Genomic DNA, 144,179 nt, shown 5'->3' with positions numbered 1-144,179 from the left:
AAGCCTGTGACAGGTCTGTGAGTTTCTTGTAATAAAACAACATCTGCCTGTAGTTTTTTAAGCTGGTTAAATATCTTTAACCTCTTTCCTCTGGAGCCAGCTCCATTTACATTCCATGTGACAAACCTCAGCATTCCCATAATTGTGTGTGTATGTCTAATGAAGTATGCTGGGTGTTTCGTTTAGACAGGTGGAGAGAATGTGGAAACATCCCTTGTTTGTAAATAGAAAGAGAAAAAGAAGTGTGGTGAGAGGCTCCATAAGTCTGACTATGTGTGTGAATATTCACTAATATGAACAAGCGTGGCTTGCTTATGTGTCCTGCAAGTCTGTGCGTGCTGTGAGGCTGTTGTGAATGTGCTGCCGTTGAGCTGATGTGTTTGCGTGATCGTGGTGTGAAAATATGGAGAAATAGAGGGTGTTGTTTGTAGGTGAGTGGGGAAGTAGGTGATCACAGCAGTGAAAGACAAGAGAAAGAAAGAAACCACATGAACTGTGAGCAACAACAACAAAAAAGAAACGAAACGGAAACATTCCAATATTTTTATTTTATTTTATTTGTTCCTGAGTAAATCGGCTGAGTTTATTAAACTCCACCGAAACAATCTGCACATTTAATTAAAATTTAATAAACTACCATCTTGTCTTTATTTTTAGTTAGCACATACCATAACCTCCTAAGACCCAAACTCTTCCACGGCATGCATTTTAAATTCTCTTTGATATTTGGGCATATTGGGACCCGATGAATGTAAAAACAAAGAATTACCAGATTTTTTTGTTTTACCTGATTTTTGTTTCTAAAAAAAATGAGAGCCACATATGAGGATATTCGTTTAAAATTTCGATAGAACAGTAGCAGTATAATGTCCTCGTAAGTGGATATCAAGCCCTTGTAGAGCAAAATTGAGTATTTTGGTCTAAATAACCCAAAATGTGATGTCCACATATGTCAGTGGTTCCCAAACTTTTTTTGCTGGGCCCCCCTTTGTTTTACGAGAAAAATGTTCGCCCCCCCCCTGCGCGTGCACGCGCGCACAAACACATCCTCCAACCACACACACCCATATTTTGCTCCATTGCAGTTTATTTCACACCTCAAACATTTAGTAAACAATTACAGGTAGTAATAAAATAAACTACTAACTCTGTTACGCTACGTCCAAACCTACACGGGTGATTTTGAAAACGCAGCTGTTTCGTCCACACGTAAACGACGTTTCGAATCACCGAAAACTGAAAGTTTTTTTAAAACTCCTTTTTTGCGTTTACGTGTGGACGAGGAATACAGAGTTCGTCACGCAACGTCAAAGGTATGTGCCTTTTTCACGTCACGCCATGCGCCACGTTATTGTTTACATGAGATGAATTGCAGAATGGCAGATAGAGACAAAATACTGTTAATCTGACTATCTGCAGTGTTTACACGCTTACATACACACGCATTTACTAGAGGTGGGAATCACCATACATCCCACGATACGATATTATCACAATACTTAACGCACGATACGCTATTATTGCGATTTTTTAAAATATTTTGCGATATTCAGATTCTGTACATAAAGGTAAACTTTATCAATATTCATTTTATCTAATATCAAAGTCTCACACTCAGTCTTTCTCTCATTTCAGTCAGTTTTATTGTTGACAAACTGAACGGTTTGTATTACAGTCTAGTCCAACTTAACTGAATGCAACCATCTGGTACAATTATAGCTATTCTGAACTATGCAATTTATGAAAACTATGCAGCCCATTCAGCAACTGAAGAATTTGAAAGTAAAATAAAACTAAATATAATTTTACATTAAATAAAAAAGTTTTAAACTTAATTAAAATAAAACATGTCTTAAATTAAAATAAGTAAACTGTCATGTTTATTGCTGCCAAAAAAAAGTTAAACACATTTGGACAGTGAAGGAGTGTCAGGATTCTTGCTCAGAAAAAGGAGCTGATCAACATGCTCTGAAGTCAGAGCACAAAAACTTTTTTTGTAACAAAATATCGATTCCTGCTATCCCTGTATCGATACATTATTAGCAAACAAAATATCACGATACTACACAGTATCGATTTTTCCCCCCACCCCTAGCAGTTACTGTCCCTCCATTACAAAGGCAGAGGCGTCACATGTAATTATTTTACGTGTAGTTGTTTTTTTCATGTGTAATAATATTCAACATTGCTATCAATACATTTTTCAAAAAATGCCTCTCTGTGCAAAATGGGTTTAAAAACATAAACAACTGTGGAACACTGTTTGTCCGGGATTTGAACTGAGGGAACAAATCGTGGCAGGATCAGCCTGATGTTATTTGTATCCCACTGTAACTTTACTGTATAAAGAAGTAACATCTCCAAAATGTCAGGAGCAGTTAGTCATTACAACAAGTGTTTGTGAACTAAAAATCCAGAATGTGGGATACTGTTTGTCCGTGATCTAAACAGCCCAGCGCTGCTCCCGATGCAGGGAAAACCAATTCTGCAGGGGGAGACCTAACTCGGCACTTGTGCAGGTGAAGCCAAAGGGAAGATATGCTTCACCACATTTTCTAGTCTTTGGCTTAGAATGAAGTTGGTTTGGAAACATATTCAGCGATGCTTCATCTCCTGCTTTGCGTTTGTGTGGGCGCCCCGTGCTAGCAGTGTCCAAGCGTTTTGTTTTGTTTCCCCCCCCCTTTCATCCCGCGCCCCCCCCCTGCAATGGCTCTGCGCCGCCTGTAGGGGGCGGGCCCCACTTGGGAAGGTCTGACATATGTGGACGGCAAGTCCTAGGAGGTTAAACACTTCAAGCTGTAAGCTAGTGATAGTTATATAAGAGCAGATGCATGCTGGTGCAATAAGCTGTCCGTTTTACGTACAATGGATGCATGATCTGATTAGTCGACTAATCGCAAAAACTATCAAAATTTTCGTTTGTGGCAGCCCTAGTGGACATGACGTTTCATCTGTCTGCTCTCATACATACTGACTTGTTTCCAGGTGCAGAAAATACATTTTTTTTTCAACTTTTAAAAGAAAAAAAATATGTTAGTAATTAAAAATATGTTGGTGGTTTCGTCTGGCAACAGTAGCCATGTATTTTAAAGGTTTTTTTAGTTCCACAAGCCAACTTTGGGAGCCAGGGACTGGACCAGGGACCTCTACCTGTGACCATTGCTCGACCCATAAAGCACTGAACCCTTATGGCTGTGTTTCCCATCCACTGTGTGCCGTGGAAGATTATCTGGTTTCACCTGATTAGTGCTCTAAGCAATCAGTGTGAGTAACAGGCAGAAAAATTACATTCTCTTCCACTAGAGGGCAGTACAACTACCTGCTCTAATTAAATTGGTTGCCCACTGGCAGTAAAACAGAAGAACATGAAGAAGAAATTAGATAATAGTCTTGCTGTGAGATGCAGTGCAATAGATAAATATCTGAAAAGAAAAAGTAGTCAGTCTGACCTGGTCCTGGAGAAAATTCCGACTCAGATGAAGGTCCTAACATGAGTAGTGGTCAGAAGAAAGCAAAAAAGGAGCCAATTCCACTATCCATGGTGTGCAGGGAAAAATGATCAATATGCTTTTTGTGACATTTTTGTTTGGTGGTGTGCCGTGTGATTTTGCCAATATGAAATATGTGCTGTGGCTCCAAAAGGTTGGGAAACATTGCCTTATGGCCCCTCCTGTGGGTGGAAGGCCCATAGGAGGATTATTTGAACTATTTGAACCTTTGCTAAATTTGTAAGTTTGCCCACTAACAAAGAGATGAGTCTATATTTTTGATGGCAGGTTCATTTGAACAGAGAGAGACAGAACAATAGCCAAAAAATCCAGAGAAATGCATTTTTAAAAAGTTATAAATGAATTTACATTTTCATGGAGGAAATGAGTATTCAATCCCTTTTTTGGCAATCACAGAGGTCAGACTTGTCTTGTAGCTAGCCACAAGTTTTGCACACATCTCTGGGGGGATTTTGTCCCACTCCTATCACACCTATTTTGTGTGGGTTTTGTGTATAGAAAACTTTAAATTGTTCAAAAATGTGTTTCAGACATTTAAAGTACATTGCTTTGATTTTTCTCCCTCAAGAAGTTAAATAAGCTGCAACTAGCTGCATATATGGTCCATGACTGTGCAAATAATTTACAGTAGTTTAACAATGTCACCTCTGGTGTTACACATAAATATATACTAAATATAGTATTTACAACATATGTTAAAAAAAATCTTAAAAAGTCTTAAAATCTACCTTCAGTTAATCTATGAACTCTTTGTGTAGGTTTTATACAAATCAAAAAGATGATTTTTCAACTGCAATTAGCCCTTTTTCATGTCCTGTTTCTAGTTAGAAAGACCAACTGCCCATTTTCAGATCAAAGTGATATTTCTAATTGAAGGGGTAAACTATGTGCTACTACAAAAAGAAGCCAGTGATGGAAGAGGAAACAGTGTTGACATCAAGTATGAATGATGGTGGGTGATGTGTAACAACAAAACAGCAACACTGTTACTAGGGGCGAAGTGCTAATCTTGGGTTGGGGGTGGCGGGGGCTCAAATCTCAGAGGAAATGTAACTAAAAAAAGATTCTTGCTGGTGTGATTCTGCCCTAGTTCTCACCAACACTTTGCTGATAAGTGTAATTGTGTGACGCAGAGTACGTATGTTCATGCACATCCAAGCTTCCAAGTGCTGATGTGCACACACGAACTGCATGTTACCGTAATCCTGCCTGCGTGTGCACGACTGAAAACCCCATGTGTCATTTTTGCACAAAGAGTATGATCAATGCAACATCCTTCTGCAGCCAATGAGGAGCAAGCCCTTGTTACTGGGCAGTTATGTGTTTATTCTCCCTCTCCTGTTCTTTCGTGAGGTCGATGTCACGCGTCAAGCCTCATAGACTCTCAGATCAGCATGAGTCTTTACGACACACCGGGGTCCTGCGGTTGTGATGAACATCAGCACTCTTACTGGTTTTGTAGGTCAACCAGTATTTAGCTACGGGTGCAGCTCAACTTACAGCACATGTGCTTGTGTGCAGCAGGTAGAGCAAAGGTCACACAGGAATTTATATATATGTAGAGAGAAACATAGATAATAGATAGATTAAAAAAAACTAAATGATTGGCTAGAGCTGGATGAGCAAGTGTCATATTCAAATTTTTACAGTTACAAACAGATTTAACTTTCCTATTTTAACTGATGTGATAATATCACGTTTATTAAGCAAAGAAGACATTTTCAGTTGTTTTTTAATTTTTGTGTAATACTCTGATTTAGGAATTTTAATCCTGACTGAATGTTAAAAAAAAATGTAAATATAACTAAAATAACAAGAGACAAGAAAAACTTAAAAACAAGTTTTCATGAATATTTCTATGTCTACACAATGTTTATGCTCAAAAAGCATAGAATGATGTTTGCACTGTAATTTCATTACACAAACCAGTGGTGCAGATTTAAAACATACTACATGAAATATTAGCAAGCAAAAGTGCTGATGTCACTGCTGTGGCTCATCTGGTTTTATATGTTTCTTTGCTAAGTGGTGTCAAAAGCGTTAGCTAACGTAGGTTAGATCAGCGATTATTAGCTTATTTTAGCTTTCGGCGCTCTTAGTCCACTGGCGTGACTGACGTCCTTCATTATTTTAGTTTCTTAAAGTTTCCTATTCTAGTTAGATTTTCAAATTGTACTTGATTGTTTAATAAAAGTGCTTTCATGGACAGTCTGAAAGGGTTAGGGTCTGAAAGAAACGCTGACTTATTGGAAAAGACATTTTTTAGCAAATGTATAGATTTCACATGACTTAGCTATCAATTATATTTGTTATCACATGTGGATTCTCCTCACTTTCAGTGTGTATTCTGAGACACTGCAATCGGCCATCCAAATAAATGGGCTTCTTCTGAAAGAAACGTAATGTGTACCCAACAGAACTGAGGGTGGAGTCATAAAGGGCTTAGACATTTTCTTACAAAAATATCCTGTGGCATGAAACTCATTATACTAAAAAGAAAATTATACACTTCTTGTGTGCAAGGCAATATGTAAAAAACACAGGTTTGATCGTAGCATTGTCCCGCATCTTAGTAGTTATTATGAGTAGTACTAGCAGGTGTAATATTTCCATCTGAAATGTAAAGAAGGTACTCTAGTACTACCTTCCAGAATGCACTGTATAAAAGTATGCACCATTAACAGACCAAACAAACCTAGAGCCTCCATTCTGCAGTAAATTAATCCAAATTCATTTTAAGCTACACGTGAAATTTTTATGAGCATTAAATGCTAAGCTAGCTAAAATGAGGATGTTTTACGCCGTACACTTGTTCTGTTGTGATTCAGTGTTTCTGTTCCATATAAGATAAACAGTGCATTTTAAGAGGCATTCAAAGCTTTGTCCAGTCCTTCAGACCAGGTTAATATTTAACATTAACATTTACATCACTTTTCAACCTCTTATTCAGCATTATTATTATTATTATTATTATTATTATTATTAAAGCACACTTCTTACTTTTGGCTAGCAGTAATTGTATGTTTTTCTAAATCACCAAAACTTTGTGTAAATCATCCAACTTTTTAAAAGGTCTGTTTATCATTAACACACATACAGAGGCAGACAAGCCATCTAATGGCTACATGTTGTATTAGGATAAAATAACCAGAACATGCCTACAGGCTGGTTGAGTTCATCCACAACATCAGCCTTGACCACATGGTGGCATCAGTCCTCACTGACTCACCTCATGAATGCAGCATTACTGATGAGCTGAGTGTTGATAAATCCTCTTTACTGGGAAGGTTCAACTTTAATCTTAACAGTGTTTTTTAACCCTTTCTGTGAAAACCATATGCCAATAACTATAAGCCAGAAACATCTGTCCAAACCTCTCAGATATGTAAACGAGAGGAATAACAAATGGATTTCCTTGTAAGACGGCTAGTTACAGATGAAAAGATCTGCTCGCAGATTAAAAACATGTCTTATTTCCTTAGGATGGAAATGTGGGTGTTGCAGAAAATCTTCTTTTGTGTCTACTGGTGACATTTTCTTATGAAACATTAAGTCTGCCTTCAATTCTATAGATTCCCAGTTGTGGTATCTTTACCGGTGCTGTTTTTGCACAGTTAAACGTTTGTTTCCCCAGTGTTCTTGCTTGGTTGGTGAGTGTATTATTGCTGTTGACTATTTTGTATTTAGGTCAGTGTGGCCCCCTCAGGCTCTGACAAACCACTTTCTCCCCGAGTCCCTATGATTGACACATTTTCTTATGGCAAATGAAATCGTGCTCCTCCAGTTTTAAATTCTTGATGAGTAACATGTTATAAAATACAACACTAAACGCTGCTGTTGGTGGACTCCCATTTAGATATCCCTCAATACCGTTTAGTTATTCCCTGAATACTTCTAATAATACTGTTAATAATGAAGAGTACAAGAATATAATTATTTTGACGTCTGTTTGTTTATTCCTCGGATCTTGTTCCCATCTCTCCATAATACAAAACAAACAGACGTGTGTCCCCTCTGGGTGTGTAAGATCTTGTTTTGCATAGACTGTTGCATCACGTGACCAGGCATCAGAGATGGCTACCTGTTGTCCTCTCTTGCCCCTCATCCTTACCACTTCTAGACAACATGATAATAATCAGCAGCCTGGCAAAAACCTGAATTACCAGGACATCCTCTAAGAACATAATGCCCGTCTTAGACACTGGGCATCTGGTGGCATTTCCTCGCAGTATGTTAGATACAGGAGGGGGTGGGGCGTGGGGGGTGAGGTAAAGGAAAGAGGATGGGAGGGAGGAAGCTTTAAGGCTGGGATTAAGGAGGGTGAAGAGGGGGTGGGGAGATGTTGTGTGTCTGTGTGTGTGGGGTGGGGTGACCTGACCACATGCTCCGTCCGTAAAGCGCTTTTCTTCTGCACTGGCCCGCTGCCCTGGGCAACCGTTCCAGGTCAAACCCAGAGCCCCCACTGAGTGATGCACTGTGCTGCCGTCAACAGCCATTGTGATCTGCATATCTGCTCAGTCAGCCTCTCCTGTGTGATTTTTCATTGTGGGCACAGTTCTTCACTTTGAGAACTACAAGGCAGGAGCTCAAAACAAACAAACAAAAAAAGTAAATATGTGGTAGGATGGATTAGAAGACGTGAACATGATTACTTGGGATATAGAATTCAGTTAAGCTATCTGGTGATTAGACTCCGATGACCCATCATTGCAGAGGGGAATCTCAGCAGAATTAGGAACCTGGAGTCTAGACACTGGTGGTGGTGAAGGTGAAAATGAAGGCTTGGGTGGAGCCTGCATGAATACGGTGAGGCGGAGATTGGGAGGCGGTGCTTTGCATGAATGAGAGCCTGAAAGGCAGAATGACAGATTACTGAGACTTAAAGTAGACTAGAACAGTTGTGTCAGCATTGAGTTTTACGTGGTGGGAAAGTGGACGTGATGTAAAGAATAGGCTAACAGCTGAACACCCAGGAAAGCAAACAGATGAGTAATTGTAGGTGTTCCTCATTCAACTTATGCATAAGCTTTATTTTAAGGAGAGACAATTTGGAAGAACTGAGTATGAGTTACTGAGATTTCAGTTAAGTTGTTCTACTGTTGTGACCCATAATAGTAGAATGTAATCTCAGCAGTGATAGGAATTATGACAGCAACCCTCACCCTGATAAGAGCAATCGTAATGTAGCAGGGAAATTCAGCTCTATAAAAATATAAATGTTAGAAGCAGCATTAACAAAGACACAGAATATATCTATTAAAAATAACGGAAATGAAGAGGTCCAGGGTCCAGGCACCAAAGGGGAAAGAGTGACAAAAGCAATAGAATGAGCCTCTAAGGCTCAGTGGTCTAAAGCAGGGGTCCCCAATCCCAGTCCACGAGGGCCGGTGTCCCTGTAGGTTTTAGATGTGTCCTTGATCCATCACAGCTGATTTAAATGGATAAATGACCTTCTCAACATGTCTTGAAGTTCTCCAGAGGCCTGGTAATGAACTAATCTTGTGATTCAGGTGTGTTGACCCAGGGTGAGATCTAAAACCTGCAGGGACACTGGCCCTCGCGAACTGGGATTGGGGACCCCTGGTCTAAAGTTAAGGCTCACTGGTTGTCTAGCGAGCCTGCAATAAGGCTCAAAGGCTATTGGAGGCCTGGAGAGAGGTGTAGGATAGAGACTGCAATAATGCTGGAAGACCATTGCGGTCGAGAGAGAGCAGAGAGACTACATTAAGGCACGAGAGTTGATAAAGGCCAGGATAAAAAAGATAACCTACAAACGAGATTGGATGCCTTCAGTCTCTCTGACCGATCATAGCCGAATGTAATCTTGGCACTATATTTGTCATATGGTGATGCATGCAGAAACTCTTGTGGTCCACTACCTGCAGAGACTAGGATCAGCTGTTAGATTCTTAGGTGAGTTCTGTGAAGCCTGGGGAACTAGGATGGCCTAGGAAAGAATGAGAGATGTGTACGGGGAGCAAGCTGTTTTTGCTCTCCAGAACTTGTAGGCAAATGGTAAAAGCTTGCAGATGCAAAGAAACTGAAGCAAAGTTGCAATTTGCACAACAATAGAAATGGGTGCTAGATTGAAATAGCTAAAAACAGAAAACTACAGTGAGGAAGAATTACCCTAAAGTAATGCAGTGCAGGATCTGCTTGTCCTATTACTACACAAGAGCTCAACCTACACAGGACAAGAGCATCATTATGGACCCAAAGATGACGTTGCCTGAATCAAAATGATTGAGAAGGCAACTAATGCAGCACTGAAAGACAATCTGAAAGGCAGAATGACAAAAGAGCATTGATATTTAAATTAAGCAGAATGGAGGCTGATTGGCTTAGATAAGGCAAACAGGAAGATTAACAAGGCCTCGAGCAATGACCTCAGCATTGAGTTTGACATGGTGGGAATATGGAAGTCATGTCATCCTGGAAAGCACATTTGTGTCAAAGAAAAGCGTTACCATTCAGTACTTCAGGTCAGAGGAAACAAGATTATTTGAAAATTAGATTTTTACACCTACCTCTGTCCAACAATAGTGATTAATTTGTCAATCATTTCCATAACAGATGGGTTACTTAATTTAGTTGGCATCCTAAAAAATCTACAGATACTATTGATGGAAAGCCAAAACATCAAATACTCATATAAAAGAACCGCAGACTGTATAAATGATGGTTGTAGCTACCAGTCAGTTAACCTTAAACCTGCATTGACGTCAGCCAGCGCATATTGGGAATGTCATAGGCACCGATTGGTTTTCTATCGCCCATTTGATGGGAGTAAGGGCGCCCTTCGTTTGTGAGGTGCGCCTGCTGCTTGCGGAGAGGAGAGGGCGGGGCGGCGGGGGATTCTCTGACCGGCTGGAGCAGCATCTAATAACCAACTCGCAAAATAAAACAAAATAAAAACAAACTAACAAACACAAAAACACCAGACATTATGATACAGACTCATAATTTTCACCGATGTTTTTTCGAAATTCTATACGGGAAAAGTGAGCGCGAGAGCCCTCGGTGCGCCTGCTCGCTGCTGAAGTCAAAGTAAACTTTATTGTCATCTCCGCTACATACAGTCCAGTATATAGAGAGACGAGACGACGAGGCTCCAGTTACAGCAGTGCAAGTAAACAAACAATAAATATAAGAAGAGTAAGAAAATAAATATACACTTTAGGACTCGGCGCAAAGGGATCAATAACAATTTAAAATTTACAGTTTGATGATTTAAAGTCTCACACACAACCCGTCGAAAGACGAAAAACATTTATAATGTTGTAAATCCAAGCCCATTATGTATTCATGATTTTAATCCTGGGTTGTGTGAAATCTCAGAAATAAACCCTAGACAAAGTGAATTTGTGAACTAAGGTGTTGGTCTGTTAGGTTATGTTGTGGTGATCCTCGGGTTGGGGGATGAGTGTTCATACTGGAGTGCAAAATTAAAACCAATGGAAGATGGACAAGAAAAGTTCAAAGCCATCAGGTGCTCAGTTTAGAAAAAAGAGAAAAGAAGAGGAGAAACGAGCAAAAGATACAGGTAAGCAGATGTGTGATTGGATAATGGCAGGTCATCCTGAAACTATCAGAATCAGAATACTTTATTAATCCCTAAGGAAATAATGCGGGTTACAGTTGCTCCAAGAAGAAATGGTAAAAATAGTAACAGTAACAGACTAAACTCCAAACAATACATTATGTTACAGATTTTTAATATTAATTAGACATTGTCGATTGTTGATTTGTCCTGATCTCATTGTTTGACGAATTAGGATGGCTGTTTGGTAGCTGTTTGCATACTATGCATACTCTCTCTCTCTTCATATGTGTGTGTGTACAACAGTTTTATGTTAATGTACAATCCTTAATATGTTTTTTGTGTGTGTGTTGGGGAGGGGGGGGGGGGGGGGGGCAGAGGGAGTGTTCGCCCAGGGCTGCCACTGCCAGGGGGTTATAGCTGCAATTGCAAAAAGACCTTTGGTCTGTGGAAAAATGGCTCTTGGACTTGACTTCAGTAAAACTTTCCTGATGAGTTTATGTGCTCATTCACTCTTTTTGGGTCATATTGAATAAAAGATTGAGCCCATTTGAAAAACTTTGGTCAAATTTTCGGATAGAAGGATTATGCAGTGTATGCTTATTAGGTAAAGACTAGGAATTGACAAGTCATTAGCGTTAATGAGTGTGAAGTTTCACAGTCAGCTCGATCCGTTGGTCATCACATCCAGTTTAAAAATACCAACATAGCAACAGCAAAAACTCTCATCTCAAGGCTTCTAAATGGGACTTCATAAGCCATAAGTCATGTTTTAAGGACCCTGGAATGTACTGCATGCCTTCTTTGCTCACTAGCAACTTCTTGGCTTTAAGTATATTATCTCTTCCTGCTGTTACTGCAAGTTCTGTAGGCGTGTGCATTTCAGTCTTTGGAGAGGCAAGTGGAAACGGTGGACCGGTGTGTTTATTACACGCTTTGCCGGGATCCATGGTAGCTTTTTATATGTCAGTCTAATAAACATAGTTAATCGCTACATCTACAGTGGGGCAAAAAAGTATTTAGTCAGCCACCGATTGTGCAAGTTCCCCCACCTAAAATGATTACAGAGGTCAGTAATTTGCACCAGAGGTACACTTCAACTGTGAGAGACAGAATGTGAAAAAAAAATCCATGAATCCACATGGTAGGATTTGTAAAGAATTGATTCGTAAATCAGGGTGGAAAATAAGTATTTGGTCAATAACAAAAATACAACTCAATACTTTGTAACATAACCTTTGTTGGCAATAACAGAGGTCAAACGTTTACTATAGGTCTTTACCAGGTTTGCACACACAGTAGCTGGTATTTTGGCCCATTCCTCCATGCAGATCTTCTCGAGAGCAGTGATGTTTTGGGGCTGTCGCCGAGCAACACGGACTTTCAACTCCCGCCACAGATTTTCTATGGGGTTGAGGTCTGGAGACTGGCTAGGCCACTCCAGGACTTTCAAATGCTTCTTACGGAGCCACTCCTTTGTTGCCCGGGCGGTGTGTTTTGGATCATTGTCATGTTGGAAGACCCAGCCTCGTTTCATCTTCAAAGTTCGCACTGATGGAAGGAGGTTTTGGCTCAAAATCTCACGATACATGGCCCCATTCATTCTGTCCTTAACACGGATCAGTCGTCCTGTCCCCTTGGCAGAAAAACAGCCCCATAGCATGATGTTTCCACCCCCATGCTTCACAGTAGGTATGGTGTTCTTGGGATGCAACTCAGTATTCTTCTTCCTCCAAACACGACGAGTTGAGTTTATACCAAAAAGTTCTACTTTGGTTTCATCTGACCACATGACATTCTCCCAATCCTCTGCTGTATCATCCATGTGCTCTCTGGCAAACTTCAGACGGGCCTGGACATGCACTGGCTTCAGCAGCGGAACACGTCTGGCACTGCAGGATTTGATTCCCTGCCGTTGTAGTGTGTTACTGATGGTGACCTTTGTTACTTTGGTCCCAGCTCTCTGCAGGTCATTCACCAGGTCCCCCCGTGTGGTTCTGGGATCTTTGCTCACCGTTCTCATGATCATTTTGACCCCACGGGATGAGATCTTGTGTGGAGCCCCAGATCGTGGGAGATTATCAGTGGTCTTGTATGTCTTCCATTTTCTGATGATTGCTCCCACAGTTGATTTTTTCACACCAAGCTGCTTGCCTATTGTAGATTCACTCTTCCCAGTCTGGTGCAGGTCTACAATACTTTTCCTGGTGTCCTTCGAAAGCTCTTTGGTCTTGGCCATGGCGGAGTTTGGAGTCTGACTGTTTGAGGCTGTGGACAGGTGTCTTTTATACAGATGATGAGTTCAAACAGGTGCCATTCATACAGGTAACGAGTGGGGGACAGAAAAGCTTCTTACAGAAGACGTTACAGGTCTGTGAGAGCCAGAGATTTTCCTTGTTTGAGGTGACCAAATACTTATTTTCCACCCTAATTTACGAATCAATTCTTTACAAATCCTACCATGTGGATTCATGGATTTTTTTTTTCACATTCTGTCTCTCACAGTTGAAGTGTACCTCTGGTGCAAATTACTGACCTCTGTCATCATTTTAAGTGGGGGAACTTGCACAATCGGTGGCTGACTAAATACTTTTTTGCCCCACTGTAGTTTTTTGTTTGTTTTTATCAGAAACTACATGAAGATTGTTGTGAAATGGGAAAAACAAAAAGTCATTTATTATCCGTCAGTCATAGAAAATTGTTTCTTTTTGCAGTGCAGCCAGTGAGACCATTTTTCTGGGATGAGCAGGAGTTCATTAGAACTAAAACCTTATTATTCTGGCAATTTGTCAGTTTGTTGATAAAATTAGCTAGAACATATTAACTTGTCAGTTGGAATGTAGAAATATGACTAGTGTATAATTCTAAAGACCATTTTTATTTCAGCAGATTTATCATTTCTGTCAATATACAGCATGAGTGCTCCAGAACTGTTTCTTTTTTCTTTAGTTTTTTGGGGGTGAGGAGGTGGGGGTTGTTTGGTTGGTTTTTTGTTTTGTTTTGTTTGGTTGATGTACATCCAAGTACATTTTTATTAGGACTTTGTGTCTCAGTGAACTTAACTTTTAACAAAAACAGTAAACTCGTTCTCTAGCTATCTGTGGGATTGACTCACACATTTCCTTTCTAGATTGAAGGGAAGAGTGTGTGTTGCTAAGCTGGACAGATAAACCCAGGCCTTTATTTATCAATGAGAAAGTCAGAATACAGATACTGTATCATGCTAATCTTACACGTTAGAAGAATGGACACGGACTGCACCGAGGGGACACTGTACATCAGTTAAGTTTTAGCTACTAAAACTAAACCAAGCTGTCATATCAAAGCATTTGCACAACACATCCTGGAAAGACTTTATTGCAGTAACAGTAATGTAACAAGTTGTTGTTAACTGAGGTGAAGTTATCTTCACTTTGCCTGTCCAGTATGAAGATACTCAGTTGAAATACATGTGATCTTTTGTCTTCCACTTGTCAACTGTCCTGAATTTTTTAAGGACACACTGCACACCACACTGAGATATGCCAAGTTTTCAGCTAATACCTTTTTGGGAATTCACTTCTTGATGCAAAATGCTATTTTATGCTTGTCACACAGTGTTATCATTTTTGTAGCTTCAACGATTTGAAACTGAATTCTTGCTAAGTTGTCTGTGTTGTGTAAGCAACACTAGTTCATGCCTTAAGTTAGATGTCTGGGTTTTTTATGCTTGAATGATTCATAGATTGGTGTTCAGTGGCTTAACAAACAAACTGAAACGAGTGAAAAAGCAAAGAAAAAGTCCTTCAGAAAGCCTGGAGAGCTATTGGCCAAGCTGACTTTAAAAATTACAACAAAGCCTAACCTTTTAGCAGAATTTAACTGATAAGGGATGGTTCAAGACTTCTGCACATTATAGCAACTATCACCCCATGGCTCTTTTAAGTTTTCATCAGAGGCAGTCTTTAATATCAACAGACCTTGCTATCACGCCAAACATTTTCAAGTCTATTACATAGTTCCCCTGTCTTTTCTTTTACTGCCTACTAAAATTAGTACAGACTGCAGCATTTGAAGCCCCTCCTGCACACCAACTCCACTGAAACCTCCCAGAGAGTACAACATTTTACGCAAGGTGACTTCCAACTCCTGACAGTTTTTCTGTCAAGGAAACATTGGAGATGCCCCAGGGCAGATCGCCAGCATCAAGGCCAGATGGGAGCCCCACACTCTACCTGCCACCCCACCACCCCCCGTCCCTTTGCCAGTCCCCTGACACCCCCTCCTGCCATCTGTGCTGACCTGCCCCTAGCTGTCAACAGTTCAAGAGCGGGTTGCATCGTTTCAGTCGACAACACAGCTGTGCAGATGTTGTCAGGGTGAAAAGATGGTGATGGCGCCAACAGCAAGGCTAACATCTGCGGTCCCTGTGGGAACAGCAGAGCAGCACTTTGCAGGAAAGCCAGTCGCTGTGATACCGTGTCAATGAGCTGACAGACGTGGTGCTTAACGTCCTGTGTGGAATCATTAGCATTGCTCCTGTTTCACAAAGGCCTCGGAAAACCTCACACAGCCTTACAGACCACCTCCGCAGCATAATACTTTGTCAGTTCAATAAATATGTTCTAGGGATTAAACCCAGATTAAGACACTGTAAACAAGACAGATTTACATCAACTAAGTAGATCACAGAGATTTGATACTCAAAGCACTCCAAGCATAATCCAAATATCATCACAGTGTGTATGCTTCTTAAATCTGTATGATTTACATGTTGTTCTCACAAGTGGCTTAATAAAAATATATTAGCAGGACTCTTTCCCACACTCGCTCTCCCCCACATATCCCTCCCTCCCTCTCTCCATTCTGCTTTATGTCCTCTGTGGCATGTGTCAGGTATAGCCGTTCATTACCCTAGTGTACTTGTGCTCTTACTCTCTCGTGCTCTCTCCATTCAACAAACAGACAAAGAATACATTTATAAGATAAGATAAGACTTTATTGATCCCACAACGGGGAAATTTTTGTGTCACCTCAGCTCAGGTACAGATATCAGAAGGAAATACAAAAATACAAATAAGTACAATCAATTAAAAAAAGTAAGATAACACACTATATACAATGGTAGCATACACAGTATGTGATTATGGATATGGTTGGAAATATGGAAGACATATTTCTGTTGTGTTCTTCTCCACTGTGTGCGTCTCTGAGAGTGTAAAAGAGAGACAGGGCTCAGCAGAGAAGGGTAAATGAGTAAGGGGACTTCATACATTTTTATGACTGTACCGATAAGGTCAGTCATGTGCTGTGGTTACTAAGCAACGCTGCCACCCCGTGTTGGACAGTTACAAAAAAAAGAGTCAAACTCAGAGATGTTTACTATTACGCTAACTGACAGTCGCCCAGTATCTCTCAGGCGTCTTAGCTCAGCCTCATGGTGCAGTTACTATAACACATCTCACACATCTCAATCTTGCATTGCATCACATTATGGCACATTATGCACATTGGCTCTCTTCCACAGCATGTCTCTTCCTGTTAAAAGGGAGTTTTTCCTTCCCACTGTTGCCAAAGTGCTTGCTCATAGGGGGGTCATGTGATTGTTGGGTTTTTCACTGTATGGATTATTGTAGTATAATCAGTATACTTACAATATAAAGCAATATAAAGTGCCTTGATGTGACTGTTGTTGTGATTTGGCGATGTATAAATAAAATTGAAATTGAATTGAATTATCCCAGAGAAAGACATTTTTTTGTTCATCAAGCTGTAAGGCATAACAATATATTTTTTTAAAATATTGTCTGCCAAATCTGTGGGGAAATAAATAATTTTAATTAAAAACAATGATTATTAGTAGGGCTGCTCGATTATGGCAAAAAATGATAATCACGATTATTTTCACTGAAATTGAGATCTCGATTATTTGACGATATTTATTTAACAATAACAATGTATTGAATAATGACTTTAAAGATTGTCAAAAAATAATATAAAATAGTGTGCAAATACTGATAACAGTGCAAATGTTTGCAATATAAAAAAATTAATGAAAAATGTAAACATCTATGTTTAGTGAACTTTGCAGTGTTGCTCTGTGGTGCAGCTACGACACTGTAGCAAAGTTTACACACTGTGTCTACTTGATCCACGTCTGACTCCGCGAACCCATAATGTTTCCACACCACTGAAGTTTTTTTACCTCTCTTTTCAACCAATGGCAGTCACTCTCCTCTCCAAATAACTTCTGCTTAGCTTTCCGAGCTTCCCTCAGGTCCTCTTAATCAGCGGTCCCCAACCCGGTATCGGTCCATAAGTCGTTTGGTACCGGGCCACGAGAGTTGAGGCTCAGGTGTGAAATGTATAGTTTTCAGGGTTTTTATCGGTTTTCAGCGTTATTTTGTTAGCGTTTTTATCGTTAACTCGGTTTTCCTGGGTCTTTCCACGTGTGCTATGAATAAATTTTCTTTTTTTCAGTACCGGTACTAGTTTTATTTTGTTGTATTTATCCGCGACACCTTAAAGGCCGGTCTGTGAAAATATTGTCGAGCATAAACCGGTCCGTGGCGCAAAAAAGGTTGGAGACCGCTGCTCTTAATTGTTGTGACACGTGTTCGAAATGCAGAGAGGTGCGCTCGATTTGCCACACGGAGCAGCGCGAGAGTAAAGCACGAGGGAGGGGCTAATAATCGGCTCAGTCATTTTTAATGATCGTTGAAAGCCCAGATCGTAATCGAGATTAAAATTCGATTAATTGAGCAGCCCTAATTATTAGTTTATTACGTCAACATTGACTATGATTATATTTAAGGAATTCAAAACAGAAAACCCCTTTTTCTGTTTTGCAGTATTAAATTCATGACTGCGTTTTATGGGCAGAAATCTGTGCCATCAGAAACTGAATTTGAATAAGTTAAATTTGAATTTGAATTGCTCAGATTGAATCTGAATTGTAACTTGAATAAATGCTTTTGAAAACTGAATTTGAATTAGTCTAATTTGAAATTGAATTTATGGTTTGAAAATGATCATCACTAAATTGAAATTGAATTTTATATTTTGAAAATGAATTCATTTGCTTTGAAACTGCATTTTATCCTTTAAAAATTCAGCTCTCGAATACTTTCAGTTTCACTTCTCACCATTCAGTTTCAGTTCTACAATTCAATTTCAGTTCCAAAATTCAGTTTTTTGGAACTTACATCCGGTTCCGGTTCAAGCGCAGATTAATAGAACTACGTTTTACTAGCGGACCGAAAGTGTTACTGACGGGAATCTACAGCGTCTTGAGCTGAATTAAGACTTCAGAAGTCATTCGTCATGTCGAATGACCAGCGGATAAACTCTCAGGTTGGTAATAAATGTATTACATGTATAAGAACAAGCGTCATGTTAACAAATGATAGCCGTACGGTAACTTTTATGCTTATTGTAGCTGCTAGCTAAAAACGCTAATTTAGCGTAGTTTGCCCTGAATTCAGCTTTGACAACAAATATGATCGACTGTTTCTAGTAGAATTCCAAAGTTGTCATCTTGGACCCTCTCAGAGTATCCCTCTGTATGCTTGCAGAGACCCCTACAGTAGGGAAACATGCAAAACGGTGTCCAAACCTTTGTATTTTAGCTTTATTTATGTCTTACACAGCATCCCAACTCTTTAGCTAACTTAATAACTTTAGCTAAAGTGAATAGTTAGTCTAATTCATTAGTGCAGCATTACTGGATCACCTCTGTTTGAAGTGATATAATATGATATACAACTATCACTGTGTTTAACTACCATAATAATTCTACTTAATTAGATTTTTTTTTTTTTTTAAACATGCTGCTCCATTACTATGTTTGACAGGCTGAAGTTGTCGGGTCACCTCCTAAATCGACCATCTTTTACAGGTGTTTTGTGCCAGAAATGGAGTGTCCACTGAAGACTGAAGATACTGAATCTCTACGCCTTGCCATCCATCCCTCTTGTGCCTTCATCTAGACAAGAGACAAACTTAACCACTCTCATATGCTCTGTACCTACATCACCTTCCCTGACAGTCGTAGCTTGGCTCATCTGAGGGTGAAATTATAAGAATGTGTTATTTTGCAAAGTGCTCTCTAGGGTTCCTAAATAAAATATGGCATTGAGGTCATTTCTTTTGAATTAATCCCTTCTTCTGAAATACAAGAACCTCTCCTGGTTTTAATGGCACTTTGGATTTCCTTACTTTCTGTTCCACTCCCAACCCCAAATAGATGCTGACAAGCTGCCACAGTAACATGGAAGAGGGAAAGACGTTGGAAAGGACTACTACAAATAAACCTAATGCCTAACAATGAAAAGTGTAAAATAAGAACAATAATAATAATAATAATAAAGATAAAAGATGAAGTAACAAGTTTTTAGTTTTTAGTTTTTAGTTTATTCCAAATGATCATCCAGATGTCTGTGACATGTGATGACAAACACCATAATGGAAGGCCTTTGTCATCACATGCTTAAACTCATCATATATTTTTGCATATGCTGAACAGGCCAGTCAGACATGCTGTAACTGTGGGGTAGAAAACAGCATGAACACCATACGGCAGGTGTCTCAAACTCCAGTCCTCGAGGGCATGGAGAAGTTGCATGACACTGGCCCTTGAGGACTGGAGTTTGAGACCCCTGTCATATGGAATATGACAGGTGTGGTTGAACTGCATGAAGACTCTGAAGTTTCTCTTCTCTTCTGGCAGGACAGGAATGTGGCCTTGTCCTGTGAGCCACTGTAAGGATGTACTTAGAGTAGAACTGGACTGTCACCGGCCTCAGGCTCTTCACCCTTTTCAAAGACAAAGCAGTCATTTAGATAAAATATTAGATATTGTTTACCTGTAAATGCACAAAGTAAATTTAGAAATGTTATTATTGTCAAGAGTGAACAAGCACTGATAGTGTAATCTACAGCTGTGGCCAAACGTTTAGAGAATGAGAAGTGTTGTTTGCTTATTTACAAAGTTTGCTGTTTCAGTGATAGTTGTATATCACATTATATCATTTCAAACAGAGGTGACCCAGTAATGCTGCACTAATAACTATTCACTTTAGCTAAAGTTATTATGTTAGCTAAAGAGTTGGGATGCTGTGTAAGACATAAATAAAGCTAAAATACAAAGGTTTGGACACCGTTTTGCATGTTTCCCTACTGTAGGGGTCTCTGCAAGCATTCTGAGAGGGTACAAGATTTCTGCCCATAGCGTTTATTCTGACGACGTCCATGTTCCAATAGCAGAAGTGAAGCAGGAAACTGGGGGTGAGTGAAAGAATCTCTTCTGTCAAAGGCTGTTTATGTTTACATTTTAGGAAAATTACGAATATCAAAATGACAAATTACAAATATCTCTTTAACATTTGAAACGTTTAGAAAGGTTTTTTTCTGATCTTATTTGAAAGCACGGTCAGAATTTAAAAATGCAAATTCCCATTACATTCAGTAGTTTGTTGTTATGTGTGTTTGCCGTGAGCGGATGAAAGTAACCTGTCAATGAAATGATCTTTCTATTGTAAAAGTCCAATTTTAAATACCAATGACAGTAAAGATTTGGGAGCCAGAAAATTTCACTATTTCAAAAAGTCACAGAACAGTTTAAACCATCAAAATCTACATTTCTCATGAGTACACATTTAGTATGTCAGAAACCTCACTTCGTTATACACACTGCAACTAAAATTCCAAATGAAACAAAAATGAGATTTCTAGATTGAAATAAAATAAAATCTTGTGAATCAACACCTCACTATATTCATTAACTCTCCTGCTTTAATTTCAAAGACCTAAAACCCTTGAATTACCTCTGGATGACCCTACTGACCACTTATATCTGATCAGAGCATTGAGCTGTGAGATGCAAAGTAGTCAAACAGTTAAATCAATGAATAGATCTGCGATAGTAGGCTGTCAAGGAGGTTTGCTCTGCACAGCCAGTTGCTTACAAAGCAAGATAGTGAAATCAGCCAGGCAAATTCTGTGTTTTTTAACCTTGTTAATCAGGACTTGGCGTTTGTAGTTCCTCATTCTTTTAATTAACCCTCTCCAGGCAGGCGTGGCAGATTTGCAACAGTTAAAATCTAACAACCTGATTACCCCACATACATATTTTATGAGTTTTTTTTACTCAGAAGTACCACTGCAGGACTTGGTTGTGTATTAGCAACAAAAAGTTTAATTTGAGCCTGAGAGGGTTAATGTACGAAGGATATAGGTTGCATTTCAATCCATAGTTAAATAGAGGAGCGTGTTAACTCATTTCTGGTAGATTAGCAGCCCAGTTATCTATGACAGTAAAAAAAATATTATCTGCCATAGATAACTGGGAACCTGAGATCCCGACTTTCACAACTGAATGCAATTAAAATACATTTGAAGCTTTCAGTTGTGAAAGTCTAATACGAATTTAATTACTAGCCAGTATCAATAACATATCAATACCACAACTAATTCTTTTGTTTTTTGTTGGTATGTATTTCCTTTTGAGCCAAGAAAATGAGGAAATCTTCCTTACAAAAACAACTTTTGATGTTTTAAAGTCTTATAGCCCTTCACCATATTGTCTTTGAACGTCTCACTAGTGCAAAATTGATGTAACACATTAAAAAAGTAATAATAAATATCAGCCACTAACATCTGTAACTGTCATCTCATTTTGTAATATGTTGATATAGGTCATTAAGACCAATTTTAACTGATACAGATGTGATGTTCAGGTATCGGAGCATCTGTAATTAAATATATAACATTTTTACATCACTTACTTATTAGTAATTCCTTTTAGTGTTCAAATTTATATTTTTCTTTATATTTATATAAAGATTTATTTATATATTTAGTTATATTTCTTTTCCAGTTTCATATTTTTGAATTAGCAGTATTATTAGAAAAACTTATTTCAGTTACAACAGATTATTTATATAAGCAGTTTACTATATATAAAATAAGGCCTGGATTCGATGTCTGCTGCTTTACCTTTGAGAATATATTTTGTATTGTAAAGCTGTGGTGTGGAAAGTCTGGCATTTAGCTAATTTTCAATCAGAGCGTGAATTGTGACTTTGTCTCTCATTCTTTTCAAAATGTCTGGGCTGAGGCTAGGATTCATAGATTATCTAATGAAATGAGGGTCTCAGGATGTATGCTAGACTACTGCTCCTGTGTTTATGTCTCATAAGGCGGTTTAAATTATTCAGCAGTCTGACCCAAGCAGTGGAGCTCCTTCATTCCATATGAGTTACTTATTCAGATGAAGCTGCCTTGGTCATCTTTAAAACAATATCAGAAATATGTTTAATAGGTTTGTTTAAATGTAGTCAAACATGAGACTATTTTATTAATACAACAATTAATGTTTCCTTTGGGTCTATTTCTAAGTATAATTATCAAATAGATTACATAGCTATTATAGTTAGCCACGCTGGACTTGCTTCTTGTTTAACTCATATACATATATTTTGTAAATAAGGTGCTAAACCTGTTTCATCAAGAAAAAATATGCAATACATTAACAATCAAAGATTTTAGTTTACAGAGGTATCAGAGGTTTGTGAGGGCCATTTGTAAATCTTTTCTTGTGTATTTTTGGAATAATTCTTAGTGGATTTTAAGGGTCGTGAGATGCAACTGTTCACAGTTTCCCTGCAGTGTTTCCTTCTTCTGGTATCCACAGATTTTATTTTTATCAAACGCTTCTTTCATTTCTCTCCAAACATACATTAGATGTACTGTACTAGACAGATGTACTTGGGTACCTGCCTATTATACCTACCAGAGCTGCACAACCATAGAAATCCATGCCATGAAACTCCCAGTGTACAGCCCCAGTGTTGATGACACACCTTGTATCTCAGTTCTTGGATACCTCGCTCTGTAACTTTGTATGGTCTGCCACATTGTAGCTGAGTTGCTGTGGTTCCTAAACGCTTCCACTTTGCAATAACATCACACACACAGCTGATGCTAAAATATCTAGGAAGGAATACCTTTCATGAACTGACTGGTTGGAGCAGTGACATCGTATTACATTACCATGCTTGAATTCAGTGAACTCTTTAGAAAGACCCATTGTTTCACATTTGTTTGTAGAGGCAGACCTCAAGATACTTAAAATCTTCCACTTGGGGCAGTAACTCATCCCTGATGTGGAGTGGGCACTTCACCCTTTTCCGGTTGAGGACCATGGCCTCAGAATTGGAGGTGCTGATTCTCATTCCATAAAAATCTTGTCTATAAAAATCATAAAGAGATTTGGTGAAAAGGGACAAGCCTGACTGCTATTTAGATATAGCTGTTTATAAACTGTCTGTGAGCAGTGTAGGACAGTATTTCTACTATTTTTTTAATAGTACTTAATTTTCAAGAAACATTTGCAACAGAGTTAATTGAGCTAGAAACAGGTAATTTAGCCATTGTTAAGTTGTTAGATGTTTCTTTGTGGATAACAATGGTTGTCATTAACGACTGTCATTCTGCAGTACATGTTTACTTCTTATTCTTATTGCTCTGGCTGCCTCTTTTAGATCTCCTTCTATTTCACCCTATCCTTTTCTGTCACACCAACCCCCTGCATGTCCTCCTTCACTACATCCTCTGATGTCTTCCTCTTTTCCTCCTGCCTGGCACCTTTATTATCACCCTGACACTAATCTCCACCCACTCCACATTGCACGCACTCTCTTCTTTACCTCTCTTGTGCACCATTTGTTGTTTTAGATGGTTGAACCCTGGTATGTAAAAGCATTTGCCCGCACTATCTCAACTCCGCATGTTCATATTTCCAACTGTCTTCCGCTCATTCCCACATACGTACTTTGTCTTGTGTCTATTCATTTTCATTCCCTACTCTCCAGTGAATACCTCCGCCTCGCCATACTCTCCTCCACCCGCTCCCTATTCTCAGTACAGATCACAGTGCTATCTGAAAACACCACAATCCACAGTCTCCCAACTGACCTGATCCGTCAGTTTGTCTCAGAGCAGATCCGTGATATAGTCCCATACCCACCTTGAACCCGTCTGTCACTTCTGCTACACACCTCACCACTGTCTCACTGTCCTCATACAAGTCTTGCGCCAGTTCCTTAACCACTTCTGACTTCATCATGCAGAGCCACAGTTCCTGTCTTGGCATCCTATCATGTGCTTTCTCTAGATTAGAAGGGCACAGTGAAGCTCCTTTTGACCTTCTCTATACTCCATAAACACTCCAACAACCATCGCATCTGTAGTACTCTTTTTCTGCATTAAGTCATATTGCTGCTTGCTGATTGTCACTTTGCTTCTTAACCTAGCTTCAACAACTGCTTCCCATAGCTTCACGGTATGACTCTCCAATGTTATCCCTCTGTAGAACATCCAACCAATCTACAAAATAAATGTGGTCAACAATATACACATGTATATTTCCAGTTGAAGACACATGAATAGCAATCAAACCAGAGTTAACAATTTCCCAACACTTCTAAGAGGTGAAGCTCCTCAACAAAACAAACCAAAAGGAAACTTGATGTCCAAACAATGAATTACACACTTTGGAACAAAGTCTTTGAACCTACTGGGTGGTCTGATTTCTCTATCCTACGTTCTCTTACAGCTGATTGAGCGCCTCCAATACAAGCGCACCCTCATGGATGGGGGCGTCGTGGTGAACCATTAGACAGGCCCGAGTCATAGACAGGGTCTGGAACTCTGCAGTCCCATTAAGAGACAGTGGAACCTCCTGGATGTGTCGCGCAGCTAGAGATTTGTCTAGCTACGTGGAATTTGTGAAGTTTGCCCCAAATCACATTCTGTAGCCATCCTAAATGCATCTAACTTCCCGTCACAGATTGTGACACAATGACATCCTGTACATATGCTTCGACTGCCCCTTCTAATGTCCTTGCGCAAAGGGCAACTGGTTGTTGTTCATCTCCTTGCTTTTACAACAGAGTGGTACCCAATCCATAGCTGCTCGCATCAGTGCTTACTATTGTTGGCTTGCCAGCGTCGTAATATGCTAATGCCGGTGTTGTAGTCAACATGGCTTTCACTTTTGTGAATACTTGTTTCTGCACTTCTCTCCATGTCAACACAGTGTCAGTTTTGAACAAACCGTTGATTGGGTGCGTGATGGTGCCCAGATAGTGTAGGCTGTGAAGTCCTGCATCGGGTCTTAGCTAAATTTTTACATACTCACAGTTCAATAGCCTCATGTCCCCAACTTTCCACTTGCACCCTGCTGACCATCCAGTATGGAAATCTCATTTGTTATGATTTGGATGCTTGATTTGACCACGATTTCATGCCCTTCCAAACACAACCCTCCCCATTCATCTGTGTTTAAGGGTGCTTCAGTAGCTGTTTACACCACATGTAATTTTTCACTAGAGATCATAAGATAAGATGAGATAACTCTTTATTGTCAAAATTGTAAAACTGTTCCATGTCAGCACTAAACACAACAAACACAACAAAACACAACACAGTAAACAGTAAAGTTGATATAATGTGCAAAAAAGTATGACTTAATTAACTAAAGTATGAATGTTTGTTTCACATTACTGTTTGTCCATGACCTAAGCAACCTGAATCTTTTGCCAGACAGCAGGAGTTTACACACACTCGTGTCCTGGGTGTGTGCAATCCTGTAGCATGCTGCGTGCCCTCTTGAGACGGCGAATGCTGTACAGGTCCTTTAGGGAGGAAAGAGGATGTCCCATGATTTTTTGGGGTAATATTAATGACCCCTTAAGTGCCTTTTGTGTGCCGTGGTACTGCTAGAGGACCATACAGAGATGCAGTATGTTAGCATACAGTGGGGCAAAAAAGTATTTAGTCAGCCACCGATTGTGCAAGTTCCCCCACTTAAAATGATGACAGAGGTCAGTAATTTGCACCAGAGGTACACTTCAACTGTGAGAGACAGAATGTGAAAAAAAATCCATGAATTCACATGGTAGGATTTGTAAAGAATTTATTCGTAAATTAGGGTGGAAAATAAGTATTTGGTCACCTCAAACAAGGAAAATCTCTGGCTCTCACAGACCTGTAACGTCTTCTGTAAGAAGCTTTTCTGTCCCCCACTCGTTACCTGTATGAATGGCACCTGTTTGAACTCATCATCTGTATAAAAGACACCTGTCCACAGCCTCAAACAGTCAGACTCCAAACTTCGCCATGGCCAAGACCAAAGAGCTTTCGAAGGACACCAGGAAAAGTATTGTAGACCTGCACCAGACTGGGAAGAGTGAATCTACAATAGGCAAGCAGCTTGGTGTGAAAAAATCAACTGTGGGAGCAATCATCAGAAAATGGAAGACATACAAGACCACTGATAATCTCCCTCGATCTGGGGCTCCACGCAAGATCTCATCCCGTGGGGTCAAAATGATCATGAGAACGGTGAGCAAAGATCCCAGAACCACACGGGGGGACCTGGTGAATGACCTGCAGAGAGCTGGGACCAAAGTAACAAAGGTCACCATCAGTAACACACTACAACGGCAGGGAATCAAATCCCGCAGTGCCAGACGTGTTCCGCTGCTGAAGCCAGTGCATGTCCAGGCCCGTCTGAAGTTTGCCAGAGAGCACATGGATGATACAGCAGAGGATTGGGAGAATGTCATGTGGTCAGATGAAACCAAAGTAGAACTTTTTGGTATAAACTCAACTCGTCGTGTTTGGAGGAAGAAGAATACTGAGTTGCATCCCAAGAACACCATACCTACTGTGAAGCATGGGGGTGGAAACATCATGCTATGGGGCTGTTTTTCTGCCAAGGGGACAGGACGACTGATCCGTGTTAAGGACAGAATGAATGGGGCCATGTATCGTGAGATTTTGAGCCAAAACCTCCTTCCATCAGTGAGAACTTTGAAGATGAAACGAGGCTGGGTCTTCCAACATGACAATGATCCAAAACACACCGCCCGGGCAACAAAGGAGTGGCTCCGTAAGAAGCATTTGAAAGTCCTGGAGTGGCCTAGCCAGTCTCCAGACCTCAACCCCCATAGAAAATCTGTGGCGGGAGTTGAAAGTCCGTGTTGCTCGGCGACAGCCCCAAAACATCACTGCTCTCGAGAAGATCTGCATGGAGGAATGGGCCAAAATACCAGCTACTGTGTGTGCAAACCTGGTAAAGACCTATAGTAAACGTTTGACCTCTGTTATTGCCAACAAAGGTTATGTTACAAAGTATTGAGTTGTATTTTTGTTATTGACCAAATACTTATTTTCCACCCTGATTTACGAATAAATTCTTTACAAATCCTACCATGTGAATTCATGGATTTTTTTTTCACATTCTGTCTCTCACAGTTGAAGTGTACCTCTGGTGCAAATTACTGACCTCTGTCATCATTTTAAGTGGGGGAACTTGCACAATCGGTGGCTGACTAAATACTTTTTTGCCCCACTGTACTTGATAATGACACTTGATATGGCAGACACGTTTCCACAAATATATGTCTATCTGTCTGAACCCATCAGAACCAACACTTTCAACTCCCTATCTATCCTTCCATCCATCCATCCATCCATCCAGCCAGCCAGCCAGCCATTTTCTTCCACTAATTCAGTTCAGTGTTACAGGAGGCATAAGCCTATTCCAGCGGTCACAGGGCGAAAGGCAGGGTAGACCACTGTTGACCCTTACCTTTTATTAGTATTTTTAATTTGGCTAGAAACAGAAACCAGAAGTGAAAAGCTAAAATTAAAATAGTAAAAAAAAACATAAAATAAAAATAAATTAATAAATGGGTGCTGTACGTAAACTGAAATAGTAAACTGACTAATTATCATGGTTCAAGATCATTTTCTTGTGTATATCCAGTCGGCTTCCAACACTGCTACTATTTTTAGAACACTTGATGAACGACCTGCTCTGTCTCCTTGTGCTTTAGCTCTGCAATGCATACAATATTTCTTCTAATGTGTCAAAATGATGATCTTTCATCTTGATTTTAATTTTGGGGGAAAAGATAATGTCACAACGAGCCAAACCTTTCACGTGGCAAAAAAATCCTGTTTTCAGTACAATGCACACATTCACTGTTTCCCCTGACGTATAGCTGCTCTCTCTGTTATTTTTTAAACAAAGTACAGCAGTACAGCATTATATGGCTGTCATTTGTTTACTTTCCCCGTCACTCATTTACTACTTCCACAGAAAGAATGAAAGCGAGAGGGGCACGGCTTACCGTCAGGGCCCAGATAACTTTGAAGCGGTAACGGTAATGCTGCAGTGCGTTAATAAAATAAGAATAAAGCATTTAACTGACTAGTATTTCAAGGGGTCTTGACCAGTTGTTCATATATTACAGGTTTGAAGTAGGATTGTACTGGTATGAATGGTATTAATATTGTTAATTTCAAATCTAATGTCCAAACACTGGGAAAGCAAAACCAGTAGTTGCTTGTCAAATGTTTAGTCATTTTCATTATCTACAGTAGCATCATAACACATCGTGTTGCAGATCATAATGCTTAATAAATGTATTAATTGTTTCCAGTATCTGTTTCCATCACTAAATTCTTAATGTTTTAGACATTAAAAATATTTTAAAATATTTGCATTTGATTAAAGAATCAGTGCAGTTAAATAACAACATGGTTTAAAGAGGATAAAACCTTTGATTTAATCCAAACCTCACAACATATCATGGAGTTAATGCAGGGATTAGAGAAATAAGGATTGAGCTCTGTATGACCATACAGCCAGTGATTTTAATCCAATCTCTGAACCCCGTCCACTGGGATGAACACTGAAGACAATCATTTAACATATGGCTGAATGATTATCCATAACAAGGCATAAAAGGTAATGAATCAACAAAACCAGTGGGGAAATGGGCTGATGCCAAATTAATTGATGCTCTTGAGTTAACATGTTTTCTCAATAACCAACCTATTTATTCCAGTTGTAAACATGTTATTAGCACAATACAACTGTTTGGTGGTTTTGATTTCTTGCTTCTCGGACAGCAGTTATTAAAAATGTCTGTTTGAATTGAATTTGCTTAGAAGTTTGTCATAAGGTGCGATACAGGAAAATTTTAGCAATTCAGCACAATGTAGCTTAGCCATACTAGATACAAACCCCTAAGTCTGCATTTAATAGTTAGTATAGATAGCATAGATACTACAGGTACTGATGTGTGAGCCAGTTTAGCCTCAAATTTGCTAGCAGTCTGAGTAGGTAGCTGCCTGCAACTGGGGCAAGATATATAGAGTCCCCGACTGCAGACCAGTGCTATACAAAGGCAGACAGAAGAAGATGAGACATGCGTATACCAGGGAACAAAATGCCATAACTGAATGATCAACAACCCCCCCTCACTGCTGGGAGTCAAGGAGATTGACAGAGAAGGGGATTAGGCAAAATCCACACATACATACAAACAAAATACTTTGTGCACAGTGTCTGCATGTTTCCTTCCTGCTATCTTATTTTGGGTAGCTTCAGTCAGTGATAATGATCAGTTTTATTTTGGGGATGCCTGGCTGGAAGCGCATGGAGGGGCCAGACGTGCGTTGACAGGTCCTGTATTCCTGGCGCAGCGCATGTTCACATGCAGGTCTGATGTGGATGCTAAGTCCTAAAGACAGATACTGCATCTAGGCTGTGGGCTAAAGCTCGAGTCGCCGTTGAACATAAATTCACTAAATCCAAACAGTCACATGACAGCAGTGTCATAGCTTCCAAAATTATTTCAATACAGCACTGCTGTTTGCTCACTAAAGGTTTAAAAGGAAGCGTCTGAATCTTTGTGTCTCAGGCTGGTATAAAAAAACAAATAAGGTTGTTTTTCAGGTGTGTTCTTCCTTTTTACAACTACACGCTAATTACAAATTATAAAATGTTGAGAGAAATATCAACGCTAATCATTTAAAAAATGTGGCTTTACACTCTCTATATGCTTGTCTTCATCCAGTAGCAGTTTCACAACTTAATTCTCAGTCTCCTCCTCCTCCGCTGTGGTTTGAATGGAGGTGAACTCATGCAGGGGGCTGTGGATGTCTAACATGGCCGCTGTTTGATACCCCCTGGTGCATTAGGGGGGTCGCTACTTATATTTGTCAAGGTCAATTAATGAATGCCGGGGTAAAGCTGGCAGGGTCCCCAAAATGCCCCCGGGGCTCATAAATTACCCAGAAGACACATTAAAGGACACGATTTGATCTCCTCCAATTAAGATAATTTAGATTTTTTCCCCTTAACCAAATGCCTACATAGCACCCAGTCAGGTGTAGCCTACATCACTGTTTCTCCCTGCCTCCCTCCCTCCTTCAGCCTCCATCCTGCAGCCTGCTACACCACAACAGTGGCAACAAACCATAGAAGGATGTCCTGCCTGAGCTAATATTTATTTATTTATATTTTTTTGCTTGCGTTAATGCACAGTTCACCCTGCGTGGCACCTTGATCCGTCATAAAACAAAAGAAAGGGTTTCTTTTTTTTGTATCCCCCCCCCCCCCTTTTTTTTTCTTTCTTTCTGATTTTTCTCTTTTTACGCCAGAGGCTCAGCTGTGCCCCCCACCACCCCCACCCCTGCACCTTTAAGGCAATGGAGAGGGAGGAAAGCGGCTGCGGAGAAGGAAGCGAGGTTTTATTCCACGGTGCTCTGAGGCAGGGCAGGTTATAAGCGCAGGGACCAGTGTGCGCAGTTTGTGTGTGCGGCTGCGGGGGGAAGATGCGTGTGCTTGTTGCTCGCCGGATGGAGAGAGGTGGCGAAGAGAGAATGAGTTTCCAGCGCAGCTAACAGTCAACTCCATGCGCTTTTTAATCCTCGACAGAAATTCCAACTTTTTACGCATTTTTTTCCCCGCACATACCTGAGATGACACGTTTGCCTCTTTTCAGGGCATAGACTTCTAATTCATTCATTCTTTATTGATTCTTTTCATTATTGGAGGCTTTTTTGGTTCTTATTTTTTATGTTTTTAATATATTTTTTCTTTGATGTTTTAATTTTCTATCCGTGGATTTCGGTGTGCGCATAGGCAGTGCGTCCTGTGCTTTTGAGCCTCTGACTCAGCAGCAGCACAGCTCACCTGGTCCGGAGCGCACCGAGCCGAGCTCCCTCATGTTCCACACAGAGCAGCACTCCGGTACGGGGGGACGGCTGCACTGAGGCCCGGCACGGTGCGGTCAGTCCTAAAAAAAAGAAAAAGAAAGGAGGGGTGAGACGCACAGTTGTGGATCATATACCATCTCCCGTTGTACCAGGAGACAATCAGCAGCAGGAAAAAGCTCAAACCTCCTCCTCTTCATCTTCTTCCCAACGTGAAGGATTGAGAGAGAGAGAGGGAGAGAGAGAGCGCCAGAGGGAGAGAGAGATTTACAGGCTCCCTTTTCTTATATTGCAATTGACTTGGGAAAAAATAAAAAAGGGGGGAAATAATAAGAAGAAAGAGTGCGTGGAGAGAAGAAGAAAAAAGCATAAGCTTGGATATTGAACGGAGCGGGGCATGTGGATATTGGCTCTTTTCTTTTTCCAGTGCATCTTGAATGGTAAGTGATGCTTTTGCGCACATCGAACTTAAAGTTTATGCTGATTATCGAACAGAACCAAGCTGCAATTAATATGCGGGGTGGTCATGGAACCATTTCTACTTTGAGGATAATATTTATTTATATTTTGTCCCGGGAAAACGATGGGTAGAACAGGCTGTTGCTATGTCCTGTCACTGACAGTGGGGCTTTTGGTGGGAGGTTGATATTTACTTGCACAGTAACCTTTAATAAAGTGAAAATGTTTTATCCCCTCATACACCTTCGATATTTAACAATAACCTTGTGCAGATAGAGAAGCAGAGAGAGGGGAGAAATGTAGGTTGTGGATAGGTGCAGCCTGTACTGCATGAAGAACGAGGCTCTTTACAGGAATATTTCTATTTTCTTTTTTCTACAATGATTTTTTTTAGTAAAATTTAGGGTCAAAATAATTGGAACAATTATCAGTTTTCATTCTAAATTTGTACAGAAAGGATTATTTATTCCCTCTCTTGAAGCTAAGCTGGGCCTCAGTTTGGCTGCATTTTCATACATCATTTTTAGGTGCCGGATCTGCACTGTTTATAAATCAGATTTCTATTTGTATAAATTATGAAAGTAATATTTTAGTAAATCATTTTGTGGGAACACAGTTGTGTGTTACTTGGTGCAATCAGCCTTTGGTTGTTTTAATCTCTATTCTGCTTTGAGAGGCATTCAAACAAAAACCGTTATTTGCATGAAATAATTTCTTTATTGACATTCACAATGATTTTCTATTCAAAAATCTACTCATGAACCAAGAAATGAGCTGGTGAATATGTCAGATATTTACTTTCATTCTGTAATTTATTTAAAGTAAAAAAAAAAATTAACAAAATGCTTTGCACATGTAACTGCATGTTTGTGTGCTTTCTCTCAGATCTATTAATTGTCTCCTTGAAAAAGAATGAAAAGGTTGGCCAGTTGTTTTGTGTGTGTGTGTTTCTTTTTTTTCCGGCATTGCACCCGCCATATTAGAAGCACAGACATGGAGTCATTTTGAATTGGGGGGAAAAAAAAGAGACAAGCCCTTATCACCCTTGCCCAAATGCACATCTCGCAAAATGCATCCACATCCCGTTTTGTATACAGTGAATTCCTCAAAAGATTGGCTTGATAAGTGGTAGTTGTATCTTTCTTTGGAGTGGGGGTAACTGATTTTTTTTTACAGCGAACACAGGAATTGGAAAAGGGGGGTGGTGAGGGACACGGGGCTGTGGGGTATAGGACGGGATGTGCGCATGTTGGGGGGCAGAAATCGTCTCGAAAGAAAATTGAGCTATTTTGAAGATCTTTTGAAAGATACGTGGAAGCAAAGGGGTTAAAAAAACAAGACTGGACACAATGTGAACTGAGAGTAGACGATGATGCATCAAGCAAAGATGACAGGAAAACCATTTTGTTGCCAATGTGAAGGGTTCTGTGAAGGCAGGGTTTATTTATAGGAGAGAATGGATTCAAAGCAAATTCTCTTTTTGCTGCAGCCGAGACGAGAGAATTTCCAAGAACACGAGAGGACACTGGTGTTCATTTGAAATCTAACTAAACGCTGTACTGAAATCCCCGTTTGCAGAGCGAGATCCATGGCTTAGCTTGCTTGTGAATGGCTTTTTTCAGTCTCTTTGGTCCAGGCAACAGTGTTGCAAAATGGCTGCTACTAGAGACATCTACATGGAAACTTTGAATGGCAGCAACAGCACTTGTAATTGTGATGAATGCTACGTTCGAGGCTGCTGCTGATGCGGTACCATTTGTATCAGCAGACTTGAATCGTCTGACGCTGACCTTTTCTTCTCATTCAGAGATCTGAGCGTCGTTTTTGTGTCGGAAAGTAGAATTGACCAGTGTTCATTATGATGATCCCTGTATTTTTCCTGTGCCATGCTAAAATTGACAGTACACAGAATTAAAAGGCTGTGAGTGGTGATGTTAGATGCTATTGTTTCTGCCGTGCATTTGTTTTCAGTGGACAGACCTGCAAAGACTGCACTTAACGAGCCATTTCCATCCGAATCGTACATTTTTACACCTCTTGTGGATGGAGAGATGAAGCTTTACGAAATAAAGGCTTTTAGAGCTCTGGTCCGGTACAGGCTGCTGAGGTTGTCTCTATGGAGACCTGGGTAATGAGTGTTGCTGCAGTGTGGGCTTTGGGCTTGACAAACACTGCACTCTGTTCAGGTGACCTGATCAGTGCTTCTCGATACACATCACGGCCTTTCATTAATTTTCAAAAACTGATACACGTCTGTGCAGGTGTCGTTTGCATGCACTATATTTGCATTGGCTCTTAATAGAAAATGTATTTAAAGATTGCAGCTCCTGGCTATTTGCACAGCTTTTCAGTGATCATTTATGAATAGTATCTACTGTACAAACTCCATTTTGCTCTGAATTGCTGTTTTCCAATTTGAGGACACATTTGCAAGCTCATCTACAAGAGATATAAACAATTCAGCACTGTAGAGAGTAAAATCTGCTGTAGAGTTCACTCCAGTGGTGCTTGAGCTTTTAAAGTGCTCTTACAAAAGTGTCTATCCTAAATGGAATAGGAAAAACATTCCAGTTATGAAGAGAGAAAATTGGGGAAATGGCATAATGTTGTTTTTGCTTAGCTATGCCAGGGGGGGAAATCTGACACATGCTCAATTGGACACTAATAAGCTGTGTAAATATACAGTGAAGCGCCTCAATTGGCTCTTAGTATCACTCTGTGCATGTTTATTTTTAGCTTTTAGCTTGGGATGGAAAGGGGGATGCTGGAGAAAAGGTCTTTATCGTGTTATCAAACATGATTAATGTCGGAGCAGACTTTAGTTTTCCTCAGCATTTGTTTCTGTTTTACAACATCGTACTGCAAACTTTTCACAATAACCAACAACTGTTTCCAGTTTTAAAAATATAAAACACCAAGACCCAGGAATATTTATTCAGATATGAGCAAATTATGTAATGAAACATCACTAAACTGACATAAATCAGCGATGTGTATCTGTACACAGTGGCTCGGTCATACCTATATATTTTTATATTCATATCATTGTTCTAATCAGTAGAGCGTATAGTTGTAAATTTCTCACACTAAGTAACAACTTTCATTTGCTTTCCACAATATTTCCTGTCACAGAAGAGTGAAAAAGGAACTCGTGTTGGTTGTTCAGGAATTTGATCCATGTTATGTAAAAGATTGTGTTCCTCATCAAATATATAGTTAAAAAAACACTCAAAAAATGATTCATTCGATTCAATTCAGTTCAGATTTTACTTTCATACTTTGGTAGCAGCAGTTGTTTTAAGGTGCTATATACTGTAAGGTAAAGACTCTGTAGGACTGGAGAGAGAACTCCAATGATCACATGATCCCATATGAGAAAATACTTTGCGACACAGGGAAGGAAGAACTCCCTGAAAGCACACAGCAAGACAAAGCTTATTTTGCCAACATCTCATTGAAGTTACAGCATCTTAGTCTTAATTTTTCACAAGTGTACCTCAGCGCAAATCACACATCACTACCTTCAATCGAAAAGAGTTTTCTGAAGATAATCTAGGAGGCGCGCTTCCCTGAAACATTTTACGACCAGACTAAATGTATTGTACACAGCTAAAATGAATTTCCTTATCTGTAATTTACAAGTGGAAAAATGTGTCTTGGGTTTGCTATTTTTAAATTTGGAGACGACTGCACACCAAATTTTCCTCCTATTTTACAGTTTTAGCCAATCGTCACCACACAAAACAGTGTTGCTTAGAGGTCGCATCAGGGCCAGTAGGAAACTAGGTCTGTGCAGACTCTGGTCTTTTGGTATACATCTGTCACTTCACATAGAGACAGAACGGGTTGACGGAGTCACAGCAACACACATCAGCAAACAATAACTGAGCTCAGTTCCTCAGTAGCACGTTAATATCAGCACACCAGTCAATGCAATGTAGGCCACTGGGAACATGAGTTTAAACTCAGCGTGTTTACTCTGTAAGTGCATAGTTGTCATGTCTTGATTTTGTTCAGTTAGGATCGGCACTCATGCTCGAGATAGTCATTTCTGACAGCTGTATTCATACATTCATGTTTACCGTTAGTAGAAACTGTAAAGTCAATATATTCTAAAACCTAAATGCGTTTATTATGAAATAAACAGTGTTTGTGCTCTTATATTAGCTTAGAGTGTCGCAGTAGGATAGATTTCGTTCACATTTGTTGTTTTTCTTCAAGGTGTTATGAAATCTGGTTCATTCGGTAATGTTAGAAGGCATTAGAGACTTAGTGTTTTTGTGGACTCGCTAATCACTCCGGGATTTGTCCGTGCCATCGGATCGAGGTTTTTTTTGTTTGTTTTTGCCACTGCATGCTTACGCCTTAGCTTGGCTGTGAGTAGACTCAAGCATATGTTAATGGATGCACATTGAACTGTTAAAGGTTTCATTTAACCCAGACCAGAATGCTTAAGGAGATGATAGTGTGTAGTGAGGCAGAAAAAGAGGAGGAAGAGAGGGGGGAAGAGGGACGCACACAGTCAGCTTGTGTTATGTGGTATCTAAAACTCAAAGAGTCATATCAAATCGCCCTGCTTTTCCATGCAGAAACAAGATTATTCTCAGCTTTTTTTTTACACTTATGAAGACTGAACTGCCTTTTTTATCCTTTGTCCAGTTAAAGTTCATGGCTGCGAGTGCCACAGCCCAAATTAACTGGTATAAGTGACAGAAATTGCTCGAGCCCTTTGTTCTTGACATTGTAATGATAATTCAGAGCATCCTGCTGCTTTTTTTTCTGGTTCTAGTCCATATTGCAGCTGACAAGTGTGATAGTTCATTAAAGATATATGAAGATAAACTTAATAAGGTTAAAGTACAAAATGCTATGCAATCATTAGATCAGCCAAGCACTACAACATGCATTCAGGCTTATGGGTGTTTCACAGCTAAGTGGTAACTATAAAAGTTGTTGTCGGTGCTTATGGCTATGGTATTCATATACAGCACATCTGCACATCTAGCACTTAACATGGACTCACAGATTAAAGGTAATACTCAAAAGTATTGAATGACATTTTGACAGAATATTGGCTCAGATCAGTTTTGCACAGTTTAACTGATGGATCACTGCAGTTTAGCTTGTTGTCTAACCTGATTACCAGAACATCTTTGACATTTTGCGTGACATATAAGCTGCATTCTTCAGAAATGGCCTTCCGTGAGTGTACAATGAGACAGTGTTACAGAGCAAGTAAAGTGGTTAAAAACAATGGACTAGAGTTTCCGGTACATCTTATCGGGACTAGTGATTTAACAAGATCACAGTTACCTAAGTTATTTGCATATGTAGGCTTTCATTAGAAAATAGGGCAGTAGGTTAATGCTGTGACCAGTCAGGTACAACAACAGGTAACATAAGCTCTCAAAATAAAGACCTTGGCTGTTTGTCCTTGAACTTGGAGGATTTTATTGAAATGGACTTCATTTCTAATATTCCGGATAAAATGTTACATTTTGACTTTTATTATCTAAAGCATGCAGTGTATCACTGTGAAAGTAGTGAGTTTAGCATATGAAATACACTCTTGGACTTTATTTGGTTCATCTGTTAAACTGCCCTTTAACACAAATGTCTAATCGGCCAATCACATTGCAACAATTCACTGCATTTATCCATACGGGCATAATCAAGCTCAAACTGGGCATCAGAATGGTAAAGAAACGTGGCATGGTTATTGGTGTCATACAGGTATGTTAAAAACTGCAGATCTATTGGAGCTGTACCAAACAACCACCTCTGGGGTTTGCAGAGAATTGTACACAAAAGACAAAAATATCAAGTGAGCACTGTTGATGTCAGAGGTCAGAGGAGAATGGCCAGACTACTTTGCACTGATAAAAACCAAATAACCACTGGTTACAACCACGGAGAGCAACATGCTGAATGTTGAAGCAGCAGAAGACCACTATGGGGACTGCTCCTGTCAGCTGTATCCACAGAAGTTTAGAGCTTGGCTGTGGTTATCCATCAGGTATAAAAATAAATAAACACCAGAGCCAAGTTCTAGACACATTATGGAGTGGCCCCTTCTACAAATGGAATCAAAACTCAATCCAAGGGCACCAGTTTAGCTCAGCTGGACTGAGCGGGCAACCATATGCTGCTGAGGGCGGCCGACCTGGGTTCGAGTCTGACCCGCAGCCCTTTGCCGCATGGCTTTACTGTCAGTCTTCACTGTATCTGTCTAGTAAAGCCAGTAAAAAAATATTAACAAATATATTAAAGGGAAAAAATCAATCCAAAAGGGAGAAGAACACTAAACTTGTGCCATGATTCAGTTGCAATGAGCAGATATGAGGTTAAAATTGTTGACAAACACTGTTTCCCATCAACAATATTTGATAATGGAGCATCTACATAATGCACTGAATTTATATATGTTTACACTTACCGTTTTGCCTGATTTGAAATTTTCATATTATTTAAAAAAAAGTATGTAGAACAGACAAAAATGATGCAACTACTGCAAAACAACACAGATCTGTGCACAGATCAGATTGCTGGTTTTACCTCATAGACCACAGAGGGAAGTTCTCATTTGTTATCCCTGAGAAGACGTGAAGGGATGTCAGCAAATTATACTAAACTAACACTGTCTAAACCAAAATGAAACCAAAATGAGACGTTTACAACAGAAGCATCTGAAACACAGTAATATTACAAAGTATTCCTCTTGAGCTTCACTCCATATCGATTTCATGCTGTTTACACATTTTCACGTGAACAAAGTGAACGACTGCGTTGCTTGCGTTGCAATGATTGCTGCCTGGGATGAAACACAGAGGCAAGAGGTTCAAACAGCATCTCATTCATGTCAGTAATATAAAATACCTCAAGCTTGCAGCAGATTAACAAGACCAATGATGGCAGACACAGTGATGGAAGCATTTTTGCATGTTCGTCCAAATTCGCTGTCCTTGCGTTAATTGTAGACTTTAGAATGTGATTTCATAAAAATATTAATTGAGTCTTGCCCTGAACAAGTGGGAGCAATGTTCTGCTAAACTAAATTATACTGCTGGGAAATGATTTTATCAGATTTTATCAGCTGAACTCGAATTCTGTGGTCAGTTTGTGTAGAGGGGGGAAAGCTAAAAATGAACCATTTTAGAATAAACCTTCTTTATGGGGGGAGGTGTTTACAATAAAGATTACCCAATGTTAAACCATAAAAGACAATCACTGACAAAATAGAAAATACTCACTTGTAATTTCTTCCTCTGTGGCTGACATATTCATTAAGCATACCAGACCGTGCTGATTAACATTCACAGTCCAGCTCTTTTCCTGTAGCCCAAAATGTGTAACATTTTCAAACATTCTGGCAAATGTTTCATTAAAGTGTTGCTCGCCCCCAGCTCCATTCCGCTCCAGTCTCAGCTCTATCAGGCCTTCCCCAGAAGTGATTATGCTAATTGCTGTTTGATCAGATGATTAAATTATAATTTGATTAATCCCAGGCACTAAACGCTCTGAATATGTTGATGTGTGTTTTGCTGCCTGGCAGTGTTTGCAGGGCCCCTGTCACCGGTGCTGCCAGTATAATTCACACAGCTCAGGTATAGGACAGGGAGTACGCGAGGCTGCGTCGGAAGGTAGTTACGGACACGAATGAAACAGCGGTGTTGATGTACAGCTGCGCAGTAATCACAGAAAACACGATGGTTAATAAAAGCTCACTCCCATCTGTGTGCTGATTGAGTGCAGCTCTAATGCAGATATCTGCCATTTTCTCAGCCGTCGCCTGTCCCTGTTCCTCTCAATTGACTGTGTATCTGTCAGAGTGATTTATATTAGTGAGGGTGCAGATAGCCTCGTACAGGACTGCATGGTTTTTTGAAGTTCTGTAAAGCTAGCATTGCTAGTGTGACTGTGACTTCTTAAACCTCCTGACTGGATATAAATGAAAAAGCTAAAGTAGAGCTAGACACATGAAAACATCACATATTCTAAACAATCGTTAAGAACCACAAAAATCCACGCTTAACAAATTGGCTCACAATTTTTTTGCATAGAAGCAATAAGGATTGTCTTTTCTAGTGGGGTTACTAAAGACAAAATGCTGTTGCCTCAAAGGGAAATGGTGGGCTGATGAGTGGAGGAGGAGGAGGGGGGGGAGGGATGAGGGAGACAGTGATGGGAGGGGAGCGGTGATATTTTTCTGAGGCAGAAGAGTATGGCCGTGAGCAGAAAGGCAACAATGTCTAGTCATCTGACCCACAATCCCATTTAACCCCAGGACTTTGATTTGCCCTCCACTGTTAACTGCCACATTTCGCCTCCTTCTTTCTCTCCTGCAAATGGCATTCACTGTGCCCCGGGATAATAGGAAAACAACATGGCAATGAAGCAAAATGTCTTCCTGTTATAGCTCTCTACAGAGGCGGAAAATTCTCTAATCTGTTCGTGTGATACACAGTTAAGGAAATTCTGTTGTGTTTATTTTGATACAATAACCAGTGCCTATGAAAGACCATATTTACACAACTGTTTATATGTTCATCTCTATAAGTCCAGTAAATGAGTGAAATAAATACATCTATCCATTTAGGGCTCAGGAAAAATACATCTGCCAGTACTTGTAACACACCAAATACACTGTATGATTTTTACTCGAAGGATTAAGCAGCCAAGCATCTTCTTTTAAAAGTTTCCTTTGTACTGATCGAGCATTTTAATCAGAAGTGGAAATTTACTTTTTCACCAATACAACATCTCACCAGTCAAAGTTCACACATGTTCCACACATTTGCACTCGTGTTTAGCAGACCGAATGAGTGAGCATTGTTGTTTCTTTCCTTTGAAACGATGAACATGATCCCAAGTATTCTGTCGGTTACGAATGGAGCACGTGTCTCATCTAAAAACATGTCAAAGTGATCAAAAGGTGGAAAGTGAAATACACCAGAGCTGTCTGAGCTTCAGTAAACTTCTCACCCAGTGGTGACTAAACATGTTGGCATGAATGACCAAAAGCTGAAATCCAGCATATGTCAGATCAAGTCAAAAGGACAAACAGGTTAGTGGTGAAGTACACTACCGTGCTTTCTCTCACTTTCTTCTCTTTCTTTCTCACAGAGAAACAAAATCCAGCTGTACTGTAATTACTCTGCTCAGATGCATACCAAACGTCTTTTCTTTAGGCTCTAAGCTCCTGTGCTGTGTCACAGTACCAGTACTGTGGATGATCTTCAGGCTGTCAGCCTTCCTCCTCCAGCAAATCTCCTCATTCATCCCTTCCTGCTGGGTTTAATGTCCTCCTCCTCAGCTCACCTGAGATCCTCTTTCTCTCTCTCTCTCTCTCTCTCTCTGTCGGCTCAGTCAGTTGAATGGTACTTGATGGTATAGCGAGCAGAGGTAGGAGGAATTTTACTCAAACAGAAATAATGCCACTCTCCCACCCTCTAACAGCATGCACAGCGTATATTGTGCCTCACTAGATTTTATACAAATTTAAGTCAAGTGCTGTAGCACTGTTCAGAGATACAAGTCAAGAACTCACGAGAGCATCTCTAACTAAAACATCCTCTCTCAAAAAACGTACTCCTATTGCTGAAATAGAAAAAAAAATACCATTTTCAGTGCAAAATACGCAGTCATGTTAACGTTCTTGGGGTGTACTCGGAGTGACTGACAATATTCTCTTTTAATAAGTACATTAGTTCTTGTACAAAGAAAATTAAGTTAAAAAAATACTTCAAGATCTTAGGGAAAATGTATGAATTTGGTTTTTCTAAGCATTATGCTTAAACTAATGCCTCTAAAGCCAAGTAATTATTATGACAAATTGTTTAAGTGAAGGGTAAAGAAAGAATCGCTTTATGGATGTTCTGGGATTTGTGGAGTTCAACTGATTCTTTGAAAGCCTCACAGTGATCTCATAACTGCAGGTTGCATGAAGCTATAAGCTGCAAGCATAACATTTATCTTTCATCCAGAACTGAGATAAAGACATTTAGACATTTAAGTCCAAATTTCAAATTTCCCAGAATGTCAAACTGTGTTTTTAAAAAGCATTATTTGAAATGGTCATTGTCAGTTGATTCTAGTACGGGATATCCCACCCACACGTGTCCTGGCTGTAGAGCAAGAGCATGGCATCTCATGCTACATGTGCTGTACCGTGTTTCTCTCCATCATGGAACAGATGTTATAGACGTCTGTGAAGGTTCAGACCCAGCAACACACTCAGACAAAAACTGGTTCACCCGAAAGACAAAACTCCAAAACACAGACTTAACAATGTGGTGTATGCTGTACAGTGCAGCGAGGAATGCTCAGACCTCTACATTGGAGAGACCAAACAGCCACTTCACAAGCGCATGGCACAACATAGAAGAGCCACCTCCACAGGACAAGACTCAGCAGTCCATCTGCATCTAAAGGTCAAAGGTCACTCTTTCGAGGATGCCAATGTTCACATTTTGGACAGAGAGGACAGATGGTTTGAAAGAGGAGTGAAAGAAGCATCTATGTCCACTGTGAGCGACCATCTTTGAACAGAGGCGGGGTTTACGACACCAACTCTCTGCCATCTATAATCCAGTTTTGAGTTCCCTCCCCAGACGCCTTAACGCCCACTCACATCCTGGGCCATCTGACCTCAGGAAATCGCATGATAAGGTGGGGCCAGGCCCCCCAACCTTTTTAGCGCCACGGACCGGTTTATGCCCGACATTATTTTCACGGACCGGCCTTAAGGTGTCGCGGATAAATACAACAAAATAAAACTAGTACCGGTACCGAAAAAAAAGAAGATTTATTCATGACACACCTGAAAAGACCCAGGAAAACTGAGTTAACGATAAAAACGATAACAAAATAACGCTGAACACCGATAAAATCCCTGAAAACCATACATTTCACACCTGAGCCTCAACTCTCGCGGCCAAACGACTGAAGGACCGGTACAGGTCCGAGGCCCGGGGGTTGGGGACTGCTGAGGTAGAGGACCATCAGGGGGTCCTTTTGTCCCTCTTTGGGGGGAAACTCCCACTGGGGTTAAATCTGGGACTCTCCACCATTTGGCCTTAGAACTGAAGAAGCTTCTCAGATGAGAGGTGAAACGTCTTCAAGTAACTTAAAGAAGTCCAGATGCTTTTCTTTCCAAGCTCCTTAGACTAAGATGTTATAGACATAACATTTTCTTTTTCTCTCAGCCCATGGCTGTTAGTAACTGTCAGTAGGCTGGCCATATCTCAGCTTCTACTTTAGTTTACCTGGTGGTTAACAAAGTAACCCTAAATGTGGATGTAACACAAGGCAATGAAATGAATGAAGCCTGTCTATGAGGTATGTTGACTTATTATTAAAAGGTGCTAGAATGGTGTTGCTAGTTGTTCCTGCTCACCTTGAACCCTGAGTGTACCTCTCCACTGTCACCTCCATCTAACAGAAGACCACCAGTCGTTGATCCTTCCATTACATCTTCTGCTGGCAGACTGATTCAGAGCCAAAAATAAGAGAAAGGCGTGGCACTGAAAGGGAAATCTAAAGGTAGTTCTAGTTATAGGGCTTTGGAGTTGACGTCACGCCGCAATGCATTATGGGAGCGCAGCGCCATTTTCGGGGTCTACGAATCAAACCAAACACACTGTGTTGGAACGACGACTACAAGAAAGATGCTTAAAAGCAGCTCAAAAGAGAATGAACTGTATAGAGACCGATTGCGTCCAGAGGCGAAGCGGCGGTACTTGCAGAAAATAGCGTGCATTGGAAATGTGGACCCGTATGAAATACGGCCGTGGAGTAAAAACCCTGAAGACCAACCGCTACTGACGTAGCCTGACATATGTTCGTACCTTGTCTGTGGAGTCAGCGCGTACAAGTCGTCATTCAAACAAAGGTAAGTCAGCTCGAGTACTGCGAGTGAAATGCGTTTGATTTCCCTGCAAACATTCACATTAGTGCAGCATAAATTCATTCATAAGGGGAAATTACAGTGAGAACATGTGGAGGCTGTTAGGTGGATAACATAATGAGTTCAGTGCATTGATGTGACATTGTCCTGAAGGATTGTTATTCTTTATGATTAAAGAAATTGCACTAATTTATTCATATTTATTATAAATAATCCTAATTATACATCTTGCTTCCATGTTTGTATCCTGTGTCACTAAAAATACATTTTATTTTAGTTTTATACATCGATTAATGACCTGCAGAATCTCCTTATCATATTAAGTGATTCATAATTGTCACTATATGCTTTCTCCATCTCTAAAGTGATGACATCCTTGCATTACATACTTTAGGTTCATTTTCTGCAGGCAGATTTAGAATATAACATGCAGCATTCTATAGATGGACACATAAAGAAATGAAAAATTACATGTATGTGCTAACCTTCTAAACACTTTGTTACATTTATGATAAAGTAGATAAAACACATTTACGTCGGCCTTGGCTCATTAGTTCTTGTCTTTAAATGAACTTTGTCTGTGTGTGTTTCAGGTCCTGCACTCTCAAAGATTGAATGAACCAGCATTGCAGCCATGGGTCACTGTGAGCATCACAGGGAAGGTTGAAACCGCCCACTGCAGCTGTATGGCCGGAGTCGCAGAGACCTGCAGCCATGTCTCTGCTCTTCTGTTTAATGTAGAAGCAACAGTGTGGATCTGTGGCACAAGGACTGTTACAGATGAACCTGCATACTGGGTTTTGCTGGGCAATGTGACCAAGATACCGCCAGAGGTTGGCCATAAGATAGACTTCTCCTCTTCAGCTGCCCAAAAAAAAGGCTCTCAATCAAAACATAAACAGACCATCTGTAGTGACAGGGAAAAGGAGCCGTCCTCAAAACAGAAAAATCCCACCTGCTACTGTGGAGGAGTTGTCACTGCTATTGGATACTTTGCTGGAGCACAGTAAAGCTGTGGGTTGTGGGAATGACCCATAATGTTTTATCTAGGGGTCTAGATTTATGCCTGTAGTGCACTGCCGTGTAAATAATTTGCATTTACTGAATATATACCGACTGAGTCCCACTGTTCAAAAGTTGAATAAAGAAACAAACTAATTTTTGCCTTTTTTTTTTTTATTAAAACCACTTCATAGAACATCACATCAGTTACAATGATGATATCATTTATAGTTTACAAATGACAAAATGTTTACACAAAATCATGAGTGTTTACATGATATCACCCACTACTAACATTACTTTATTTACTGTATCTTTTGAAAAAATAACAGCACAAGACTTAAGAATATTTAACAGGAGCAGGTTTCATTCTTCCCTGGTTTTATTATCACACTGTTCACCAAAACGGCAGCAAACCTTCACCATCTTATCCAGGAGGGTCACCTCTTCACCCTCACATGGAAGAAGTCATCTGATTGGCATGGTGGTATGTTTGCAGCAGGTCCCTTGTGTAGCACTGGAACCCAGTCACGATGTTTCATCCATTTCATTAGCTTGTTTGCTGCAATAATGCCAAATAATTAGCAACTCTATAAATAGAGGGTAGTTCTGCAAAATCACTCAGTAGGATGTTTGTTCTAAATTGCTATGACCTCAGAGCGCATAGAAAATAAAACTAATAGGCTATAAAGACAGATATGAACATATTTAGAACTTACTGGAATGAAAATGTCTGGAGCACCAACAGATATTTGGAGATGGAAGAGAACTGGATATCAGCTCATCTCACAGCTGCTATCCAGGCTGGACGCCTTCGTTTGGTAACATCAATACACGAGCTGCCTCATGTTGCTTCCAGGTTGGGAAAGAATTAAAAGATAAACCCTTTTCAACCTTATTCTCTTGCCGGTCGTGTGATCGAACATTGCAGCCGACCACACAGCAAATACGAACCATGGTTGTTGTGTGTGACTTCGCTCCCTTTTCACTTGCGCTAGACCCCCAAAATCGGGTCAAAATCCTTTCCACGCCCACCCCCCGTGACATCACGCTCCAAAGCCCTATTCGGCCCCTCCAAAGAACCGATCGACAGCTGAACAGGGAAATATGTCATCCATACATGTCCACTGTTAAGGTTTGGAACAATTAAAGCATCGGAGCGGCAGCAATATTATCTGGTTACAATAATAGAGATGTAAGCAAATGTACCCTACTTTGTTGTCTTGGCCCTCTTGAATTCAGTGCTTTGGTGGGATGAGCCAAGGGTATTGATCCTTGTCAGCTCTCTGGAGCCACAGCAAACCTATGATGTCCTAAAAGTTAACACATGCTTGAAAGAATTATATCCTAACAGTAACTGAACATTTGAATTGGTTGTCCCTGGTGCTGTTACCCTCAACAAGGCCGTTGGTTAATGGCAGAGATGCTCCCCACTGCTTCCCTAGCTTGGAAGTTTGCAGCTCTTCATTGTCCCTGTGTGGGGGGGTTAAACCACAGAACTTGAGAAATTTTGAGAGAGAAGAGTTGGAGGAAAGTTTAAAGAATCACCACAGGTTATCCTGAAGTGGAACAAGAACGTGTGACTCAGATCTCATGGCAACCAATCCAGAACTTGATAAAGCGTTCATTAAAGCCAAAAATGTTTTGAGAAAACTGTGTATTACTGAACTCAGTAGGAGTCATCCACTGAATATCATGAATATCTGTGTTTCAGACTAAAGTAACTCAGTCTGGACCAGACTTGTGGCTTGTAGGTAGATAAGAAAGCTAATGTGTCACAGAATAGATATGGATGGCTACTTTTATTGTAGTTAGCTCCGTAACTCATAATGAGAACTGACTTCTGTGGCTCCAGAAGGCTGGGAAATGACTAGAGTCTACATTAAGCTCTGATCCGCGCTTGAATTTCCATATGACCTAATATTAGGTAAATGCAGTCATATCAACATAGCATCACTTGGGAAGCGTAATGGAGCATTATCTGAGATGGTTGTTTCTTTCTCCTGATGTGCTTTTGTATGTTAGTATCAGTGGCAGTTACTAGAACTTTATTTACTCCCTACCTCTCCGTCTCAGTCTATTTGCCGTGTTTGTCCTTTCCCGCCTTAGTGATGTAACTGATTAATGTCTTCAAAGTGCACAGTATGTAGGAACTCCCTCCTCTTATGTTAGCGCTTATGTAAATGAGCATTCATATGCATCAACTAACCCACTCCACAGTGATTCTTTGCTCACCCTCCAGAGAGTTGACATCAGAGAAGGGTATCATTGGTTTTACATAGCGGCTGCGTGGCACTGAGCACATCGCTCAACATTATTCATGAGGGCAAATTGGGCGCCGGTGATTTGGGAGAGTGAGGGGACTCTGTTCTTCGATCAGTGCATCTCAGCTCAGTGCAGCGCTTCTCTTTACCGCTCATTGTGTAAGCCCCTAGGGCAACAGTGGAGAGGGTAGGGGGTGGGGTGGGTGCTTGCTTACTCACTGCCATCATGAGGCCATCCTGTTCTCCACCCTATCTCCACCCCTCCCTATCCAACCCCCATTTTCTACTCCCCCAACCACCACACTCTCCTCCCTAGGCAGCCACTGCAGAGCTTTGCCTTAATTACCTGCATCGCCTGCTATGAGCTGTCAGTGTGGCTCAGTCCTTGTTTGCCCCAGTGGAGATGCCCTAATGTCTTGATGCCCTGGTGCCCGCTGACCTGGTGCAGACCACATAGGCCACATTGTGGTTAATACCCAATCGGGCTCCAGTGTTTAAATACATTAACAGCCTTGGCTGAGCACATGTTTTTGGGCTAATAGCTCATTGAATGTGATAAAATCACAGAAGAAAGGGTGAAAACCACGCTTTTGTTGTGGGAACCAAGCAGTCAACCCGGATAATATGTCATAAATTGTAGATTTTTTTTTCTCTTTTGTTGACATTTCATCGGGAAAAAAAGGAGCCTCCATACTCATTCAGTAAAAGTTGATTAATGATGTTTGGTTGAGGTAAATACAAGCTGCGCAAAAACCCCCTGACACATCAGTGGTCTAATGCACAGGCTAATGCATAGGCCTATTTATGCTGTGTGTTAGTGGGACCTGTATTGATCTCACATTTACTTAAATGAATTGCCTCAGTGAAGCAACCACTGACTGGCATTGGTCTGCAAGCAAATACTGAAGGAAAAATATAAACATTATTTGGTTAATATTTTTGAGATGTTATATAACTGAGAATTTTTTTAACCCCTATCTTGATTTTTAAAAGATAACTACAACTGTTTCCTGTCTGCTATTCTCTGTCATGCTGGAAGGCTAAATCAGCAACATTCCTGCCTGCATTGACTCCCTGCTGGCTCACCAGTGAACCAAGCCCATGTCAGTCTCTATGTTCATGGGCTACCAGACATTAACCCCACCTCCCACACACAGACACACACACAAGCGCACAGATCCATCTGACACGCCTGTGTGCACTCTCCGTGACCGAAGCTTGTCTGTTGCCCTTGAGCTCCGAACATAGTAGCAGAGGCTCTGCAAAGAGAAGATTGCATGAGGAGTCACCTGCAATCCATGATTAGAGTCTTCAGCAGGGCCTGCCACCAATAGGTGCTGACATCTGGGAGCGTGCCAAGCATTATTCCACACAGGAAGAGGCTAACTCAAATGGACCCCCATCCCACCCCCACCGGTTCCTGCCCCTCTTCTGAGAATTGCTAAGGAAGAACACGCGCAAAAAAAGTGAGAGTCCATCTATTATACATGCGTGGGATTCATAATTGAACAATATCACTTTTTCCTCTTTGTGATTTTGGCTCTGGGAAAAGTAATGTCAATTAAGACAACTCTGGCACAAGCTGCCATGTAGAAGCTGTTAGAGAGTATGCCTCTGTGTGTGGGCATGATGGGCGTGGGAGAGGGTTGGTGTTCCTTCAGCATGATAATGTGATGGCATGTGGGTAACGCCAGAGCCATGTTAAGGGAACAGAGAACGGATGCACTGAAGGATTTAAATAGTTTGTATAAACCTAAAAAGTGTTTTCTGACAGTTTCATGGTATAATGATTCGTGTCATTTTCGCAAGAGTGAGCCTTTGTAGATATTTACAGTAGCTTCATTTGGACTTATTCTTTTAGACTTTGTGACACAAATGACTCTGTCACCAGAAAAAGAAAATCCCACCTGGACCCCAGTGGCTGTGTGTGGGTGGAGCTGCCTGAACCACTTCCACAGTGAAATTCCAGCCACAGAATGACCAGAAACAAAACAAAACAAGACTCATTTTTTTAAAACTGAAAAATCTCCCCACAGCAGACACGGCTCCTCTCCCGGTAATGACTTATTTTGATGCATTTCTCCTCTATTTTATTCTTTACCGTCAATCTGTCTTTACAGTACTTAAATAAAGCAGTAGCACCCCTTCCAATTGTGATTTTCTTTTCTTTTTAGCTAGTATTCATTTAGTTAATGTGCAATTATTAGTGCAAATTGTTTATGTGTCAAAATGATCCTGTTCCATGATGTTTGCTGTCTTTCAATTGCTGTTTTATATTAATTTTTAGTAATATTGATAAAAAGCCCATTAATGTGAGAGACCTATGAACAGAAAATCCAACAAGATGTGGACCAAAGTGTTGCAGACTGCAGCCATTATCTGCCAACCAGGCTGACGGCTGACTGAGTATTGATAGGGTCCACATAAATCTTTTATCTCCTGTTTCAACATTCTGCTAGCTCTTGTTTTGATCTTGCTCGTGCGGTCCCAGCGTTATCAACAGATCCTCAAAAATGTGCTTTATCCCGCTGCAAAAACAATGCGTAAGGTATCTCTGAGATGCGCATGTGTATGTGTTACGCCTTTCTATTTTATCACAGCCGTTAATAAGATTATTATTTAACGGTGGTACACACGCTTGATGACAGCCAGCAGCCTCCCACGTGCTGTCTCTTTGCTTGAAAGAAACAATTATGATAAATAGTCTTGGGCTGTTAATTTATAACTGAATATTCAATATTATGTTCCCCAAAATACAAATTGTGTTTATGTGTGGGTTCTTCTTTATTAGATATTACTCAGTGTCAGAGTAAGAGGGAATAGACTGTGAGGAGTGTCTACTTTTAACCAGATTCAGATGCATTGCTGGATGTAGGGCCCAAGTACCTTAATTATTTATAAAGTAGTTGATTTTCTTTTTCAATTTTCATGAACCATGAGCCACAGCACAGCAGAGCATATGTGTTGTTTAATTTTCCAAATTTTTAGCTGCAAGAAAGGTCCAGTGGATAATAGTGGATAATAAATGCAGATCAGGAGGTGGCTTCATGCGTTTTGTTTTTTTTTTTTGCTCTGGTTTGTTGTTTTTGTACCTGTATCCTTGTGTAAAGGTGGAAAAAATCAGAATGTTGAAGGCAGGGTTAAAGTAGTGTGAAGGAGAGATGAAGGTTAGAAGAGAATGCAATCAGACAGCTGGAAAAGAAATAGATACAGAAAAAGAGACTGAAGAGGAATAAAAAAGGTAAAAACGTTCATTTCAAGGAGGTTGTGGATGACGACTAAGCTGAAGCGTGCTTTCGACCTCTGTCAGAGCATCTCTTCCACCCTTTTCTTTGCATTCTCGTCCCATCTCTGTGTACATAGCGGCCTCTGTGTCACTGTCTGAGAGCTTTCCAGCTCTCCCATCTCCCCATCCAACCCCCACCCTGACTATTTTCCTCTAAAACGTAAATGCACTCCCAGTGTATCTATCTGAAACTGTTGGGATATGGTGGGGTTTTATATCCATCAGGCTTTCTCATCTTAAAATAAACATCCAAGCAGTAACGTGTAGAGGTAGTTTGGGGGTCTTAATTTTTTTCACGTGTATGTGAAACAAAAGCAGTTGTGGGGTGAACTCTTTCTCACTCTGTCACTTTTAACAGTTATGGTAAAAGCTGGTTGTTACCACTACACCGGCCAAGGTGAATGAAAACGAATATTATTCTGATATGAAGAGAATTTAGATTCTGTCTGATTTTTTCTTACTGACCTGTCATTATGAGGTGTTTTTCAGAACTTGTGATCTATATTAAAAGTCTGGCACCCAGCTTGACCTGACAGTAGATAAAATCGAAGTACTTTTGTTGCCTGCTTTTGTTGATAGCTTCATATACTGGGCTTCCCCATAATTGTAAATATAGACACTATATTGGAAAGAAAAATCATGCAGTGTGACAGATCTAACTCTTGGATTTCCTCAGCCTTTACATTGTACAGCTTGTTGAAGATCAGGTTCAGACTGAGCTCATACATCTGTTTTGGAAGAAAATGAACTGCACCGCGGTGAAAAAGTCATCCATATAAAAGAGTCTCGCTCCCTGCTATTCATAACAGATGCTGAGATTTTATGACCATCTTGATGGCAGACTTTCCTGCTTGAGAAAACCACTGACAAGCTGTTACTCTGTGTGATTACATGGCTGTAAATTAACCCCTGAGAAGTTGTCTGTGTATCATTATAGTTGGAGAGGGCCATTCTAAATTATTTATTATGCCTCTGTCTAATGATTTTGGCCTGCTTGCAGCTTATGTACTGTGTTTATGACAGCATAGTCGAACTCCGAGAACAACTGTTTTGAGGAAATAAAAATCATAATAATGGTAAAAGGTTTATGCTTCATAAATGAGCCATTTAATTGTTGACTGACAAGTTTAAAGGGTTAATAATATGTCACTCTATGACACTGACAAGGGTAGGGGAAAAAGCAAAGGAGAAAAAACACAAGGGACTAACCTTCAAAATAAAACAGAAATCAAAATGAAGTCAACAAGATAGCACGGCAAACGAAACACTTGAGAGTTGCCCTGGAATATAAGGGCAGTAGTGTTAAGGCAGTTTAAAAAAAAATCAAATGAACACCCTCACAATAATTGTACTGTAGTTAGATTATTTGTATAATTGCTTAGTGAGAGGTTTGAGGAGGCTCTTGTGCTGATATCATGTATTAAAGCTGAATGCTATCTGTCCAAACCTTTGGTATCTGCACAGCAAACATGAGGGGGCACTGTGGACAGACCCACACAGTGGGCAGCCCATTGTGGGCCCCAGGACCAACATGAAAATAAGGGCACATGTGGGCCCCAGATGGGCTTTAGTGGAGTAGCCTATAGAGTGGGCTGCCTACACTAAGTGGAGAGAGGAGCTCATATCTGCCCAATTATACAATACAGCCACCAATTGGTATAAAGTGTGGACCAGAATGTTGCTCAAAATAAATAAACTCCTTATTCAATTCAATTTTATTTATACAGCGCCAAATCACAACAACAGTCCCCTCAAGAGGCTTTATATTGTAATGTAGACCCTACAATAATACATAAAGAGAAAAACCCAACAATCGTATGAACTCCTATGAGCAAGCACTTTGGTGACAGTGGGAAGGAAAAACTCCCTAACAGCAAGAAACCTCCAGCAGAACCAGGATCAGGGAGGGGCGGGGCCATGTGCTGCGATTGGTTGGGGTGAGAGAAGAAAGACAGGATAAAGACATGCTGTGGAAGAGAGACAGAGATTAATAACAAGTATGATACAATGTAGAGAGGTCTGTTAACACATAGTGAGTGAGAAAGGTGTCTGAAGAAGAAATACTCAATGGCTATTCACAAGGAATCACCACATGGTTGATTTGGTCCCACGTGGGGCCACACATGTGGGTAGGTCCATAGTGGGTCTGACCGTATAAAACCCATATCGGGACACCAACATTCAAAACTACTGTAAGCTCTGTGTTCACACGCCCAGTTGGAGCCCACGTGGGATAAGTTTGTGTTTGCTCCACCCACACAGCCCCAAAGTTCACTTATAACTAGTCACTGTGGACCTGCATGGGCATTTTTGCCAGTTAAGGTAGGTAACATTTAAGTCTAAACATAGCCAAGCTGGCAATCAATAAAGTCTCCCACAGCTGAACTGTGTATCATGGTGACTCTACCCTCTCTTGCCACCTCATGGAAAAAGAAACTACAGTCTTGTAGCTGTCGACAACTGCAGCCATTCTCTTTTCGACACCTCCAGGCCCGGCCCTCTGAGTACTGTATGTGTGAAGTGAGTGCAGCTAGAAATGTGCAGAAACATGTGTACGCCACACTGTTTGTTTGTTGTTACAGGTTGAACGACCAGTGGGTGGAAGTAGCCGGTGACTTGAGAACGCTCATTAGGAATTTATGAAGCGCTAAAATGTTTGGTCTCTGGGGAGGGGGGATTGGCAGCCGTCGCACAAGCATGCTGGGGACAGGAGGAGGTAGACCGCATTAGCAGAGAGCAGACATACAGTAGAGATGCAATATTTACAAAGGGTGACTGACAGAGGCTGCTCATGCGACAGCTCTGCAGGACTGCTGATCACTCTCTGTTCACTCGCTCTGTGTGCAGTGAGGAATTATCACTTCCAAGTTTGTATATGTGCAATTTTTTTATTTAGTTTGGAGATGCAGATAGCAGAGCTGATTACAGTAACACATTGTAGGCAATACTCGTTTCTACAGCACAAAGAAGCATGTGGGCAGCATTTCAGCAAGCTTCATCACATCTACAGTCTTTGCCGTTATCATCCTTGTACATTCTGGTAAAAATATGAATTCCATTACATGTAACGGCGCATGCATACAGGAAGTGGCTGCAAGCAGCATAGCAACCAGAGACCACAGAATATCAGTGACCTTCAGTGACGTTGAGTGAAAGAACCACTTACAATATTGCATATTTCAATAAAAGATCCTCAGTCACACTTTTGTGAAAATTAAGGTGAGCTGAACAGTCAGCTTAAAAGCACTGCATGACAACCAGTCATTTTAAATGTGCATGGGCCATGACCCTTATATCATATTAATGAAGAAACTTTTGTCATTAACTTCATAGGTGGTACCCTCCATGGACCCTGGTGACACTGTCACAATAGATCTAGTAGAGTCCTTTTCAATGCATTGCACATTACAGAGGCAGCATCCAATAAATATGTGTTTCAGCTATGTTTAAAAGACATTAAAGACAGCAGTGTTCACGTTTGCTTAAAACTTTCTTTAAGTTTTAGTTGAAAAAGTGAAAGAGTAAATGAGTAAAGTATTATTTTTGAAGCAAACTAAGCCCGGATGTGTCTTCCATCTGAATTTAGACGTAATGTAACATATTTTTAAACCAAGAGCTTTAACCTGAAAAACAGTGTCAATGGACGCTTGGTGCTTGGTGGGATATTCACCTGTCTGATAGACAAACAAGTTTCATGAGCATCTCTAAATTTGAATTGAAACATAAAGCAAACTGATGTTTACCTTTGTGTTTGTGAATGAATGCTGCTAACTCAGCTCAATTAGGACTGATCAAAACCAGTAGAAATAAAACACATATAAAAACAATTATGTGATTATGATGAGCAGCACTCATTTTAATGTCTTTTACCTATGTTTCTAATGGCGATCTATATAATTATGACGCATCTTCTCTTTTGCCTTGGCATCATTTCCTGTAAGACACAACACTGTTGTTGAATCTCATCTATTGGTGATGAATCTCTTAAATAAATATTACCGCTGAAGGTTATGCAATTTCCTCGGGGAGAGAAAATCGTATAAAAGGAACTACAGTAAGTGACAACTGTGATACATATGGAGTGTTTGTAGATTTATAGAAACATGTTACAAACACTCATCATGACTTTATTTTGCACTGGATGTACTAAACGAGTTCTGCTGTCTTACTTGGGTTCCAGCCAATAAACATATCCTGGCTGCATGCCGACAGTGTGGGTTGTCCATTACAGCACAGAGCTGCATTGTCAGTTTTTATCCACAGCGGTAACTTACTGCTGGGGAAGTGCATCACATTACATTGACTTGCTTCATTAGTTAAGATGACTAGAAAACATCTTCTGTTACACACATGACAAATTCACAGCTTACCAGCTGGTCCATGTATTTTGGCAATATCCAAATGGTAGTCACCGAAACGTATTCTCAGTGAGTGCTTGATGCCACAGCAGTAATATGCTATATCGTTGTTGTAATGATGAATAATTTATTTTTAAAATGCAAAATTAAATATTGCTGTAATGGCTTTTAGATCTATTGTAAAATGTAGGCACAAATGTGTTTGTCAAGAGAAAACGTATGGATATTTCCCTATGAGGGTTAAAATACAAGTTCCCATTTAGAGTTTCCAATTAATAATTAGTTAAGCTGAAAGTGCTGAGTTTTTTTATTTAAAAAAATAGCCTGTAATGGCTTTTTAAAAACATACATTCACTGTGATTACAAAGAAACAAATTCGTCAGAGCTCAAAGAAATTCAGTAGCATAGGTCCTTAGCTTGGAGTTTGTTCTCCTCATGTTTCGTGGGTTCTCTCAGGGTACCTCCCCCAGTCCAAAGACATGCAGTTAGTGGGGATAGATTAATTGGAAACTCTAAAACTAAGTGCCCACAGGTGTGAATGTGTCTGTGTGTGGCGACCTGTCCAGGGTGTACCCTGCCTCTTGCCCCAAGACAGCTGGGATAGGTTCCAGCCCCCCCGCGACCCTGAAAAGGATAAGCGGCAGAGGATAGATGGATGCATAGAGGTCCTTCGCTTAATCACCTCACTTTGGTGTGGTATTGCAGACAATGCATAATATCAGAAGGTGTTAAATTGAGCATAGTCATTGTCTTGATGTGTTCCATTTTTGTGACGCCAATCCATCCTGGTGAAAACACGATCAGACCCTTTGGTGAATACGTTGTGGGCCGCAGGCCTTTCTTCTGACCGCACCTTTTAGAAGAATTTTGTTTCTATTTCTCGGTGAGCGATTTAAAAAAAGTATTTTCTTAACAATAATGAAAGTTACTGAACTGACTCTGGTATGGATAGACGCACTTTGTCTGTAGGCAGGTCTGGCTTTCTCTGCAGCTCTGTAGTTTCACATCTACTACTACTCTCTGGGGCCTTGCTGCAGTGTCTCTTCATAGACAACAAGAAACACACTCCTGCCACCTCTTATCACTGCAGCGAGGACAAACACAGCAGCCAGCCTGTGAAAAACACACTTGGCCTAAATTAAAGAAAAAAATCAAATGCAGTAGAGCACTAATATGTAAATATGGTTGTTCTCTCACAGATCTTTGACGGGGTCCTTTCTTGGTAGTTATTAAAGGATTCGCCGTGCCGTGTCTGACGTGGTTTTCTGATCTCATTTCTCTCTGCAGTTTTCGGTGAAGATCTACGTTCCAGCTTATATTTTGTCAATGCATCTGTGCAAGAGGTAGTGTTTGCCAGCACCACAGGGACATCGGTGCCCTGTCCCGCCGCAGGTGTGCCTCCTGTCTCACTGCGCTGGTACCTGGCCACCGGCGAGGAGATCTATGATGTGCCAGGGATCCGTCATGTGCACCCCAATGGCACCCTTCAGATCTTCCAGATCCCCCCTTCCAGCTTCAGCAAACTCATCCATGACAATACCTACTATTGCACAGCGGAGAACCCCTCAGGGAGAATCAGGAGCCAAGATGTTCACATTAAGGCTGGTCAGTTTCTCTGCTCGTCACTCTGTTTTGTTTTCCATTGGGTCGTCACATCGCAAATCAGCAAACTTTTAGAACAATTTATGCTCCGATTTGGATACAGATTGGTCAAAAGTTTAAACATATACAATAAGTGCTGTGACATTTTAAGTTGACATATCAAATACTTTTCAAGATAATTTTTTTTTGAAAAATGGTCTGTCAACCCACTTTCAGGTCATTTTTCATACAATGGAATCTAATATTTAAACATGAGTATATCAAAAACTAATAAAGATAAAAGCCTGAATTTCTATTTTTCTAACTATAATTTGGTGCTTATGTTAACAAAAGTCTAATAACTAGATATTTAAAATATGAAAAACTGTCCATCACTGCTTCATATTCCCATATTTGAGAAATCAAAAAACTTCACATAGTTCAGTTCAGTTCTTTTTTATTTCAAACATATACATTCACCAACGTTTCATAAACATAGAAAAAGACTAGTGACAATGTCTGAATAGTATATAATTATATCTCACAATTATGCAAAAATAAAACAGAATCTTAAAATTCTTAGTCACAAAAAATAAAGAAAATTATATTTTCATTCAACTTTTATATAAAGTAAAATCCCAAAAGAACAAAATTCAGATTCCAGTTTCCAGATGATACTCAGTTATAAGTAGAAATCAATTCTTTTGAATGTTGCGAGGTAGTTTCACTGATCAGGCCATGTGGACGTGCCAATTTGATCTTGCAAGACTACCCATGTGAATGAAAAAAGCATTTTCCTCAGTACTGTGAATAAGAATTTCTTGGTGAAAGGCATTCTACATGCTTTATTTTGCATTATTGTGAAATACAGCTATATAACTTTCAAAAAATTTCCATTTTTTTATTAGTGTGTTTTCAAATATTAGACTTTACAGGATGAAGTATATTTGAGGTTGAAGTATCTGTCACCAAATACAGATCCTGATTCAGTTTAATGGTAAGAAAGACCAGTTAAAATATCAGGATTTTATATTTAATAGCTTTTTGCTCAAACATTGCTTCAGATTTCAATGTGCCATAAAAGGCCTGAAAGCTAGTTGGCTTTTTAAACATCTATATATATATATATATATATATATATATATATATATATATATATATATATATATCTACACACATATATTTGTGTGTATATCAAAAATATTTGATATATGAAGCTAAAATTTTATAGCAATCATTGTAAAAAAAAACTCGAGCAGGAGGCCCGTGTTAATTTGGTCCCATTTTATATTAAAACCTGTCTGTCCTCCCCTCCTAGTCCTACGAGAGCCCTACACTGTCCGGGTGGAGGACCAGAAAGCCATGAGAGGCAATGTGGCGGTCTTCAAGTGTATTATACCTGCCTCAGTGGAGGCCTACATCACTGTTGTGTCCTGGGAGAAAGACACTGTGTCAATCACCCCTGAAGGTAAGTCATGGCATTTTTCTTCACTACAGTGACTCCTGCATCAAAAGTTGGCGGCAGTGTTTGGTGACTGATGTGGACCTTGTTTGCCTTTTTGCTGCATTGTTCTTGTACAGTTGCCTTCTCATCTTGTTTTGAGAAATTAGGAGAGATTTGCATATTAGTAAACTGGAGTGAAAAAGTGGTGTGGTGGCTATTTTTGGTACTGACAGAATGATGTAATATTCTTTCTTGATATACTAGGAAACACACAGTGGTAGAACTCTGTTTAGTTTGCAGAAAATAGATTTTATTTGGGAGCATTTCTACAGGTGCAGGTACATGCAGTGAGATAAAGCTTCACAGTTTCATTGATAATGAATACACTGTAGTAGAAAGGACTATTTGTCCTGGCCAAATGCTGATTACAAGTGTTGTTTGTCAAAAGAAGAAGAGAGGCTTGTGCGCCATCTCAGGCCTAGCTTATCCTAGCTAGCCGGAGTCATTCAGTGTATGTGCACGTCTGTATTTCCACATCTGTCTGACCCAATGACAGTTAGGTCCCGCTCTTCTTCCTCTGCCCGGTCTTCCACAAGAGCGCAGACTGCCAGCCATGTCACTTAGTCTCAGTGTATTGACCCATTTCTCTGGCTGATAGGAAGCACTGCAGTGCCCCGATCATTCAAATCACTTAAATGGAACACTCGCCTCCGTGATTGTTTCCCAGCCCTGGGGGGCAAATTCACTTTATGTGGGGCATTTAGCAAACTCAATAGGCAGGAGCTAATGCTATTTTGCGTTTGGATGCAGGGCAAACGCCGGCTAGTAGCTGCTTTTTTGTTGATGTTTCACATTTGAGGCAAAATCGTTCATGTTGAAATCTATAGCAATCTCTTAATTGTCCATAAATGGATTTGCCGCAGGCATGTTTTTCAGACACAGGCATATATTCCTGTACTGCAGTCTTTGTCATTGAAATGCATCGCATCTGGACCTTTTAAACTTATCGCCACACTGTCGCATTGTGTGAAGGGAACCACGTTTTTTCACACACCCCCGATCCTCGAGGACCTTTTCCACTGGTTATCTTTACAGAGAAAAGTCTTTGCGCTGAAAACACAAAGTGTTTATCTTGAGCCGTAAAAATCGGCCCATCTGTAGCCGTCAGCCATGTAAACGCTGTCAGAAAAAATCATCCAGCCACCAATCCACTGCTCTTCTCGATGCTAAATAATGGATGACGGAAGCCTATGAATCCATGAGCAAATGGTCTTTATTCACATCTCAGTGCACACATCCTACTGACGCACCGTCCATTCCCCTTATCCTCTGCTGCACACATTTTAACTGTGCTTTGTGCGTGTGCGTGCCTAAGTCTATATTCACACTAACTGACAACTCAACTCAAGATGGCTTGACCCCCTACATCCCGATGACCAACCTTCAGTGTTTAAATATTTCATGACTAAAAATAATATTGACACTTGAAACAAAAAACTTTGTGAAATGTAGCTTTTCTGTCTCTGGTATGAATAATTGACTGCGGCTCTCTCAGTGTGGAAGGTGTAGCGTGGTGTGCAGACAGGCCTTCTGCGAGTCTCACTGGACCGAGCCTTGTCGAGTTGTTGCAGTGTACACTAACAAAGCACCACTTTAAAAACCCTGGTGTCCATTAGAAAAGAATGGAAAATTATAATGCATTCAGCCAGGACATCCAGTAAAAGCAACAATGCGCTGTCGTTGTCTGATATAGTGCTTATATAGTGGGCTGCTGCTTCAGAAAACATGCTTTTTATGCTCCAGTATTTTTGGTCTCTTACAGCTTTGTTTTACTGAAAGAACAAAGATAATGCTTTGCAGTGAGGTGGAACAACAGATAGTTAAGAGTTGATTCGTGGCCAAAATTGAAAGGACGAGTGATTACAGCAGGAAAACACAGCTTAGGTGTTCCACACATGTGGATAACATGACCATTGAGCAGCTCAGTTTTGTCTAAAAGAAATCTAAAGAGATTTTACTGATGACTTTAAAGCCCACACTGAGCTTGCACCGTGGTATATCCGCCTGAGGCCCAGCCTATTCATTTTTGTCCTCTGTAATGGACATTTGTTTTGGTCTATATCTTTTGACTTATTTGAGTTACCTTCTAAGTCCTGATGTGCTCAATAGAGGACATGCTGGCCTTTCCAATGATATCCCATGTGTGTGGGTGGCCTATTTCCAGGAAATCACAAGAAAAGTTAAACTGAAAGATGCTTTTTCCTCAGTTCTCAGGGGGATATCTCGGGTCTTCTGACATAGTACATGCCCATTGGTAACCTAGCAGGTCCTCGGCTGAGGTTCTGATCAGAACCCATTCTCTGTAAGGAGACGAGCTCCTCCTTGGCAGGCTCCTTTTTTAAATCTCTCATAAAGACAGAACTTTATAAACAGGCTTTTTCAGTTCTTCCACTTTAAGTTATTTTTATGTTGGCTTTTATAAAGTTTTATCATTTCTTCCTAATGATTATTTTTATTTACTTTAAATTTGTTTGTAATTTACCTGTGTTTAGATTTTCAATTTTGTCTTCCTTGCTAGCGTTGTTTTACCTTTACCTTTTCTTGAATGTTTTATTGCTGCTGGTTTTCCTTCTCATCGTATGAAGCACCTTTTAATTTTATTTTCAAAAGTATCTACGTAAAGATTCTTCTTCTCTGTCTTTTTATTATTATTATTATTATTATTATTACATTGCTGTTGTCGTTTTAAGAGTATTTACTGTTTAAAGAGGAGAGAGGAGGGAGAACTGGTTTTACTGTTTTTCTATTACATGATAGAGTATCGAATATTGAATATTAAGGCTCTTGAAAAACACTGTGTTTGGTCACTAAGTCATAAACCTGCCTAACTGATGGGAAAAAAATCTTCACTTATTTTAACATAGTGTAGATATACCTAGTATGTTTGCTCCCATTGCAACATATTTTGCTTCATGGACATGAAATATCATCACATGTTAACCAGGTGTATCCAACCAAAGCCCATAAAACAAGCGCACATTCAGGTCATCACATTATGTAAACTGCTGCCGACTGCTTGACCAACAGAGCTAATCACTGTCAGGATTCAAACAGTCCTCAAAAGTCACTGCCCAAAGCAGAGGATTTAAAAGGTCCGTTACAAACAGGAAGGAAAAACCGGCTGCTGTAAAATATGTGTTGTGCATATTTTACAGCAGCCTGTAAGCTGAAACAATGATTGAACTAGAGAGATAACCAACTTCATTATTATTAAATGACATATTGTGTTTATTTATATTTCTGGACTTTTTTACATTGTAGTAATAGAGTTTAAGCGCAGACTGATTTCCCGTCACGGTCACCTCCTGTGGCGATGGCAGCAGCTGAATTTCTGCTATGAAGATTATAACTATAAATACTACTACTAGTACTACTACTACCACTAAACTATAAATGGGGGATTGCCAAATCAAACACGTGGCTCAAAAGTGGGGTTTCCATACTGGATCAGTTGAGGTCCTAGTTAACAATGGCCGCCTCCAATGCTACTACCAACAGGGTGCTGGTTGCACTGTGCTACTCTTCGCCAAAGATAAAGGAAGGGGAAGGTGTGCTAGGAGGCAGTGAGAGAGAAGTGGGCAAAAGTGTAGACTAGTAAAGTCACGAGTCCTAGCTGATATGATGCAGAGAAGGAAGGTAGATAAAGTATATTTTGTGTTCAGGAGACGAAACAAGACCAAGGGCATTGGAGGTGAAATTTTCTATTATATTGTAGATAGGAAGTAAAATGAACTAGTGGCAATTTTGAAGAACATTTGAAGAGTGTTGTGGAGGCGAAGAAGGTGACTGGGGCAAACTTCAGTGGGCAGGTAGGTGAAGGGGACACAGGAAGCAAGGAGGTGTTGGCTAGGAAGATGTTAAAGAGAGGAATGTGGACGGCCAGATGGTAGTGGATTTTGCTAAAAGGACAGAAATAGCTGTGGTGTGGACTATGAACTTGTAAGAGATATTAAGAGTGGAAAGGTCCGGATGACATTCCTGTGGAAGTATGGATAATCCTAAGACAGAGAAAGGTAGACTTGTTGACAGGATTGCTTCACACAATCATGGAGAATGAGAGGATGCCTGAGGAATGGAGAAGTGATTCAGTACCAATATTTCAGAACTATGTCCAGATCTGTAGTAACTGCAAAGGGTTAACATTGATGAGTCATACCATGAAGCCATGGGAAAGACTTGTTGAACCTTGGTTAAACAGAGAGGTGATAGTCACTGAGTAGCAGTATGGCTTCATGCCGAGAAAGAGCGCTACAGATGTGATGTTTGCCATGATGGAGAAGTATAGATCAGAAGAGGCTCCTTGTGTCTTTAAGAAATCACATAATAGGAAGGCTAGTGTAGGACATGTATGAGAACATAAGGGAGTGGTGAGTTGTGCAGTAGGAATGAGATATCAGTTCAAGATGGGGGTGGGACTACATCAGGGAGCTCTGACCCCCTTCTTATTTGCAGTGGTGATGGACAGGCTGACAGATGAGGTCAGGCAGGAGTCTCCATGGAGTTATCATGTTTGCGAGTGACAGTAGGGAGCAAGTGGAAGGAAGCCTGGAAAGGTGGAGGTATGAACTGGAGAGAAGAACAATGAAGTAAGTCACTAGAAGTAAGACAGAAGGGACTCAGTTTGAGCAGTTTGGAGACAAAGTCAGAGGAAAGGTTGAGAAGGTTTGAACACGTGTAGAGGAGGGACAGAGGATGTTGAATGTTGGGGCGATCGTGGCTCAAGAGTTGGGCGTTCGTCTTGTAATCGGAAGGTTGCCGGTTCGAGCCCTGGCTCCGACAGTCACAGCCGTTGTGTCCTTGGGCGAGACACTTCACCCGTTGGCTACTGGTGGTGGTCAGAGGGCCCGGTGGCGCCAGTGTCCGGCAGCCTCGCCTCTGTCGCCTCTGGCTGTGGCTACAATGTAGCTGCCATCACCAGTGTGTGAATGTGTGTGTGAATGGGTGGATGATTGTGTATAGTGTAAAGCGCTTTGGGGTCCTAGGACCAAGTAAAGCGCTATACAAATACAGACCATTTGAATATGGAGCTGCCAGGCAGGAGGAAAAGAGGGAGACCTCGGAGGTTTATGGATGTGGGGATGGAGGAGTTACAGAGAGTTGTGTGAGGATGATACAGTGAAATGGAGGCAGATGCTGTGGTGACCTCTACAAGGAGGAGCCAAAAGATTAATAATATATCCACTCATTAAAGTTAAGTGTATCTATCCCAACACGCATAGACACATACGAGCACGTATTTGTACATTTGTACATGTACATTGCATATACTTTATGTATGTTTATACATACATAAAATATATATGCAAGCATTAATGTGAACTGTTGCCAAAAGGTTATGAAAACCTCTAAAAATGTGTTTTCATCAGATGTTTAAAATAATCCAGAGATTCAGCTGTTCTGATGGGAGGTTGTTTCAAAGTTTAGGTACTCAAATGTCAAAAGCATGGCTGCCTGAGGATTTAAAATAAAAGTGTAGAAGAGCTGAAAGGCCCTGATCAGATTATTGCTGAGACCAACTGCTGGAATAACATCTCGGCAGCCTGGCTGCTGCATTCAGGACCAATTGAAGGGAAGCCAGCAAGAACTAAGTAGTGCACGTGAAAAAGTGAGTTGTAGTAATCTAAAGGGCAAAAGATTAGAGTGTGTACTAAAAGTTGTAGTTAAGTGGCAGATGACGGGCTTGATTTATGTGTTTTTTTTAGTTGAAAGTAACAAGACTGGGTGACTGAGAGATTCACGCTGCCTGTGGGAGGTCATTGTAGGAGCTGGCCTCCTTAACGATACACGCAAGGATAAGGGCAGGGTGAAATGGACCCACTGACTATAATTGTATGCTTACATACTGCATACATTCACACACACATATACAAAGAAATAAAAGAAATATATGTTTTTTTTAAAAAATGGATTCCAAAGATATAACAGTCATGGACAAGCTGGCATAACAAAAGCAAGAGCATTCATTCATATATCACCACAGCTGCAAACTTCAGCACAGCTCGGTATATCTGGAAGTTGCGGTTCATACCTGCTATACACAAATGTGCTTCCTGCAGGGTTACTTTAGGGCGTCTGTAGCATTTCTGGCTGCAGCTGTGTTGCTGTGCAGGGCTGTTCCCCAGGTGCAGCTTGTGCTGCAGTCACTGAGGAGGCCTTGTAGTCATTCGCCTTGGCCTGGCGCTGCCTGCTCTGCATTCAGCACCAGTAAGGCTGCGAGGGGGCCGACCCCCCAGCGCTACACTGCAGACACTCACATACACATACAAACACACACGCACTCAAACAGGGGCTTGTTTTCATTCAGTGCACGAGCTAAACACGAGGCCCGTCGGCTTTCACACAGATTCTCTTTGCTCTGCGTAGCCTTTTCTTATTTCTCCTGCAGTTCCTTTTTTTGTTCTCTTGCTCCCTCTTTACACTATTTCTGTCACTTTCTCCTACACATATAGAGGACCTGTACCCTTCACCGTAGTCATTTATTTTACAAATGAACTAATAGTGCTAGATTACACCAGTGATATCTCACACTTTGCAGCGTAGTACTGCTGGTTTTGGTAGCGTGTAGAGACAGTTGTTTTTTTAGGAGATTACAGATTGCTCTAACACATGCATGCAGTCTGTCTATATGCTGAGCCTTCTTGTGCATTTCACAGCTTCTTTCATGTTTGTTGACATTTGGGATGTGTGTTTGAGTTATTTCTGCAGCCAGCCTCGATCCCTGCAGCCATTGCCGGGAGGGAGAGGAGCCAGCCACACTATTTCAGTTTAATTGGCTGTGTATAATGGGCCTTTGAAGTAAATATCAAGAGTTGCAATCAAAAGGCTGCTGGACGTCATCATGCATTGCCACAGTCCCTACTGTTTCCTCTCCACCAGTCCTGCATTTACAAAGCTACAAAGTGAGAAGTTTAGGGTTGCATTGTTGATCTGAGCTGAACTGTGCGTTTCCAAGGTAGTTGTGTAACTAGTGAGACACTGAGTCACCCTGAGATGTCCTTGGAGGCAGATGTGTTGTGCCGCACAGGTTAAAAGCTTAACAGATCATGTAAATGTTTCATTAAAGTGCACATGCATGATAGTTTAATTGAAGGTTATGTTTGAACATATAATATTAAGATAATCCCCCGTTCCTGCTTCACAGCTTCAGTGTAGCCCCAGTGTAAACATTTGTGTAGCGGGTCGGATTGGAGTTAATCCTTCACCATATACTGTGGGTTGTAGCCTGCAGGTAGTGTGCTAACATGAACAGCTTTTCTTTGGAGCTGCCTTGCAGCTTCGCCCTTTTCTCAGGGCATGTAGGAAGTGCAGCCACTGGCAAAGCACAAACCTGAGCTAGGGACCAGGTAGGTCGGGTTATGGTTTCACCAGCCTCTGTGCGGTAAAGATGTAGAGGGAGGGGAGGAGGGAAGGAAGTGAGGATAACACTCTCTCTCTCTCACGCTGTCTCTCCCTTTCCCTGCCTCACTCTGTCGACAGGCAGGGTTGGGAGTCCGACGTGTGACGGGCTGGATGCAGTCTTTTTCCAGCATTCGTCTTTCTGTCTGCCCATGATTGGCTGGAGTATTGTTATTCACACAGAAAAATGGGTCAGGTGGCCTGTGGAAAATGGAGTGTTTGCATGGACGGATGGACAGACAGCACAAATACACACATGCATACCTACGCATGCAACCCACACAGAGCAGGATTATACTCAGCCGTGGCGCAGCGCTGCCAGATAAATAACAGATAAATGAAAATAAATCCAGGTTATGTGGCGAGCGTCTCTCGTGCCGAATTCACTGTGTCCTCTCACACAAGCTGCGAGCTGGTTCTCTCCTCACACCCAGTGGCAGGGGCTTAGCGAGATAAATAAAGGGATGCACCGAAGGAAAAAAAGAAAGCTGGGAAGAAAATCAATACCTGTGTGCATGAATCTGGCTGCAGCTGCCACAAAGCATTATGGGAACATGACGGGTAGATACACTTAGGCTGGGCAGTGTGCAGGCAGCATGATAAGCTTTAAGGGAAAAAAAAGCACGCAAACCTTTTGGGCATCAAAACAAGATGTACATAGATAGCGACAAAGATGGATTGTCTGAAATCCCGTTACGGTATCATGAACGGAAAAATAAATGCAAAGAATAATGATTAGAGTTCATGAATTTGAGTGTGACAGAATGACTGCTCACAGTAAATATGTGGATATGTGGTAGAAAATATTAATATCTATATGAGCTTTGCAAAAAAGGTGCTGCTGGATCAGAATATAAAAAGTAGTCACATTTATTTATTTAGAATTATTATTATGACTTTTTAGGACAACCCTTATACTGTACTGCCTAATAAGGCTTGTTTGGCAGCTGAACTCACAGTTACAATGTAGGTAGGAAACATGAGTGTATCTGCATGCTAACACTCTGTGTGCTTACTCCAAGTCTTTCCGCACACAGCCTGCTGCTCCGGTCTCAGCCTGAGACTGACAGAGATATTAATTAAATTGGCTGATGCCCTTTCTCTCTCTTCGCTGCTCTGGCACCGCAATGATCACACTCCCACCTCCGTACTGTGCTGTTTGCTCACCAATAACCGCAATTTGTTCTTTATTAAACTCTCGGGGCAGGGAACAATTAGGGTGTGAGCTGGAGGTGGTGGCATATCTGTGTGTGTGTGTGTGTGCGTCTGTGCGTGCACGCATGTGTAGATTTGAGCACAGGCTGGCTGGAAGAGGAGGGTCGAGGTACTAAACACTGCTTAATCTTTGATAAACAGTGAGGACTGCTTTGTGCTGCTGCAGTTTGCCACATCTTCTCCAGGCTCCTCAGCGCTGTGCAGGGCTAGCTCAAGGCTGTCGCCTCCACAGCTCCTGGACCTGGATGGGAGCCAGGTCATGCATGGCTCCCTGCCAGGATACAGATTAGCTATAAGTGCAACATGAGCTAATGGTGGAAGGAGTCGCCAATTAATTGGCACTCAGACATTCTTTGGATTGTGTGGACTTGGAGTTGAGTCTTATCAATAGATCATAGAGTTTGGTATGGCAGACTGATAAATTCCCATGTCACATAATGGGGAAAAAAGATATATTATGTGGGTACATAGATGTCAAACTATTTAAATCTCAAGATATACTTAAGGCCCAGACCTGAAATCTTTTGTGTACTTGCCTCCACTCTTCCCGTGATGATGGGAAGAACTAGAATGTGACAGAATGATGCAGATGCAATGGACATCCTCCCCAATTCTGCACAACATAAGATTGTCAGAACCTTACATAGTGCAGAGGTGTTATTTAGGGACAGTAATTGGCGGCCTTTAACAACAGAAAAGATCAGACTGAGGCAATGCACGACAACAAAGCAAACAGCAAGATCCCAGGAACATGTGCTGAGTGCTCTGTCAGTTCGGACAAAAAGAAAGGAAAAAGAAAGGTGATCCCTGCCCCCAGCCTGTGAACCATGTTTAACTCAGCTGTGCTTTTACGTCAGAGAAAATTCAGAGAAAAACAAAAATGATTTTCAGGGAAGACCTTTGACTGGTGACAGAGGCCGCTTCAAACTGCAGCTTCTGTGGAGGAACCTGCAGAGAGGCTGTTTAGTGTGTGTGTGTGTGTGTGTGTGTGAGAGAGAGAGATGGAGAGACAGAGAGAGAGGAAAAAAGTGCATTTGTGTGTGTTTTAGTGTGTAGGAGGAGGAAAAGGGGGAGTTGGCTGTGAATGGATGCTCTTATCGCATGCATACAGCTGCTGCAGTGTCTTTGAGAGACAGAGGGGCTGTCCATGCATGCCACTCACTCTGCCTATTCACAGCCTCCCTCCCTCTCTACATCCCTCTCCTGCTTTCTGTCCCTGTCTGTGATGCATTTTATGGCAAGGAAGTAAACGAAAGAAAGAAGGGAGAAGAAAAAAATCATGACTTGGGCTTTCACGCAGATTCATGATGCGCAGGCCCCCCGTTTCACATCCTCGTGATGATTCTTACACCAAGGGACAGGCAAGAAATTAAATGTCATCGGACATCACCGCATCGCCCCGACTGACGTGTGATGGTGTGCACAAACGCGCAGCAGTCTTCCTTTGTTCACAGACCTGTCTTAAACAGTGCCGTTTGCACTGTTATCATTACTATTCACAGATTTCGTGGAAAGAAGTAAGAAACAAACACGGTACCAGCCGTAGCTGTTAAATAAGCCAATTGGCTAAAATGCCAATGAAGAAACCTGCCTCACAGTGCTAAACAGAGCTATGAATAATGAAGTGAATTAATTTGGTTGAGAATCGGCGCCAATACAAAGGTGACCCGTAGAAAGGTATTTCCACGACGAGCCGCCACGGGATATCACCTTGATAGATGAACATTTCGGACAGCTCGGGAAGAGAGATCCCCAGACAACACAAGTTACAGACTGTATCCTGGGATTTGTAGCTTTCCCTGCACACTCCCCACATCACACCCATGTTTGCTTAAGTGCCCTGTGAGGTGTGGATACCCTGCTGCAGCAGCACTTTTCACAGTTTGAAGCAGAAAACAACCATGTAGGTTATTTGGAAATACATTTTGCAAAGAGAAAATGTGTTCCTTCATTACAGCTTAAATGTATCCTTTACTTTAAAAAACTAACTCAAAGAAAAAAAACGATATATATATATTTCCTATTTTCTGATTTCATTACTACTATGCACCATCACGACAGAAAACTGACAATAAAATATTTTAAATTGTGTCAGTGAAAAAAATACCTTTAAAGCAAAAAAAAAAAAATTCTTCCTTTTTAGTTATTCATTTCCATTTAAATTAAAATATATGTGTGTGTGTAGATAGATAGATAGATAGATAGATAGATAGATAGATAGATAGATAGATAGATAGATAGATAGATAGATAGATAGATAGATAGATAGATAGATAGATAGATAGATAGATAGATAGATAGATATGTATTTTTTTTAAATAATGGCTTTAACAAAATGAGGCCTAAAATAATGTTGAGCCATTTTATTGTGATCTAATTGTAATCACAGCTGACTTTTTCTTTTTCTTTTTTAAAGGAAAATAAAGAAGTAAATTGAAACAATTATCCCATATTTTGTTTCATTTGTATCTATACATTAGAACTTTATGTCTTCAAGAAAATGCCCTGCAGAGAGAGAATTGTCGACCTGCCGTGCCGATGTTTTACATTAGTTTGTCAAAGGTGAAAAAAACGAATTGTTTGGAAACGCTTGCATAATCCTTTAGTTCCACTCTGCTGCTATAGCGAAAGATACAATACCAAGAGGGTCTGCGTTAAACTAATTCAAAGGACAAAGAAATAAAACTGATAAGTTAACGCATGAAGGCTCCTTTGCATAATCTGAGTTAATCCATAATGCAGAATACAGAGTGAGCTGTCTAAAATATCTCTGACTGCCTTCAGAAATGAAGGAAACATTTCAGTTCTGCAGCCACCGATAATAACGTTACAGTTTCAGGTTTGTGGAGGTTTGCATTACCTCACAGGTAACCAGCACAAGTGTGCAGAAAAAGAAGAAAAGCACTAAAATTGACTCTTTTCTTCTTTTCGGGTGTAAGGACTGTAGAATTGAGCGTTTTCTGCTTTGCTGGATGAGCAGGGACGAACCCCAAATAGATTTTTCTCTTGCATACAGTAAATAGTCGTGTTGTTGCTGAGGGCCTGAGTTGACGCTGTGAGCTCAGCCTGATTGGCTGGAGTTTGCTGTGACTCGCCGCGCGCTTAGCCAATGACGGTTGGCTCTGGCCTTTTTTTCCCCACCCTAAATAAATTGCCTGGAGAAATTGAACAAAAAATTAGAGAAAGAGAGAGAGCCTTTCATCTAATTGAGAAGCTCATATTAACTGTGGTGGTAAGATAAGCTCCCCTCTCTGAGCAGCTATTAGGCTTGCTGTAGCAGTTTGCTCTTTTTTCCTGCTTTTTGTTTACTTCCCAGTTCGATTTTTTTAAGCTGTCACCTCAGTGCTCAGGTTTGAATTTACAGGTGCAGTTTGCTGGTATTTATTTGTGTGTGCGCACTGCTCTACCTGCACACATGCACGACTCAACCAAAATGGAAACCACGTCACGTGACCTTGTGCAGCCTCCATTTAGACACACAGAGAAAAACAGGAACACACACAGACTCACACGTCTTTCTTAGCTCCTCAGCTTTGCTGACTCCAACTTGTGAGCAGATATATTCAAGCACAGAGCACCAACATCACATGTGAGCTGAAGTCCTGACACGTCCTACATGATGTGTATAAATGTGCATTTAACTCTGATTCCTATTCTTCTGTGTCGCGCCACATATGCATCCCCAGATTGTGGTCCGATTCTTTGGGTGCAGACATTCTTCCTGATTACACCCCCACCACCACCTCCCACATCCAGGATTACATTTCTACAATCTAATCCTGGTTTGGCTGCCTGGGGTGGAGGACTGCGACCATCTAATGACGCTGATATTGCGGGACTCTTGGAAGCGGAGGACAGCAATCAAGTGGTGTTGCCGTGCTGATTTTTTTTAAACTACTGTCAGTAAAAGTTCGGAAAAATCGTTGATAAAAAGATTTGCTCTGTCTAGGTAGCTGCTGCCGCCGCCGCTGCTGCTGCTGCTCTGTCTTAGTGCCTCTTTCAGTCCAAGGCAGCCATTTTGTGTTAGCAACAAGAAAACGTGCTCAGTTAAAAACAGATGTGTTTAACTTTTAAAGTTTAAGCAGCAGTTCTTTTCTTTTTCATGCTTAACACGAGAGGGTCCATATGAATGTAAATCCTCCCTCCCACTCAAACACACACACCTGTCCTCTCCACCAGAAACAGGTGCACTGCTCATCAGCTACAATCATTCTCCTGGAGCTCAAATAGCATCTTATGTGTGTGTGAAAATAGCAGCGCTGTAGTAGCGATATTGTTTGCTTGTGCGGAGCCTGAGCAAACACACCTATGTGAGTGATCGGTCGACCTATTCAAAGAGGCCCCGTAATGGCCTGCTCCTTCCAGCCTTGTTTGCTCTGCGTTTTGTAGCTTTGGCGTCTGGCAGATGGGCCATCGGGGATTATTCATGCTAACGAAGAGAGGTTGAAGAGGGTGGGGGGCTAGGGATAGGGTAGAGGGTTGTAGGTTATTTATAACAAGCAGATCGCTGACAGGTCTCTCCTTCCAGTAGATATGTTTGCGTGCTGACACTGGGGGCAGTTTATGAAATCTGAAAATCATATGAATTTTTTTGCAATTATTTGTATTTATTTTTCAGACTTTTTCAGTTATTCATTTTCTAGAGATCGTCTTTGGTTAACCTGCTCGTGCTTCGAGCAGCTGGAGTCACAGTCAGTGTGGTTCGATGCCCTTGGGACCGCACACCCTTACTGGACAGAGATATAAAAGGACCCTTCTAGTGTAATTATACAAGGCCTGTGTCGAGACAGGATGGCCTAATCCCTGACCACCCTCCACCGCACCAGTGCTTGTGTACCACACGCACTACCGCTTCCCTCCCCACCACTTAACATATGGAGATGGAAGGAATTAGCGCACTGGAAGAAAATAGACGAGTCAAAGCAGCCATCAGCTTAGATCCCACAGTGCTCTTCCTTGAGTGAGTTTCTGGAGGTTTTCTCTTCGTGTGTATCCTTTCTCTTCGGTGCTGCCGTGGTCATTTTGCATGTGATTAACTCATTCACGTGCACCTGATAGGCATTGCTTTCATTTCTGAGGGTGGGCTTGAGCACATAAAAGGAGCGTGCCTTGTGTAAAAAATGCTCAATGTTTAGGACCACACCTTCCACAAAGCCACACACTGACCCCAACAGGCTACTTCCGTGACACCCCCCCCCCCCCCCCCCCAACATGCCCCACCCCAGGTTCAACTCAGATCTTGTTAAATAGGATTAAGCTGGCTACCTGCCATTCAGCGGCTCGGACAGGACCTCTTATCATCTGTCTTCAGATTGCTGCCAACAACAACATAATGCACAACGACCTACATTAAACAATGCCACATGCAGGTTTTGGACTAGCTCTGGATCTCATGGCCAGCGTAGGTATTGTCTCCCCAATGCTGATTTAGTAGGTTACCAGGCCACTTACCTGCCTAATCAGGACCTGATGACCGGCTTCATCCTGAAAGGCATCGAGGCTCAAGCCAATTAAATATTTTCAAACAGTCTCAGTGCGTGTGTGTACATTGAACTGGCTTTTTTAGGTTCTTGTCTAAAACAAGCACATCATTTCTTTGTAAAGAAAAGACCTGACTCGCCTACACTCCACCCTCATAATTATAGATAAGAACTGATCGTGTTCAGTAGAACAGGACACGGAGATAAACGAGACAGTGCAGTCAAGTCCGAGCCCTCCGAAGCACACATGACATGTCTCGAGCACCCTTCCGTACTCTCCCTCGAAGCAGAGACACCAATTCAGTGGCGTAAGAAGCTTTGCGGCCAAATCCCCAGTTGATCTTCATAAAGTTTGTGTCTTACAATTAAGTACAGATGGTTTGCAGCTGGTTGTAAGGCTAGTAAATAACTCGGGCCTCTATTTTCGCCAGGGATTTGGTAGGGTAATCCCTCTCTCTGACAGTTTACCAGATTCAGATCAGTCTGGGCTTTGCTTTCCTTCCTCCACTTCTTCACTCATTTTTTTCTCTCTCTCCTGTTATTCCCCCTCATTCCATCAAAAGCTCTTTATCCTCATTTGAATATGTTATCATTTAGTGGTAACACACGCATGACATGACTTCCACTGTGTCTAAGAACAGGGATGTGGGTGATGTGAACCCCTTAAAGCCCCTTTTATTCTGGCAAATCCACAGTGTAGGCTTGAAGCAGTGTCTGCGTGAATGTGGACGTGTTGAGACACTGTGGATCCAGGAAGGTTAGCACATGCTAATGGGGATCCAGTAAAGTAAACAAATTCCCAGCTGCCACATTGAATGTTCGTGGAGATACATAAACATTTGAGGCTTGGTAGCCTCATTTCTGCTAGCTGAAAAAGCAAATAATGAAATTCAATCTTTCATTCAGAATTCAGTGAGACTTTTTAAATGTTATATTTAGGTATTAATAAATATAATATGTATCCTATAACATGTCTTTCTCTGGTGTGGCCTCTCTCCTGCAATTTTTTATCAACTATAAACCAAATCATGTTAATTCAACTTAGCTTTATTTAATATTTTCACCTAGTTTGAGAAACAATGCATTAAAAAGCATCATTTATTTATAGAAAAACCGTTCTTCGGTACAGGATTTCCTTCAACTATGGCTACGTTCACACTGCAGGCGAAAGCGCATCAAATCCGATTTTTTTTACCCTTTGCGACCCATCTATCCGATCATGGTGTGACAGTGTGAACGGCACAAATCCGATAGTTTCACATCTGATCTGGGTCACTTTCGTATGTGGTGCTGAATCCGATACATATCCGATGTTTCAGAAAGCGACTGCTGTTTGATGGTCAGGTCGCATTAAATCCGTCTTTTACGTCACCAACACAAGACAGACGCCAATTATCAGAGCCGGAGAAGACATCGCGAACGCTTCCTGGCCATCCAGTGTAGATGTCAGTGAAACTGTTGGGAAGACAACGTTGGAGAATGTGAACATTTTATTTGTACTGTATAACCTGCAGATTCTGGCAGAAATCTGCAGCTATCCTTTGAAGCAGCGCTCCTCTAAAACAGCAATAAGGATCATTATTAGGTTATTTACATTATTATGTAAATAACAAAATAACTTCAAGCAAAAATCGGGAAACGTAAAGTTCGAAGTCTTTATATTAAGGGCCATCGGTCAAACAATACTGTTTGCTCTGGGTCTAAACAGAGCGCGTTGTGTGTGACGTCTTCTTTTGCGCATGCGGCCGCTTTGAGCGTTCACACTAGAGCGCGTTTGCTGTCGCATTTTATTTGTAGTGTGAACGAGCAGACAAAAAAAATCTGATTTGATCAAAAAATCGGAATTGAGCATCAAGACCTGCAGTGTGAACGTAGCCTAAGTGACCCAGATCGGATTTGAAAATATCGGATTTGTGCCGTTCACACTGTCATGCCATGATCGGATATGGGTCGCATAGGGTAAAAAAAAAATCAGATTTGATGCGCTTTCGCCTGCAGTGTGAACGTAGCCTAAGATTTGAGTGAAAACAAATACTGTTATTGACCGAAATTGTTTTCTCATAATCAAACAGCCTTAAACGTAAACGTATGGTGATAGCTTTAACATCAGCTTGAGTATAACTTTGCATTCTATTATATTTTTATTGCTCGTCTAATGTATGCCAGTATGCGTAGAGGACCCTTGTTAAGAGCAGATCTCTCTCCTGGGACTGTGTCAGGGCCCAGAGGAAGTAAAACTCTAATGAGCACGTAGTTACAGCGCTCACACATCCTGGAGGAGCTGTGATCATCGCTTGGTATAAAGAAAATGCTCCCTAGGAAACAGCTTGACCCTGCTGCTCCTTGTTTCCTCATCCTGCCATTCCTATTATTCAAATATATTTATATATTTATATCATTATTTATGTGCTGTAAGTGGAAGGAGCTGACACAGCAACATCTCATCTGGATAAGACAGTAGCTAAATGCCCTAGAAGCGCCTCAGGATACGAACAGATGGGAGTGTTTAGCAGCCTTACCCACCTACTCCTGCAACCCAAAACACACACACACACACACATTAGAATCCACACACGTCCTCCGTGTCTTATGCCCCACCTCTCCTTTTCCCTTTATTCTCCCCCTGCACCCCCACCATGAGTCTGCCCCCACCAAATGTTCAGTTAACCTGTCAGCTCTCTTTGCCCAAAATTCAAGATGCCATATGCCTCACTCTGACTTCTAACCCTCCGCTGCTGCTCTTCCCCGTCTCCTTCATGGTGACATGAAAGTCCCCCTTGAAAATAAGGATGTCTCTCCTCTGCTGTTTGATTCAGAACGGCTGGCTGAGATCACAGCGATTGCAGGCGTAGCTTGTCTTGTATAATAAAAGCAGTCACTTAGCATTACATGACACAGTAGGAGCGCGTTCACCGCGGCTGCATCCATGAGACTTTTGATGGTCTATCTGGGTAAATACAACAAATAACTTGTGACAAAAATAAATGCCGTGCTATGTTGTTTGTAAAATGCTGTGTTGGAAAAAAAGAGATCTGACTCAAGTGTGTAACGTCTAACAGAAACATCGGCTGGCTGCTCAATGAGAGTGAGTGATTGTTAAAACAAACATTTAAAATGAGTCCCGGCAGGCCAAACGCTTGTCCTGCGGTATAACATCACATAACTGTTTCTTCTGCAAGCTTTGGCTGTCCCCTGTCCAGTGAATTCTGGGCCATTTGCCCTTGCATGGAGGGCAGCTCCCAGCAGGCCTGGCCATAGTGACAGTTTGTTGTTGTTTATAAGGTCATCACCACTATAGGGGGCAGCATATTTATTACACTCAGCCCATAGCTCTGTTGGTCTCTGGCAGTCTGTTTCTCTGTGGGCTCCTGTCATAAGGTCAGAGGGTACTTACTATTATCCTGCTCTTGTCTTCGCAACAGGGCAGAGAAGTCACGGTGCATCTTGAAGAGTAAAAAGGTTAATTGGCCTTATCAAAACAAAAATGCCAAGTTTACATTGAAAGTCGAGCAAAATCTGCAATAACCAAAATTTCTGCCATGCAGATGTACACCAGTAAACGACCCGACTAACATGTTCTGCCAAAACAGTTTAGCACTTCAGACTGGCCTTTTCTGACCTTCAGCTCGTGGAACCTGTTTGGGTCGGACCAAAGTCCATTTTCACACCTGAAATCTGAGTTTGGATCAACCGGAAAAGTCCAGAACAAACAGGTCAGGTCTAAAAGGTGCTCTAAACTCTGTCTATGCTTTCACCAGATCACCCAAGGAGGATTATTTTACCCACTGACACAGCTTCTGCTCAGAACGTACTTTCTCCATGCAAATTGTCCGTTATACTGTTCACCTGAAAGTTAGCCAGCATAAGATGTGAATCACACCAGGTGATTCCTGTGTTTCCATATTTACACTCCCTATCCATTTACACTGTCATGTACAGCTACCTGAAGTGTCTGGATAGTCGCAATTGTCATGAAGTTCAACATGAGAAGTGAAAAGACTTCTGAGCGCCAATAGAAAAAAGTGGGGAAAGTTATTGTTTGATCCCCTGCTGAATTTGTAAGTTTGGTCATTTGCAAAGAAATAAAGTTTCTAATTGTCATGGTTTTAACATAATATCAACCAAAGATCTGCATAAAACACATTACATGAAAGTTATAAATTGGTTTGCATGTCTCTGAGTGAAATAAGTATTTGATTCCTAAGTGAAAAGTGACTTAATATTTAGTGCAGATTGTCAGAGGAGTAGTTGTTTTCCACAACATCGTAATTAATGCATGTTTGTTAAAACAAGGTCGATATGATACAGACTTTCTACAGGAGGTCATACCATTGTTGTTGCTCCCACCAAGTCTACTTTGGAAAGTTACAACATTGTGACTCATAATCAAAAACCTTGCGGAGAATATGAGCAGGATCGTTGCTTCTGGAACTGTTAAGCTCTGGTGGTTACATACAAGAGAGGCTGCAAATGTTCACAAAACACAGTAGCTAGCACAACAATCACAGTCCAACATTTGAAGTATGAATAGTTTCATTTCAAGTCATTCATCAAGTCCAGTTGCTAACGTGATTGGTTTTTATATGCAGGAACTTTTTCTTTTCCCATTTTCTTCTTATTTACATCATATAGTAAAACTTACTGTCTTTGGGTTTTGGCTGATCACACACACACAGACAAAAGAAAACACCCTGATATTTTATGAAACAAGTGATGTAGAAAAGCAAAAAATCTATTAAAGAAAAAAGGTGCAGAATATATTGTATTACAGTGCTTAAACCTTTAGATGCAATAAGCAACATCAGTGTTAAATTTTCATCTGAGAATCACATGCAATAGACTCAAGCATGCATTGTATTCTGAAAGAGACACAGAGTAAGGAAGTGTCTGGGAGTGGGAGCAGCAAGCTAAGTAAGGCTGTTAGAGAGGAAGCGCTGACAGTCCAATCCAGCGCAGCCACCATTCAAAAGACAGCTCCTTTTGTTTCTGCCTCCCTTTCTTCTGCCACGCTAGAAAAAAGGGTGAATCTCTGTGCGCAGTAACCCTCTGACACCTCCCTCTGATCTGCCTCCTGCACTCTACCTCCTCCACCCCACCCTTCCCTCAGCACCACCACCCTTTCCTCCCTGTACTACATCTCTTCACCAGCACACTCGTTTCTCTTCCACCTCTCCCCCTCCCCATGCATATGCCAATGTCTAAGAGTCACTCTCCTGGTTGCCACAGTAACCATTACAGCCCCCCCCCCCCAACACACACACACACACACACACACACACACACACACACACACACACACACACACACACACACACACACACACACAATCTCCCTCTTTCTCTCTATCTTCTACTCTCACAATGCACCTAAACAGGAGAACGTGTCTCAGTCTGACAGAGACAAGGGAAATTTGGGGGAGGCATATTTCCGAAAGAACGCTGTTGCACATTTGTCTTCTCCTCTACAGTTTTATCCACATACGCAGCACACTGCAGACAAGGCAAGAGAAGAGGGCTGAAGAAAAAACAGTAGCAAATGAAGACCTGGAAAAAAACAAGTGCAAAGCGAGCAGACCTAGAATGTCAGTCTAATTTTTGTTTTTTGTGTGTTTTGTTTTGTTTTGTTGTAAATACATTCACAGCACCGGTATCACCGCTGCTAACCAGCTCTCTCCACCTGCTCCAGCCATATTGCCCCATCCCCCTCCTTCATATCAGTCCTCCCACCTCCTTCACCCCCCTGCTTTCCTCTGCCTTCTGCCTTGTCGTCTGTGAGTGGCAGTCAGGTGGTGGTGGTGGTGCTGGAGTATCTGCCTATGCACTATTGTACCTTAGACGAGTCATTGAGCACCTGAGCTCGCCGTCCCTGTCTGCCTGCCTGTCTGTCACCGTCTCGCTCTTTTTAAATGTGCCCACTGCCCAATTGCACTCTCATTACCTCCTAATTAGTCTGGATGCAACAGCAACTGGTAGCACAGTCACAAAGAGAGCCGAATGTAAATCAGTTACAGCCATTCTGACATTATTTGTAAGACTTTTTTTTCCTCCACTGGGTGGTGGCATGTTAAATGCTCCCCTGGTGATTGTGGTAATTTAGAGCAATATGGTAATAGGGTTGCTGATGGCTATTTCTCTTCTCACCAGCCGCTGTTTTTGTCCTTTCATGAGCTGTTGTTGGCCAAATTACATCGAGGGTTTAATTGGGTATTTTAGATCACGGGCATCACAGTTGATGGATGATATAAATCAGCTCAGTGATCATTGATTATCACTTTTCAGAGCATGCATCATAAATTAGCCCATCATTGGCTCATGCTGTTTTATTTGTATAAGCTAAATAAGTATAGCGGAGCAGACTTGCTGTTGGTGGCACAGTCTTTGAATGAATTGTCTCTTTTATTCTGAATTTGGTTTGCAGTGGCGCAGATATGAAACAGGGCTGTGATTACAGTACACACTTGTGATTGCCTTTATTATCTAATTTAGTATAAATATACTAATCACAGTCAAAATGTTTTATTTTACTGAGCCAATTCTATGTTAAAGTCTGGATTTATAGTCTGGATCTATATTGATAAATAGACTGCAACACAGTATGTGGATGCAGACATGCCAAATGTGTTTAAATATGAAATGTTTTCATTTATTTTCTAACTCTTGGGCTTCATATCTGCATGACTAAATATATAATGGTGAAAGTTTCAAAACACTTCTTCTTATTTATTAGTTTCTAGTTTAAAGCTTGTTTGGCTCATTTCACACATGCAGGCTTCTAGCAACATTATAGATTACAAGTAGCATAAATTGTTCTCTGTAATTGCCAAACGTTTTAACAATTGTTCATGCAAAGAAATAGCCATTATCTGTTGGCCCTACTCCTGTGTGTTTTCCTAATTTTAAATCAAGTCTGTGACTTTGGACACCTCACCTTATCTGACTTTCTGCTGTCTTTCTGATCTTACTGATATGTTCAAGCTTTTTTTTTCCATCAATAAGCTTATTGAAAGGTTTTTACCAAACATATTACAGCCACTCTGACCGCACATCAGTGCTTTAATTGCACAGTAGTAATATGTTGTATGTAAAACGAATCTGTGAAATGCTGGAAAGAGTAACATGTTCTTATTAGGAGACTTTAATATCAATTGGTCAGCTCCTTCTTGTCCTTTAAGGAAAAAGATAAGTTCATCAGCGTTGGCTTGTTGCCTGTCTCAGATGATCACCATTCCCACCCGGGTCACGGTCAACGCAGGAGGTCATAGGTCATCATCATGTATTGATCATATATATATAAATGTTCCTGAGCATTGCTCTAATATTGTTTCTATTCCAGTTGGTTATAGTGACCATAATCTTGTAGGTTTGACCAAGAAAATGAAACCACTGAAAACTGCACAAGAGATTATTTTTCATAGATCATACAAAAATTTCAATGCAGATAAGTATATTAATGACGTAAAAGAAATTCACTGGACTGACATCTGCCTCGAGAGTGACCCTGATATGGCATTATCTATGTTTATTGAAAACTTTTGCTACCTGGCTGACAAACATGCCCCCTTAAAAAGATTTACTGTTAAAAAGAACTACGCACCTTGGTTAGATAATGAACTTAAGGTTGCAATGTCAGAAAGGGATATAGCAAAAGCAAAAGCACATAAGTCTGTCAGTCCACAAGAGTGGGCAAGATATCGCGAGTTAAGAAATCAAGTAACTAAACTGAATAGGCACAAGAAGAAAGAATATTATCAACTTAAGCTCAAGGAGGCCAGTAAGGACAGCAAGAAGGTGTGGAAAGTTTTAAATAATATAATGGGTAGAGATCTTGCTCCGGTGGTGTCTCACATCTACACGGGTGGAACGTTTATAAGTAAAGCTAAGGACAATTATTTTGTGAATTATTACAGCAATAAAATAACAAATTTAAAATCTAATATGAACCTTATCACGTCGTCTTATACAGGATGTTATCGTGAATAATAAGCAATGCCAATTTAAGTTTGAGGCAGTGAGTGTGGAGATGGTAGAGCGCTTATTGATATCACTTCCTGACGATACATCCTCCGGCTCTGATAACACAGACAGCAAACTGCAAGTTTGTGTCCCTTCCTATATGTCCCATATGTAATAGATCTTTGGCATGCAGCTTATTTCCATTGCAGTGGAAAGAATCGAAAATAATTCCCATCCCTAAAAACAAGAATGACGTTTTTAATGGTGTCAATAGCAGATCTATTAGTCTGCTCCCCGTTCTAAGTAAAATTATGGAGAGGATTGTCTATGAACAAATTCAACATTACCTAACAGAAAATCAGTTACTCGCTCAGTTTCAACATGCCTACAAACCTGGTTATTCCACCAGCTCAGCTCTCAGTCACATGACAGATAACTGGTACAAATATCTAGATAATGGGAATTTGGCCGGGGTGGTATTTTTGGATTTTAGTGCTGCATTTGATTTGATAAATCATGATCTTTTGATAGATAAACTAAAATGTTATGGATTTTCACCAGCTGCTTTGTGCTGGATGGAAAGTTATTTGTCTGGAAGAAGGCAAAAGGTTTATTATAACGGTTATTTCTCGGAGGGCTGTGAAATGAACTGTGGTCTACCCCAAGGCAGCTGCCTCGGTCCACTTCTGTGTTCAGTCTTTACAAACGATCTGCCGTACGTCCTGGATAAATCTCATCTTGTAATGTATGCTGATGACTCCACCGTGTTTTATTCAGCCAGTAGCTACTCTGAATTGACCAGCGTGTTACAACTAGATTTGCTGAACGTGTTTGACTGGATAAGTAAAAACAACGTGATTTTAAACGTGTTTAAATCCAAAGACATGTTAATAGGAAGTAGAGGACGCTTAGTCAACAGCCCACAACTAAATCTTTCCATAGCTGGATCGGTATTAGAACAGGTCACCCAGACTAAATTACTTGGTGTTACCATAAACCACCACCTTTCATTGTCTCAGCACATCAACTCTGTTATTAAGAAAATGGGACAGGGCATAGCTATAGCTAGGAAATGCTCCTTTTATATTACTTCTTCAGTTATGAAAGATGTCATTAATGCACTAGTATTATCTCATCTAGAGTATTGCTCAGTCATTTGGTCAGCAGCTAAATCTGAACAGACTTCAGTTAGTCCAAAATAGGGCGGCCAGATTAGTGTTAAGGTGTTCATATTATACAGATATTGATAAAATGCGCGGTAAACTTTCTTGGCTTTCTGTACAAGTTAAATTATACTATGGCTTACTTGTATTTTTAAAGAAAGCAATACTGGTAAACACACCACACTTTTTTATGCTCAGTTGCAGCATCCAGATGAAATACATAATCATGCCACACGATTCTCAACTAACCACAATTTAGTGACTCCTCGAGTTAAAAGTAACTTTCTGAAAAACTCTGTTATATTTAAAGCATCTTTTCAGTGGAATAAGTTGCCTTATGCAATTAGAGAATTGGCTTCTATTCATAATTTTAAAAATCACCTAAAAGCCTATTTAGGCAGTTTTTAATTTATTTGTAAAAATTGTAGAGGGTAATGTCACTTGTAATGGAAATTGTGTATTTTGTTTGAGTGTTTTTTATATTTTTTAATATTTACATGCTTATATTTTCAGAATTGTAAAACCTTATTGCGGATGTAAGAGCCAAATTATGTGGACAATTTGCATCCAACTTATTGTGTAACATTTTATTTGGTGGTATATGATGATTTGGGCCCCAGGAAGACTAGCAACCCCTGTTGTGGAAGCTAATGGGGTTCCTTAATAAATAAACAAATAAACAGTTGATCTACTCTCCTCGACGATGACGGCTCCACACCTTTATGGGCCCAAAAAATAAAAAAATAAAATAAGTACAATAACCATGAAAAATTAAACTGAAGAACGATTCACTTATCCTGCACGTTTGCCAAAATGAGGAGTTAAATGACTTTTCATTTGTCGGACAGACTTTTTTCTTTAACATAGTGACTTAACTGAAAGACATGACAGACTGCAGGTTTGTCCCTGATCAATTATAGCTGATCAACAGACTAGCACTAGTGCTTTTGTCACAGGAATGGGGACAAAATATCTGTAGTTTAGCATAGTGTATATTGTACTGGTCACGAATAGACTTGCACCAAATACCAATATGTTAAAAGACTGCAGAATGCTGCAGTCACCCATAGTTTGTATTGAAGGTACACACTTGTCTACAAACACTCTCCAACTACTCACTGTGTGGTTCTGAAACTAAGAGTGGAACACAGACTTTTCACCCTGTTGCAGATGCTGTCGTCCTGGTAAAAAATAGTTAACGTGGGGTACATTTAAAGCTGTGTTGGCATAAGAGCATCGTTTCACACACAGTGGGTGAGAGGATGACAAGACAGAGAGAAAGAGAGACCTGCACTGCCTGTATCAGTCAAAGAGCACCTAATTATGGTTAACTTTGCTAGCATGTGGCAAAGAATGAGCTTTCCTGCAGTACACAGACAGAGACATGTTCTAACATTTGTATAATTCTTTATCCCTTTTTTAAACTTTGTTAGAGTTGACGACCTTCATGTATAAAATGACCAATAGGCTGTTAACTGTTAGCTAACTTAAGAGATGCCTAGTTTAGGTCCTTTGTTTCCAAATATTACAGGACTGGCATTCTGCAACTTAAGGGCTCTTCTGTTCATCCCTGCAGAGCATTTTTTTTAAATTATGTCGTAAAATGACATAAAACTTGTAGAAAGGTCATTAACCCCCTCAAAAAATGTATAAATAAAGAAACAACTTAAGTCCCTTTTTTAAATAAAAAACCCCAAAAGCTACTTTTAAAAATTCCTGAAAATTCTTTTTTTTTTTTTTTTTTTTTTTACACCTGGCAGCAGTTTTTCCTGGACTATCAAGCTGTCAGGAGACCAATCAGATTCTTCCCTGTAATTGCTCCAATCTAGCTAACATACACTCTCACACAGTCCCACTTTGAGCCAATCTCCAAACATGGCCACAATCCTGCTGCACTACATTGTGCTAAGCAATGAAATGACTCCCTACAGACCCATCGTCGGTGGCGCTAGTGCCAGGCCCGCCAGCGGAGGGTTAAGTAAATATTGGGCAAAGCAGCTGCTCTCAGAGTACCATCGTCTGCCTGTGTTCCTGCCTGGTCCCAGCCTGGTATAAATCACACACAGCAATTAGTGCCACGCTGTCCCCCTGCTCTCGTTAAACAACCCCGCCTGCTGAGGAAGCCCGTAAACACCAGACACCAGCCTGAATGGGTGGCGGAGGGAGGGCTGGGTGGATGGATGGATGCACAATCACGGGGGCTCAAGTTTAAAAAAATAACTATTTCAGACTTCAGACATTTTCCCTTTAAAGTTTAGTTTACCTCAAACTAATAAATGTGACTGTATATTGTTATGGTAACCTGATCAGAACAGGCAGACCACTTCTGGAGGCCTTTAATGGTGATTAGTAACACTTTGAGTGTGGTCCTATATTGAGCATTGTGATTTGTACAGTGCTCGCTCTCCTGTCATGCGTTAGCAGTGATAGACACTTGCATCCCACGCCTGTCTGCCTGGCTCATCTGGAGTGATAGTCTGAGACTTCTCGGGGTTTGCATCTGCAACTCAATTATTCACACCTCAAGGAAATTAGCAGCAGAAGGTGGCGAGGTGTGTTCCTGTAATATATCAGTTCAAGAAGTCAATACTATGTAAATATTCACACCTTTTATGAGCCTAATGAGTCATTTACACTTTAGAGCAGCAAACAAGCTCTGGTTCATGATTAGACCATGAACAGCAGCATGCAAGGCCAAGACGATGGAAAGGAAAAGAGGGGCAGAAAATAAATGAGGGGAGCCTGATTTGGTCTCCACAGCAACATTGATTGATATTCTTCAGGTGGAGCAGCTGTCAAGCGGCCTGGCCACTGCAAGCTAATACTCTGAGGGGGGAGGGAGGAGAAAGAGGAAAGGGAAACACCAAGGAAAAGGGAAGAATTGAAAAGCGAGGACACAGAGGAGACAGTGACAAAGAACAAGATGGGCAGGAGGAGGAGGCTAAATTGAAATTGCTGTATAAAGAGAAGGAGTGTTTTTTTTTTAATTTTTGCTTTTTGCTTTGATTTGAGCCATTGTGAGAATGGCAGAGGCTGCTGTGGGAATTTTATAACAGTCGAGTAGACAAGTGGTCTTGTAAATGGGGGCGTATCTTCATTCTGTGTCCTGGACATCTGGAGGGAGAGAAAAAAACATGTGGAGTCAGTTTGGTAAAGACTGATCTGACATATCTTACATTAATCATCGGTGTTTTTTCAATTTTGTATTTGATCATCAATCTCTGTTTGTACATATAATCTTGATTGTGGTTAATGCAATACAATCTCAGTGTAGTTCCATGAAGCCCCATTTTTTTCAGTCACTTTCCTGTATTTTATTTTCTGTTGTCCATCCCAGAATTTTAAAGAGAGTAGTTTGAATGAATGATCTCCCTATTTTCCCATGCTTCCATGGTAACAACAATAATACTGCTACTACTAACAAAACTAATTTCAGAATGTAAGAAAATGAAAATAAGATAAATCTAACAAAAGGAAATAAAATGGATAGAATAAGAAATTGAAAAAAATAATAATAAAAAATTGTATTAAAAAGAAAAATAACCATTATTGTATTGTATTGTATTGTATTGTATTGTATCTTTATTTATTTCAGACATAATAAAACAAACAACCAAAAAACAAAAAAAACCAATATATACTCGTCTACATGTACTTTCGTTTACGGATACGAATATATGTGTAGATACACACACACACACACACGTATTTGTACAGACAAGCAAAAAAGAAATATAATAAAATAAAACACATTCGTCTAACATGAAATAACAATTGTTTGATCTGAAAAGGAGTAGGAAGAAGTATACACATACTTATTAACTCCTACCCCTGCTCAACATCTTATTAATCCCACATATTTACCTAATTCTCCTCATCACATATTCCACACAATACACAAAAAACTTATATCAACAAGGCTGGCACGATATTTATAATTTCAATACGAGTTGACATATTTATACATACAATGGGTGATTGTTTTTTTCAATATCATATCCTTCCAAAAGTAATTTTCGAAGTGTCTTTATGAACTTGCCAATTCCTGAGCATTGCTGTAATTCTGCAGTAAAGCTATTTATTAAAATCAAATAAAATGAAACATTATTTCTTTTTATTTAATTCTGTTTTATTTAAATGCAGTGTTATATTTCTTATATTTTTACATTTTCATTTGCTGTTATAAAGACCATCAAATGTCTCAGTAATACATTTAACAAATTCAAATCTACATTTTCATTTCATACATTGTCCGATTTATAAAGCTGTGCATACATATGGTGCTATGTCTTTGTATACATGCATACTGTCCCTTTTAGCCACGAGTGGCTGCAGAACCTCCCGTATTTCACCTTTGACATATTAAAAAGAACACTTTGCACCTTAAATTGTTAGACGCACCAATATAGAGTTACAAAGAAGGAACTCAAGAGAAGGAACCAGGACTGAGAGGGCCTATAAATATAGGAGTGAAGTCTGTGAATGGCAGATTTTAAATATTACTGCAGATTGATGAGTTTGTCAGTTGGAGAAATAGGATGGTGGCTCAGTGTGATGAGCTGTTTTGTTTTATGTAAAATTATTTCTCACTGACATAGAAAACTTGCTTTGCACAGAGCTTAAGTGTCTCTGAGGCCTGCACCTTGTTATCACATGTTTATGAATATTTGTGTGGAAAAGTTTCCCACGTGCTTTTTGCTTTTTGTCACCGTTTTTATGATCGGGCCCTCGACTGTTTACATTTCTTTTCAGCTGCCACTCAAACTCTTTAAAATAAATAGAGATAATTATCCATTTAATTGTTGCACAAAAATTATTCGTCCACAGCAGGAATGACGGCGCAGATGTTTACAGTCATCTGTGACTACAGTGGAAAAAGATGCAGCAAAAAAAATAAACAAGGCTAAAGAGACATTTCTGTGGTGAGCTTATTACTGTTAGCAATCAAGCAGCGGCCTGCTTTTTTGCTTTCACCATGTTTTTCAATATTGTGCATGAAAACCCTTCAACATCACACAAGGGTCTGCTAGAACACTAGACCCAAACAAATCTAGAAACGAGTAGAAGATCCAGACCTGCAGGCAGATCGTCGTCTGCCAGCACGACTGGCTTCTCACCAACGTCTCTGCAAAGGTTTCAGAAGGTGCCGAAGCAACAGTTCAATTACAAGTTTGTTTCAATGAGACCTACTTTCATTTATTAGTCCAGCTGGATATTTGCAGCCAGGTTGTGCTGCACATTTAGAGGAAACTGTGCAACCACACACACGTGTGTATTTGCTCACAAAGATGCGACGCACTACATGGAGCTGTTTTTGAAGCATAATTCAGATAGCAATGGGTGTTGGATTAAAGCTGTGAAAAGATTTGTCAGCAGGATTATGCAAAAAGTAAAACTAGAATACTGCATGCACATCACAGCTCACACATTGTGGCGCTCCAGTTTCACCCATTTACTGCACTGTGGAAAATACCCTTTACTTGTGCTCAGCATCGCACAGTAACACACATAGCAGCGCCATCTGAAAATACACAATACTAGTCACATTCTCATAGACGTAGTGACCGGCTGAACATAAACTCTGCCTTGCAGTGATCAAACAGTCATGTTTAAAAAAAAAATCTCATGATGCATTTATTTAAACTGTGTTTGTGTCAGGAAAAAACATTTTTTTATGTGAAACTGGTCAAAATTTATATATTTAAATACTGTAAAGGGAATTCAGACCAAAATTTAGTTTCACTTTATGTTAAAATGTATTAACAGGACTGAACATGTGAAGCAAAGTTTTCTCACTGCAACAACAGTGAAAGGAAAGAGATGTTTACAAAACCAACTATAAGAACAGGATCACACAATGTTACAAAAAAAGTCGAACAAAAAAAAGAAAAGAACCAAGTTCTTTATCAACATTTAAAGATTTTGACCTCTACATAGCTCACTGATGACCTTGGAATAAAGTGATGTAACAGTACAGATTTGCATATTGCAGAGATGAATCGATTGAACCAGACTGAGATGGTCCGCAGGCCGATTATGGCCCTCAGGGCTTCCGTTCCCCAAGTATGTAGAATATAACATTATAATACTGCCTGCACACACGTATAATTATAATTATAATTATATTTTAGCTAATTTTAACTCTTATTGATTAATATGATAAATCTAAGCTCTGAACTGGACTGTTCTGTTAAATGAATAGTTTACTTTTTAAACTTTTAAGTTTTTGCACAAATACAGAAGGTTCGATAATATTTGAGCAAAGTACAATTGTGGGTTTGCCGTATTTTCTTAAGTGAAGCAATGTCTCACTATTCCTCACTATAACTCCATGCTGAAGACTCGCTGTTTTAGTTTACACTGAGGATCATTTCCAATATATTTTCATTCGTTTTTTACATTTATTTAGTTAAATAAATAAGGTAAAAATTCACTGATCGGAATAATGAGATTTGATTCAGGACAACAAGCCGATTTGCCTAAGAGATTTGTAAAATTATCTTGCTCCAGTGGCTGACTCAGGCCCTAATTTTAATACTAATCATTTTCAGGCTAAAACCCCCAGTAAACGTCATGTCAGGACGTAGTTTGTGCAAAGTTATGGATGGAAGCTGTAGCTCCAGGCTGTGATCAGACAGGGTGACTCATTAGGGAGTAGAAGTCTTTTCATTTCTTTCTGTATAATCACTGTAATGTAGATTTCAGCTTTTTCATTTATAGACTTTTATAACCTCAGCTCGCCAGAATGATTTCAACTTGTCAGGATTTCATTTTTTGAGATTTTAGACTAGTTCTATTAGTAATTAAAATACTTTGAGCCATTATTGGAGTAATTCTGTCATCTTACACGGAGCAGAGGAAGACGTTTTATGTGTCAGTGATTAAACTACTTCAGGTGTTTCATTTTAAGAGACTGCATTTCTTCCTAATATCCCCCTTCGCTGAGCTTGTGCACAGCCATAATTTTCATTCATGGATCGCCATCTCTGTTCAGCACCTTGGAGAGCTCCACTCGACATGCTTATCTGAATGTTTATTGGAATCTGGTTTATCCAAAATCGTGAGCACTATAACACAGATATTTACTTAACAACTGGTAGCCATATTTTTATTCTTTTATTTTTCCATTTAGCTTTTAATCCAAATGTTTTTTATTTAAAGTTTTTAATTGGTCTTTTGAGCATCAGTGATCCAAATGTGGTTACTTTTTGTTACTTGAAAAAAATAAAATAAAAAGACAAACAACAGACTTTATGAGATTCTAAACGTAAAATATGCTGCAATAATATGTAGGTCAGTCAGCAGCATTCATCATCCCTGTCTACAAACAGTGGGGCCAAGGCCCCCTGCATATAGGATTACTTTACAATTAAAGATTCTTAAAATAATTCTTAACATATTATTATATATATATATCGATACCCAACATCCACAATGACGGCGAAACAACTAGTAGCTCAGTGTTCCAACATTCGAAAGAAGGGACTGCTCTCACAGCTAGAGATTGACGAGGTACAACACAAATGCTACGGCAAGGAGGAGTCAGGACGCCAGGTCAGGGGGGAGATATCATCACCCCCACCCGAGATTGGGTACATAGCCCCAAGTGCGATAGGAGAAGGATCGTTGAGTGCGAGAGGAACTGACCTGAAAAATAGGATCATGGCCAAGCTTGAAACCTGGATCCCCCGTAGCCGGTTACCAAGATTACGTGAAGTACCCTCAGAAGGTCTGCTAGATGATGTTAATGCAGCACTACGGGCAATACCTACAACCACGATTACCGACACTAACAAGGTGATCTACAATACGGCAGCAGTGATCAGTGAGATGCTTGGCTACAAGTTGAACAGCGACAAGGGGCAGTACCCTCCATGGAGAAGGAGGCTAGAGGGCAAGATCAAAGTAGCACGGAGGGAGGTTAGCCAACTAACGGAGTTGCAGAAAGCTGCGACAAATAAGGTGCCTAAGAAATACAGCAAGCTGTCCATACCTGAGGCCTTGGAAACTGCCAAGCAAAGACTCACAGCCTTGGCCAGCCGCTTGAGGAGGTACACCAGAGAGATAGAAGGCAGGAGAATAAACCAGCTGTTCTCCACAGAACCAGCAAAGGTGTACTCTCAGTGGCAAGGGAACAATAAGAGAACAGCACCACCAAGGCTGGAGACGGAGCAATACTGGAAGAGCATATGGGAGAAGGATGCAACCCATAACGGCAATGCTCAGTGGCTAGAGGATCTGAGGGCAGACCACAGCGACCTCCCTGAACAGGGTCCAGTAACCATCACAGTGGCAGATATCCAAGAAAGGGCCTCCAGTATGAAGAGTTGGACAGCACCAGGCCCAGACATGGTTCACGCCTACTGGCTGAAGAAGCTGACTGCACTCCACGAGCGTCTGGCAGCACAAATGAACCAGCTGCTAGTTAACGAGAGACACCCGGAATGGCTAACTGAAGGCCGGACGGTCCTGATCCCCAAGGAACTCAATGGGGATGTGGCGTACAACACTAGAGGCCAACTCCAAGCCCATAGCACAAGTCACCATCAAGTGCGGGATCTACCAATGACCACTGCTGTTCTGCATAGGCCTGAACCTCCTCAATGAGATCATTAACAAGACTGGCTACGGATACCGACTACGGAACGGAGCAGTTGTCAGCCACCTCCTGTACATGGATGACATCAAGCTGTATGCCAAGAGTGAACGAGACATCGATTCACTGATCCACACTACCAGGCTATACAGCAATGACATTGGAATGTCGTTCGGACTGGAGAAGTGTAGTCGGATGGTAACAAAGAGAGGGAAGGTAGTCAGAACTGAGGGGATTGAACTACCAGAAGGCAACATTGCAGACATAGAGGACAGTTACAAGTACTTGGGGATCCCGCAGGCGAATGGGAACCATGAAGAGGCCGCTAGAAAAGCTGCAACCACCAAGTACCTGCAGAGGGTCAGGCATGTCCTGAGGAGTCAGCTGAATGGTAAGAACAAGATCCGGGCCATCAACACGTACGCCCTGCCCGTGATCAGGTACCCTGCTGGGGTAATAGGCTGGCCAAAGGAGGAGATAGAAGCCACTGACATAAAGACAAGAAAGCTCCTTACCATGCATGGAGGGTTTCACCCCAAATCCAGCACCCTGAGGCTGTACGCTAAGCGGAAGGAAGGGGGCCGGGGACTGGTGAGTGTCAGCACCACAGTCCAGGATGAGACAACGAACATCCAAGAATACATTGGGAAGATGGCCCCAACTGACCGAGTGCTCAGTGAATACCTCAGGCAGCAGAAACCCAAGAAAGAGGAGGGAGACGAGGAACCATCATGGAAGGACAGGCCCCTGCACGGTATGTACCACCGGCAGATAGTGGCTGATATCCAGAAATCCTACCAGTGGCTGGACAAAGCTGGACTGAAAGACAGCACAGAGGCACTAATCATGGCAGCACAAGAACAAGCTCTGAGCACAAGATCCATAGAGGCTGGGGTCTATCACACCAGACAAGACCCCAGGTGCAGGCTGTGTAAAGATGCCCCAGAGACAATCCAGCACATAACAGCAGGGTGCAAGATGCTAGCAGGCAAGGCATACATGGAACGCCATAACCAAGTGGCCGGCATAGTGTACAGGAACATCTGTGCCGAGTATAACCTGGAAGTCCCGAGGTCAAAATGGGAGACGCCCCCAAGGGTGGTGGAGAATGACCGAGCTAAGATCCTGTGGGACTTCCAGATACAGACGGACAAAATGGTGGTGGCTAACCAACCGGACATAGTGGTGGTAGACAAACAGAAGAAGACGGCCGTAGTGATCGATGTAGCGGTTCCGAATGACAGCAATATCAGGAAGAAGGAACACGAGAAGCTGGAGAAATACCAAGGGCTCAGAGAAGAGCTCGAGAGGATGTGGAGGGTGAAGGTAACGGTGGTCCCCGTGGTAATCGGAGCACTAGGTGCGGTGACTCCCAAGCCAGGCGAGTGGCTCCAGCAGATCCCGGGAACAACATCGGAGATCTCTGTCCAGAAGAGCGCAGTCCTGGGAACAGCTAAGATACTGCGCAGGACCCTCAAGCTCCCAGGCCTCTGGTAGAGGACCCGAGCTTGAAGGATAAACCACCCGCAGGGGCATGCTGGGTGTTATATATATATATATATTTATATATATATATATATATGCACATAACACATAACCTGGAAGTCCCGAGGTCAAAATGGGAGATGCCCCCAAGGGTGGTGGAGAATGACCGAGCTAAGATCCTGTGGGACTTCCAGATACAGACGGACAAAATGGTGGTGGCTAACCAACCGGACATAGTGGTGGAGGACAAACAGAAGAAGACGGCCGTAGTGATCGATGTAGCGGTTCCGAATGACAGCAACATCAGGAAGAAGGAACACGAGAAGCTGGAGAAATACCAAGGGCCCAGAGAAGAGCTCGAGAGGATGTGGAGGGTGAAGGTAACGGTGGTCCCCGTGGTAATCGGAGCACTAGGGGCGGTGACTCCCAAGCTAGGCGAGTGGCTCCAGCAGATCCCGGGAACAACATCGGAGATCTCTGTCCAGAAGAGCGCAGTCCTGGGAACAGCTAAGATACTGCGCAGGACCCTCAAGCTCCCAGGCCTCTGGTAGAGGACCCGAGCTTGAAGGATAAACCGCCCGCAGGGGCGTGCTGGGTGTTTTTTTATTTATATATATATATATATACATATATTAGGGGTGCAACGATACACAAAATTCACGGTTCGGTTCGGTTCGATACTTTGGTGTCACGGTTCGATATTTTTTCGATACAAAATAAATGTTCATGCCTTTTTAATTTGTCATTTATTAAGATTATAAATATATATTTTAACTCAAAAGTACAGTTTTTTAATTTAACCCTAACCCTTGTGCGTGTTTTTTATTTTGACACCGAATGCGCACCTGCGGACCACTTATGTGCAGCCCTGGTTATTTAGCTCATCATATCGCAGCCACAGAAATTCTTTTGTCCATGAAACCATAAAGCTGCACTTTCTTTTTGCCTTATAGTCTGATTTGTCATAACTTCTCCGTTTTGTGGTAAGCTTTTCTTTGGCTGTCACTTCTTCACCCTGACCTGTCTTATTTGGCTCAGCAGAACTGAAATGCTTTTACATGCACTCACATAAGCTCAGCGATTCTCTGCGCGATCAACCTCTCACATGTTTAAGCTTGCTGCGGGAGATTTCACTTGTCATGTTTGCATAGTAAGCTAACGATTAATAAGACGATGTCAGAGGAATTGGTGCACAAATTATCATCACTCACAGATCAGTGCTGTCGCTTTTCTATACACAGTTCGCACGATTGCAAAGTGAAAGCAAATTCAAACGCGATTTCAATATGTCACATATTGACAGTGGCTCACCGATGCCAATGACATAATTACCCAGCTACATTTCTGAAAGAATGCAAAAGCATTGACATATATTTTTCCTTCCTACAATAGCCCGACGGGCAGGGAAGAGATAGATTTTGGTAGCCTGACTGAAAAAAATCGCTAGCCCCGGGACGTCGGGCTAGCGATATCGCAAGCCCTGTATCTGATTGAGGAATCACTCATCTTTGGAAAAGAGAGTTTATTACAGAGAAATGTCTCTTTCCAAAATAAAAGCTATACTATCCGCTTCTTCTGGGCTATATTCTCAGCAGCATATTAAACATATAAGGAGAATCATGTGCTAACAGCTGTCTAAATGACTCGGCTAAAGTTAGTAGCATGCTTGCTTGTTTTTTTTCTGCTTCCACTTGTCTTTGCACTAGGATGATGTCGGCGTAAATGTGCAGTCATATTCGTTGTGTTCCCACTAGTGCTTTCAGGTTAATCTCGTTGAAATGACGTTAACGCCACAACACGGCAAATCTCCATTAACGAGCTACCGCCGATCGCCCCGTGCATGGGGCTAGACGGCCAACACGTTAACGAGCTAACTGCGCTAACACACTAGTTCCCACCCATGTAATTGAGCATTGCGTGGCACATCCAACATACTGTTTTACTTTAGTCCATGACGCGCTTACCTTCAGGGTCATACGTCACATGAAGACCAAAATAATTCCAAACGCCAGATCTGAATGAGGGTGGGGGAGGTCCATGTTGCAAGGAGAGCTTAACTTCTGTCTCGCTAGCTTGCCCTGCGCTCTTCCTTCTGACGATGCTGTCTGTGTTGAGCGCTCAGTGGATCTGCGCTCGACAGTGCAGCCTAGGCGGAGTAGTCGAACGCAGATTCACTGAGCGCTCAACACAGACAGCATCGTCAGAAGGAAAGTTGATAAAATAAATTACAAATTTTGTATTGTTCGATACATATGCGTACCGAACCGAAAGCACTGTATCGAATGGTTCAATATCGATACGAATATCGTTGCACCCCTAAGATATATATATATATATATACATATATATATATATATATATATATATACATATATATATATATAGACATATTTTTTTCCCAAATTCAATTTTGTAGCCTGAAGGATTTGTTTTATCATTATTTCCTCCATTGAATTTATCTTTTATTAAGTTACGTTACTACTGTTTGATACTGGTGAGTATTTTTTACAGTGAACTGGACAAAGGGTAAACTGCTAAAACTTTTTTTCCTGCATCTCCAAAAAGTTGATTCTGTTCATGTGGACGTATTGTGTGTGTTTTGTGGGAGGAACGTTTCGTCACTCATCCAAGTGATGAACAGAATCAACTTATTGGAGATTTACTTTGAGAATGCATCAAGACGTTTTTTTCCTGCACATACTTTGATCATTCCAAAAGTGCTTTTCTCCTTCAGAGTTGGAAAAGAAGGGAAACATCTGTGTTTCTCCCAAACCATACATTTTGTCTTGCCATAACATCCTCGCACTCTCCCACTCCTCTCTTCCACCTTTATCTCTGTCCCATCACTCGCTCTTCCCTCCTCCTCGGTGTGGTTCCTGAATATTTAATAAGCCTGAATTACTGAGGCTCTCAACTGTAATGACGGGAAAATCAGACAATTAAAGCAGAAGGGCACCGGCTTTAAATCTCACCTCCCCCAGAGGATCCAGAGATTATTTAAAGTGGCACACTGTTTGATTATCTAATCCTCCTCTTGCCCCTTCTGCTTTACTCACAGAGCAGCATCGCCTGCTCCACTTGCCACCGCAAATTACCATGAAACACCACGCCGGGCTGTATTTAAGTTCTTTTTCCATGAACGGGAATATTGTGCCACATGGTCTCAGGGGAATGGCACCGTGGGAGTAACTCTTTTAGCAACTGAGGTTATCACAGTTTAGCAAGGGCTTCAAGGATTGTCTTGTTCACACTTAGGAAATGTAATTAATAACCACGCTAAGAATGCACATTTGCATGGAAACCACATTATTTACGTCATGCTGTAAACAAATAAGCGTGTGTAAGTGGGAGTGAACATTTCTGTTCCCCAGGTGTTGCAAAGATATTTCAAGCTCTTCCTCTTTCCCCCCTTTTATCCAAGGCTTTCATCAAACATGAGTAAAAGAAAAATAAAGGCATGACATTGTGTGGGACCCACCAAGAAAACCCTTCTTTTTTTAACTTTGCTCTCAGAACAAAGCCTGTCTTGGTGGTGTTTGGCGCTAAGTAGAATTGTTGTCAGCTTGACTTATTATCCAGACAAAGTGACGGATTGTGATGAGTAGATAGTAATAGCTTCTTTAATGCCTGCCAGTGCCACCCACACACACACACACACACACACACACACACACACACACACACACAGATGAATATTCATGATTATACAGCTGAGGCTCAACACTGGCTCATTTAGCGCTGGCCAGAGAGAGGCCAATGATAGCATTGTAAACACACAACCATCAGAGGTTTAATAGCTCAACTCCAGTACTGGCTAATTGCACTGTACACACAGCCACACACACAGAGGCAGGCACAGATTTGAAAGCTATTGTGATGAGATTTCCCTCTTCAGTTTTGATTCAACAGACAAACATTTGTTTGATGGGGAGAAAAAAAAAGAAGAAAAAAAACATACTCACGCAGCTGCCTCAAAACAGTCTGATGGAGAAAAGAGACATCCAGTCATAGTACGTCAGTGTCTGCCAAATAAGTCCTGTACAAACACACTCCATTCTTCCACTGCGCTTTGTTTGGTTCTGTTTAGATCTGGGGAGATAGAGTTTCATTGGACTGTCTATACAACCGTACAGCCAGTTGAGCCGAATATAGGCACAGTGGAGCATAATGGGCAACACAATAGCTTCCACTGTTGCTCTCGTATTAGGTTGACATGATGGTTTCCCACGTGCGTCTGCTGTGTTATATTTCAGAAACATTTAATATATTCACCTTAACTTAGATGTGAAATAGTTTCCCAGCAAACAGTCAGTAGTGTAAACTACTTACTGTCATACAAGTGAACAAACACTTTTGTGGCATTTTGTTCCGCAGGGAGTTTGGATGCCTTGTAAGTCTGGAGACAGACAGCATCCAGAATCTCTGCATTTTAACTGAGAAATGTGGGGCAACAATGAGGCTGAGCACCTCAGGGTTTAAGCTCGCCTGCTACCTCCTGATCTGAGTGTCGTTCAGTGCCTATTTGCATCCAGTTTTAATAGCAGTTTATTCAGTCAAGCAGAAGATGACATCTTTTTCTTTGGCTGACATATGAGGCTGTTAGCCTGAGGCTACTGTGTGTCTAGTTAATGAGCAGAGGGATCCTGCTGATGATTAGGACCGGCAATAAATAAGCTCAGCCCCCCACTCTGACTCTACTTTGTAGTGGGAAGATCTGGCCTAGAACAGGATAGGCTGCTTTAAGTTTTTGATCAAGGTGGGATGAGAAATGAGAAAATGTGTTTATTTTGTGTATATATAATTACAACGCCCAAATTGTAATTATATATATGTAATTATAGATTTATTTCTTATACTAGCAAGAAAAGAAGAAGAAAAAACATTTTTTTCCCTTTTATATGTGTGTGTAGGTTAAAGCAGCTACTCCAGAAAATGAAAACATACGTATTTCTAATTTAAATTTTCAGGTTGAATTTTCCGAGTGAAGACTGCTGATCTTCATTTTTATACACGTGTATTTAGCCAAGGCCAAAGAATCCATCTGCTTTCTCAAAGTTATACAGCTACAGTTATACAAGTCTAAGAAAGCGCAGTCTATAGCATGTTTTGTGAGCATGTCATTTTTAGATACACGGTGTACCGAAATACAGAGTGGTTGCATTTACTCGAACTGTTAGTCTAAAAAGTCATTCTCAGTACTGAAGTTATATATACATATATATATATATATATATATATATATATATATATATATATACACACATATATATATACATATACATATAGATGTCTTAAATTTTTCAGTTGCCCAATAACACAAAGAAAAATATACATTTCTCAAATTTAATAAACTGTAACTACAGAAAGATGTTGACCTGAGAAACCTTCCTTCCTAATAATGATTTTCTATTTATCTTAATTAAATAGCGACTTTAAATTATTTAAGAATTGTTAAAGCCTGTGTGTGCAGCCATGAAGTCAAAATACTAGCTACTAGTGTTCTAAATGTTACAATGTTACAATGTTCTACATGCATTTTTTGCTGTTGATGCAAGGCCAAGTCAGTGTTAGAGGTGGTACTTCTAAGTGTACAGTATTTCCTCAGAGAAGAGCTAAAAATATTCAGGATCTGAACCAAGTTATGTTATTTATCACTGCATGCACTGACACAAGTAGGAAGACACAAGTCTATCTTATTTATCTAGCCTGAAATCACAAATCCCAGCTCCATGTTCAGAAAAATAAAGAAATAAAAAGAAGATATCAGAGAAAAGAGTACACAGGACAGCCAGACCTTCAAAAGAGGGAGGTAGTATTAGTAAACAGAAGAACTGTGTATGCATTTTGATCCAGTACTGAAAGATTGGTCGGGACAGTATATGTGCATGATTGTACATCTCCACCATTTACAGTATTGGGAATAGTGCTTGCTAAGCGAATGGTGGTCAGCATGTTGCCATGGTAACCACAGCAGCTGTCAGTGTGTGCCTCCTGCAAGAATGACAGATGACTTTTATTAGAGGGGCTGTAAATTGGTGGGGTCCCCCCACTCCATAGAGATGCACATCCCAGCCTGATCATTTTGGAGTCATTCTGCCAATAACAGTGACCAGGCCTAATTACAACACAGGCCCTCCTGGGCTCATCATACACTCATTATTACAGACTACACTGGCAGTCCTGGCAGCAGTCACTGTGTGACATTCTCATGGTGGGAAACAATAAGGCACAACATATGGTGGGATTATCACCACAGTTACATGTTATTAAAAGACAAGTGTTTTTTATTTAAAAGTAATTATAGTTTAAAGGGGCCTTTGTGATGATTCACATACATCAACACAACATTGTTTTTGTGAAAATTGTAGTTTTGTTAAACAGAGGGTGCATGCACGCCACGCCATAGTTTTTCTATGGAAAATGCAAATCTGCAGTCACCATTGCAGTGGTGATATTCTCTCAAACGCAGAGTCAGTCTTGTGTCTGCTTTTGTTTCATTTCAGTCCTCCACACTTCCAAATGTTGCATCCTAACTGGAAGAGTTTGTTCACCCTGGGTTAGTCTTCGGCTGTGTAACAAGCCTGGCTTATCTTTTTATTTATTTATTTTAAATCAGGCTGTGTGACTTTGAGTGGCCAAGGTTACGGTGACACTGTAGGGCTCGGCTGTCTCCGGAGACCACATTCCACTCACTAATACACTCCAAGACAGTTGCCCACTGGGGACACTGCCAGCAGAGTGATGAGGAAGCAATTTTTATCTGCATTGTTTAGCTGACTTGGTTGCTTTCCCATCAGTGGTGTTCAGGCTGTGGGTGTTGATCAGGACAGATGACTCAGAGTTCTTCAGAGGAGTCAAAGGAGCACAGGTTGAGATTTTCAAGGTCATGGAGAAAGAAAATGAACCTATATTTTTCTGTTAAAAAAAGTTGTAGTGCAGCTTCATTTAATATCTTTTTATTCCATTTATTTTTACAGATTTGCAAAAATCTGGTCTACAACTATATAAACAGATGTCATAAAGTCCCTGCTAGCTTTATATTTGCACTCATTTTTAGTGTCACAGTAGCTTCACATTACTATCCCACTACCTGTTTTTAGAGCAGTATATTTGATCAGAGAAAGGCTCGGTAAGAAACAGAGAAAAGAGGCCGGGGTTCCTGCGGAGATCTGTCAGACAGACAACGCTGCCACTTTTTTGATAATTGCTCTGCCTAACCATGATCTGAATTAGCATATGAAAGTTTTCTTCTTCACTGGAAGCACATAGCTGTAAGCTAATTTGTAAGACATTTTAGATGACAGGGAGTGGTTGTATCCCAGAGGTGCGCTTTCCCCCTTGATCTTTTATTTTGTCTCTCTCTCTCTCTCTCTCTAATTTTCCCCAGTCATGTCTTAATTATATAATATTGAACTGGAGGCAGCTAGGTGGCTAACAGGTGCAGTCACAGAGCAGAGTGCAGGTCTGGCAGGAGCTGAAGCAGAAACTGGCATTTTGATAAGGCCGTGTAACAAAACTTTAGTTGGATAATCAGGTGGTTGAAGGAATAGTTTGAAGGTCTCCTTAATCCCACTGATAGGCCTTGTGTAGGCAAAGCAGAGTCTGTGAAGGATGGGTAACTCAGTCATTACTATCATTAAGGTCACTGAGCAGCTCCTTGGTGGATGGGATGCACTCTTAGTTCCTGTCTTTGGTGGAACACTTCTGCAACGTCGTATGGAGACCATGGAAGGTGCCTCTGGATTGGCAGACTGTGGTTGTGATTCCCATCTTTAAGGAGGCGAACCAGAGGGTGTGCTCTAATTATAGGGGAGTCACACTACTCAGGAGAGTCTGTCCATTAGCCGAACCTTGGATTCTGAAGGAACGATGCTGTTTTCATCCTGGTCGTGGAATACATGGGAATTTACTCAACCAGTCTATTTTTGCTTTATGGACTTTTAGAAGGCATTTAACCATGTTGCTCAGGAGATCCTGCAAGAAGTGCTTTGGGAGCAGAGCATGGGGTATCTGCTCCTTTGCTATGGGCCATTCGGTCCTTGTACATTCCCAGTGATAGCTAATCAAGTCCAGTGAGAGCTGGCGTTATACAGAGCAATAAGTCGGGCTTGTTCCGGGTTGGTGTTGGACTACACCAAGGCTCCCTTTGTCACCAAATGTGTTTAGAATTGTATGCACAGAATTTCAGGTGTAGCTCAGTGCTGTAAGAATCTCATCTCTGCTCTTTGCAGATGATGTGGCTCTATTGCCTTACTCAGGTGGTGACCTTGAGCTCACACTTGAGCAGTGTGCAGCTGACTGTGAACCAGCAGGAATTAGAATTAGTACTAAAAGTTTGAAGCCATGATTATTAGCTGCAAAGAATTCCCATCATGGTCATGAGTTCTAGGTTGTGGTGAAAGAATGAGACTACCCATGTGAGCAGCAGAAATGAAATATGGATATGCCTTAGTGATAAGGTGAGGAGTTCAGTTGCTATTCCTTCAAAACAAGTCTGCTGAGGCAAATCGGACAAGGGCGCTTCCTGGGTGAGAGCGAGGCATGTTCTAGTGGAAAGCATGGCATGCTGGAGAAATTGCATCTCCCAGCTGCCCTGTGAACTCCTCAGTGTTTCTCGGATGAGCTGGAGGAGCTGACTGGGGATAGGGAGGTCTGGGCTTCTCTGCTTAGACTACCACTGCGTCGTGACTGCAGATCAGTGGCAGAAAACTGATGGACGGATGGAGGAAATGACTGAAAGAGCCAGGCCAACTCACAGTTTTAAGTGTATGTTTTGGGGTATGTCACTCAGTAGATGTGAATGCTTAGCTATGTCACCATGTGTCATTGTATTCCACCTCATCACAAATCCTTTATTCTTAGTCCCTGGCACACACTAACCTGTGTTCAGCGGTGACATCTCTGGCCCAGGGCAAACTCTCCTTGGTGAAAAGTGTGACACTTGCATTGTAATAGGAATATAATTCTGGCTGTTTCTGTTTTTATGTCCCACAAGCAATTTAAGTTTCATTGATACTGCAAAAGCTACCAGTCTGAGTGAACAAATAGTCTCCTTACAGGCTCACTGTGGCTTATAAGAGGATTGATTGAAGCTAATGAGTCTGCAGCCACAGAAAAGGGCTTGTGTTTGTGCCACTGATGATGCCAAAGCAGCTGAACGGGGTGACGAAGGGAAGAGGAAATGGCTGATATTTGTGGAAGCCACCTGGGGTGAAGTGAAGCCATAGTTTTGGAATATAAACTAATAAACGCAGATGTGGACAGAACAGGAAAGGCTGTCTGCTAGATGGTGTTAGTATGCATTAGACTGAACTCAGAGGAGAAAGGAATAGCGGTGCACCTCCGATCATTATTATTGACCATTCCTCTTTGCAGCTGTACACAGCTTAAACACATTAGGACTCCCTTGCATGTACACATGCATAGAAACATGTATACTCACAAGCACATGCTCATAAAGAGTTTAATATATGCACAAGCCAGTGGGATATGAGATAACTGCAGTATAAGCGAACACTGAAATGGTCTCAGGTTATAAGGACATGCACATATGCTAATAGAGGCCTCCAGCTCTGTGTTGAGCACTATATTCTGTTGTTGAGAGTGAGAACGAGCTAACAAAGAATCGAGAGCACTATCAGTTATTGCACTGACTCTGAAGAGTTCTTGTAATTTAAATAAAATCCAGCCGCCACCACCTTCTGTTTCTTTCCAGTAGTCTAAATATATACCTAATACGCATTAATTTACCTACTGCTGAAAAAATACTAAGAAGTGTTGGAAGATTCAGAATACAGAAATACTACAGTCAGATAGTTTCCATCTGCAATACTTTATATGCAGCACACCTCTTCCATACAAACAGCTGTAAAGTGTGTTTTTTATGGCCACTTCAGAGAGAAACATCACCTGGTGTTTCTAACTCTGTGCTTGCTCCACAGTGCAGGACTCTGTGTAGAATGTGGGGCTGCTGCCCTGTGATTTAATCGGAGACATATCTTGTGACGTTTGTGAGGTTGTGTGATGACTGTACAACAGGCTAAAACAGGCATCCTGTTTCGGTGTTTGAATGTCATAAACGAAGGACTTTCCTTGTAGAACAGTTATCAGCCTCTTGAGTGTACAGGCTGTTGAGTCAGAGTCAGCCAGAGAGAAATGATGTTTCAGGACAGACAGAGAGAAGCTGCATTGAACATCCTGGTCTGATCCATCAGCTGCTGTGTCATTTGACATCTTTGATGTGGACAGATGTTACAGGGACAGAGCAGACTGCCACCTCTGTTTCCTCCAAAATGGAGATGAGCATGTAAAGCTTAATAACAAAAGTTTTCTCTCCAGTTTCCATACTGAGTCCCAAATGTTGAAAACATAAGGTGAGGAAAGCACCCCTTCCTGTTCCTCCGTGTGGATGAATAGAAAGCCAGAGTTGACGAGAGCAACAACAGGATCAGAGTACAAAGCAGAACAGGTGTTACTGAGAACAAATACGAGATAGATCAAGTTAAGATTAAGTTAGATATTGTTGGAGGTGAGTTCCAGATTTGCAGCAACGTTGGGCAAGCTAGAGCAACTTAAATAGTGGCCCCTGTTGGACATTTGGATATCAGCTGAACAATCGGCTGATGTGGGCCAGCACTGAGATCAGCTGCACAGGACTTCATGATGTGCATGAATGCTCTACCTCTGTTTCTAAAAGATAGAAAGAGTTTAAGTTTCAAATGTAGCAGTGTAAAAAGATTTATGTTCAAAAGCTTGATAATGATGTACAGTGAAGTGAAAGCTGTGTGGTTTATGTTTGACTAATTAGTGCATTCAGTCAGAATTAGGTGTCAAACTCAATTCTCAGATGAGAAGCTGAAAACACAACAGGGCTGATGTTGCCCATTAAAAATGAAAATGCCACATTAACTTAGTACTATTATCTGTTTTCCTCATCCATCTTTATTCATCTGTCCTACAGAGGAATAATTTCCCTTATAGAACTGTGAGCTGTATGACCCGATGCCTCGCCTGGGTGATGCTGGATATCAGGGATATATCTGCAGGAGAGTCCTGGAGATGTATCAGGCTGCAAGATAATTTTGCAGATGTACTGAAGACAGCACCTAGGGAGTGGTGTGCAGGAGAAACTGACTCCAAATATTTAAGACAGGGCTGGTTGGCACTGCAGTAGCTATCTGTCAGAATAATACATGTATTGTATTTCTAATTGAATACTGTGACATACTATAAGGTTTCACAAGTCCAATGATAATGTCTGGGTAGCAGACAGATGCGTGTATCCTCTCATCTTAACTGATCTTTAATTTATATTCCTTCACTGTAATAGTGACATTTGCAGTGTTTCCAATATGAGGCACACACAGTATAGAGGTATGTGATCTGTTAAATAAGACAGATTGTATTCTGAGAAATTCACAAATAACCCAAAGATAGTTTAAAGACCATAAATGCTCACACAAACCCACGTACATGTGTGTATGTGTCTCTTTCCACGTGCATTTAAAGCATGTGCTCCCCTTTCCTAGCCTTTTGTCATAGTGACAGGCAGTCTGTTCTAATGAAAGCTCCTCTCATTCATAAGGCTGTCAGCTTTTGATGCCAGAAAAGTTGCAGCGGGAAAGAAGGAAAGCAGGAGAGAGGGACTGCAGAAGACTTAGCCTACACCTAATTTTTCCTTTGCTTTCTCTGAATGATTTCATTCCTAAAAAGCAACTGCATTGCAGTTTTAATTTGATGATGTGTCGTGGCTTGTTTCCATGCTTAAGTAACTAAGGACTACACATGCACACACACACATGGATCCAGTGTCTCTCAGTTGTATCACTGGTTGAGTAGCTCAACCACAAGCAAGGCAAAAACTTCTTCAGGATATCGATGCCCTGGTCTCTTTTTTCTATCTAGGTCAACATTTGCTCACAATAGCATCTTGGCCACCCTCCCCTGTGTATTCCCCATTTTCTTTCTCTGTTTTCTCCCCTCTGTACTCACATTCACACCTTTCTTATTGCAACACCTCTGTCTTTGGTACCAATCATTTATTTCTAAATTATGATAAATGTTTTGGGTGTTTTTTGCTTCTACATAAATGTAGGCAGTAGTAGGGACAATGTGTCATTTTCCTAATATTTGCCATAATTTGAGGGTTTTTTTATTTTTATTTCTGAGCCGTTTCAGAGATTGTCTTAAGACCTTCACACCTTTTTCCATCATTTTAGGCACGCTCAATGCAAAGGCCTCTGCCAGCAGGATAAACCTGTCTTAATGTGTCATGACAAGACTAAATGAGAAGATTCAACATCCCATAAAGCATGCATTATTATATCTCTAGCAATACTGCCAGAATCCCCCACCGTACGGCGGCCCTATTTGATGCCCAAACCAGATAGGCTCTTCCATCATCTGTGACATGAAATACCCCGATAGCCACCGGCTACAGAACACATCGCTCCTCAGAAACACTGACTACCTCTCTCTACTTCCATGTGTTCACACAAATTAGCATTACATTAGCATGATATTAGCACATCCGACCTGCACATCCATGCCTTATCAAAGCACTCTGTGATCCCCGGCTCCCCGTGCTTTAGTCTGGATCAGAAAAAAAGAGCGAAAACCTGAGTGAGAAAGAGAGAAAGACAGAGCGTTTCCCCCGAGAGAGAGGGAAGAGAGCGATGAGCTACATGATAACGAGCTGTGTTACACCGCTATACAACACACAGCCTTGTCACTGCGCCTCAGAGCTGATTTAGCTGAGCTAAATGGGCTGCAGCAGATGTTTGGTGACTACAATCACACAGAGCTGCGTTCCTCACTTGACTTGCAAATATTTGCTTAGAGACTTCAATATTGGCTTTTCTTTATTTCATTCTTTTTGAATGTGTAAGGTGGTTATTCCAGCGCATAAAAATGAATACACGCAGCATGCTTTCTCTACTGACACCTATTACTGCTGCGCTGTGTTTGGTACAAAATGTTAACCGTCGCTTGTGATGAAAACCCCGAGGCAACTGATCCTGTACTTTCATGAACAGTTTTTGAGACAGTTAAAAAAACTTATTGACTAAACATAAAAAAAACTGTGGTTTAATTCTATCTAGTGATTTTTCTTGATAAGTATTTTGATTAAAGTCTTGTTGCTGCAAACAGTGAAGCTCAGTTGAGATAATGCGTTCTGAGGAGAGTCTGCACTCTGCCGTCTAGTGAACAAGCAAACCACAGATAGATTTTCCAGAATGTTTAACATCACGCGGACTGACCACAGGCTATACTCACAGGTCACATGAAAGTGACGTGTTTGGTACTAACTGGCCCACATGTAGTTTACTGGTGTTCACTGAAGATGTTGCTTTGCTTTCTTTATATGTAGGTAACGTCACCTAATATGTTTTATTTATCTTTTCATTTCCAGTGCAACGGTTTCTCATCACATCCACGGGAGCCCTGTATATTCTGGATGTGCAAATGGAAGACGGGCTGTACAACTACAGGTGTATGACACGGCATCAGTACACCGGAGAAACCCGACAGAGCAATAGTGCCCGCCTCATTGTGTCAGGTGAGAGGGGGATACCACAATTAGAATGAATAGGAAGTTCTGCAGCTTGATATATATTAGCTTGTATATTAAGCTGCACTTCTGGGTTGAATGGTCACTTGTTTCACGGTGCAAAAAACTACAGAGTTGTATTATGTGCATATATATTGGTTGGTTTCATTGTGAAACGTTAAGATGAGCGTTTTTACCATCTCCGTCTTTGTGTTTGTAGATCAGATTGATTTGGAGTAATCGCACTGAGACACGAAACGATACTGCACGCTCTCTGTCCAGTGACTAGGTTGCTCGTTGTTTTTTGACTCTACCTGTAATATACAAAATGAACATCAGTATGTTTTCAATAAGGCTTGAAAGTAGTGACTCAGTACTAGCAACCGCAAAATTAAACTCTTCACCAGCATGTTTACTGAGGTCATAGGTCATGAAAGTTTTCCTGGATTTGATACAACCAAATGTATTTTTATAAAACGAACACTCGGAAAGCACAACTTCCTGCAGTGTTTTATACCGATGTCAGCATTGTTAATATGGGCATCTTGTGTAGTATATTCATCTTTCTGTATCATTGTGTCATATAAGGTTGTATTGGAAAAAATAATGTTTTAGAGAGGTCAAACAAAGAAAGTGCTAATGTCCCCCAAGGTCTAATATATTGCTTTAATGTTTGAAGATTTTCATGGCCTACCTATGACCTTGAAGCACTACATACTAAAATAGTGTATTTTTATTATCTTTACCCATATGACTGGAGCAGAATCGGCTGAAATCTTTGGCTTATTTAAGCTGTAAAAACTTGAGACGTAAAGCATCGTACTGAAGAAATAAAAATGGGGTTTAACAGCTTTCTCTCCCTTTCATATGATTGTTTTGGGGTTTTTTTTTTTCAAAGTTAACTTTGACTCTGAAGGTCAAAGTCAAATGCTTAGCCAACCCGGGTAATCATGTCCCCTAAGGCCTAGTATATTGTTGTGAAGTTTGAAGACGATTCATAACAAACTGTGGGTAATATGAAGTTTTTGCTGATTTCACTGTTTTTACTGTTACAGTGATGGGAGATACCAAGATACCAATGACAGCTTATACTGTTGATGGTATCTGTCAGACCGTTAGAAAGAAAGAATGCAGGTTTAAGCCCTTTACCCGGCACAGGCTAATTGAAATCATGCCAAAACAACCAACAGTGTGTTTTTCTGCGTTAAACAGATGGCCAAAGAGTCAAATTTACACTACACAGCTGTTTGCATAACAACAACCAACAGCTGATATGCGATGGGATTTTTTTTCCAAGTTTCATATTTAAAGCTTAAGGTAATCAGTGTGTGAGTTTCAATACTGCGGTGTGTTTGATCTGATAAAAGTTTCATAATGGCATTCACATCGGCCCCAGCATATGTCAGTAACAGCAGGTAAACCCTCTAAAAATGTCCCAGTCTGTTGCCTTGATTTCAGTTTAGAATAATATGGTTAATGTGTTGCAAATACCAGCTGGTGATACCACACACTGTTGGATAAAATGACACAAGACAAGTAATCAGACACAAGGACAGGAAGCACCATGACACAGTCAGATAGGGTTTGCTGTTGATTTAGTGTGCCTTCAGAAACACTGACTGCATGTGAGAGGACCATATGGAAATAAATGTGAGCTTGTAAAAAAAAACATGTTGGTCAGTTGAATTAAACGGAGGGCGACAGGATAAAAACCCTTGAACTAAAGAGTGGGTGACAGGCAGTAAAGGCCATGAGAACTCTCCAGTTTGGGGGAGGACTTCAGGATAGAAAAATACCCTCCTTTCCAAAACCATTTAAAGAGTCACTCTGCAGATTTCAGAGTATTGATGCAGTATTTTTAGTTTGTAAGACATTCATTCACAAGATAGGCAGGGTTGTACCATGTTTACTGATGGGGGGGGGGGGGGGGGGGGACTAGAGCCATTACACTAAAATTTAAAAAATCCCATTCTCTTCCTTTGGCTACTCATGAGTTCACGATTAAACACTTTTCCACTTTTAACTCCTTGTGCTGCATTTAACCCTTTTTGAACCCACGCAGATCCGACCAATTCTGCACCCCACATCCTGGATAGCTTTGAGCGCCGTGAGGTGATGGCATCTCATCGAGTGGAGCTCCCTTGCAAGGCCTCTGGTCACCCTGTACCCAAATACCGCTGGCTGAAGGACAACCGCCCGCTGGAGACAGACTCGCGCTTCAAACAGAGTGTGACAGGCCTGCTCATAGAGAGAACCCAGCCCAGTGACACAGGGACGTATGTGTGTGAGGTGTGGAATGGCTACGGCAATGCCGAGGTGGTTGGCAGGCTGCAGGTAAAAGGTCAGTGTCCTTGTGATGGTGCTAAGTAAGGCTGTGGAGTTTTTTTTATTATGGAGCAACGAATCAAAAGAGGCAGATTCTTTTGCTTTTTAAGTGTGAAGCACTTTTGTTTACATTTTTTCATCTATCTAATGATGATAACTTGGTACCTCCACTAAACTACAGAGCCCCTCAAGGTCATGGTGAGTCCGCGGAAGGTGAAAGGCAGCGTGGGAAGCCAGGTTTCACTGTCCTGCGGTGTAACGGGCTCCGAGGAGTATCAGCTGTCCTGGTATCGCAACGGAGAACTCATCTACCCCAGTAACAGTGTCCGCATGACAGGCCAAAACAGAGAGAACCTGGTCATGGCTGGCATGGCCAAGAGTGATGGAGGAGCCTATCAGTGCTTTGCCAGACATGGCAAGATGTCTGCCCAGGACTTTGTTCAAGTCATACTGGAAGGTCAGAATTCACAGTGAGACGTGTGGGTGGGAGCAGTGCGTGTGCACCATTTTGGTTTTGTGTGCACAGCAATTGTGTGTATCTATGCATATGCAAGTCCAGACTGTGCTGTGTGAAGCTCAATCCTGCAGGGCCCAGCCCTTTTTTATAAGATTTTCTGAAAAGCCTTGAGCTGTACATGAGCTGGTTGCTGCTGCAGTGTCTCCCATAACCAGGGTACTATAAGGGGAATATTGGTAATCAATAATGCTGTGGAGCCAGAGAGGAGCTGGATTAATCTGCTCCTCATTCTGACACTGCTTTTTATACTGGAGATGTGCATGTTTTCCACTAAAAGTGCAGATTTGGACAAGATTCTCATTCAAAAGCATCAGATATGAATTGACATGCATCCCTTATGAGGGGAACAACAAAATATACATCACCGTGTGAATTTTCTCCCTCTGTGCAGATGGCACCCCCAAAATTCTGGCTTCGTTCAGCGAGAAGGTCTACAACGTCAACGAGTTTGTGTCATTGTCGTGCACAGTGAAGGGCACGCCAGAGCCGCGGGTAACGTGGACTCTGGACGATGAGCCCGTGGTACGGGACAGCCGCCATCGCATCTCCTACTACACCAATGCCGAGGGCCACGTGGTGAGTCATCTGAACATCAGCCAGACTCAAGTCCCCGATGGAGGAGTGTACCGCTGCATCTGCAACAACTCAGCTGGGACCGTTTCCTACCAGGCGCGAATAAACGTAAGAGGTGCTTGTCAGATCAACTCTTCCAACACACCATCACATATACACATCGACATGCCTTGAGTCACTCTGTTTTGACGCATTTCTGATTGGCTACTTTAAAAGTGCACGTGATGAAAGAGGTTTTATTATGCTGTCGTGTTTCTAGCTTTTCACATACTTTTAAATCTGATAGCGTAGCTTGGCTCTGTTTCTCCTCAGAATATAGCAAGATGCCCAGAAGATGCTTTTCCTGTTATCTTTCCACTTTTCCAGTTTTTTGGGGGTATTTTTGCGTTTGGATTTCACCATCTCTATATCAGGACAGTTATTACTGTTGACTGTACTGCTATATGCATTCTACAGGGACATGGCTTGCTGAATTGCTGCTGTCATGTAGTGACACTGGGGCGCTCAAGCTTGCCGTGCTTTCCAGAACATTATTATTTCTCTATTGCAGAGAGGGAATGTTGCTTTCTTTGTACAGATTGGTCGGATTTGATTGCTGCTCAGTCTTGCATGTTGTGGGGCTAAATAGGGCGATCCTCCAGCCCTTAAGCGAGGGTTCATGGATGCCAAATGCAGCCAAGCAATGAAGATAAATCTCCACAGGTGCCAACGCGGAGAACGTGTAATGACTGCTTCTCACGTCATTGGCTCCTTAATCGTGCTAAAGAGAGTAGCAACCCAGGATACGCTTGTATTCCAAGTACACTGCAGAGCCTAGTTAAACTGTCTTCTCCAGTGCTTTAAAGAGACACCTAATAGTCCATTTCCCTGATAGACACTGAGCTATGGAAGCCTATTGGTTATTCTGTTGGTTTTTCACAAGTGTGCACAAAAGGCGGCAACGTGAGTAATGGCTTTGATAATAGCTTCATGAGTGGAGAAAGCGAACATTCGACTCTAATGCTTGTCAGAAGCAATCACAGCCTGCACCAAAGAGGTGGGAGCAAAAGGTAATATTCACTACAGTCTCAAACAGAAAGATGCACCAATCCCTGAATCTGGCAAAGCAGGATGTGACGCGAACAGAACAGCAGAACGGTCCACCCTGTGATGATTCGTAGTCTCATTTGTGTTTTACGGTCCTTCTCGCTTAATCGAGCAGTCTGTAACCCCTACGCACATCTGGGTCATTTTTTATGTCACAGTATCAGAGTGAATCGAGGCATGTACAACTTTGTGGTGTCTTAAAAACACACAAAACACAGAAAAGCTAACTTTCACACCACAAACCACCTCAAAATCATTTTAAGAGAGTTGTCTCTCCAATGTGTCCTTCAAGGGCCTGCCAGCATCAGACCAATGAAAAACCTCACTGCCATCGCTGGGCGGGACATGTACATCCACTGCCGTGTCATTGGCTACCCCTACTACTCCATCAAATGGTACAAGGACTCCAATTTGCTGCCGTACAACCACCGACAGCGGGCCTTCGAGAACAACGGCACCCTGAAACTGTTTGACGTGCAGAAGGAGGTGGATGAAGGAGAATACACGTGTAATGTGCTGGTGCAGCCACAGCTGTCCACACACCAGAGCGTTTACGTTACAGTGAAAGGTATGAAACAGTCTAATTGATTTTCAGACAGACAGCACGGGACTCGTTCTATATTTGGTCCAATAAAACAAGATTTAGTTCATTTAGCTGTGCGACATCATCACGTTTACCCATCTGCGAGGCCAATAAGCAGCTGTTTCAGATGTACGTTCGCATTTGTACGGTACTGTATTGTACTCTGTGTTTGCAGAATACATTTGTGGTTACGCTGTCATTAATCTCTTTGCAATTCAAAGGGAACGGCTTTATCGGTGTACACACTGACCCCGTAGTGCCTTTCCATCTGAGGTGTATGCCCCCTTTCCTCGTTGCAGAAAACACAGATATGCAGAGTGATATTTGTATATCACTACCTATGAAAAAAGCACTCACATCACTGATAGCAAGGCACCATCTCCATCATCCCAGCCAGCTTATCTGGAGCTCATCTGAATATGCAGCAGGACTGAGAAGAGCCAGATGATGATAACCTCCGATGGCTCTCTTTCTTCAGTGACGCAGCATAATTTCAACTGTCCTATGGGCCGATCCCCACCCCCCCACACCACCCACTCTCACTGATCTTGACGTGCTAACGAGCGTTTGAGGGGGAAATCACACAGCATAGACAAAGCGACACTTCTATTCCACCTTGGCTAATTTGCCTCTCAGCTGCTTAGCATTCCACCGCTGCCGAGAGGGAATCCCCAGGAACCTATTATGCTTATTTTGTTGTGAATTAAATAAGCGCTGAAGTGCTGCTTATTCCAATGTTATTTTAAATCATTAATTTTTCAAAGCATCTGGTTCTCACGATGGCTACAGTGTCCCCAGAGAGCCGAGTGAGAGTGAATGCTATATGCTTATGTTTTGAGAGGCTTCAGCTGCTCCACATGAGGCGAGCTAATAAAATATTTCTTGCTTTCCTGAAAAATCACAGCTTAATGTGGAAAATAAGGTGATAAAGAGAGAACTGGGCCTAATGAGTTGCTATGCGAGTGTTTTGTAAAGTAGCTCAGCCGCGGTGTATAGTATGTTAATGTGTTGATTATTAATGTGCATGAGTGGTTAGTGATTTTGAGTAGCTCTGGCTGAAATTAAACAACCTGTAACCCGCAGGCCTGAAGCATTATTACCGTCTCTGTTACAGTCCCGCCCACCATCCAACCATTTGAGTTTCCCCGGTTTTCCATCGGCCAGCGAGTCTTCGTCCCCTGTGTGGTTATGTCTGGTGACCAGCCCGTCTTCATCACCTGGCAGAAGGATGGTCGGCCAATCCCGGCCAGCCTGGGCGTTACCATAGACAACATAGACTTCACCAGCTCCTTGCGTATCTCTAACCTCACACTGATGCATAACGGCAACTACACCTGCATCGCACGGAATCAGGCTGCTGCTGTGGAACACCGGAGTGAGCTCATTGTCCGAGGTGAGGAGGGGAGAGATGGGTAAGAGAGTCAATCTGGATGTGATTTACAGAAGTTCAGTGCTGTGGAAAAGTTTGGATCCACCCCTCATTTCTTTATGTTTCACGTGCAAGCAGCCAGACTTTCTTGTAAAAAGATTTTTTAACTGGCTTTGAGCAGTAATTCTCCAGGCTTTCTGAAAGTTTAATCAATGAAAACTGCCAAAGATTAAACAGTTTGGGTACTTTTTCAAGTGGTGGACAAAACAAGAAGTGACAGACAGCTATATAAAAAGTTATGTACAGCATAGAGGCCTGATTTGAGGTGTGGTGCTTTTATTTGGAAGATTTTGCTGTGAACAGACAACATGCAGTCAAAAGAGCTCTCCATGCTGGTGAAATAAGCCATCCTTAAGCTGCAAACACAACAAAAACCCCATCTGAGATACTGCTACAATATTAGGAGCGGCAAAATCTAGTTTGGCTCATCCTGAAAGAAAGAAAGCACTGGTGAACTCCGCAAGATCGCAGAATCATTTCCATGGTGAAGAGAAACCCGTCCACAACAGCCAACAAAGTGAACAACACTCTCCAGGAGGAAGGTGTATCGATATCCGTGTCTACCATAAAGAGAACAGTGCGTGAAAGTAAATACAGACGGTTCACTGCAAGGTACAAGACCTCAACAATAGAAAGGCTGGATTGGACATCTAAAAAAGGCAGCACAGTTCTGGAAAAACCTTCTTTGGACAGATGAAACCAAGATCAACCTCTACCAGAATGATGGCTAGAGAAAAATACGGAGAAGGTGTGAAACACCTCATGATCCAAAGCATACCACATCATTGGTAAAACAGGGCGGAGGCAGTGTGTTAGCCTCGGTGTGCACTGCTGCCAGCGACAGTGGGACACTGTTTATTGACGATGTGATACAGTAAGCAGCTGAATGAATTTTGAGGTGTTCGGAGACATACTCTCTGCTCACATCCAGCTAAATGCAGTCAAAGTTCTTGGGTGGCGTTTCTTAATAAAGTTGGACAATTACCCAAAACATACAGCTAAAGCAACCCAGGGGTTTATTGAAGCAAAGAAGGCAAATATACTTGAATGGACCAGTCAGTCACCTGATCTTGCTGTCGCGGCCCAGTGGCCACCAGAAGTATGGACTCGAGTGTAGACAGCACACGGAAGCACGGAGAAAGAGTGAAGGCAACACTTTCTTTACAGAGAGTGAAGGAAGCAACAGTGTAACTAAACCTACACACGAGGTCCTTGGAGATTCAACCGAAGGAACTTAACAACAATAAAGATCACTGTGAACTAAGCACTTGAGTTTCACAGTGATAAACTGATTACCATGAACTATAACAACACTAGGATTAACGAGAGCATGGCTATGATAGATACTAAACAACAACACATGAAAATCACAAAACAGTAAAAATTCCAAGCTATGAAAAGAGTCCATGAGTGTTGCCCAAGAGCTGACGTGTTCAAGGGCCAGCAAACCCGATACGGGGTAACTGCCCGCACAGGAACCCTGTGGCGTGGAGGTAAGGAAGAGGCTAGACTGGGGTCACGGAGCCGGGGAGTTCGGAGTCACTGTAACTGAAGGAAGCAGACGTCAAAGGGAGTTCTAGACACAATAGATTGCGTGCAGTCTTACTTTCTGCAGGCGGGCGCAAAGTGCGAAGGGGTAAATGGTCTGGGTGAGCCGAGAGAGAGTCCAGAGAGGGTCCGAGATGTTCCAGTGAGTTTGGCATGTAGGCAGGCAGCAGTGAAGCGGTGAGGCAACCGGGCAGGCCAGCGACTGAGAAGAGGTTAGTTTATGGCAGGTTAGGTAATGACATCCCAGAGGATTACTGTGAGTGAAAGAGAAGCACAGGTAAGTATGAGCAACACTATGAGTATCAAACATGAGCTGTGACAGCCTTCACTAACTGAGGTTATCAGACAATCTGCCGAAGAGGGATTGTGAGCGCTGGCAGCCAAATTACTTCCAGGTGCAGCCTGTCAGTGATGAAGCGGTGACTCCGCCCAGAGGTGGAATCACCAACGCTGTGGAAAAAGCCAAGTTTACTCTTTAACAAGATTTCAGCTGGTAAAGACTAAACTTCAGACAGAAAGGGCCACAAATAAACAGCAACTGCAGTAAAGGCCTGGCAGAACATTAAAAAGTAGGAAGCCCGGCATCTGGTGATGTCCATGAGTTCAAGACTTTGAGTATTAGAACTGAACCCCTTAAATGAAGGGACTGTGTTAAAATGCTTTAGTTCCTCACATTTTTATGCAGTCTTTTTGTTCAACCTTCTGCAGTTCAATCGCATCGGAGTTACTTCATTTCAATGGGCGACCATGGCTCAGGGGGTTGGGAAGCGTATCTGTAACCGGAAGGTCGCGGGTTCGGTCCCCGGGCTCTCTGTCCTGGTTGTTGTGTCCTTGGGCAAGACACTTTACCCTACTGCCTACTGGTGATGGCCAGAGGGGCCGATGGTGCGATATGGCAGCCTCGCTTCTGTCAGTCTGTCCCAGGGCAGCTGTGGCTACAACTGTAGCTGCCTCCACCAGTGTATGAATGTGAGAGTGAATGAATAGTGGCATTGTAAAGCGCTTTGGGTGCCTTGAAAAGCGCTATATAAATCCAATCCATTATTATTATTATTATTATTATTCAAATTTGTTGTGGTAAAAAACTTGGAAAAATCAGGAAAAACTTGTCTCTGTCCAAATATATATGGACCTAACTGCATCAATGATCTCAAACGGTGCACATTGTGGGATCATCCTGATAGAGAATTGAACAAACAGCAGCCAGCATCCAAAGACAATCGATGAATGTCCTTCAAGAAGCCGGGAGAACTTTCCCAGAAGACTGCTTAAAGAAACCCACAAGAGTTCAGAATGTCTTCAGCCAGAAGTGGCCCTCTGGGCAGGTTTGTGTGGCTGTATGTGGCCCACAATATAAAATGAGTTTGACATTCCTGCTTTAGCCCTTTAGTAATTCTAAACCTTGTGAGAATTGTATAAACTTTTTTGCATTTATGTATGTTTACACGTTTCAATAAATCACTGTTCCTATTTCCCATTTTCCTGGAAAATGTAAAGAAATGAGGGGTGGCTGCACTTCTCAGGAGTTTAAGGAAGCGGATGTTTGCGGACCACACTGTACTTTCACTTGGTCTTTTTCCCCATTCTGAACTGAAATGTTCCTGTGACTTTTTAGATGTAAAGATCTCACAGTAAGGTTTCTTCACTTGCAGTTCCTCCCAAATTTGTGGTGCAACCTAAAGACCAGGATGGCATCTACGGGAAAGCAGTGATACTAAACTGCTCAGCTGAAGGCTATCCTGTTCCTACGATCCAGTGGGAATACTCTAAAGGTAAACCTGCAAAGTTTACACACACGTTGATTACACAGCCGTCTCCCTGAGGTTTGTTGCAAGTATTGGATGTTTTACATGTTTTCAAACACTTTTAAAATCATTCTCTTGAGTTGAGAAGAGTTGCTGCATTGAAAAATACTATTATTTATTCATTATTTATTTATTTTACCTACAGCAAGCTTATCGTCTGTTGCCAGCACACCTAATACGATGTCCACAGCCATGAGGATGAATGCATAAAAACCCTCAAGTCAAACCTGCGTTTCAAGGAATAGTTTTCTGTTTCTCTGTAACGAGGAAGTGGGTGTGAAATTATGTAACTGTGGTACTTCACGTGTAACATTTCTCAGCCCAGCTGGACACAACAGCAAAGTTTGAGATATGAGATATAAGATAAAAAAAATGCATAATTAGAGTTTTTAATTCTTTCAGTTAAACTGGCAGCTGCAGAGCAAGAAGACGTGTGTTTAATGGTTTGAGATCTCTGAAGGTTTTCATAACATAAACACATAAAATAACAATGACTTGTTTTTTATTCCTCTTCCATTGGACTAAAGCTGGGCAAACACTGTGCGACTTTTTCAGTCGCGTTTTTCAGCTCCTGCTCAAACAGTACAATTGAATCGCAGAGGTTAGAAGTTCATAGGTCACGATGCAGGCTCTCACACGATACGGCCCGATGCTCTGATGCGACCTGAGTGCTCACACTGTGCATCCATAACATGAAGCTTATAACACAAAATCTGTCTCTCGCTCTCTGTCTTTCACTCACTCAGACACACACACACACACACACACACACACACACACACACACACACACACACACACACACCGTCAACTTTGCTAAATTGCTAATGAAGAAACGCTGACCAGGCAGCTGTGATTGAGCAGCAATGTCCATCCAACTCTTTCCACGGCTGTTGTGGTTGTGATAATGTTGTGAGGCCACATCGAAAAGACTCGGCTGAGCTTGCCAAAGTTGGTCCAAGTTGGAAACTCGGGCCGATCCCTAAAACTGTCGCACGATTGAAAAATCGTCTCCAAATATCGCACAGTGTATGGCCAGCTTAATTTTCCGTCCATCGTTTGGGGGGCGCTGGAGGCTGTTCCAGCTGCTATGGGTGAAGGCAGGGGGACACCCTTGATGGGTCTCTCAAATTCACAGCTACGAGCAATTTAGATTCACCAATTAACCCCACTAGTGGGGGTTAGTGAACTTACGTATAAATGAAAAATTCTGAGTTTGCACAATCTCAGTATTTGTAAGACTCTTTTAATGTCAGTTTTACTGTGTAACAAATGCATTACTATTGTCCCTTACCACCATTTCTCTTTTGAAAACTTCAGATTTACAGTATAGGCTTAATTATAAAAAGGAATTGTGGGATATGTGGTACTCAAACCGTACTAGACTAACACTAGCTCATTTGAACCCATAAAACAAAGCCTTACTATTTCTGTAGTATAAATAAAATGCACAAAATGTAATGTTTTTATCTGTAAAGGTTTTCATTGAGACTTTAGCAGGAGCATCGAACAGCAAACTGGACTGCCTCATGCAGTTTACTATTGACAAACCGTGTATTTTCTCTGACAGGCGCTGGAGTCCCACAGTTTAAACCCATCCCCCTCAACTCAGGCTTTCGGATTGAAGTGTTGGTCAACGGCTCTCTGCTCATCAAGCACGTGCTGGAAGAAGACAGTGGTTTCTACCTGTGTAGAGTCAGCAATGACGTCGGGGCCGACGTGAGCAAGTCGATGTACCTCAACGTCAAAAGTAAGTCTGACAGGACGACAGCACCTATTAGAGCCAAAGAATGTAAATTTGGCATGTTTGGTTTTTGTCCTGTTGACTCTCCTCTTTCATGCACTGGCTGCTGGTGCATTAAAACAAAAAGTTAAAGCTAAAGCACAAAGGTTAAGTGAGCTGAACTTCGACAGTCAGTCAGGCCACCAGAAAGATGTCACCACGGTTGCTTGCGCTGTGCTTTCTGCCTGAACGAATCCCACGAAAGCAACGCACACAGCCTCTACACCACATCTCTTGGAGAAAGTACAGCATTTATCTGCTGTGTGGCCAAGGATTTAGCTCCCCTCCATTAATCCCTGAATTCTGCATGCGAGCAAGAGCTGCCATGTGGAAAAGAGGGCTGTGGAATACAGCAAGGGAGTTTGGAAGAAGGAATAGGTTATCCACGTCTTTTCTCCTCATCTCTGTGTCCTATATGTCTTCTATCTTGTCTTTAGTTTAGTAAGTAGAAGAAAATGTTAACTATTTGCTGAGTTGTTTGTGTTCTTGTATAGATAATACACTTTTTAATAGGAATGCTGCCCTCTTGAGGTTGAAAGTCTGTTTAATAAACCATGAGAGCGCATAAATTATTCCAGCGCATCTTCTCAGAAAGAGAGATGTTGAAAGCAGCCTGCAGAAATGGTAGGAATGGTTTTAAGAGCTTCCTTCAAGGTGAAAACAACAACCTCAGAAATAATGTATATGTGAGTTTTACCAAAAAGTACAGTTACTTAACTTTAGCTGGTGATTGTGGATGTGTCCGTGGATGTGTGAGCTCCAACTGCTTTACTGCGGCTCGGCGCTCATTTTGATTGGTTGCTGTTAGATAAAGCTTTTGCCACCACGGCTCTTATCAAGCCCGAGCAGGGTATTCCCTGCTGAGTGTCTAACTGTCTGCCAGCCACAGCCAAATAGGCTCCAACTCCTTTATGACCCCCTCTGTCTGATTGAGGCCCACCATGTCACCTCATAGACAAGTGTGCTCAGAAGCACCAGCTCTCAGTGTAGCTGCGGTTTGGTGTCTTAGGCCATTTGAGTGTGAGTCACGGTTGAATTTTCTTATTGATACTTGAATCCTCACACCTCGGTGAAGTGTTGTGTCTTTAATTTATTTTTTAACACACGTTCCTCAGACCTCAGAGTTCTTGAACTTGGTAAAAATCTGAACCTTTAACTGGAACACAACTCCTTTATTGGGTGGCTGTAGCTCAGGCGGTAGAGCAGGTCATCCACTGATCAGAAGGTTGGTGGTTTGATTCCTGGCTTCCCCTAGTCTACATGCCAAATATCCTTGGGCAAGATACTAACCCCAAATTGCTCTCCGATGCATCCATCGGAGTATGAATGTGTGTGAATGTTAGCTATGAAGCACTTAGAAAGATGTGCTTGTGCGAATGGGTGAATGCACAAGTTGTGTAAAGTGCTTTGAGTACTCAGATGAGTAGAAAAGCGCTATATAAGAACCAGTCCATTTACTTTATCTCTCAAATGTCCTTAAATCATCAGCTGACAAGCTACTTTCTAAATAATCTTTCCCCTTTAGGTTTTCTGAAACTCTCAAAGCTCGGGACGTCATAAGATCATCATTTGCAAAGTGCGTGCTCTAGTCCAGTGTGTATCTTACAAGAGCATCGAGTTGTATAAGCAATATTACAGACTGATTATCATTATGATTAGTATATTGTGGATTTGACATTGATAACCACCAGAAACACCAGAGAAGTACAAGGAGAAAAAATCATTTGTTGACTGTAGCTTTCTCATTTACGCTTACACTTCACTTAAGCTTTGTCAAGCTAAGCCTAACCGGTTTGTAGCATCGTAAACCCAATATCTCCAGGTTGTCAAACTGTGTGAAAAGGCAAAACCTTTATGGAAAAACCGTTGGATGTTGGATTAGATGGTATACATGTTAGAAACTAACAAACATTTAGTTAGTCTCTGCATTTGGATTACAACTTTGAGTTTCTAACACAGTACACAACCTAATCTCACTGGTTTGAACTCTTTATATAAACCACATTATTTATAACACGTGTCAAACACACTGCAAGATTTGGATTTTTATTTAACAGATTATTTGTCTTTGTCTTCTTTATGTTTGCAGCCCCTCAGGTGCATGCTGTGCTCCTGAAGCATCTGCCCGTTGTTGTGGTAGTTGTCCTGATTTGTGCCTCTTCTGTGCAGTAACCCAAATCTCCCCGCGTGCCAAGGGAGCCACACCTCATCCTCTATCCCGTGTGTGTCTGTGTGTGGACAATGAGCTCATTAACCCGTACAGTTTCTCTCTGTGCTTGACAGAGACGGTGCACCACAGTAATGCCTGAATCTGTGATGTCCTGTACACCGTGTGCTGCCTTTATGTTGTTTATTCAGACCAGCACCAGCTAATTGAACAGTGGCAAGCACTTAAGAGGCTTAGGAGCCAATTTGAGAGGCACACAATCTGACGCATGCTGGACCAGTCACGTGATGGACAGACGGCTTGATCTTCACTCACTATTATTGGCCGTCCACATGTGGCTTGATGCATTGGCAAACAATAGATTGAATGAGAAGCTTTAACATATGTAAGCATAGAAATATTTATGGTGAAGATGCTGTCAGTTTTGTGTGCGTGTGGGACACAGGTGAGTAAACAAGCTCATAAGCCCACACAAAGACAGATATTTCACACAAAGGTGTGCACACTTTACTGTAAAGGCACTGATACAGTGCAGAGCAGTGCAGCCATTACTAAAGAATAATGGGCCAGGCAGCTAATGCAGTGCTTGGGATAGATCCCACTCCACCAGGCTATTGTAGTGGACTGCCTGGGAAATGAATTGCATCTATTGTGATGTCTTTGCTTGGCACTTTCATTGTTATGAGTGTCTGTGCATAGGCTCATGTCTCGTCATAATACACCATGCATCATGCAGGATGAGCACCAACACTACACTAACAGCCAGCAGAAACTGCTCGCGCTCTCTGCCGGGGGAGAGCAAGTGTGTGCACATGCACTCTGTTTGTTTTTCTCTCATAGGCTTCCTTATTTGAGTAGTAATCACTTTTTGTCCTGTGTGAAAACTGGTTGCAGATGGCGGCTTGAATGAATGATTTTTATGTCATTTACAGTCAAGCATCTCTACCTACAAAACAGATGCTATTCAGTCAATTCATTACCAATCCACAACAGATGCTATCAGAGGCGGTCAACAGCCACTCAGTGTTTATCAGGGCCAATTAAAACCAATCAAGCCTGTTAGACATCATAATGCCTGCAGACGCAGTGATGAAGCGTCACTCGAGTGCAGTGCTAAATGGTCTTATGGTCGCGGAGCAGTCTCAAGCACAGAATCCTCTTGGGGCCGGGTTTTAAAGAGACTTTCATCTAAATCCAAAACAGTTTAGTTTTCTGCTGTCTTTGATCAGGAAATGAATCTTAAACAAAGACTTGTTTTTCAGTGAAGAAATAAATTCTTCTTTTTAAAAAAAGAAGCTTTGTACAGGATAAAAAGTCTGCAAGTAATTCTGAAAGTTCTCTTGATACCTTTTGGGACTCACCGCATCACTTCCTGTTGCTTTTACTCTCAACACAGTGCAAACCTGTAACAGACCTTGGAGGTTCAGGCTGGATTCACTGGGTAAACAGAAGTGGTCGACTGCAAGAACTGCAGTATATTTTCAGTGTATAAGAAAGTATGAGCCTTGTTTTGCACACTCCACTAGTCAGTGCTGGTAAGTTGTCTACTTTGCTGGATTTAAAGTAGTCAGCACTTTTTTTTTCTAAATGAATTTTAGAGAAATATTAAGCCCAGTTTAACCCTTGGACCAGTTAAAAGTGTGACTGTGAAACAAAGAAGTTCCCTTGACTCTCATTGTGTTTATTGAGCCTACTTGCACTAAGCCACTGTTCCAGTGTGCAGGCCTATATTTGCTATCATGCTTCACGTCCAAGCCAATTGTGCAGCTAAAGGAATTATTTCAGTACATTGCAGGCAGCCAGTGAACCAGTCATCACCGCAGCACAATACCCCACGTCAAGGCTGCCTCTTCCCCAGCGCCCACTTACAGTGTGCCCTCAAGGCATAAAGCTAGATGCATCTCAGCTTGTCTTTTCTTGTCAGCCCTTGTGGCCCCATTGAGCCGGGGTGCCCTTTGGCTCACATTGGCCAGGCTGCCTGTGTAGAATGTAGACTAGCATCCCAGTGTTCACACCACGGAGGGATCCACAGCTTGTATTTGTGGAGAAGCCGGCTCACCGTAAGTCTTCTTGTTAATTCAAAGGTTTCACTTTTTAAAAGCAGCTATTACATCAATCACACAAGAGATGCTGTATACCAAGGAAAAAACGGATCGTCACCACGACTGATGTAAACAGTACCCTCCCAAGAGAAATTCACACCAGGATCCATACAGGAGAGGTGCCACTTTAATTATTACGGTGTGAATGAGAGGTGATCCCTGATAAGTGCAGCGCCAACACAGCAGTCAAACTTTTCTTAAAAGCCATTAACGATGGCATAGTTTTCTTTTTGCAGGATGTACAAAGTGAAGCTTGGTGTCCGTGTCCATTTTATTGTTATTAACAAATAAATAAATAAAAGTAATCCTGCTTCACCACCTCTCACATCTCATTGATCCTCTGAGACGGTGTGACTGCTTTCTTTCTTTGATCTCATATGAATAGCCCCACGCCGACGTAGCCATTCACCCATAATTATATGTTAGTATTATTCTCCTGACTCCACCATTTGGCTAATTCTGTTTTCCACATCGCTAACACCAGCAGTTACAGGCATTAGAAACATTTTCTTTTTTTGTGTTGTCTTTTATTTCTGCATTGCGACATTCGGGGTGTGATTGTGTAATCATCATCATGCTCCCGTGGAAATCAATGGCAGGTCTGCGTTCTATTCCTGGCTACTACAAATGGCCCTATTTCTAAGAGTACAGACGAAGGAGAGAGCGCGAGAGAGAGAGGAGGCAGGCAAGGAGAGGAGAGGAGAGGAGAGACTGTCCGATGCTGGTTGGCATGGTAACCTGGCCAGGTGAAAGGGAGCCTGGGAGAAGGGGGAGAGGGAGGGGGGGGGGTGCTTTTGTCTCAGGGGAGTAGCCTATCAGCAGCCAGCCTATCCCCCACAATCCCCTGCAGGCTTAAGCGTATCATCACTGCCCTCTGGGTTGCTGTGGAGGAACAGGGCTCTCCTCACCTCCACATAAAAGACACAATGTGCAGTGCAGTAAACATACACAACGCAGTCCACTGTTTCCTCTCTCGAATGCTCATGCCTTCCTTCAGCCTTCCTTGGCAACATGTCACATCTTACTGGTTCCTACTGGAGACCAGTATGTAAGCGGTTTTCCTGTGTGTGTGTGTTTGTGCATGACTCTAAGCTCTTTATGTGTGCTTGAGTTCATCATGTCATTGTGTGTTTGTTTTTGTTTAATGATATGTACAATCCGTCTTTTCCAGACATCTGCACGCACACCTCCAGTTATGTTTAGAGCTGAGTTAGGCATCGGGGAGCCGGTGCTTTCTGACACAAGGAGATACCCTTTTCCCACCATCTGTCCTCTCATTCTCTTTTTCTTTCCTCCCTCTGTCCACACTCCTTCCCCTGGTTCTGTTTCCATAATTCTGCTGGATATTAAAGAAATATATCAACACAACAATTACGAGGCCATAAAATGAGCCTCGGGGCTGGCGCAGCTGGGCTGCTCACACACAGGGTTGTACACACATACATTTACATAGACACAAGCTGCATACGCCTCATCTCAGAGGCCTCTTCATGGTGCAGAGGCACTCCTGCTTTTAAAGAAATGTTTGCTTTTGTCTTTAATCTCAAATCAGGATTTCCTATTTCATTAATGTGGGAAAAAATAATAAAAAAAATATATTATCCCAAAAATGGAACCTTTGGGGGGGTTGTTCCACAGTATTTTAAAATTTGAAAAGGCTGCCAAAAATTTCATCCAATGTTTTCTGTGCATTTCAAACAGCAAATAAATGTAAATTTTCTTTGTCTGCTGTACCCAACTAAAGCACTGGTTTCTACTGGTGAGCCTCTCCGAGGTGGAGCAGCTGCTCTGATTATTTTTTGTTCGATCAAAAAACTTTAGGTTTAGCTTCTACAAAGACTGGTTTACATATACATTCATTAATTTTTTCCTCATTGGTTTCCTGTCACATCAGTTACTGTTGTTGCTTGGAAAACAGGAACTGCTACTGAGGCATTTAGGAAACATTTGTAAATTGGAACTACAAAAGAAAAAAAACCTGTAAAGGGCACAGCGATAGTTTGTGTACAAAAACCTGAGCTGCTTCTCGTGTTTTTTTTTTTTTTTACCTTGCTTCCAATGATCCAAAACTTTTTGGCATTTTTGTAAAGTGCTCTCGAGCGATAGTTCCCCCGGCTTTCTGACTGAAGGTCTTTCGATTCATGTTGGAGATCTTATCAAAACTGATGAAATTATAAATGCAGAAAAGTACCATCAGATTTTTATCCACCATGCAATACGATCTGGGAAGTAACAATTTCATTTTTCAGCATGGATCCAAACACACTGTCAATGCAATAAAAGCAAACCTGGATAGAACATCACACGATGAAAGACTGATAGTCATGGATTGGCCCCCCAGAGCTTGAACCGCAACATTATTGAAGTACATAGTCTTGACAGTTAATGGAACAGAATGCAGCCTTCTGTAGTGAACTTTCTAGTGTTTAAAAGCTGGATCCATGTCAGGAAAACATTATAAGTAAACTCTACCAATTCTGCTGCCGGTCAAATATACGACCAGAATCATACCAGCGGCTCGTTGATGGCTACCAAAACCATCTGGTCGAACTTGCTAAGGGACACTTAATCATATATTAGTGGTGTATGTATATATTTGAGCCTGAATGTCTCATTTTTGATTAGTGGAAATCCAAAAAAAATTTAAAGTTGAGCACCCAGAAGACATTGTTAAAAGCCCCAAATTACTGTTACAGTCCTGCCCATGATGAGTGAACGTAAACGTCTACACAACTGTATAATGATGCTCTTGTGATGAGCGTAGTTTCAATGTTTCTTTACAAAATGCCAGATACTAAAATATCTTAAAGTTTACAGTACACAGGTATTCTCCACACCTGATGAGCCGAGCCTTCTCAGTCTCTTCGTTGCCCTTCCTTTTTGTCGCCTAGCGTAGTATCCCACTGTGCCAGGAGTGTCAACAACACGGCCCCGTGCCACCTCGGAGCCACTTACATGGCGAAATGAAAGTAGCTGTGCTCTCAAACGATAACGTTTACATAAAGCCGGAGCGGTTATTTATTTCCCCTCACTTTTCCAAATGTGTCTCACAAAAAATTCATGCAAAATTGTCATGCAAAATAAATCAGCGTTCTTTTCCAGAGCCGAGCCTCAAATGGCGGCAGAGTGAATAAGAGATGAGGCTTAAATGTTCGCAACCTCTTGCCTGACACGTCCCATCAGATCAGCAGAGTAACGCTTTGTGTGTGTGTATGTGGGGGGGGGGGGGGACGCAAAATGAGAGCGAGCACACGTGTTGGCGTGCATGCGCAGGCAGAGGTGTGTTTATGTGTGAGAGCATCTGGGAGTGGAAGGTTGTTATACACTCTGCTGTGGGTGTAATGAGCCATGTACAGTATGTCGTTAGTGTACATTTAGTGTGGTGTCTTCAGAGTGTTGTTAGAGCATAACTGTACCACTTAGTACCCTACGATGCACGCCAGAGCTGTGCGCTGCCATCAACACAACATTACAGGTTTTATATCTGCTGTTTCAACAAAACACACGTGAAGCTTCGTGTTTTTTTCTATTTATTTATTTTTGCTTTCAGCTTTTATCGTATTTTAATATAAAATTTACAAAATGAATACTAAACATTTTTGCTTATATATATATATATATATATATATATATATATATATATATATATATATATATATATATATATATATATATATATATATATATATATATAAAAGCACATACTGGTTTAAAGCTCTTTCTCACACTACATTTGAACATTTATTCGAAAATTGATACAACAGACGGGCATCAGTAGATCTTATATGCCTACATATTTATATCAATACTGATACCACAACAATATCTTGTCAATACAAAATATCAATATCTTAATTAAAAGTTGTTGTTCCTTTGAACAACAGCTGGTGTTTACAGAGTACCGATGTCACCTGTGAAATGAAACGAACAAAATCTTTTTCTCTCCACTTTGTCTTCACACCAGTCCCCGCTATGATCACGTCCTACCCCAACACCACATTGGCCACGCAGGGCGAAGAAAAGAAGATGAGCTGCACGGCCCACGGTGAGAAACCCATCATGGTGCGCTGGGAAAAGGAGGAACGCATCATCAACCCTGAGACCAGCCGTTACGTGGTTTCTGTCAAGGAGGTGGGCGATGAAGTCATCTCCACCCTGCAGGTAGGAGGCTGAAGTGGTCAGTCTTAGATTATATTTTGTTGGTGTATGATGATGGTTTAATATTTGGCGCAGTTTCCATGTGAGTTAAATTAGATTTAAACCTAATCTAATTGTTAGACTGTATTTAAAGATGGATACTGTATGTTTGCCATCTATGGGGATGTGCTGGGATGAATCTGTAGCATCGTCACATCATTACAGACATAAGAACAAAGGGAATATTGTATTTTTACATTTACATTCAAGGCCACAAACATTCAAAAGCCAAAAACGATGGGAAACAATTTTCTAAATGATGTTTCACATCCTGCCAAGATCCTTACGCTGAGGCAACATCCCAAAATAAAAAGATACAACAATTATTCTCACTTTGTTGCTTCGGCAATACTAATGGACCAAAAGGCATCCATTAGATGTATTATTCTACACCCATTCATTATTCACGTCCTGTCGTTCCTCTGCATCCACTAGATCATGCCCACAGTGAGGGAGGACTCCGGCTTCTTCTCCTGCCATGCCATTAACTCTTTTGGTGAAGACAGAGGAATCATACAGCTCACGGTACAAGGTATAACTTCACCAGACTGAAATGCTCAAATAAAGCCATAGATCCTTTTAAGCCTCACAATAATGCATCCTCCAGTAACACTGAGTTAACTTTGGGCCTTGTAGAGCCCCCGGACCCCCCAGAAGTGGAGATCAGAGAAGTGAAAGACAGAACCATCGCACTGCGTTGGACGATGGGGTTCGATGGCAACAGTCCAATAACAGGCTTTGATATTGAGAGCAAGAATAAATCAGGTACAGTGAAGCTCATTTGAGTCCATAATTACAACATACTGGTGTAATACCAATCTGGAAAACAGCTAAGCCAGTAGAGAGACGTGAATTATCAGTGCATTCATTTAATCTCAAAGCTATAATTTAATGCACTTAGCCTGATTTGACCTCTTGAGTTCAGGCCCACCAATAAAACTTGGCCTTTCCCCCTCAGCCTCCTGGGATACTGCACAGAAGACCAAAGACGTCTCCCCTCAGCTCAACCAGGCCACCATCATCGACCTTCATCCTTCGTCCACCTACAACATCCGCATGTTTGCCAAGAACCTGATTGGGAAGAGTGAGGCCAGCAATGAGCTCACCATCACCACTGATGAAGCAGGTGAGAATTAAGAGATTGAATCCCTCACAAAGCCAAATGCATTCTGTGCTGTTTTTCTCTGCAGAACTAAATAATGCAAGCACGCAATTATCTGATTTTCAGGACTGTGAATAATGTACAGTAAGACAAAACTCGGTGTAGCAAAAACGCACGATGAAAGACAACAATCAGAGTGTGACCAACGAATTAGAGACAGGAGGCAAAAGGAGGTGAAGAGCCAACTGTGTCACTTCATTAACAGCCCGGTGACATCAGCCCATCGGCTCTGATGCATTATTGAACACACGCTGACCCTGCACTAAAAGCAAAACTTTTCAATTAGCAGCCTCGGTAGTAAATGTCACACTCTGGTCAATAGAGAAAAGCAGGAGGGAAATTACCCCCCCCCCCAGTGCTCCCCACTCTGGCAGCCTCCCCTCACCCTCAGCAGCCACCTACATATACAAGCTCCATATATTTATCCACAGCCTCACTCATTCAGTTGGTTCGATGTGCACACTTTAATCAGACGTTTATGTCGTTGACATGATCTCAGCTCCTGATGGTCCACCTCAGGATGTGCAGCTGGAAGCCCTCTCCTCCCAGAGCATCCGAGTCACATGGAGGGTGAGTTCAGCTGATCCTGTGTGTTACCATAGACTGAATGTGTGCAGTCTTTAGCTGTATACATATAGATACAGATTTATCTCCAAATCCAGTGCTGTTCTCTCCACTGTGTCCATAAGCATTTAACCTGCTGCTCCTGTGGATTAGCTCAGCAGCGAGCAGAGTAGCTCAGCTCAGGTGTTTCTTTATTTTACTTTGAGGATTTGAACCAGTTTGCTGTAGGATATTTTATTACTCTGCTTTTTCAGAAGAAGTTACAATATTTGCATCTCTCATCTGCTTAGTTGAAAGTCGGGGAATCCATTAATTTGCAATGTGCAATAACATGTGGTCTTGTTTAAAGCTTGCATTGTTGTATTTCAAAGCAATTCAATTCATGCATCCACGTCATGCTTTCTCAAATGGCACACTGCTACGCTTTAAATCAGCGGTCCCCAACCCCCGGGCCTCGGACCGGTACCGGTGCGTGAGTCGTTTGGTACCGGGCCACGAGAGTTGAGGCTCAGGTGTGAAATGTATAGTTTTCAGGGTTTTTAATCGGTTTTCAGCGTTATTTTGTTATCGTTTTTATCGTTAACTCGGTTTTCCTGGGTCTTTTCACGTGTGTTATGAATAAATCTTCTTTTTTTCGGTACCGGTACTAGTTTTATTTTGTTGTATTTATCCGCGACACCTTAAAGGCCGGTCCGTGAAAATATTGTCGGGCATAAACCGGTCCGTGGCGCAAAAATGGTTGGAGACCGCTGCTTTAAATGGTAAAAAAGTGCACATTTTCTCTCAACCAGCAAAAAGAAAAGGTTTGTGCTGGTGCTTCAGTTCTCCCAGTAAATGATTAAGAAAGACAAACAGAATGATTTGAATATAAATCATTTGCAGCATTACAACATTTTCTTTTCCTTCAGCAGAATGAGGAATGCATTTGGATGCATCACCTACTTGGTGTCATGTATCGTTACACCTTCTTGTTTCCTGCCCGTACTGACCATTCAGACCTAAATACGCCCTTAATGCATTTTTGATTGTGTTTTGGTAGGTTGGGTGTTACAAACAAGATGGATTTCATTACCAGATGTGAACAACACATGATAGGAGCATGAGTGGAAAAAATCTGATTAACTGACAAATTATCTGTGTGTGTGCTAGCACTCCTTCGTTAGCACAGTGTATATTTAATTCAGCCAGAAAATCTCTAATGAGTGTTGTCATTTTTCTGCCAGCCGCCCAAAAAGCACCTCCAAAATGGGGCCATCAAAGGCTACCAGGTAGGCTACAGAGAGTACAGCTCAGGAGGAAACTACCAGTTCAGTGTGATCAGCGTGGAGACCACAGGGGACAATGCAGAAAGCCTGGTGTTGGATAATCTGAAGAAGTTCACCCAGTATGGAGTCGTGGTGCAAGCCAGTAACAGCGCTGGGACGGGGCCGTCTTCCACCGAGGTGGCTGCTACCACACTGGAGGACGGTAAGAGAGGAGGAAATAAAACTATTCTTATTATTTGCAGTTTCACATCAACATTTTAATGAATGAGAAATGTTGTACGCAGAAAATGAGACAAAACCCTTGATCTAAATACAGCACGAATACATTTGGAGTATCGCATTACAAACACAGCTGTGAAGGAGCCAGGTAGCGTGGTTTAATGTTGCAGCTATTTGTGAGGATGTAACACAACCTAGTGGAGATCACTGGGTATTACGTGTGTTGTCAGTGTTTGTTTTTATACTCTGGGTTTTTTCTACTCAGTGCCCAGTCGTCCCCCAGAGAACGTCCAGGCCGTTGCGACTTCCCCAGAGGTCATTTCACTATCCTGGCTGACGCCTCCTAAAGAAGCTCTGAATGGCAACTTGCTGGGATTCAGGGTTATCTACTGGGCCAACCTGCCTGATGGAGGTACACGCGCACACACACACACACACACACACACACACACACACACGAGAGCATGCAAACCTGAGTTTAGATTAACATGCATTTTACAAAAATGCATCTCAGTCTCCAGAAATCTGCACTTCCTCCTCAAATAGAGTATAATTATAAACTATTCCTGATAGCATTTCTTTCATGAAAACATATACACACACAGGTTGGTGTGATCTGCACTACTATGAGTCTGCTTCCAATCAGAGCAGAGGTGGATAACCCTGTCCGATGCACCTGTGCAGGGGGCACACCTAGCCTGCTAGCATGTCTGAAGGATCAGTGTGTGAGCTAAGAGCCAGATCAAGCCACAAGTCAGAGAGAGCTGCGTTCCCTGGACAAGGATCACCTGATCTGTTAGCACAAGTGCAGTCAGTGGATAAAGAAATGTCAAGAAATGTAGGTCAAAGTCATAACATCCAACAAGGATGAAGGGGCATCCGTTTTATAATTATTTAATACATCTGTTCATTTAATATGTTTCCATTTAACATTTTAATATGCTAAAGATTTGTATTTCTATTATTTTATCCAACCACGGTCTTTATTGTTTATTTCAATTCAATTCAGCTTTGTTCAGTCACCTCTAAGCACCTCTAACAACCTCTATGAGCAAGCACTCGGTAGTAGTGGGGAAGGAAAAACTCCCTCTTAGCAGGAAGGACAACCATCTGCTGTAATTCCTGCATTCTTGTGGACTGATGTTCTAATTTGTTAGTAGCTACAAACAGATAAAAAAAATAGGGATGAAGCTAAGATTTGTGCATAAAACATTTGATTTGTTTGTGTCGGTGAATGAGGCCCGCTGTTTTCTTACATTTAGATCCCCACACTGAGCCTAGACCAAATAGTTTTACTTGACCAGTCCACATCCAAGGACACTCTGACAGCTTCACTGTGGTTTTGGAGCGTGTTGCCCAATTACAGCAGACTTAGTGGTCCTAGTATTCTGAGATGTCCTTGGGCAAGATATTGTTGATGCCAATGGCAGGCCATCACTTCTGAGGCTATTACTTTAAATATGTGCACGTGTAAAAAGATTTATAGAATTGCTAAGGTTAAGCAGTGCTCTAAGTTACCATCCTGACATGCCGGCTCAAAGCGTTACTGCGTGTGACTTTTTCTTGGTCATTAGAAACAAGTAGCTTTTAGTGTAGATACTCAGATGGATTTTTAAGGCATGGCATAACCTTCACTGCTGGCCAACAGGCTGTATGCTGATGGAAGGCGGACAGCATAGCATGGCAGTGTCAGCCAGATTGCTTGTGACAGCATGATTACCTTTGCCCCTTGCACTGTCACATCACATTGGCCTGCCTACAGAACATGAACGCTCAAGACTTGACAGCCATGGCTAGTTTGCATGGTAACAGTGAATGTATTCTCAAAGCTACATTAAAATGCTATTATTTGTAAATATTTGTGTTTTTAATTTTTTATATATACTGCAGCCTAACAATTAATATATTGAGCTGTTTATTGCACTCAGTGCCAGACAAGTGTAGTACATCAGGATGATGGAATAATCTCATTGACCAGCAGAGGGAGTTATAGAACCTGCAGCGGTGCAGGCTGTGCCGGTGTTGCAGTTTGTAGGACAAGAACAAACTGGATGTTATGACTTTGTTCATTTGTTTTTGTTTTTGTTTTTTTGTAAATACTTCTGTTGAGTAAGAGAAATCAAAGTATCTAAACTCTAAAAGACAACAGAACTGAATTTTTGAATACTCTGCCAGTGATTTTCCTGCTTATTCAGTCTATTTTTTCTCCATAATGTCAGCAAAACAGTTAAAAAATTAGAATGTAACATATTCAAATTGCTTCTTTTGTCTGACCAACAGCCTAAACAGCCAAAAACTATTATCTTCAGCAATTATGTCAAACAATGAACAGCAGCAAGTCATCACACCATCTGCAAATATCCTTTTGGCTCGGAAAAACAATTAATCCACCGTTCGAATCAATTAAAGTCACGGAAGAGCTGCAGTTATCTCGCAGTTGCAGGCACCAGAAAAATACGGGCCTCTGATTATTGTCACTTTTCTTTATCAGGATGTGGTTCCAGTTTGATGCAAACATAATTTTTGATTTTAATTTTTTTTTTTTTAATTTTTTTTCCTGGATATGAAGACTGTGGGCCAGACACAGACAACCACAGTCTTGGTTAACCTGTACATCCTATTGTGTTTTTCAAGTGTTTTAAACGCTCTCCTCCTTAATGAGGAGAAGAGCAGTAGCTGGGGGTCCGTTATAGATCTCTGGAGTGAAATGAAAAACTAGAACTGTGGACGAGAACACATTGTGGTGAAGGAATACAGACACATTGAGGTGTTGATAATCCAGAAGTTAAGAGCTGAGGGAACCATGTACGCTTGGATCCAGACTTGTTTAAATTTTGTGACTGAATATGAAATCATCTCAGGCTGTGCTCGCTTAGGCCTGATATTACTTTTATGTATTTGAGCCTCTATATTTTAGTAGTCACATGTTTGGACCAGTGGCAACCTGTCACATAACGGGATTATTTACAACAGGAGACATTATGGGGATTTTTGTTTTCCACAAAAATTATTCAGGAACCAGAATATTCTTACATATACTGAAGCCCGATTTAATACTGCTGTCAGTGTGTTTAGAGGATAAATCTGAATTTAAACAAGTTCAGAACCTAAACATATAACTGTTTAGGTTAACAAAGAAAGACTTTTAAGTTTCCTGAAGATGTCTCCAAGGTCCTTAGATTACCATGACCTGGATGAGTGAGAGCCTACACAGACATTATATGTGCAGTTACCGTATTCTCAGTCTCATTTTTTCCAGTTGATCCAGTCAAACATAAACAGTTTAACATGTCAGAAGTGAACAGAGATGTGTAGACACCACGCTGATTTATTCACTATTCTCCAAACTCATCTTCTTCTGTTTTCTGTTGGCCAGAGCTCGGAGAGATCAGGAACGTGACAACCTCTAAGCCCTCACTGGAGCTGGATGGATTGGAGAAATATACCAACTACAGCATCCAGGTGCTGGCCTTCACCAGAGCTGGTGATGGTGTCCGCAGTGAACAGATTTACACCCGCACCAAGGAGGACGGTAGGCCGATTAAGTCACCTCTCCAAATAAAAAGGCAGCTGTCAGGTTGTAGCGAGCTTCTGTCATAGAGGTTGTTTCATGGTCAGGTTATGCTAAGATCTGTGCTAAAGTGAATTTGACTCACTGCCTCAAGGAATTACAATATCTCCCCTCTTTACACTAAATGTCAGTTTTTCTAGACCAACAGTATTTTACTGGGATAAAAATGAGGCAGGATCCTAAATATACTTATTAAGTAGAGAGCAGTAAGTCTCGCATGCAGCAGAGAGAATATGTTATGTGGCCATCTGTTATCTAGCTGTATAATCAGTGTAAAAAGAGCCATAAAAATCTTTCAAGTATTAATATTAGCTTAATGTACGGAGTATATCAACTAAATTATCTCATGCTTTCAGTTCCCGGTCCTCCGGCGGGGGTAAAGGCAGCAGCTGCATCCAACTCAATGGTGTTCGTGTCCTGGCTTCCTCCTCTCAAAGTGAACGGCATCATCAGGAAATACACCGTTTTCTGCTCCAACCCACACCCCACGGTAAAGCACATCAACAAAGTATCATTCAAAAAGACAATGTTACACTGTTACACATTGTTGCAACATTGTTTGTTCGTTTTTTAATTCAAGTTCCGGTTTTAGAGCTAGCTAACCAGGAAGATAACCAGGAACCTGGAGCTTCGGCTCGAAGCAAAGATGACTTATGTTTGTTTAATAATTACAGTAAAAGTAAAGTAAAAACAAAAGTTTACAAAAAAACAGAAATAATTAGTAATTGTGTGGGTTTCTTTAGCTTTAAAGAGCTTTACACCTGCTCAGCATAATGCTACAGCACCCTAAGTTTTCATAGCCCTGCATATCAGGACATTTAGAACCATTTATTTATTACTATTTGAAGCATTTATCACACAAGAAACTGTAAATATGTGATGTGTCCTAAAGATGTGTGTACACACAAGGCATGAACATGTGAAACACAAATATTTGTAGCACCTAAACAACTATAACATTTGCAGAGGTGTACAAAAAAATCACAGATAGTGAATAAATGTGAACTCTGGCCAGTATAGTTTGAGCTGTTTGAGAACTGGTCGTGGACAGCATCAGTCCAGCTGGGTGCAAACACGATATTTGTTCATTACTGGTTTGGGCTCAATAGAAAACATCAGCATGTGTAGTTTTACCCCTGAGTGTTTTTTTATGCACTGGAGTCATTTATGAACGTCCTCCCTCCTCCAGGTGAGCAGTGAGTTTGAGGCGGCCCCAGATGTATTCTTCTACCGCATCCCCAACCTGAGCAAAAACCGTCAGTACAGCGTCTGGGTTGTTGCAGTGACTGCTGCGGGCCGTGGAAATGCCAGCGAGATCATCACTGTCAAACCCATGGCTGAGGGTCGGTGGAGCTACTCTCTTATAAAATGTGCTTTTCAATGCTGAACAGCTCTCTGTTGCCTGGTATCACGTTTGTGAGCTCGAAGTGCAAAGTGGATGCGTAAAATGTGCAGTTTGGGTAAAAATGACTCTGAAGACAAGGAGCATTACTAAATGGGAATAATGCTGCATTTGGCCCTGGGAACATGTTGCATGTTCTGTAAACGCAGATAAGCTGATGCATATACCAACAGGTCTTTATTGTCTGGAGTCAGCTCCTATATTAAGCGCCCGCTGCAGAGCTTTCTGGTCTTGCACTGTGCATATCTAATACCAGTTTGTGATCTTTGCAGTTACGATTCTTTCTATTGCTCCCCTGTAGAAAGTTGCAATAATTGTCACAGAAATGTATTCTTCACTAGTTTCTTTAAGAAGTCTGTCAGGTTAGACATGTGTGAGCACACCTTAAGTTAAATTCTCCATCTGAAATATTTAAACAGGAACACATGTCTTTGAATTTCACTGCAGGCTGATCAGTTGTGTGTTTTTGCAGCTCCGGCTCGGATCCTGACCTTCAACAGGACCGTAACGACCCCCTGGATGAGGGACATCTTGCTGCCTTGTAAGGCAGTTGGTGATCCTTCACCAACCATCAAGTGGCTGAAGGAGATGTGAGTAAAATACTAATCACTGAGGATCACTGAGGATCTTTTCACAGCTGAATATTTGTGGATATTGTCTCCTTAAAATATCCAGTGTCTGTGTGGCACACTAGAAGCTGAAAGTTAATCGTAAATGCATCTCTGCCTCAGCAACGGGACCCCAGCACCCGTTGTGATTGACAGCCGGCGCAGCGTCCATACGAACGGCAGCCTCGTTATCCGCACAGTGAAAGCAGAGGATTCTGGGAACTACACATGTGTGGCCAGTAACAGCTTTGGGCTGGACAAGATTGTCCTAAACCTCCAGGTTCAAGGTGAGAATTACAACATGGGCAGAAAGACAAAAGAATGACACGTTATCATCTTTTTCAGTGCTAGATTTCTTTCTTTAAATCCTGCTGTTTCCTTCAGTTCCTCCTGACCAGCCTCGCCTCACAGTGACCAAGACAACCACCACCTCCATCACCCTCTCCTGGATCCCAGGAGATAACGGTGGCAGCTCCATTAGAGGTCAGAGAAATTCTGCCTGTCCTTCTCTGTCACTGCTTTTTTTACCATTTGATTTACATTCATGTCTCCATCTGTGCCACCTTCAGGCTACATCTTGCAGTACTCAGAGGATAACAGTGAACAGTGGGGTAATTTTGCCATCAGTCCAAGTGAGCGCTCTTACAGGCTAGAGAATCTCAAATGCGGCACCTGGTACAAGTTCACCCTAACCGCCCAGAATGCCGTGGGCCCCGGACGCATCAGTGAGATCATTGAAGCAAAGACCCATGGGAAAGGTATGAACTGTTCTTCTTTAAGGGGCATGTTACAGGTTAGTCGTTGTGCAGCCTACACTTATTTAAAAGTAAACTTAAAATACTTAACAATACAGCAAATGATTGGAGTGATAAACACGTTTTAAAAGGTCAAAGAGGTTTTAACTTTTTTCCCTGAGAAATAATAATATATACGGTGTGATCAAACCTGTGAAGAGCCAAAACCTTATTGGATTTAAACCAGACCGATCCTTCAAAATTCTCATGCATGAGCAGACTGCAGTTATTTTTAGATCATTGCCTTTTAATTATCCTGGATCTTCTCCGGTGTGTTAACTTAATTTTCATTTTTTGGAGCAATGGAAACAACTTTTTAGTGTACTTTGTGCAAACACACAATGGCTCAGTGGCAATTCAGGAGGTTGCACTCCCTCATCGGGGCTTGAGCTGACAGTCTCACCCTGGAGAATAAATTCTCATTGTGGACTCCTCAGCTGTAGACTTTCTTACCAGGACACCCAGATCCTACCACCCGCTCAGGTTTCAGACCGCCGCCTGTGCAGGTTTCAGATCCCTGGTGAAATCTCAGAGCGCGCTCGACAGATCCACCAAATTTGAATTTGGTTTCAGTTTCTGAAAACATCCTGATTTAGAAAATAAAGTGATAGCACAGAATGTGTTGCATCTGATTAAGTGTACACACAGTCACTGGTAAATCCTTCCTGCAAATAATGCACTCTGTCACAAAGTTCATGAACTTGACAGTGAGTTTACTCAAATGGCTTCCTTATCACGATAGCTGCCAATGCCAGCATGGGTCCAAATCTCTGAGGTTTCCTGTTTCCAGCACTTTGTTGAACGTATGCAACAAAGAATAAAGACTGTGTGAATGCAAAAGCAGGTCTAATCAAGGTGTACTTCGTCTTAAGCTCTTAATTTTGTGTCTGAATGCTGATTATTTTTCCTTCTTCCCACAGAACCTCAGTACTCTAAAGAACAGGAGCTCTTCACTAGCATCAATGCCACTCGAGTCAAGCTCAACCTGAACGGCTGGAATAACGGCGGATGCCCGATCACCTCGTTCACCCTGGAGTATCGGCCGGTAGACTCGCCCACTTGGACCACGGCACAGCGCACCTCCCTCACCAAGAGCTACGTCCTCTACGACCTGCAGGAGGCCACCTGGTACGAACTGCAGATGAAAGTCTACAACAGCGCCGGCTATGCCGAGAAGAGAGTCAAGTTTGGAACACTCAGCTATGATGGCAGTGAGTTCACATGGTGGCAGGAGACCATCTGTTTCCCACTCTTTTCTTCACAGGGAGCAGAGTGATTGTCTGTCGTGGGCTACTGAAACCAGCAGGGTACTGTAGCTGCGTGATTCACTGGCTGCTCCAGAGGTAGTATCATGTGAACACTCACACTTTAGGAGGGAATTGGTGATAAAAGCCATAAGTTCTCAGTAACTATAGCATTAAGAGTCTGACTAAGTGTGAGAGTTTGAGGCAAAGAGGAATAAATTACCTTTTCTGTTAATGGCAGAGCTCCAGGCTCAAGGAGACTGAGCCGCCTTTGACAAATCGGGCAATAAAAAGCACATTTCATACCAAATCTAGTGGCTGCAGCTTGGCTTTCATGATGACGCCGCCTTCACAAGCCCTCTGAATTCTAACACAAGAATCAAATAATCTCCTGATCTCCTTTGAGATAAAGGATACCAGCATTACCAGCTCATATTGCACACCAGGGGCTCAGCAGTATTCTACCACAATCACTTCTGAGGAACAAATACTTCATTTCCTCCCTCACTCACATTCTGCGACTGCTGAAGAGAGGGTGGGGGTGAGCATTAAGCTGTGAAGGATGAGTTCATTGGTACTGAGGTACAGTTGGGCGAAATGAGAACAAAGCATTAGTGTCAATTTGACAAAGGTCAAGCACAACGATTAGGAAAGGGCAGCAGCTTATGGTGAAACACAAAATTTGTAATGCTCTTGACTTTTTTTTACTCATTAGGATTCATTCAGTAGCTTTCATTTAAAGAGACAGATCAGGGGGTTGTCATGCAGGTTGTGTCTCCTGACACTGTCACATGACCTCTGCACAGGTACCATCGCACCTTTAGTGAAGGCGCCCAATGTGAGCGAGGATAACTCTGGGAGCGGTGAGGGTTTGAAGATGATGGTAACCATTTCCTGCGTGTTGGTGGGTATCGTCGTGATCTTCATCGGCCTTCTGGTGCTGAGGAGGAGGAGGAGGGAGCAGAGGCTCAAGAGGCTCAGAGGTGAGATGATGGGGGTCCCCGCACGTGATGGGCGGGTTTCCCAAATCTGCTACGTGCTTGCCTCTAACATTTTCTCTTTATGTTTCCTAGATGCAAAAAGCTTGGCTGAGATGCTCATGAGGTAACATCTTCATTAAGCCGTCATCATTTACCTCAGCATGCACACAGACGCAATTACAGATCTTTTTACTTCCACTCATTTTTCATCTGCTCTGTGCTTCTCAGTAAAAACACGCGTCCAGCAGAGCCAATTAACAAACAGCAGCAGACGCTCCGCATGCACATCGATATCCCCAGAGCCCAGCTTCTCATCGAGGAGAGAGACACCATGGAGACTGTTGGTAAGCACGCAGCGAGCACTGGTGACACAGGACATAATGTACGATGGCGCGCAGGCTAAGTTTGTTTCTGCTGCTGTCTCAAAGATGACAGGTCCACTGTGCTACTGACCGACAACGACTTCGGGGAGACACAGAAGCAGAAGTCGTCCACAGTCACCCACACTGTCCACTACCAATCAATCTCCCAGGCCACTGGTCCACTGGTAGACGTGTCTGATGCCAGACCAGGAACTAGTAAGTCCAGTACGGACTCTTTTTTTTAACTTCATAATACATTAAAATGTTTATGTGTCCTTTTATTTTCCCAGAACTCTCTCCTTTCATGAACCTTCCCTCTGTCACTTTGCCTTTTGTTTTGGAAGTTATGAGGATTCATTGAAAAGCTCAGCAGACTGCTGCCACACTCATACGCCACATTATGCTGCTTCATAGTTACAGTGCTGTTGCCATGCCTGCTGTTCTGGAGTCAATAAGGTGTTTCCTTGTGGAGCGGTTTCACTACAGATTCTATATTTACATGAAATCCACTCCACAAATAGACTTCAGCTGGTTTATTATCAGGTATAAATAGCTGCAGGATGGCTGCACAAACTATTATTTGCAGGACAGCTTTTAAAGTCAGCGCCATCATCCCTCGGTTGTTCTTTAGCCTTTGTATTTGAACCCCACTGTGGAATTACTGCCACAGAAGCCACAGTATGTTGAACTCAATGCCACAAGCACGAAAAGTTGGACGACGTTTTGTTGCCATTGGATGACCTCCTTCAGGTTCGAGGCTCCGGGTCACATTTAGAACTGGGTGACTTGGTAATCTTGGTAATCCACACACTCTTAAATCTCTGCGATGCCGTCTCAGTGCAGCAGTAGCTGCTGTGATATCGGCACAGTTAGTGGTAAATTGTGCACCGCCAACATTAGTGAATCAGATAAAGTTCTTGATTTTAAAATTCCTCCCGTTTCTTACATGCAATCTTCTCACTGTGCTCTCTTTATAAATACTGACAACACTTTTTTTACACTCGTGCAACATGTTAATAAATTTGGCTCAATAGCTCTCATGCAGTGAGCTCACCGTTAGTTTTTATTACTTTAGTAATCAAAGTCTGCATAGTGACGCAGAAGAAAATCCACTGTAATCCCAGAGACTATATACTGTTGCCACTCTTTTCTGTTGTAATCATGACCATTTCATTGAGCCAAGTTGTTGCTCGACCTGTTTAAATACCTTGCGTTTCTCTGCCTCGCTCTCAGACCCGACAGCCCGCCGCACAGCCAAAGCTGGCCCAGCTGCTCGCAACAGGTACGCCAGCCAGTGGACCCTAAACCGCCCCCACCCGCCAGTCTCCTCTCACACTCTGAGCACTGATTGGAGGCTGCCCACACCCAGAGTGGCAGGCTCTGTTGACAAGGAGAGTGACAGCTACAGCGTCAGCCCATCTCAGGACACAGGTAAATGACACAGAGCTGCTCTGTGTGACCCTACGTGTCTAACAGCATAGCACCTGTATTAACCTTCACAAAATGCCATTGCACTAATTCTAACAATGATCCACTCCACTAACTCTGGGCCTGATCCAGACCGTGCACGGAGCAGCATGGTGTCAACAGAGAGCGCCTCCTCCACTTACGAGGAGCTCGCCAGAGCCTACGAGCACGCCAAGATGGAGGAGCAGCTGCGACACGCCAAATTCACCATCACCGAATGCTTCATTTCTGACACTTCGTCAGAGCAGATGACGGCAGGCACCAACGACTACACCGACAGCCTGACCTCCAGCACACCATCCGAATCAGGCATCTGCCGCTTCACCGCTTCCCCACCCAAGCCTCAGGACGTCAGTCGGGTTATGAACATGGCCGTGCCCAAGGCTCACAGACCGGGTGAGGCCAAGCTGTCCAGAGGCCACACGTCAGCCTGCCTGAAACTATAACTGCTCAACATCTCTAATGTTTACCCCTAATATTAACACCAGCAGTGAATTCATTCAAGCTGATAGTCGTCTTATTTAAAGTGAAACCACAAGTCGAATCTGAATGAAAACAACTTGGACACAGATGCAGAAGCATTGTCTAAAAATTCATTATAAATGTGGCAAAAAAGAAAGGCAGCGATATCTGCTTTAAAAGGCACAGGAACGTTTTGATAGTGTGAGCAAATCCCAGCCATTATAATGTAAATCCACATGAATGAAACTGTCCATTACCTGATTAGCGCATGCATTAGTGCATTACTGCTGATTTGGTGTTTTGTGCATTTCAAAATAAGACTGCCCAGTTATTCCACACGCCTTCAATGTCACAGGAGTGGAAGAGTAATTTGGCTGAAAAGAATAAGCAGGATTATTTTAGCCTGATAAGAACAGGGTGAGGTTGTTCAGGAGTGTCTGTCGTCTTACTGACCCTGCTCTGTGTTTGTTGTCCCTCAGGGGGCGAGCTGGTTCACCTTCCTCCCTATCTGCGCATGGACTTCCTGTTAAACCGAGGCATGTCTTGCTCGGGGTCATCTAGGGGGACAGCTAGTGGGGAGAGAGCGGCCATGGGTCAAGCCTGCCTTGAGCCCCAGAAGAGCCGCTCGCTGAAGCGGCCCTCTCGGATGGCGCCCCCGACACCTACAGAGGCCCCTCAGGCCAGCAGGGACCCAGTGGCCCAGTGGCAACCCGGATCAGCGGCCACACTCCCCCACAGAGAGGGCTCAGAGCTGGCCCAGGCAGCCAAGCTCAGCACCTCCCAGGAGTCCCTGCTGGACTCCAGAGGACATCTGAAACAGAGCAGCAACCCCTACGCAAAGTCTTATACACTAGTATAACAGCAGGGGCACCTGGGGCGGGACTAGAACTCACTCTAACACTGGACTTAACACTCAAGTGCAGTAAACTGACTTTCACCACACAGTTCTGTATATATGTCCCCTCCCTCCGAGGACGGGGTCACTTTTACTAATGTCCTTTTATTTATTTTAGACTTTTCTTTCACCTCTTGTTTGTATTTTTTGTTTTGTTTTGTTTATTTGTTTGTATCACTTGAGAAAAAAAAATTTCACTCATTTGGAGAGGAGTCCAGTCGGAGCTTTGCCAAACTAATTGAGTAATGAGGGAGCATTTATTTATTCTTGTTCATTCTTTATAAGAAATTGGTGATTATTAATTGTTAGTTGTCAGCTATTATTGATCATTAATTACTGATTACCAAGTGATCTATTATCACCATCACTTCTCCAGTGTTTTCATAAGAACCTGGACATCTTTTTTTCTTCCTCTTTGGTTTCTTTTCCTGGTTTCTGGAAGATGACGATTTGGAGTCATGTTTTTTCCTATGGAATTTTCTTCTGAAGCATTCAGTGAAACTCGGAGAAATCTCGGAACAAAAGCAATTGAAACTAGAGTCCAAACTTTTCAGCTGCTCTCAAATTGTTACTTTTTTTGAAGAAAAAAAAATCTATTTCCTATGGATGCATGGGGACTGACCAATTAAAAGACAATGAGGATTATGATCGCGGCTGGGTGGGCAGCCCAGTCGAGCATTTTGTCACACTATGAAATGATCCAATGTGAAGATTTATTATTCTTATTACTATAAATATATATATAAAAAGAGAAATCACTTTTATTTGTGGATATTACAGGGAAGAATTGATTTGGTTAATAAAGTCCTTAGTCATGTTTGCACATATCTCATTTTAATTAGGAAATGGAGTCTCTGTTGATCTTTCTCTGTGTCCCATTCTCTGATGGTGCAATATGAAAAAAGATATGAAAAGTCTATGGAAACTATTGCTCTATACTGTACTGTAATGATGATAAATAACTATGTTGTGAGTATACTTACAGGGCCGGACACACTCCAGCTTTTGTATTCAGGTGTAGTTTACCACTGCTTGTCTGCCAGGTTGGTAAATGATGTTAGCTAGAACAGGGAGGTTTTTGAGTACTGATGGTTTGCACTTCACAACAGCCCGACTCAAGTGTGTCCAGATCCCTTCTCTCAGTGCACTAGGTAGAGTCTTCAGGGCTCTCACTGTCCTCAGTAGATTTACTGTTGCTGCATTGCAGCAATGCTCCTCTACAGGGAAAAAAAAACGTGAGACAATCCAGCAGAATTCCCCCCTTCGAACCAAACCTATAATGTCTATGGGAAGTATCTGAAAAAAAAAGTTCATGTGGATATATACGTAAGAAACTGTTTTTCTGTTCCTGTCTGCCCTGGCCCGTTTCTGTTCTCTTTCTTTCAGTTAGCCTGAGGGATCCAAAATGCTGTGAGGTCATAATGTCAGTTTCTATGATTAGTTTCTATGATTAACTGTCTTCATTATGATTATACATTTTAACAAAAAAAAATGTCACTTTTTATTTTTAACATGAGTGTTCACCATGGTGGCACTGGAATAAAGAGAAACTAACACAAAGGTTCAAATTTGATTAATAAAATGGCTGTTCCCCAAAGTGTCCCTCGCAGCTTTGATGGTGGGGCAGAGGTGACGGAGCAGACGGGCCCAGAGCGGGTGGAGGCCGCGCTCCCTGCCTGCTTGGGCTGTGAATTTCGGCGAGAGAGATGCCCGGTCTTCACCTCGTTTTTGTCACTGTGACAGCAATGAAACATGAGTTTCCTAATGTTGAGCGTTGTACTCCCTACCTGCAGGTGGCAGTGATGTGCTGCTCAGTACAGTCTGGTCAACACAATGAGCCTGCAGTGTGCTGAGACCCTCTCTATCAAACCTGCTTTAAACTAAGATGAGCAGCTGAGTCTGCCCTGAATCGTGGACGGGATGTTTTCCAGAGATATTCAGCAGCAAATGTGCAGCATGGAGAGATTTTGTCAGAAGACAAATGACGAAAACACCAACAAAGCCTCAAAATCCCAGAATGCACAGCAACAGTGTAAATGTTTCTTTTCCTTAAAGCAGGGGTGTCCAAGCCATTTTATTCCCTTTGATCGTATGTAGTGAAAGTCCCCTTTCTGTCAGTGTAAACAGTGAGATATAAGAAAAACAAGCGCAATTTCAACACTAAGTCTTGTTTTTTCTACATGCTGCTGTCGTAAATGAAAGAAATCTGTGAGCATGAATCTTAAATGTGTAAAATACAGAAATCTGGAATTCAATTACTTTAGTATGAATAGGAAAAGCTATCAGTAGGAAACACTAGGAAACTTCTGAAAATACAGTTGAAATTCCAGGGTCCTTCTTCACCTTTCCAAAGCTGATTCTCAACCCCGGGCGTTATGTTTGACACTCCTGCCCTAAAGGAAAAGAAAACAGGCAGTACAGTTGAGTCATTTTTCCCGGTGTCATGTTATTCCCACTGACATCTATTGACTTACTCTTTAGGGTTCCCAGTTTTGAGAGAGAGTCAGACGTCTGAACTCTTCATGATAAGCTATTATAATTTTTCATCCTCAGCTCAGATGTGTTTTAAGCAAAATTTCAAAAGTTTCCGTAGCTTCAGAATGAATCCCACGTCTGTGCTCAGGGATGACTGTATAAATCGAAGCTGACTGAAAGCACAAAACATTATTTTAAGAATGCCTAACACACCAGCAGCCTCACTTTTAAATGCCATGACATCCAGTGGTTTGCAGACTCCTAATGTCAGTGGCTCCACTCTCTCCATGAGGCTTTGCAGCTGTTGACTGCAATAACTGAGAAATTACACTGTAAATTATATACAATTATATAATTCATTTAAAATAAAAGCAGTTCAGATTTATTTTGAAAGCAGCCTTTGACCTTTACTGTGAAAGATTGAAAATCTGTGATCAGTTTGATTTCAGTTGTGTCGTCCATCGATGACGTGGAACATCAACGCTGATTATCCAAATTTAGATCAGTGATGTGACAGGTTAAAGCAACTAACCGTGCTCCAGGTAACTCTGCTACTGTCTCGTCTTTGGGTTTATCTAGAAAGACGCATTTGTATAAACAGGGCAGGACTGTTTATACAAAACTCATTTAAGAAAACCAAATGAATGAAACACTCAAAACTAAATCAGTTATATTTCTTTTAAATGTGACAGCGATGCCCCAGAACAGACTTTTTATCCAATGTTGTCAGAGTTTAATTATATAAACATGTCAGATATTTAATTATAGATGGTGGTGCTTGATGCCATATTGCCATAGAATATGAATGAATGCCCAAATGACTGTGCTGCCGGAGCGGGTGGAGTCAAATTTACTTAAAACAGTTCAGGTTGACCTTAAACATATCTGAAATCTTCCAAACATACTTATCAAATTCAGTTGTGGCTCTAAAATTATTCCCACAATCTTAAAACTGATGTATTTCTTCAGTTTTGAACTTAATTTTAAATAGAAATTCTCATAGAAACATTTTTCGTTTTTCTAACTTAGTGCCAGATGATTATGTTGCAGCCACAGTTGGTCGTGACTAACTGCTGTGGTGCCGTACACTGAGAAACTCTAGGATGGATTTAGCTCTGATTGCCTGAAACATGAAACTTCATTTCTAAAGACTACAAGTGTAATTCAGATCATTCATCTGAAATTGGGGAGTGGGACCAGTTCTTTCACTACAAGTGCCCCTCTGTACCACATGACTGTCCACGGTATTTGGAGGCATCAGGTTCACTGCTCCAGAACACATTTTAATAAAAGGTACTAACTTCATTTTAAGCTTTTTTTGGCATTAATCGATAAAGTTTAGTATAATTATTGTCATTTGAAAATCAAAGCACTTCTAGAGCTTGTGAGGGTGACATTTGGCCGGAGCAGGAATGCAGTTGGACCGATAACAGCTTCTTCACCATAACAGACATGTTCATTGAGGTTTTCAGATCATTTCACACATTTCTGTGGTATTATTAAGAAAGGATAAAGAGAACTGCCAAGCAATAAAGTGCCACTTAACAGGCAGAAGGCACTGTGGGACATGTAGGCTGAAGTTAAATATCACGCAAGGGACGAAATGCGCTGAAAAGACTGGAGTGAAATATATCAGTTTAATTTTCTGCTCTAATGAAGTCAGTGTCAATTTAAAGTGTTGTTAAATTTCAGCCTGTCAAGACTCCGTCTGGTGTTGCTGCAGAGGATAAGTGTGAACAGTAGTGACAGAATTATGAAGAATCTTCCTAAACTGGTTTATTGATTCTGGACTCACCAGCCTGCCATCCTGAAGAGTCCACCTGAGCCTCACACGTCCTGCCTGCTAAATTGCTTCCATGGTCTTATATCACAAGACACAGATTAGCAGGAAGGTGTATTACTCAGCATGACAACTGTATCTGCCATCCACCTCCAAAGTCCACAACAAATTAAGCACGGTGACAGAGATTTACTCACCACCACACTCAGTGGTTAATAACAGCTGTCATAAATAAGGTTCAGGCTGCACTGAATTCTTTGCCTCTGATCAGCCTGAGAAATATGAATCCATCGTTTGCAGAGCTGAGGAAGTGGTTCTGAAAACGTAAAGTAATAAGCATGGATGCATGTCCCAGTGCAGACCTGAAGCAATGAGCTCTGAGCATGGCTCAGGCAGCTGGCATTGTTTATGTTGTCATTTATTGGATTCCAGATATTTTTACTCCTCACAAACTCATTTAGTGAGTTACAGCAAAGGAGTTTATGTGATGATCACAGAGAAATCCTTACAGTGTGAT

The 144,179-nt window shown here is 41.5% G+C and overlaps 1 protein-coding gene across 2 annotated transcripts; it reads left to right on the top strand.

The window, feature by feature from the left end:
• Positions 1 to 31,180: 31,180 nt before the first annotated feature.
• On the top strand, positions 31,181 to 139,538 carry dscama (Down syndrome cell adhesion molecule a). 2 transcript variants are annotated; one of them, XM_026181048.1, is made up of 33 exons: positions 31,181 to 31,544; positions 55,666 to 55,983; positions 57,278 to 57,427; positions 104,161 to 104,307; positions 106,361 to 106,639; positions 106,805 to 107,080; positions 107,532 to 107,828; positions 109,092 to 109,367; positions 110,497 to 110,775; positions 114,012 to 114,131; positions 115,734 to 115,913; positions 124,180 to 124,376; positions 124,848 to 124,944; positions 125,049 to 125,177; positions 125,371 to 125,538; positions 126,074 to 126,144; positions 127,362 to 127,605; positions 127,888 to 128,034; positions 130,999 to 131,154; positions 131,550 to 131,683; positions 132,383 to 132,536; positions 133,068 to 133,185; positions 133,327 to 133,490; positions 133,588 to 133,686; positions 133,773 to 133,961; positions 134,918 to 135,208; positions 136,048 to 136,224; positions 136,315 to 136,345; positions 136,450 to 136,565; positions 136,650 to 136,799; positions 137,817 to 138,014; positions 138,144 to 138,446; positions 138,992 to 139,538. In XM_026181048.1, the coding sequence occupies exons 1-33, from the start codon at positions 31,502 to 31,504 to the stop codon at positions 139,369 to 139,371; spliced, it is 6,078 nt and encodes a 2,025-aa protein (XP_026036833.1). In that variant the 5' UTR covers positions 31,181 to 31,501; the 3' UTR covers positions 139,372 to 139,538. The 2 variants fall into 2 exon arrangements, with proteins under 2 accessions (XP_026036833.1, XP_026036832.1); XM_026181047.1 differs by having other exon boundaries at positions 136,650 to 136,808.
• The last annotated feature ends 4,641 nt before the right edge of the window (positions 139,539 to 144,179 follow it).

This window comes from Astatotilapia calliptera, chromosome 10, assembly GCF_900246225.1.
Source record: "Astatotilapia calliptera chromosome 10, fAstCal1.2, whole genome shotgun sequence".
NCBI lineage: Eukaryota > Metazoa > Chordata > Actinopteri > Cichliformes > Cichlidae > Astatotilapia > Astatotilapia calliptera.
The sequence above is the reverse complement of the archived record's forward strand: the minus strand, read 5'-3'. Positions and strand labels throughout refer to the sequence as shown.

Bases quoted from the DNA above. Each gene is read 5' to 3' on its own strand.
- dscama (XM_026181047.1), top strand. From the start codon at position 31,502: ATGTGGATATTGGCTCTTTTCTTTTTCCAGTGCATCTTGAATG. The intron at 136,566-136,649 runs GTAAGCACGCAG...GCTGTCTCAAAG, and splicing joins AGACACCATGGAGACTGTTG to ATGACAGGTCCACTGTGCTA. The intron at 138,015-138,143 runs GTAAATGACACA...GGCCTGATCCAG, and splicing joins CAGCCCATCTCAGGACACAG to ACCGTGCACGGAGCAGCATG.